The 137463-nt window shown below is 43.9% G+C and overlaps 18 protein-coding genes across 26 annotated transcripts in view; 12 read left to right on the plus strand and 6 right to left on the minus strand.

Annotated features, from left to right (window-relative positions):
• The first annotated feature begins 16802 nt into the window (after positions 1–16802).
• LOC114793985 (peptidyl-prolyl cis-trans isomerase FKBP10-like) lies at positions 16803–23471 on the plus strand. Of its 3 annotated transcripts, XR_003750285.1 has the most exons (11): positions 16803–17209; positions 17601–17749; positions 18217–18406; positions 19502–19647; positions 19724–19913; positions 20555–20700; positions 21403–21592; positions 22077–22219; positions 22328–22491; positions 22588–22663; positions 22976–23113. XR_003750285.1 is itself a non-coding variant. In XM_028986210.1 (10 exons), exons 1-10 carry the CDS (start codon positions 17016–17018, stop codon positions 23159–23161), a joined length of 1698 nt encoding a protein of 565 aa, XP_028842043.1. In that variant the 5' UTR covers positions 16803–17015; the 3' UTR covers positions 23162–23471. The 3 variants fall into 3 exon arrangements, 1 of the variants encoding a protein (XP_028842043.1); XR_003750286.1 differs by having other exon boundaries at positions 22328–22663; XM_028986210.1 differs by lacking the exon at positions 22588–22663 and having other exon boundaries at positions 22976–23471.
• A 133-nt stretch (positions 23472–23604) lies between these two features.
• On the minus strand, positions 23605–28676 carry LOC114794085 (cytosolic 5'-nucleotidase 3-like). The gene is made up of 9 exons (XM_028986398.1): positions 28469–28676; positions 28249–28347; positions 28032–28101; positions 27459–27505; positions 27285–27370; positions 27064–27153; positions 26695–26857; positions 25535–25735; positions 23605–24462 (listed from the first exon to the last, which is right to left on the minus strand). The coding sequence occupies exons 1-9, from the start codon at positions 28562–28564 to the stop codon at positions 24352–24354; spliced, it is 963 nt and encodes a 320-aa protein (XP_028842231.1). The 5' UTR covers positions 28565–28676; the 3' UTR covers positions 23605–24351.
• A 7458-nt stretch (positions 28677–36134) lies between these two features.
• LOC114794504 (NADPH oxidase organizer 1-like) lies at positions 36135–39198 on the plus strand. The gene is made up of 8 exons (XM_028987096.1): positions 36135–36208; positions 36282–36362; positions 36433–36490; positions 36566–36749; positions 37020–37201; positions 37653–37760; positions 37849–37966; positions 38071–39198. The coding sequence occupies exons 1-8, from the start codon at positions 36137–36139 to the stop codon at positions 38732–38734; spliced, it is 1467 nt and encodes a 488-aa protein (XP_028842929.1). The 5' UTR covers positions 36135–36136; the 3' UTR covers positions 38735–39198.
• Positions 39199–39254: 56 nt separating this feature from the next.
• On the minus strand, positions 39255–50255 carry tbl3 (transducin beta like 3). Its single transcript, XM_028986397.1, has 23 exons — positions 50094–50255; positions 49941–49992; positions 49762–49857; positions 49636–49683; positions 49403–49544; positions 49227–49311; positions 48936–49106; positions 47955–48030; positions 47775–47871; positions 46669–46895; positions 45684–45825; positions 45487–45545; positions 45293–45399; positions 44956–45091; positions 44338–44568; positions 43428–43498; positions 43180–43336; positions 42679–42737; positions 42407–42510; positions 42217–42288; positions 41736–41894; positions 40376–40469; positions 39255–40022 (listed from the first exon to the last, which is right to left on the minus strand). The coding sequence occupies exons 1-23, from the start codon at positions 50123–50125 to the stop codon at positions 39596–39598; spliced, it is 2844 nt and encodes a 947-aa protein (XP_028842230.1). The 5' UTR covers positions 50126–50255; the 3' UTR covers positions 39255–39595.
• Positions 50256–50322: 67 nt separating this feature from the next.
• On the plus strand, positions 50323–52830 carry rnf151 (ring finger protein 151). Of its 2 annotated transcripts, XM_028987432.1 has the most exons (4): positions 50323–50577; positions 51254–51423; positions 51638–51734; positions 52235–52830. In XM_028987432.1, the coding sequence occupies exons 1-4, from the start codon at positions 50575–50577 to the stop codon at positions 52745–52747; spliced, it is 783 nt and encodes a 260-aa protein (XP_028843265.1). In that variant the 5' UTR covers positions 50323–50574; the 3' UTR covers positions 52748–52830. The 2 variants fall into 2 exon arrangements, with proteins under 2 accessions (XP_028843265.1, XP_028843266.1); XM_028987433.1 differs by lacking the exon at positions 50323–50577 and having other exon boundaries at positions 51281–51392.
• A 421-nt stretch (positions 52831–53251) lies between these two features.
• On the plus strand, positions 53252–55522 carry rps2 (ribosomal protein S2). The gene is made up of 8 exons (XM_028986782.1): positions 53252–53305; positions 53657–53794; positions 53883–53972; positions 54065–54172; positions 54451–54624; positions 54705–54864; positions 55234–55325; positions 55405–55522. Exons 2-8 carry the CDS (start codon positions 53660–53662, stop codon positions 55483–55485), a joined length of 840 nt encoding a protein of 279 aa, XP_028842615.1. The 5' UTR covers positions 53252–53305; positions 53657–53659; the 3' UTR covers positions 55486–55522.
• A 444-nt stretch (positions 55523–55966) lies between these two features.
• On the minus strand, positions 55967–57431 carry ndufb10 (NADH:ubiquinone oxidoreductase subunit B10). Its single transcript, XM_028985667.1, has 4 exons — positions 57217–57431; positions 56869–57007; positions 56461–56600; positions 55967–56120 (listed from the first exon to the last, which is right to left on the minus strand). Exons 1-4 carry the CDS (start codon positions 57362–57364, stop codon positions 56035–56037), a joined length of 513 nt encoding a protein of 170 aa, XP_028841500.1. The 5' UTR covers positions 57365–57431; the 3' UTR covers positions 55967–56034.
• Positions 57432–58329: 898 nt separating this feature from the next.
• LOC114793624 (60S ribosomal protein L3-like) lies at positions 58330–64096 on the plus strand. Its single transcript, XM_028985666.1, has 10 exons — positions 58330–58427; positions 58780–58972; positions 59664–59832; positions 60117–60252; positions 60923–61109; positions 61196–61356; positions 61685–61786; positions 61870–61965; positions 62269–62388; positions 63890–64096. The coding sequence occupies exons 1-10, from the start codon at positions 58425–58427 to the stop codon at positions 63950–63952; spliced, it is 1230 nt and encodes a 409-aa protein (XP_028841499.1). The 5' UTR covers positions 58330–58424; the 3' UTR covers positions 63953–64096.
• Positions 64097–64675: 579 nt separating this feature from the next.
• LOC114794808 (testis-expressed protein 2-like) lies at positions 64676–75037 on the minus strand. 3 transcript variants are annotated; one of them, XM_028987611.1, is made up of 14 exons: positions 74957–75037; positions 74082–74397; positions 71945–73020; positions 70168–70368; positions 69515–69806; positions 69223–69428; positions 68704–68853; positions 68267–68366; positions 66990–67122; positions 66216–66347; positions 65878–66087; positions 65565–65685; positions 65073–65252; positions 64676–64939 (listed from the first exon to the last, which is right to left on the minus strand). In XM_028987611.1, exons 3-13 carry the CDS (start codon positions 72569–72571, stop codon positions 65103–65105), a joined length of 2322 nt encoding a protein of 773 aa, XP_028843444.1. In that variant the 5' UTR covers positions 72572–73020; positions 74082–74397; positions 74957–75037; the 3' UTR covers positions 64676–64939; positions 65073–65102. The 3 variants fall into 3 exon arrangements, with proteins under 3 accessions (XP_028843444.1, XP_028843443.1, XP_028843445.1); XM_028987610.1 differs by having other exon boundaries at positions 74082–75028; XM_028987612.1 differs by lacking the exons at positions 74082–74397; positions 74957–75037 and adding an exon at positions 73363–73956.
• A 655-nt stretch (positions 75038–75692) lies between these two features.
• Positions 75693–81106, plus strand: msrb1a (methionine sulfoxide reductase B1a). The gene is made up of 4 exons (XM_028987618.1): positions 75693–76188; positions 78150–78292; positions 78360–78474; positions 79575–81106. The coding sequence occupies exons 1-4, from the start codon at positions 76134–76136 to the stop codon at positions 79589–79591; spliced, it is 330 nt and encodes a 109-aa protein (XP_028843451.1). The 5' UTR covers positions 75693–76133; the 3' UTR covers positions 79592–81106.
• A 212-nt stretch (positions 81107–81318) lies between these two features.
• On the minus strand, positions 81319–82207 carry fahd1 (fumarylacetoacetate hydrolase domain containing 1). The gene has a single exon (XM_028987616.1). It carries the CDS (start codon positions 82042–82044, stop codon positions 81388–81390), a length of 657 nt encoding a protein of 218 aa, XP_028843449.1. The 5' UTR covers positions 82045–82207; the 3' UTR covers positions 81319–81387.
• Positions 82208–82289: 82 nt separating this feature from the next.
• Positions 82290–87192, plus strand: hagh (hydroxyacylglutathione hydrolase). Its single transcript, XM_028987615.1, has 9 exons — positions 82290–82441; positions 83373–83548; positions 83649–83713; positions 83896–84013; positions 84646–84754; positions 85521–85624; positions 85777–85878; positions 86215–86294; positions 86389–87192. The coding sequence occupies exons 1-9, from the start codon at positions 82372–82374 to the stop codon at positions 86486–86488; spliced, it is 924 nt and encodes a 307-aa protein (XP_028843448.1). The 5' UTR covers positions 82290–82371; the 3' UTR covers positions 86489–87192.
• A 988-nt stretch (positions 87193–88180) lies between these two features.
• narfl (nuclear prelamin A recognition factor-like) lies at positions 88181–93928 on the minus strand. 2 transcript variants are annotated; one of them, XM_028987614.1, is made up of 12 exons: positions 93776–93928; positions 92908–93001; positions 92666–92761; positions 92437–92580; positions 91753–91879; positions 91156–91290; positions 90346–90464; positions 90148–90277; positions 89991–90063; positions 89750–89887; positions 88844–89001; positions 88181–88769 (listed from the first exon to the last, which is right to left on the minus strand). In XM_028987614.1, the coding sequence occupies exons 1-12, from the start codon at positions 93832–93834 to the stop codon at positions 88528–88530; spliced, it is 1515 nt and encodes a 504-aa protein (XP_028843447.1). In that variant the 5' UTR covers positions 93835–93928; the 3' UTR covers positions 88181–88527. The 2 variants fall into 2 exon arrangements, with proteins under 2 accessions (XP_028843447.1, XP_028843446.1); XM_028987613.1 differs by having other exon boundaries at positions 92908–93061.
• An 83-nt stretch (positions 93929–94011) lies between these two features.
• On the plus strand, positions 94012–101658 carry LOC114794813 (hexosaminidase D). Its single transcript, XM_028987619.1, has 13 exons — positions 94012–94355; positions 96399–96675; positions 96760–96869; positions 96950–97037; positions 97158–97322; positions 98269–98452; positions 98578–98649; positions 98828–99032; positions 99284–99366; positions 99590–99665; positions 99745–99843; positions 100081–100170; positions 100322–101658. Exons 1-13 carry the CDS (start codon positions 94231–94233, stop codon positions 100512–100514), a joined length of 1767 nt encoding a protein of 588 aa, XP_028843452.1. The 5' UTR covers positions 94012–94230; the 3' UTR covers positions 100515–101658.
• A 2178-nt stretch (positions 101659–103836) lies between these two features.
• On the plus strand, positions 103837–110798 carry e4f1 (E4F transcription factor 1). Its single transcript, XM_028986611.1, has 14 exons — positions 103837–103974; positions 104290–104402; positions 104485–104572; positions 105591–105754; positions 105832–105952; positions 106042–106194; positions 106313–106446; positions 106618–106833; positions 107465–107579; positions 107688–107905; positions 108142–108340; positions 108553–108710; positions 109043–109114; positions 109242–110798. Exons 1-14 carry the CDS (start codon positions 103893–103895, stop codon positions 109590–109592), a joined length of 2184 nt encoding a protein of 727 aa, XP_028842444.1. The 5' UTR covers positions 103837–103892; the 3' UTR covers positions 109593–110798.
• Positions 110799–112927: 2129 nt separating this feature from the next.
• The window catches only part of grid2ipa (glutamate receptor, ionotropic, delta 2 (Grid2) interacting protein, a), a 48704-nt gene continuing 24168 nt past the window's right edge, over positions 112928–137463 (plus strand). Inside the window, exons 1-4 of one of the 3 annotated variants that reach the window (XM_028985857.1) lie at positions 112928–113095; positions 113964–114220; positions 114778–115164; positions 115268–115422. In XM_028985857.1, coding sequence (XP_028841690.1) covers positions 112999–113095; positions 113964–114220; positions 114778–115164; positions 115268–115422 — 896 coding nt within the window. In that variant the 5' untranslated portion in view covers positions 112928–112998. Of the gene's footprint in view, positions 113096–113963; positions 114221–114777; positions 115165–115267; positions 115423–117861; positions 118185–137463 lie in introns of those variants that run through there. The other 2 variants (XM_028985859.1, XM_028985858.1) reach the window with 2 other exon arrangements.
• On the plus strand, positions 122359–132223 carry LOC114793730 (uncharacterized). Its single transcript, XM_028985862.1, has 2 exons — positions 122359–122972; positions 131056–132223. Exons 1-2 carry the CDS (start codon positions 122620–122622, stop codon positions 131606–131608), a joined length of 906 nt encoding a protein of 301 aa, XP_028841695.1. The 5' UTR covers positions 122359–122619; the 3' UTR covers positions 131609–132223.
• On the plus strand, positions 134144–136134 carry LOC114793729 (uncharacterized). The gene is made up of 2 exons (XM_028985861.1): positions 134144–134798; positions 135394–136134. Exons 1-2 carry the CDS (start codon positions 134446–134448, stop codon positions 135956–135958), a joined length of 918 nt encoding a protein of 305 aa, XP_028841694.1. The 5' UTR covers positions 134144–134445; the 3' UTR covers positions 135959–136134.

A 137463-nucleotide genomic window follows, 5' to 3' on the forward strand; every position in this document is an offset into this window, starting at 1 on the left:
CTGCAGTCTTTTATGGAGATGGTTTAGTTTCAGAATTCACAAATAAATATCACACCATTCACAAATATATTTCTTGATTCAGAAGTAACAACAGGTTAACAGCAAAATCCTTACAATGAAAAGGAAACTCCAAGTGCAGCTGTCCACTGTGAAAGTGAAGTGATTGTGAATCACAGCACATGGTGACACAACGAAATGTGTCCTCTGCTTTTAACCACCGTTGGTGAGCAGTGGGCAACCATGACAGGCGCCCAGGGAGCAGTGGTTTGCTACTTTTAATTAAATCTTCTGAAAATGTTGAACTTTCCTAATATCAAACGTAAATACGTTAAAATGTAAACTAAGAGATATCCTAAAGGTTGCTAAGATATGTTTTTATATTTTATTTTTTTACAATATCTTTGTGATAGTACAACGATGAAGTTATTCAAGCATGTATGTCACGATCAAGGGGAAGGGGGAGGGAGAGGAGCAGAAGGACTCCCATATTGAATCAAGCCACATGTGGTGATCTTCTCTGTCAGTGGGTTGACCAATGTTGTCAGCCAACACTATTCGTGCTTAAACATCCACCAAGTACTTCTCACCTAGGAAATCCTGAGGAGACAGGTACAGGAATTCCACATTGCTATGCACAATCTTTATGGTAAACATAGATGGTAACAAAAACACAGAATAGTGCACACAATGGAGTTACTGACTTTGTCAGTAGCTTTGTTAGGGGTTCATACTGGAGGACATTTCTTAATTCCTATAGAATCCTGTAGGCTTTAAACCACCCTCAATGCATTTTTAGCCTGTCTATATTATTGCATAGTTCCTGTTCTAAGTCTGTACATAGAACATGCAATAATGCAATAATATAGAGATTTCAATATAGAGATAATAAATACACCGCCCTTGGCCTGGTATGGTCTTGTGTTACAATTGCTCTTTGCCCCAGCCTGCGTGAGTGACTTGAGTCACTTAAGTAAGTATTTCCAGCCAGAGGAACCGCCGGATGCACTGAATCGAGTTAGTAGTGCTAACCCATCCGTGAGCGATTCAGATTGTATTGGTGCAGAAAAAAAGTGTTATGTAATGGAGCCAGTCATGAATCACACAGCACTAACACTCAATGCTAGCATTCAGTCCTACAATTTTCCGCATCCAAAGACTGTCTGTCAAAAATATAAAGGTGGTCTGAAGCCACAGTGCCCGAGTAAGTTACAGTCCCTGTCACTGCTGATTGTAATTTGTTCTGGATAAGGGCGTTTGATAAATGTCGTAAATGTTGTTTTTTGTAATACTTGTTTAATGTTTGAAGGCAAATACTTTTGTACATCTACTCAAGTATAAAATTAAATGGAGGACTTAAACTGGAGTAAAATTGAACATTGACCTTAAAGTGATTGTACATCTATCTGTAAATACTGAATAAACATGTCAAGGAAAAAAAAAAAAAAAAAAAATTGAACCTTGAGTAACTCCACTTTAACTCAAGCCCATAGTTTGAGTACTTTGTCCACACTGTTCCCACATTCAGCACAGCATTATGGTTTCTCCCTGGTTTGGGTTCTCATGTAAGAGAGGAACTTTATACCACACTTTAAACCTCATTTCCACTACGCTGGTGCCAGCTGCCGGTTCTGGTGCTATGCTGGTGCTCAAATGTGAACCAACCAAGAACTGGTCCGCAATTACAATAGACAGGAACTCAGCGGGTCACAAGTCACTCCCACTAAACAGAAATCCCAGCACTGAATCATTATATTGTACTAGGACTATTTTGAACGTCCACAGCTGCCACTTTTACATAGCCGGTTCTTTTTGCCCCTGTATTTTTTTAAATGACAGTTTGGTCGGTTGTTCGTGTGAAGCCTGCGACTTTATTTCACTTGTTTTAGGGCACTAGCACCAATTTTTTTTTCTGTGGAAAAAAAGGCACTCGTTTCAAATGTGGGAACTTTAAATTGACACAATACATGTATGATAATGACAGCAAGCTGCATTTTAGAAACCTCTTTAGGTGACAAAAAGATCAAAGGAAATGTATAATTATGCATAACCACCCAATCAGTAAGCTGCATTTTAGAAACTCCTTTAGGTGAACAAAAGTAAAATATATATATGTCTAAAAATAATCACCTTAGTGCATTGGCAGTTGATCTGTAATAACTTCTTTAGCGTATATATTTAAGAAGTTTTCCATGAATATATAAGTAAGAAAGCTGCAGATTAAGAAACTTGAGTGCAAAATATTCAAGAGAAAACGCATGGGACATACTGACGATTTCATGAATTTCAAAGGTACAAGTAATGTTTCTCACTTGCTAACCAAGAATTCTGCAGCCAACAAAATGATCACGAAGAGATGCAGGACAGTACAATGGCAGCATTCAGGAAAGAAAAGAGCTCTGAACATATTGAAAGCAATGGAAATGGCTTATGAAGCCAATGTCCTTGTAAAGAAGGAAAAGCATTTTCATGACACAGATATACACGTGGTCATAGATGGCATTCAAGTTAAAGACCCAACCAATGATTTCCTTTTTGAGGAGTTAATTGGTAATGGTTCATTTGGCCAAGTGTACAAGGCCAAGGGTCTTCAAACCGGCGAGCTCTTTGCAATTAAAGTGACACCATTTAGATCGCGTGACATCACACCGAAGCAAGAAGTGGAAATAATGCAGCGGATCTATAATAACAATCTTATGAGCCCTTTAGCCATCTACTACTGGAAACAAAAATTATATATATGCATGGACCTCTGCTGTCCTGGTGCATTATCCAACCTTTACAGAAAACTAGGGCCCTTTGAAGAGAATGAGATTGCATTCGTGGCCAAGGAGGTCCTACAAGGTCTACAATATCTTAATGATTTTGGTTACATGCACAGGGACATTAAGTCAGACAATATTATTATTAATGAAGATGGAGAGGTAAAAATTACGGACTTTGGCTTGACTGGACGGATAGAAGACAGGGAAGACCAAAAGGAGCCTATTGGGACACCTCAATGGATGGCCCCAGAAGTATCCCAGGCACAAGAACACGGAAAAGGCTACAGCCATAACTGTGACATCTGGTCCCTTGGCATCACCATGATTGAGCTAGCAGAGGCCAGGCTTCCCTTGCAATTTGACCCTCCTGAAACAGTGTACACCTTCTGGTCAGAACAAAAAGCCTCTCCACAGCTTAATGGGAACAAAGAATGGTCTAACTCATTTCAGAGTTTTGTGCAGTCAGCATTAACTATGGACCCAAGCATGAGACCAACTGCCAAGGAATTGCTGAAGCACAAATTTGTCAGGAACCAGCACAGCACCCTATCACCACTTAAAGAACGGGTGAAAAGACTGCAGCATAGCAATTACAATGTGGAAAGAGTGATTAAGAAAAGTCATCGACATCACCCATACCTGCTGAAAGAAGTCAAGATAGTTCTGCAGAGACTCAATGTCACACATCTCTTATCCATAAGCCCCCCTCAGGCTTACTTGTTGTATAATTAAGAAAATTCTAATTAAAAGAGAGCAAAACAAATACAACTAGTACTTGTTCTTATTAACCCAGCCACTGGGGAAGCATGTGACCATGCCCGTGGGTTTCTTTGTACCCTTCATGGGGAGGGCTGCCTCTACCAGAGTCCACCGTCATTTACTCCTTATCGACCGACATCTTTGGTGTCCTTCCATGGCTTTAAAAACACACTCTACATTCGCAGGTGAGGCACTGCTGTATCTGTTTGGCCAAAACCCCCTTCCAAATTGGCCTCTGATTGCACCGCTTAGATATACTGTCATTTACTGATTTTTATTTATTAATTCTTGCAGCCACGTCGGTACGGCAGAAATCCGGCGTGCTATCTGGATGTTACCAGCACCTGTATTTCTGCAGCGCTGCAGTCTTTTATGGAGATGGTTTAGTTTCAGAATTCACAAATAAATATCACACCATTCACAAATATATTTCTTGATTCAGAAGTAACAACAGGTTAACAGCAAAATCCTTACAATGAAAAGGAAACTTCAAGTGCAGCTGTCCACTGTGAAAGTGAAGTGATTGTGAATCACAGCACATGGTGACACAACGAAATGTGTCCTCTGCTTTTAACCACCGTTGGTGAGCAGTGGGCAACCATGACAGGCGCCCAGGGAGCAGTGGTTTGCTACTTTTAATTAAATCTTCTGAAAATGTTGAACTTTCCTAATATCAAACGTAAATACGTTAAAATGTAAACTAAGAGATATCCTAAAGGTTGCTAAGATATGTTTTTATATTTTATTTTTTTACAATATCTTTGTGATAGTACAACGATGAAGTTATTCAAGCATGTATGTCACGATCAAGGGGAAGGGGGAGGGAGAGGAGCAGAAGGACTCCCATATTGAATCAAGCCACATGTGGTGATCTTCTCTGTCAGTGGGTTGACCAATGTTGTCAGCCAACACTATTCGTGCTTAAACATCCACCAAGTACTTCTCACCTAGGAAATCCTGAGGAGACAGGTACAGGAATTCCACATTGCTATGCACAATCTTTATGGTAAACATAGATGGTAACAAAAACACAGAATAGTGCACACAATGGAGTTACTGACTTTGTCAGTAGCTTTGTTAGGGGTTCATACTGGAGGACATTTCTTAATTCCTATAGAATCCTGTAGGCTTTAAACCACCCTCAATGCATTTTTAGCCTGTCTATATTATTGCATAGTTCCTGTTCTAAGTCTGTACATAGAACATGCAATAATGCAATAATATAGAGATTTCAATATAGAGATAATAAATACACCGCCCTTGGCCTGGTATGGTCTTGTGTTACAATTGCTCTTTGCCCCAGCCTGCGTGAGTGACTTGAGTCACTTAAGTAAGTATTTCCAGCCAGAGGAACCGCCGGATGCACTGAATCGAGTTAGTAGTGCTAACCCATCCGTGAGCGATTCAGATTGTATTGGTGCAGAAAAAAAGTGTTATGTAATGGAGCCAGTCATGAATCACACAGCACTAACACTCAATGCTAGCATTCAGTCCTACAATTTTCCGCATCCAAAGACTGTCTGTCAAAAATATAAAGGTGGTCTGAAGCCACAGTGCCCGAGTAAGTTACAGTCCCTGTCACTGCTGATTGTAATTTGTTCTGGATAAGGGCGTTTGATAAATGTCGTAAATGTTGTTACTTTTAATACTTGTTTAATGTTTGAAGGCAAATACTTTTGTACATCTACTCAAGTATAAAATTAAATGGAGGACTTAAACTGGAGTAAAATTGAACCTTGAGTAACTCCACTTTAACTCAAGCCCATAGTTTGAGTACTTTGTCCACACTGTTCCCACATTCAGCACAGCATTATGGTTTCTCCCTGGTTTGGGTTCTCATGTAAGAGAGGAACTTTATACCACACTTTAAACCTCATTTCCACTACGCTGGTGCCAGCTGCCGGTTCTGGTGCTATGCTGGTGCTCAAATGTGAACCAACCAAGAACTGGTCCGCAATTACAATAGACAGGAACTCAGCGGGTCACAAGTCACTCCCACTAAACAGAAATCCCAGCACTGAATCATTATATCGTACTAGGACTATTTTGAACGTCCACAGCTGCCACTTTTACATAGCCGGTTCTTTTTGCCCCTGTATTTTTTTAAATTGACAGTTTGGTCGGTTGTTCGTGTGAAGCCTGCGACTTTATTTCACTTGTTTTAGGGCACTAGCACCAATTTTTTTTCTGTGGAAAAAAAGGCACTCGTTTCAAATGTGGGAACTGGCACCAGAACCAGAGCAGTAGAAAATGTGTATATTGTACACCTTTACAATAGGTGACATTTGGATCATGTTGAAAAGTTAGCATATTAACATACTAATGCTAGCATGCTAACATAAAATGCTAACAGGATGTGGCCATGATGTGTCACGTTAAACATGTTTGTAACATATTTTAAAATGATCATGTTAATGTTTACATGCTAACGTCAAAAATGCTAATGGAGTCCATTATGCGTCAGATTAAATTTGGTGACGTTTGGGACATGTTAAAGATTTTGAATGTTAGCATGCTACTGTTAGCATAGGTGAATACAATAGGTAGAGTCAATTCTCTGGTTCCTTTTTATGTTACATTTTAAATTGACACAATACATGTATGATAATGACAGCAAGCTGCATTTTAGAAACTTCTTTAGGTGACAAAAAGATCAAAGGAAATGTATAATTATGCATAACCACCCAATCAGTAAGCTGCATTTTAGAAACTCCTTTAGGTGAACAAAAGTAAAATATATATATGCCTAAAAATAATCACCTTAGTGCATTGGCAGTTGATCTGTAATAACTTCCTTAGCGTATATATTTAAGAAGTTTTCAATGAATATATAAGTAAGAAAGCTACAGATTAAGAAACTTAAGTGCAAAATCTTCAAGAGAAAACGCATGGGACATACTGATGATTTCATGAATTTCAAAGGTACAAGTAATGTTTCTCACTTGCTAACCAAGAATTCTGCAGCCAACAAAATGATCACGAAGAGATGCAGGACAGTACAATGGCAGCATTCAGGAAAGAAAAGAGCTCTGAACATATTGAAAGCAATGGAAAGGGCTTATGAAGCCAATGTCCTTGTAAAGAAGGAAAAGCATTTTCATGACACAGATATACACGTGGTCATAGATGGCATTCAAGTTAAAGACCCAACCAATGATTTTCTTTTTGAGGAGTTAATTGGTAATGGTTCATTTGGCCAAGTGTACAAGGCCAAGGGTCTTCAAACCGGCGAGCTCTTTGCAATTAAAGTGACACCATTTAGATCGCGTGACATCACACCGAAGCAAGAAGTGGAAATAATGCAGCGGATCTATCATAACAATCTTATGAGCCCTTTAGCCATCTACTACTGGAAACAAAAATTATATATATGCATGGACCTCTGCTGTCCTGGTGCATTATCCAACCTTTACAGAAAACTAGGGCCCTTTGAAGAGAATGAGATTGCATTCGTGGCCAAGGAGGTCCTACAAGGTCTACAATATCTTAATGATTTTGGTTACATGCACAGGGACATTAAGTCAGACAATATTATTATTAATGAAGATGGAGAGGTAAAAATTACGGACTTTGGCTTGACTGGATGGATAGAAGACAGGGAAGACCAAAAGGAGCCTATTGGGACACCTCAATGGATGGCCCCAGAAGTATCCCAGGCACAAGAACACGGAAAAGGCTACAGCCATAACTGTGACATCTGGTCCCTTGGCATCACCATGATTGAGCTAGCAGAGGCCAGACTTCCCTTGCAATTTGACCCTCCTGAAGCAGTGTACACCTTCTGGTCAGAACAAAAAGCCTCTCCACAGCTTAATGGGAACAAAGAATGGTCTAACTCATTTCAGAGTTTTGTGCAGTCAGCATTAACTATGGACCCAAGCATGAGACCAACTGCCAAGGAATTGCTGAAGCACAAATTTGTCGGGAACCAGCACAGCACCCTATCACCACTTAAAGAACGGGTGAAAAGACTGCAGCATAGCAATTACAATGTGGAAAGAGTGATTAAGAAAAGTCATCGACATCACCCATACCTGCTGAAAGAAGTCAAGATAGTTCTGCAGAGACTCAACATCACACATCTCTTATCATGATCCATAAGCCCCCCTCAGGCTTACTTGTTGTATAATTAAGAAAATTCTAATTAAAAGAGAGCAAAACAAATACAACTAGTACTTTATTCTTATTAACCCAGCCACTGGGGAAGCATGTGACCATGCCCGTGGGTTTCTTTGTACCCTTCATGGGGAGGGCTGCCTCTACCAGAGTCCACCGTCATTTACTCCTTATCGACCGACATCTTTGGTGTCCTTCCATGGCTTTAAAAACACACTCTACATTCGCAGGTGAGGCACTGCTGTATCTGTTTGGCCAAAACCCCCTTCCAAATTGGCCTCTGATTGCACCGCTTAGATATACTGTCATTTACTGATTTTTATTTATTAATTCTTGCAGCCACGTCGGTACGGCAGAAATCCGGCGTGCTACCTGGATGTTACCAGCACCTGTATTTCTGCAGCGCTGCAGTCTTTTATGGAGATGGTTTAGTTTCAGAATTCACAAATAAATATCACACCATTCACAAATATATTTCTTGATTCAGAAGTAACAACAGGTTAACAGCAAAATCCTTACAATGAAAAGGAAACTTCAAGTGCAGCTGTCCACTGTGAAAGTGAAGTGATTGTGAATCACAGCACATGGTGACACAACGAAATGTGTCCTCTGCTTTTAACCACCGTTGGTGAGCAATGGGCAACCATGACAGGCGCCCAGGGAGCAGTGGTTTGCTACTTTTAATTAAATCTTCTGAAAATGTTGAACTTTCCTAATATCAAACGTAAATACGTTAAAATGTAAACTAAGAGATATCCTAAAGGTTGCTAAGATATGTTTTTATATTTTATTTTTTTACAATATCTTTGTGATAGTACAACGATGAAGTTATTCAAGCATGTATGTCACGATCAAGGGGAAGGGGGAGGGAGAGGAGCAGAAGGACTCCCATATTGAATCAAGCCACATGCGGTGATCTTCTCTGTCAGTGGGTTGACCAATGTTGTCAGCCAACACTATTCGTGCTTAAACATCCACCAAGTACTTCTCACCTAGGAAATCCTGAGGAGACAGGTACAGGAATTCCACATTGCTATGCACAATCTTTATGGTAAACATAGATGGTAACAAAAACACAGAATAGTGCACACAATGGAGTTACTGACTTTGTCAGTAGCTTTGTTAGGGGTTCATACTGGAGGACATTTCTTAATTCCTATAGAATCCTGTAGGCTTTAAACCACCCTCAATGCATTTTTAGCCTGTCTATATTATTGCATAGTTCCTGTTCTAAGTCTGTACATAGAACATGCAATAATGCAATAATATAGAGATTTCAATATAGAGATAATAAATACACCGCCCTTGGCCTGGTATGATCCTGTGTTACAATTGCTCTTTGCCCCAGCCTGCATGGATCCCTTTCTGGATGAGGCATGTACCACAGACACACACTGTCTGAACAGGCTTAATATTTCTTGTAGTATTATTATTGTGTGCTGTTAAATAATATTGAATATTCATTATTTATTAGTACTTGTACGGGTGTTTATTGTTCATTGTGAAACACTGCAGAACAGCACACAGCACATTTAAGTAATCATTATTATGTGTTTTTTTCTGCTTGTTTAAGCAGGTCTGAAGCAGATTGTCGGATTTGTTCTCTATCCTTCTCTTTTTTTTCCCATCCACTCTCCCTCCTCTCTTACCTTTTTTCCTCTTTTTACATTCATTAAACAAAAATTAATAAAAAAAAAATAAGAAGTAAATGTTATGCTTTTTGGAGCTACGGGCAATCGGTCCCAACAGGTTCAATTGTCAGTGTCAGGTGAATTGGCAAGGCTTGTGTCACTCTGCGAAGATGTTTCGGACAATTTGCCTCTCAATTACTTTGGACATATGAAAAGGGCACTTTTTGAAGCTCTATATTGTGGTGGTAAAATATGCTTTGCCCTAGGGCACATTAACTTGTAGGTCTGTCGTAGTGTGGCATCTGCCACCCCTGCGATCGCAACAATTTCTTTCTGGGACCTTTTATCACTCTCACAGATCTTGGTGGCCATGTATATCGAAGCTGCAATCAAAGCAATCGCGCCACGCCCGCAAACTAGACCCATTTGCATTGTCTTGCGTGCAATGTAGGCAGCGTTCTTTCGTGTGTTTTAAGAAACTCCCAGCTTGGCACAAAATCGTGCCAAATAATCATGGGGCTAGGCAACATCTGGCTTCCTCTTCAGTAATTCACCAATTTGCCTGTAGTAGCGGCCGATCTGTTTCGAAGACATGTCGGAGACAGCACATAATTCTTTCAGAGTTCTTGGCACACCATGTTCTCTGCAAGCAAGATACAAGCACGCTGTGCCAATACAACACATATTATTTCCCCTCATACACTTGATTTGACAAACCTGCATAAATAAGTGATTGGCCAGATCAACAATTACTTCAGGTATATTGAGGCGTGCCGCCATTTCCCTGACATCATTCATAACACCATACCTCTTACGTATGGGGATGCTCGTTATCATCTTCTCGTGAGACTTTATTAATGTTTAACACTTATTTTCGGTCTCACCAGACATGTATGTGCTGAGGTTACTTTCACCCAAAGACATGTTTATGGGTGGACCAACTCGAGATGGGTCATCTTTAATACCCATTTCTTCATTAAAGACCCTCCACTCATTACTTTCATCGATTATACGTTCAAAGATGACAAGTCCACAGTCAGTGCAGATCACATCACCAGCACTGTAATCCTCAACCACCACGGAATGTTAATGATATGGACAAATTATGTTTTTATCATAAGATTTCTTCACTTCTTGTGGAAACATTGCTTATAATATACAAATTTGTTTACATTTAAATAACTTTGCTTTGTTAAATGATTCTTGAAATTCAAGAATTTTTATTATGAACAGAATTATTTTTGTATATTTCTTTGGTGAGAAAGCTAAAGATAGGTAACCAACAGTTTTTAAATACATTTGTGCACTTTTAAAATAAGTTATGTTTAATTTCTTGAGTAGAAAGAAACATGGGTTCTGGCCCTGTGGGATGGGTCAACTCTGTGTTTCATTGTTTAAAACATAGTCTCATGGTGTTTTTCACATTTCCATATGCCAATATATGTGAATATGTGAATCTGAGTATTGAGCATGTGGTACAAATCTGCAGAACCGAGCGAACAACAGAACTGTAGACAGAGTTTACAATGTTTTGGTGAGGTGAGCGGAGGTTGATAAAAAGGTATAGAGGCATGTGTAAATGTAAGTAAATTAAATGGTCATTTTAAGCTAAGAAATCTTTACAGTTTCTTTTCCGGGTTGGAATGAACATATTTTAAAAAGATTTTGATTAATGGTTGTTTTTATCAATGGTTGTAATTATTAAACATATGTACAATCAATTCACATTTTTAAAAAAATATATATAGAACATACATGTAGAAATTATTCTACTTAAAAACTTAAAGATACTATAAGAAATAATAGTTCAATTCCTGCTGTTTTGGGCAGGCTTCTCAAATGCACTGAAAATGTGAAAAGAACACTCCTTGAAGCTGTAAGTTCGGTGGTAGGATATGCCTTGCCCTCGGGAGCATTAACTTGTAGGTTTGTTGTAGCGTTGCATCGGTCACTCCTACAATTGCATCAATTTCTTTCTGGGACCTTTTATCATCACCATTGATCTTGGTGCCATGTATGTATATGTGAAGCTGCAATCAAAGCTCATTCACATTGTCCCGTGCGCAATTTAGGCTGCAATCTCTTGTGTCGGTTAAATACAGATACTGGGCACATAAACATTCCAAATAATCATGGGGCTTGGCAAAATCTGTTTGTCTCTTGAGTAAGACAACAATGTGCCTGTAGTAGTAGCAAATCTGCTTTGCCGGCATGTTGGATGTGGCACACAGTAGGGCTGAATGATTTTAAGAAAAAAATGTAATCGTGATTAAACAGATATTGTGATTGTGGTTTAATTTGTGTTTTAGTCACTCAGAATAGTCAGATCACTATTCACAATACTATGTGTATTGAAAACTGTAACATAACTGTATATTGAAATATGATCTGCGTTATACTCAGTAGTACCTTTCTGCGGAGTCTGTGTTCTTTGCTGAGTTTAAACCATTTGTCCCTATACTATACAGGATTGATCTTAACCCTGGAGGGCCAGGTGTCTGGCTAGACTCCGTTGAACTGTGACGTTCTCAAGGCGTTGGACTTGGGTGCTAGTCATGGCGGGATGCAGTGTTTTTCAAGGCAGTGATGAGCCATTCAGAATCTTACGGGACCCCTTCAGTGCAAAGCGTGGTGGATGTGTTTTGCCTGTTTGGTTTTGTTGTTCCCAAATTTCATTTCTTCTGAACTCCTCGGAGTCCATTGTTTCTCTCCCTCTTCCTCCAGGCATGACACCAAACAAACATCATTAGCTGTGTTGATATTGCTATGTCCACAGATTACACTTTTAGTAGCATAATGGTAAGCTTATAAAAAGTGACCTGATATGTTAGCTCGATATTAGTGACTTTGGATATAAAAAGTCCATCCTTGAGCTGTTTCTGCAGTCCACCTGCAGAAAAAAACACTTGATTGTATGTGATTTAGAAAGGCACACACCTGTCTATAAAAGGTCCCACATTTGGCAGTTCATGTCAGAGCAAGGAATTGTCTGTAGACCTCCGAGACAGGATTAGCTTGAGGCACAAATCTGAGGAAGGTTACAGAAAAAATTCTGCTGCTTTGAAGGTCCCAATGGGACAGTGGTCTCCATCATCCATAAGTGGAAGAAGAAGAAAATCGGCAGGACTCTATCAAGAGCTGGCCTGCAACCTAAACTGGGCGACCGGGGGAGAATGGCCTTAGTCAGGGAGGTGACCAATAACCCGATGGTCACTCTGTCGGTGCTCCAGAGGGGACAGATTAGAAACTAGAAGGACAGCTATGTCTGAAGAAATCCACCAATCAGCCCTGTTTGGTAGAGTGGCCAGGCAGAAGCCACTCCTTAGTAAAAGGCACATGGCACATGGAGTTTGCCAAAAGCCACCTAAAGGACTCTCAGACCATGAGAAACAAAACTTTCTGGTCTTTGATATGAATGCCACGTGTCACACTTGAAGGAAACCAGGCACCGCTCATCACCAGGCCAATACCATCCTTACAATGAAGCATGGTGGTGGCAGCATTATGCTGCGGGAACTGGGAGACTAGTCAGGATGGAGGGAAAGATGACTGGAGCAATGTACAGAGACATCCTGGATGAAAATCTGCTCCAGAGCGCACTCGAACTCAGACTGGGGCAACGGGTCATCTTTCAGCAGGACAACAACCCAAGATCGTTTGCACACAACAGAGATATCAAAGGAGTGGCTTCACGACGACTCTGAGGGCCAGAGCCCAGACTGGAATCCAACAATTTTAAAATGGCCGTGGACTGACGCTTCTCATTTCTCAGAGGTGCTACATAGAGGAATTGGCCGAACTGTCCAAGGATATGTGTGCCAAGATTGTGGCATCAAATTGAAAAAGAATTGCTGCCAAAGGTGCATCAACAAAGTATTGAGCAAAGTCTGTGAATACATGTGATGTACACATGCTTTTTTGATTGGCTGATAATTGACCAACTCTAGGACCCAGAGGAGATGTCTTGTTTCAAAGTGAGGCGTGGTCTGAGAAATATGGCACTTGAACCTGTGCAATTTCCTTTCAGTTCAGGTGGATTTTTTTTTCTTACGCATTTCATTTTTTACTCAGTAAGGTTTTTTTTTTCCAATGTAGCGAAGTAAAATACTTGTGTAAAAATGTACTTGAATAAAAGTAAAATGACCTATTTTAAAAACAACATAAAAATTTGTTATTCAACCATGTGTAAGGCATAATTGATAGATTGCTATCCAAGCATGATATCTTTTAACCTCTACCCTGAATACCTCCTCACGCTACTTTTTTTACTAGGTACAATAATGGGTTTTGTGTGTGTCACTTTTAATATGATATATTTACAATATATGTATTGTACATAATAGAATACAGAAAACCACTAAATACGTTAATCAGCCACATATTCAGCTCGCCTATCAGAAACATATCCACTACACACTAATCACAGAAACACTAAATGCAATTTACCAATGTTGCCTTCGATGTCACCATAGATGTGGCCAGTGAATTGTTTTAAGAAATGTTACTGTTGTCTAAATTATCCAAAACCTTAAATAAATCTGAAATGTGCCCTCCCATAAACAGACGTTTTGAATGATGAAAACTGATTCAGCATCCCTCCCAAACCTCCCCAATACTGCACAAATTGGCCAGACAATTCCTTTTATGCTGTTTATGCAAATATGCTCAAGTTCAAGTAACCTTTATTGTCATCTCTTCTATATATTGTGCAGATATACAGAGAGACGAGAAGACGTGGCTCCAGTTTACACAGTGCAACATAAAAGTAGACATAAAAAAAAAAAAAAAACAGAAAACAGATGCGTCACATCAAATACAATATATAAATAAATAAGATACAGAATATACATTTTAGCTAAAAATGAAGTGTTAAAAAGTGTCCAGTGATATATACATGTTTAAACTGTGCAAATAAACAATAGTAGTGATAGTACAGTTATTGGTTTCAGTGCAACAAGCAGCGTGTGCATAATTGCAGCAATGAGGTATAAAGTGCAGAGGTGCAACAGAGTTAGTCCACAGTGCGAGTGTGCGGGGGGGGAAGTATGAGTGCAGGTAGTGTGTTCAGGAGCCTGATGGCTTGTGGGAAGAAGCTATCACGCATCCTGGAGGATCGAGACCTGATGCTGCGGTAGCGTCTGTCGGATGGGAGGAGTGTAAAAAGTCCATGTGATGGGTGTGAGGGGTCCAGCACGATGCAGGAGGCTCTTCTGATGCAGCGCTTATGGAAGATGTCGAGCAGCGGCGGAAGAGACGCTCCGATGATGTTACCAGCTGCTTTGATGATCCTTTGAAGCTGCCTGATATCGGCAACAGTACTGTTACCGAACCAGGTGGAGATGCAGCTGGTCAGGACACTCTCTATGGTGCCCCTGTAAAGCGCGGTGAGGGTGGGAGGGGGCAGGTTGGCTCGCTTCAGCCGTCTCAGAAAGTGGAGACGCTGCTGGGCCTTTTTGGTAATGGAGGTGATGTTGGTGGTCCAAGTGAGATCGTCTGAGATGTGGACTCCCAGGAACTTGGTGTCTTTTACAGTCTCAACCGTGGAGCCGTGGATGCTGAGTGGGGTGTGTGTGGGGCGAGTTCTCCTGAAGTCGACGATCATTTCCTTTGTTTTGTCCACATTCAGCGACAGGTTGTTCTCACCAGGCAGCCAGCTGCTGTACCTCAACTCTGTAAGCCGACTCATCGTTGTTGCTGATGAGCCCCACCACGGTCGTGTCGTCGGTGAATTTGATGATGTGGTTCGAGCTGTGCAGGGCGGTGCAGTCGTGAGTCAGGAGTGTGAACAGAAGTGGACTGAGAACGCAGCCCTGAGGGGCTCCGGTACTCAGCTTGATGGTGCTGGAAACGTTCTCGCCGATTCGGACGGACTGAGGTCTCTCTGACAGGAAATCCAGTATCCATTTACAGAGTGAGGTGCTCAGTCCCAGCTTGCTCAGTTTCACACACAGTCTCCGGGGGATGATGGTGTTGAATGCTGAACTAAAGTCTATGAACAGCAATCTAACATAAGAGTCTTTATTGTCCAGGTGTGAGAGGGAAAGGTGAAGTGCAGTGGACATCGCGTCCTCAGTTGACCTGTTTGTGCGATAAGCGAACTGCAGAGGGTCCAGTGAGTGAGGGAGGTTGCTTTTCACCTGTGCCAAGACAAGTCTCTCAAAGCACTTCATGGTGATGGGGGTCAGAGCGATGGGCTGGTAGTCATTCAGACAGGAAACTGAAGATTTCTTCGGCACTGGGATGATGGTGGTGGACTTGAAGCACACTGGGACGATCATCTGGCTCAGCGAAGTGTTGAAGATGTCTGTGAACACCTCGGCTAGCTGATCAGCGCAGTCTCTCAGCACACGACCAGGAATGTTGTCTGGACCTGCAGCTTTTCGTGGGTCAACCTTGGCGAGGGTTCTCCTCACATCGGCTGATGGTCGGTGATGGGAGGCATGGCTTTCGTCGTGTGCGTGTTGTTCAGTGTATCGAACCGTGCGTAGAACTTGTTCAGGTCCTCAGGGAGTGTGGCATGCTTGGTGCTGGCTTGTACTGAGTGACAGCCTGGATGCCCTGCCACAAACTGCGAGTGTCTTTTGTGTTGTTGAAGTGATTCTGAATCTTTTTTTGCGTGCGTTCGCTTTGCTTGACGTATAGAGCGAGAGAGGTTAGCCCTCGCTATTCTGAGGGCAGCTTTTCTTCCGGACCGGAAAGCAGCATCTCTCTCTCTCTGCGGTGTGAACCAGGGCTTCTCGTTGGTTCTGGTGGTGATGTTCTTTAGGACTGTAACATCCTCTATGCATTTGGTGATGTAACACGTCACAGATTCCGCAAACTCGTCCAGACTTAATGCAAAAAAAATAAAAATATTCCAGTCCGTGCACTCAAAACAGCCCTGGAGTGCTGAGACGGCTCCACTTGGCCAGACTCTGATGGTCTTCCTGGCAGGTCTTGTGCGTTTCAGCAGTGTTGAGTATGCAGGCAGCAACATCACTGTGGCGTGGTCTGAGGAACCGATGTGTGGGCGCACTGCTGCTTTGTAGGCACCACGCACGTTGGTGTACTTTATCCAGGCAGTTCTCCCCTCTGGTAGCAAAGTCCACATGTTGATGGAATTTGGGGAAAACTGACTTCAAGTTCGCGTGGTTAAAATCGCCGGCAATGATGAGAAATCTGTCCGGGTGCGTGGTCTGGAGCTTGCTGATATGTGTATGCAGTTTATCACCCGACAGTTTACTATACATTTCCGACAATGGCAGTACATTTATCAGACGCCCTTATTACAATCAGTAGACAGTCCCCCCCTGGAGACACTCAGGGTTAAGTGTCTTGCTCAGGGACAAGATGGTAGTAAGTGGGGTTTGAACCTGGGTCTTCTGGTTCATAGGCGAGTGTGTTACCCACTAGGCTGCTACCACCCCACAGCTCCAGGGCAGCAGGCTGGAATGAACAATTTCCTATTAACAGTTTTAAAGTAGGCGGTTGCCATGACGACGATGACGATGGCGCCGGCGGGAGGAAGGACCCGGGAGCGCAGCCCGGCGGGCGCCTGGCCTTCGGTTCGACTCATTACCGCTCCGAATCGCTCCGTGGGACGCAACGCGTCTGCAAGTCGCGTCCACGTTTACAGATTCCTGCGGAAGGGGAGGGGGAGCCTGCCGCGGCCCGCCCCGCGAAACGTGACACGCAGTCCTTTCACGTCCCGCCGACAAAGTTTCTCGCTGCATGCTCCGACCCCGAACTTCTCCAGGGCCCGTTTAAAATGTCTCGGAAGTGGTTCTGCGCGTTGGCCTGCATTTCGGCCGTATGCACGGCGTGCAGCTCCAGTCCACTGGAGGACTTGCTTATCGATCGCTACTTGGTCCCCAGCCTGTGTCCGAGAGAGGTGCAAATAGGAGACTACGTCAGATATCACTACAACGGGACGTTCACTGACGGGAACAGATTTGACTCCAGGTAAGATGCATTTTTAAAACCTGAACGTGCTGTTTCCACAGATCATTTAAAATGTGTTCGGGATATGGACACGCAGTTTTTTTTTTTTTTTTATCGCCTTGAACAACTTTTTAAAATTCACGATCCGGAGCCTGTCCTGCCACGCATGCAACCACCTTTTAATTGCAGCCTTTCTGTGTTAAATCTCGGGCCATTGTTTCAGGCCTACACAAGACACCGCCTAGTTTCACAGGCAAAGACTTTTATATTTACAGCATTTATCAGACGCAGTTATCCAGAGCGACTTACATTCAGCAGTTACAGGGACAGTCCACCCCTGGGGTCAACTAGGGTTAAGTGTCTTGCTCATCTGAACTCATGACGTGATTATTTATTCTCTTTTTATTTCCAGCCATGACAAAGGCAAGCCCTTCACTGGCCAGATTGGTTTGGGGAGTCCGTTGATTCCCGGGCTGGACCGTGGAATACAGGGCATGTGCGTGAATGAACGCAGGAAGCTCACTATCCCTCCTCACCTGGCCTATGGTGTCCTCGGCGCAGGTAACAGCCAAATCGGAAGTCTCTCTATTTCACTTCACTCAACCTACGACTTGTGGTCGCTTGTGACTACAGGACGGCTGTACGCTTTAAGTCACGGTCCGGTTCCGCCAGCACAACACCAACATCCCATCAGCACTGCTGAGACCAGCAGCTCAATGTGACTGCAGATTTCATTGGTTGTGTCAAACAAGTTGTGAATATGTTGTATCATTAAAACACAAGATGACTTGAAGTGATGCTCGGAGTGCATATGAATGGCATCAACAAATTTTTTGTTGCAGAATAACGTGAAGAATTCCAAGATGCCTTTTCAGTGGTGATTGTGTTGCATTTTACCCAGATACAATGCCGGCTATTGTCTAATTGTCCGGCTATTGTCTAATATACCATTGATGAATAGCGTACAAGCAGTAGATGGGCTATCGCTTCCCCAGTGTGCCTAATAAAGTGACCGCGTCTGTTCTTAGGTTCTGTGATTCCTCCAGATACCACGCTGGTGTTTGACATTCTCCTGCTAGACATTTGGAACATGGAGGACAAGGTCCAGACACGCACACTCAGTAAGCCCAAGAACTGTAAGCGTTCCGTGGCTTCTACGGACTTCATCAGGTACCACTACAACGGAACCCTGCTCAACGGAACCCTGTTCGATTCCAGGTGGGCATGTGCAGTTCGAACAAGAACATTCTGTCTAATACTGTTGTCAAGACAGTTATTTGTCTATAGAATCTCTTAGTAGTCATTCTAGTTCTATTAAATTGGTACATCGGATTTTGCAGCAGAACTGAAAAATACTTACAGCCATAGCTTGATCAGTAAATCAATCTCAACATATTAATATAAAATCTTGAATGTATATATTAAATATGTTTATTATTCCACACAAGAAATGGTTATTGGATGCTTCAACCACTTTGAACCCATTCATTTTCCCATACAAACCAAGACGTTGTAAAATGCAAACCAACTACTTAGAAAATTATTTAGGATCTTGCAGAAGTCTAAAATATCAGACATGATGGAAGTAACTGTAATTCCACTACTGTGGTTAGTTGTAATAGTGTAAATTATCTCATCCATGTACATTTACAGAAACCGTAATGGTCTTGGTATCACATAGCTTAGATGGAGCACCGGCTGTACGTTGAAATGAAGCAGCTTCTAGTAGCAATCAGGAGACTAGTGATCTATCTTGTAGTTAATTGTTCATTATTGCCACTTATTTTTGAGCATTGACAGCATGGTCTGTTAATTCATCACTACTCTGTCATTATCTTGACGAGCTTCGTGAGATTCACATACATGCTCATGCTGTTTAAGGAACTTTGGAAAACCAAAGTTGGTTGAGAGAATGACGAGATAAATGCTGTCGTTAACATTTTGCCCACCTCATAGACAAATGAGTTTCCTCAAAGACAAATGTGTAGGTTTACATTTAAATTTAAATTTAAGGCATGTGGCAGACGCCTTTATCCAGATCGTCTTACAACGTGCTGTCATGTTACCATCGATGAAGAGATCAATTCTGGTTCACTAGGACCCCCAAACTATGAATACAATCTTTTTATTCACTCTGTGAGTCAGACAATAAGAATGTTGATCTAAATATATAGGTTTTAACCGACTACAGTCTGTAACTGTATACCTAATAAACGCGGAGATGTATGCATCTAGACGTAAATTTTGGGTGTGGATGTACTGGTAGATTTCATACAGTGAGACTTTTGCCTGTTTTTTTTTTTTTTTTTTTAGCCATTTCAGGAATCAAACATATGACACTTATGTTGGCTATGGCTACCTCATCAAAGGCATGGATCAGGGCCTACTGGGTATGTGCGTGGGGGAGAGGCGTTCAATCATCATCCCGCCATTCCTGGCCTATGAAGACAAAGGATATGGTAACAGTAACTGTAATAGTAACTGTAACAAGTAAGTGACCCTTTACCCAGAATTATCTTTCCCTCTCACATCTAGGAACACAGGTTCCACCCTACGCCAGTCTCATGTTTGATGTCTTGCTGGTCGACCTGTTCAATGCCAAAGATGACGTCACTGTGGAAATCCAGACACTTCCAGAGCCGTGCACCCGGAAAGCAGTGGTGGGCGATTATATCCGCTACCACTATAATGGAAGTTTTCAGGATGGAACCATTTTTGACACCAGGTAAGCTAAGAGGATTTCTCAATGGTTTTAGCATTGTAGCCCTTTGTTTCCGAATCCTAAGAACTATGGGTCATTTGTTTATTTTAATTGTCATTAATACAAGTCTGCTGACACAGTAGCCACCTACATGGTTGTGCCACAGTAATAATTCATGTCAGTGACATGACCTCACTTAAACAAATGCAGCATGCTGACATCCAAAAGGCTGTTACGGCCATCCGTCAATCAGTGTCTTACAGACTAGGTTTGCTCTATTATAGTGTTCTATGCACCCAAATATATCTGAAGTGGTTTTCCTTTACTCACCACTTGTGTGAACTTCTTTAATAAGTGGAAGATAAGGTAGTTAAGGAGCAAGCCTATTAGGATGATGACAGTCCGCATTATTCTACTATTTATATTCTTCCCTGTAATAAAATATAGATTTAGGTGATAGATCAACACTCTATCAAAGATTTAGCTTGCTTCATTTGCATTGGAAACTGGTCATACAATGTCCCACACAGATATTACTTGTTTACAGCTGATCACCCTAGCCAGAAGATCTATAGCTTTGTGTCCCAATTCAAGGAATGGAAACTCCAGCCTGTCCCACTTCATATGGATAAAAACTGTTGACAAGTTTTCTTTCTGTGTGTCAGTTACCAGCGGAACAGTACCTACAACACCTACATTGGGATGGGTTATGTTATTGCGGGAATAGATAAAGCTCTGCAGGGCGTCTGTATTGGGGAGAAGAGGCGCGTCACCCTCCCCCCTCACTTAGCCTACGGAGAGAGCGGAATTGGTGAGTGAATGGTGTTTTTTTTTTTTTTTGTTTTTTTTTTTTTTTCTGTAAAGTAATATTCTCAACTTAATATCAAGGTCTAGATCAGTGTTTTTCCCAACCTTCTTTCCCACTACTCCCTTGGGGGAACTAGAGATTGCAGGGTGTCCACACAATTTAATCTGCGCTGAGGTTCCAAAAATTATATTTGTAAACATTACATTTATAAAATCCCAATTACACACCTAATTGGATGATCAAAACTCTGTATAACCCTGTAGGCTAAATAGACTCTAAATAGCCTACAGTGTAAAACAAGGAGAATAACAACAACAAAAACCTACAACTGCTCTTTGTTTTTTGCATATAAAAGTTTGTAATAAATCACTCTATTCTTTTAATGTGTGTATGTGGTAAGGAATTGGGGTTGAAGTCCTGGCTTGTCTTGGACACAGGCGGTGGGGGCTTCAGTGAAAATAGTTGTGTACCACTGCTCTAGATGAACATGAGATTTAGTGTAGTGTTCAAGGCAGAAAATACTACACCATGAGTTGAATCCATTCTATTTGTGTCATTATGCTGTCATGGAAAAACGGAAATGTTCATGGTTTACTAATTAAAGAATTAATTGTTAAGTCAGGTATAATTATCAATTGTGCCATCAGTGGATTAGTATATTTTTTTTCTTGTATAATTGCCCCTTTTTTTTTTTTTCTGTTTCAGAGGGTTTAATCCCCGGTTCTGCAGTGCTCATTTTTGACATCCATGTGATTGACTTCCACAACCCCAATGACACAGTGCAGATAAAAACTACCCACAAGCCTGCTGACTGTAACATCACAAGCAGTTCTTATGACCTCATCCTGTATCGTTACAACTGCTCTCTGCTTGATGGGACATTACTCTACTCCTCGTGAGCCCCTGCACTCATGTACCAATGCCCTTATATGTCAGCATGTACCCCTCAGGTTCTAGATGCCTCTAAGGAAGCCTTATTACAGAAATTGCCCAACATGTAAATTTTGTCTGAACAGTTTGGTAACTGTGATGACTAGGGTTAGTTTTATTTATTTCTTTTTAACTCAAATTAAGTCTGTGTTTCTTACAATATATGAAATAAACGTACCTAACTTTCATCATGCATTGTTGTAGCTATGGCTAAAGAGGCTCATGTTCATTGAGAGACCTAACTAATATTAAAGCTTGGATCATGGTCCAGGGTAGCCTTTGAGTTTTCTTATCTGAAATTACTTTGGCTGAAGGAATTTATAAATTGAGAAAAACCTATTAAAAACCTCCCTAAACTTAAAAATAATTATTGTGTGCATTGGAACAGTGAGGTTGAGTTTCTAAAGAACAGAAATGTTAAGTTCTTGCCTTTCACAATTTTCTCACAGGGATCATTACAGCACGTCCTCCCGTGTAACACTGGGTGTAGGGAAGATTGTTTTGGGTGTGGATGAAGGGCTGCAGGGCATGTGTGTGGGTGAACGGAGAGAAGTCATCATACCCCCCCACTTTGCTCATGGGGAGTATGGAGGTGAGAAATCACCACCAAACAGGAAAAGCAATCTGATATGAATCCCAATGGTTTATTTAATCACACACATCATTCATACATGTGCTGATTCCTGCTGTTTTTGTCCAGCGGATGGCGTACCCGGCAGCGCCGTTCTGATGTTTGAGCTGGAGTTGCTGGAGCTGCAGAGAGGTGTTCCTGAGGGATACCTGTTTGTGTGGCTGGAGGACAGTCCAAATCCCTTGTTCCCTGCTCTGGATCTTAACCAGGACAAGGAGGTTCCTCTAGAGGAGGTCTAGCCACACCCGTACACTCAAACACAATGGCTTTGACTTATTTTTCTCACTAACACGCCTGCACAAACACACTTATTTGGTTTTGATTTACAGGGGCAGTGGTGGCCTAGCGGTTAAGGAAGCGGCCCAGTAATCAGAAGGTTGCCGGTTCGAATCACAATCCGCCAAGGTACCATTAAGGTGCCACTGAGCAAAGTACCGTCCCCACACACTGCTCCCAGGGCGCCTGTCATGGCTGCCCACTGCTCACTCAGGGTGATGGTTAAATGCAGAGGACACATTTCGTTGTGTCACCGTGTGCTGTGCTGCAGCGTTTCACAATGACAATCACTTCACTTTTTTTTTTTTATTATTTTACATGCTTGCATCTTGCTATCACACCAGTGTACCTACTTAATGCTCGGATCTGGTTATCTGGCAGAATACAATCATTGATGAGCTAGTGGACTCCATACTTAAGAACATCTTTGTCTCTTTATAGTTTTCCACCTTTATCAAGACCCAGGTGATAGAGGGGAGAGGTCGAATGAGGCCAGGAATGGACCCTGAGATCATTATTAAGGATATGTTCACCCTTCAGGACCGCAATAATGATGGCAAGATCACTGCTGATGAGCTAAAACTGAAGACAGAAGAACAGGAGAGTTCCAAACACGATGAACTATGAGAAAGACATGTAGTTTTGAAATACTGTGGCCCACCAAAGCAAAGCCTCTAGCCCCTCCCACTTGCTCCCCCCATTCAGAAAATTTGTTTCTTTTGGGAAATCAGGAGTTGATGAACTGCTGAGCACCACCTAATGGTTCGTTTGTTCTGGGCATTAAGGGCACTTTTGGCTTTTAAATACATTCTATTAATTATTTTGTTTTTATTAATTAATTTTCTTGTTTTACTGTTTTGTGGATTAAATGCAGTGTATATATGTATTTTTCCCCTGTTATGTGCCATACAAAATAAACAATCTGTTTTATATGAAATATGTGTATATATATACGTTTTGAATATATATTGTATTTTCTGAAATACGTAGTAAGACAAGTGACAGTGATGAGGACTTGTTCCTGCAATGTTGTAATAATATATGCAATTATTTAACACCACAGTACCATGTAAGGGAATTACTTGTTTTATTCTGGAAGACAATTTATCAAATAAGCGACAATTCAAATCTAACAAACTCTTTGCACTAAAACTGAAAAGGAACTCAGAAAAGGAGGTCCAAATGAAAGCAAACTATATAAACTATGAGGGGCAGTGGTGGCCTAGCGGGTAAGGAAGCAGACCTGTAATCAGAAGGCTGCCATTTCTATATTTTTGGTGCATATGTAAAGTGGGTACAACTGCAAGTCAAGTTTACTTCCTCTGTCGAAACTGATTGTAATGTGACTGTGATGAGACTGCCAGGTTTTACAGGCATCAATAACATGTACATAAAGTGTTTTTGTTATATACAAAATGTTTCTTTAACCATGAATAGATTCCAAAAGTTGTAATTTCTCATTAGAGATGATCCACAGTAACTGATGCCTGCATTTCTCAAAACTTCCCATTTCCTCTCCGCCACTACAATCAGAGCAAAAAAGGTTTTTACAAGTGGAGTAAAATTTTAAAACCAACTCCAGTGACTCACCAAAGTTATATGTGCGTTCACTGTGCATTACAAGAGTGTCATCAAGGTTTTGGAAAAAGAAAGAGTTGTGTCTTCCTCTGGAAAACATGGAGCTCATAAAACACGAGCAGAGAATGTGGTGCAATGTTGTAAACAGATGCTATTAAACCACCGCCACACTGCTGCTTATCACTCGTTTCTAATCCCAGTTCAACTGAGGTAAGGGTTGTGGTAGAAGGGGTCAAAGTTCATTTGCTTCCAGTGATGTGCAACAAGATGGCGTTTGGTACATCCATGGTCTCATCTTTCTCCAGGACAATGTCATAAGAGCTTAAATATGACTCCCTCCTCTCCTCCACCTGAAACAGAAAATAATATTAGTCTTGTGTGTATAATATCGGTCTTGTGTGTATTAACTGAAAGTAAGACAACTGCATCTTTTGCAAATTTGTGTTTATTTTTAGGGCAGCATCACCATATCTGAACGAGACAGGTTTTCATCCAAATATCAGTGCCATTGGTCTACTTCAGAAGGCATGATGAGGCTAGTTCCCAAAGAATTTTTTTTAATGAATGGACAGACAATTATGGCACAGAGGCAACTTCCTGTTCTCGCCAAACATTGTGGTTGGTGAATGGTGTTGATTATGTCATTTCCGTTGATGTCAACTTCTATTTAACTTGAAAGTGAAGTGATTGTAACATGTGATACACAGCACACAGTGCACACAGTGAAATTTGTCCTCTGCTTTTAACCCATCACCCTTAGTGAGCAGCCATGACAGGCGCCCGGGGAGCAGTGTGTGGGGACGGTGCTTTGCTCAGTGGCACCTCAACAGATCGGGATTCGAACCGGCAACCTTCTGATTGCGGGGCCACTTCCTTAACCGCTAGGCCAACACTGCCCCTATAGGCCTCTCTCCTCCTCGTTCTGCCTCTCTGTAAAGCTGGCTAAAAGTGCCTGTAATTCTGCACCATGGCTGAATTTTTGAAAGACTTCAGATACAGTATTAGGGGGCCACTAAAACCGATATAAAAGCACAAAAAAAATTCATGTCAAGGGGCCTTTAACATAGAGCTACAGAGCTACAGAGCTATAGCAATCTGGTGTGATGAAAAATCAGCTCAAAGCCCAAAAGCAATCTCTTTTTCATTGTGTGTAGTAAGAATCATTTTGTGGTTATTGTTATTTGAAACATTATTATTTCAATTTTGTTTTATACTGTAGCAGGGGGGAAGCGGTGGTTTCACTGAGCAAGTTACTGTCACCACACACTGCTCACCGGGCGCCTGTCATGGCTGCCCACTGCTCACCAAGGGTGATGTGTCACCGTGTGCTGTGCTGCAGTGTTTCACAACGACAATCACTTCACTTTCAGTCTGAATACTTCCCCATACAAACGTAAAATGAAAATGAAGCGTGACACAGACCTTATCATTCAGATATCCTATTTTCAGTATATTCTCCAGGTCCGGTACTCCGTCAGCCATGCTCAGGTCTCCCAGAGAATCCCCCAGCAGAAGGACATTATGACGTTGCTTGAGTTCCTGGAAATGGCTGGAGTTCAGCAGTGCCCCTTCATGCTTGTTATAGACGTGGATGAGCTCACCTTTGAAGCCCTGAAGCACACCCTGCACAGATAAACAGCATTTAAAGGTCCCATATTATGAAAATATTCCCTTTGTGAGATTATTCAACATTAATACAAGTTCCTCTAGCCTGTCCTGCAGTGGCTAGAAATGGCGATAGGTGTGCTTGATAGATATAGTGCTTTGGCCATTCTGCATCTCCACCAACCGTCATGGCTTGAAAAGGTGTGAAGCATTGCAGTTGCTCAGTGATAGGATGTTAAAATGAGCACAAATGTATTTTTTGTTCAGTCACGCGAGAACCAGTTGGTTCATTTTATATTTTATGAAAAACGCCGACACGACTTCCTGTTTGCGCTAAACATCGTGGTTAGTGATGGTGTCATTTCACCATTAATTAGCCCATCTTCACTTGACTTACAAGATTTTTCATATTCGAAATCACTGAAAGGCAGGTTGTACTTTCCCTTGATGGGTCAGTCCTGGACAGCCAAAAATTGTTATCGGCAACATCTCTGTGTCCCTGGATGTCACCTTGTCCTCATCCAAGTCTGCAATAACTACAATATTACTAACAAATATCTGTCATCAACACAACTGCAGTCTAATGCCCTCTATAACACCCTCTTGTAAGTCGCTTTGGATAAAAGCGTCTGCAAAATAAAGTAAAGTAAAGTAAACACCCACAAGACCGAGTCCTACCTCCCAGAACTGGGAACAAACTCAATTTTATGATGAATGTAACTTAAAACTAACATAGGTGATTTTGGTTGTTTTGTTGAGCTACAGTAGCTCTTCTGTTGTGCTGGGCAATACGGGCCAGCAAAATCTGATCCACACATAGGTGTCAGTGTAATGAGATAATTACTTGTTTCTGGTTCTCAACATGTGGTACATGGGCCCCACCTACTACCGACAGTAGATGACAGTCAACAACAAATAATATTTCTGTCCTTGCGTATTTGTGCATGAGGCCTAAATTAAGTTCAGATGGAACTCACAGTGTCATTGAATTCCATGTAGTTTGAGAAGACTTTGACATTTGGGTGGAACACCCCGGCCTGTCTGATGACCTCTTCAAGGATGTCCCCAATCCCAGCTGAAAATATGAGCAAGGGGACATCATGCTCCTGCAAGTGGTTGAAGAACAGCTGGTACCCATCCCTTCAGAAGAGAAAGTGGTCATTTACATCAATGTGATCATTCACATCATATCAAATTTTTACCTTATACCATGTACTGGATGAGTAATACAGACAACTATTCCTGAAAATAATCTCTAAGGATGTGACTTGTACAATTAGTGATTGCCGTGGGCCACTAGTGGGGCCTCACAAGAACTACAACTCTAACACTCTTCCTTTTCTCACCTGAGCATAGCATCAGACTCCTGAACTACTACAGCCAGCAGGTCCTTCCTGATCCGCTGCTGTACCAGAATGTGATGGGCTTTAGTCCACCTACCCACAGTAAAACCACATAAATATCTATAATGTTTCCATCCACTTCTTACACAAAAATAAAAAGCAAGCTAAGAACAAAATGACAACATACCAATAAAGATAATACAGTATGACTTGTCAACACAAACCATTCAACCATAAGTGGAAGTTTCTCCTCCACAGGCCTTGTTGAATCGATCTCTATAGGGTAGTATGTCTTCAGCAGGTCCGCTAGCTAAAGCCCAGGGCAGAAAAATATAAGCAATTCGGCTGAACGTGGTCTGCATGTAATAGGATCAATACAAACAAAACTACAGTCTCACCTCAGCTTTGCAATCTTCACTAATCAGTTTGCTGTTGTCAAGGATATCTATGCAGACAACAGAACATTCTCTGTTAATCATCTTCTATAGTTCTGAATCATGGTTTGTGAGATATATCTGCCATTCAGTTTGTCCTGACAAATCTAACATCAGTATTCAAGTTATATCTATTATCAAGGCTTTGGGGAGTTTGGGAAGGTAAGATTATCCTTATGAGATATAGAAGTAGTAGAAGACAAGGAAAGATGATCATCCATTTACCACTACAGGGTTTATGACGTTTAGATAGAAGCGAGGATTGAATTGTCCAGAATTAAGAATTAAAGTCAAATCCTAAACACAAAACGACAATATTGAACATTGCACATGTGCTGCATCTATTACAGCTGCATGAAAACCAGACCCTAAGCGATCAAGTCATTTTTCAGATCTCCACATTTGATGGTTACAGATATCCTGGTCAATCTGTTCTGATGAGGGATCCATATCGACAAAATCAACACAGAGGGACAGATTAACAACCATTCGAGAAACAGAAAAGAACATTTTCTACTTTTGTTACTTGTCACTTACTGTGGCACGTCGGACACCGTTTCCCATTGTAAGCAAATCGAGTGAGCGTCATGTCAAAGTCTGAGATGACCTAAGAATAAGCAGCAAAATCAACACACACCCACTCCAAACTTTTGGCCTGTGCTGTGTGTGTGTATGTGTGTGTGTATATATATATAATTTTTTTTTTTTTTTTATGTGTATGTATGAAGGTGTGCAAGGCCGCCCTTTATATCACCTGGACAGCGCTGGGACCCGTCTGCCTCATAGCCGTGAGGATCTTCTCAACTTTCTGACGATCCTTAATATACACGGAAGGCTTCGACAGTTCGGGAATCTACACAAACGGGGGGGCGCAGTTCCCATTCTCATTATTAGATAAAACCCAAGTAAACCATTAACAAGCGCAATTGGTCAGCGTCTGAAGACCTGAATTAGCCTGCCGCTAATCTACTTACCATTTTCCAGTCAGGACAGATACGGTTTATAAATGACGACCCCGGCAGAGCAAGCCTGTAGTGAATGTATCGAAAATAGCTATAATAGTGGTACATAAACAGCGTCCAATGAGAATACTTTAGCAAGGGAGTAATAAATAAAAGAAAACCGGTTAGTACGCTGACGCTAGAGTACGAGGGGACACAATTTGCACGCGGACTTCCGGGTTCATCCTAGACGGAAAATCGTGTTCCGGCCAGGAAACATTGGACAGATCCTGCAGGGCCGGCCTGCCTGTCGGCCTGGTTTGCATTTAAATGGGTGGAAGTGCAGAAGCAGTGGCGTTTCAGATGAAACAGGACAGTGAACAGAAATAGCTACACTAACGCCAGATTGTGTAGCTGCTGTGGCAGGGACTGTGCGTGCTTACGTCACTACGTCATTATATGCAGATTCATATTCAAACTAAACACGTTGTTGCCTAGCGGGGAAGGAAACGGACCCGTAATCAGAAGGTTGCTGGTTCGAATCTCGATCCGCCAAGAGGCTCCCAGGGCGCCTGTCATGGCTGCCCACTGCTCCCTCAGGGGATGGGTTAAATGCAGAGACCACATTTCACTGTGCTCACTGGGTGCTGTGCTGCAGTGTATCACAATGACAATCACTTTCACTTCAAAGAATGTTTAATGCCTTCTCTGGTCATTACTTATACAAATTCAGAACAATAAAATAAAAAGATCCGCACTTTGAGTAATTGTTAAAGTAGAAAATTATAGAGGGCAGATTTACTGAACTCAGCGAGCCGCACGAAAAAAAAAACCTGGGCTTCCCCTTCTGAACAGCGCATAGATAAATGGGCTGCACTGGCCCTGCCACTCTTTGTCAGGACACGAGACTTCTCGCTGTGGTCGACAGTGCTGTTGGCTATGGCCACTGCTTTGTTTCATTTCTGAGGTCTGGCTGCTTGTTTGCCACCTTCTGTTCTTGTCACGGTCATTGCAGGCTTCTCCTTTTGGGCAGCTGCAGCTTCCTCCACTGATGGCACAGCTTCCGTCGACCCCACCTCCTCTCCTGCACCAACAACATGTTACGTAGACATGTGGGAAGTTTTCACAAATGCCACAGTTGTGGAGTCTTTGGCACTGGCACGACGCAAGAGGCTGTCCAGAGCTCTGGAACTTGAAAATGTGCTCCATCACTGCACAGGACCTGCCGACCCTTGAGCACATGCAATCTGGACAGCCTTGCTTTGTTGGTATTAATCCTCCTCAGTTCCCTCCTGACCTGGGAGGTTGAGAGAGACGTGTATTGGACGCTGTGGTTGTGTGGTGGAGGCGTGAAGTGCCAGAGCTGTCTGAGGTGGAACAGCAGCAGTGCATCCTGGAAACCTGTTAAAGCATTTGCCCACCTCACACTCCCCACCAGCAGAGAGTTTTGAGAGTTTCTCCACACTGTGCTGAAGCTGGTTCCCCATGTTCTGCACAGAGCCGTCTTTTCCATCCCTGATCAGTCCTTTCAGCTCCTCCTTGTCTCCGGATTTGAGGGCCCTCCTCTTCTGCTTGGGGACAGCTTTTGTGCTGTCCCCGCTAAAGACTGTTGCAGGGAATGTGATTTCAGGTTTCACTCCCTCCAGGTAATACACAACACCGCAGTTCATCAGTCACAGATGGATTTATTCCTTCGTTACACTTCTACGCCAATCCACCATAAAATCATTACATAATGTACAGAATGATCAACATAAATATAACAAATAAATATTTAAACTAAAGTTGACAAATGCACAATAAAACAGAAACACAGTTAAACGTACCTCGATGGCTGCACGTAACCATGAGGGAATAAGTTCGCTTTATAAACAAAAACTTAACAAGAAACACTTCCAACTTCTTCTTCCTCTTCTTTACAGCTTACGTTCACTTTGCAACAGCTTATTTAATCTTCTTTATGCCTTCTTTAATTTACGGCTTCTCCTAGCTTCTTAACCTTTTTCTTAACCTTTCTTGCGTCACTTAAAGGTGACTGTGTGCAACACGGAATGTAACACGGTTCCTACCCATAAAGAAAACAATGTTTATAAAACGAAGAAAATAAGTAAACACAATAAATTAAACAAATTGACATAATTTACATTTCTGGCAGTTTAACTCCCACCAAATCTCAATTTGAGATTTCCCTGCTCATTTGAACCCTGAAGTTATGAACATTTACTACGGTTCAACACATGCTTATTCTGCTTCAACCAGTAGAACTATTTTTTGCACTGGGCTATCAAGATAAACTAGCTTAGATGTGCGTTTTCCCTGTTTGTCTAAGGTTGCACCTGACGCCATCTCTTACGCAGGTATAGATCTTGACTCACAAACTGACCAGGGGGTGGCAATATTATGTTAGACTTCATCAGGAGAATGTGATTTGGTGTGAGTGGTTCCAAGACTTGTTGGATCGTTTAAGTGCTCTGTTGTCAGAGGTCTGCTATTTGTAATAGCCATCACTTCATACAGAAAGGTTCTAAGTGAAGCACTGTCAAGTCTTCAAGGAGACTGATCAAGGATTGCTGTTAGAACACTTCTGATTGTCCTCATTTGTCTCTCCCATATTCCTCCCATATGGCTTGATGATGGGAAATTCATTACAAACTCGCAGCCATATTCCTTCAACTGTTTATGATTCAAGTTCTTCATTGCGTCCATGAACTCTACTGTTGCGTCACATCTCAACTGTCTTACATTCTCACGTATTGCAATGAATGCACACAATGCATTGATGAAAGCATCTGAACTAAGGTCATCAAGCATTTCGATATGTATGGCTCTGCAACACATACAAGTGAAAAGAAGAACATACTTCTTCAGTTGCTTTCTTGCATCCTTCACATAGAATGGTCCAAAGCAATCTATGCCACAATATATGAGTGGAGGGGTCATGTCCTTTGGCAAATCTGCCATCTTTGGATATTGTGTGTTCCTTCTATACTTCCTGCATGTGATGCACTTATAGATGTGTGAGGCAACTGAACTGCTGCATCCAATGACCCATATCCCATTGGAATCGCAATTAATTTACAGTCATACCTCTTCCTTGATGCTGTACTTTCTCATGATGATGCTTTATCGGTAAAGAAGACACGTGACTTGTTTTTGGCAGAATGGCAGGATGTTTAACGTGTGGATGAAGACCAGATCTTGTCAAGCGTCCACCTACTCTCAGCACACCCTGCTCATCCACAAATGGACTTAATTTGTGTAGCTTGTTTGCTTTGTCTTTAGATTTTATGTCCTTGCATTGTTGTAAATCTTTGATTTCACTGCTGAATGCTTCTCTTTGGACCAATCTGATTATGAAATGTTCCGCTTCTCGTCTTTCTCCAACACTTGTACTTCCATTTAGTTTAGGATTAAGACCTTTGACTTGCTTAGCATGACATTTAAGACAAGCAATAGCTTTAACAGCTCTTCTCCAGTCAGAAAACTATGTTCTATGTTCTATATACCTTTGTGCTGGTGTTGAGCACCTGAACCTTTCGAAGCTCTGGATCATTATCACTAACCTCACTATGCTCCAACCTAAGTCAGTTTTCTGTGCGAAGGGTTGGTCGTCCTTACCACATACAACTTCTCTAGGCATTAGTGCTTGTGGGCAGTTATACCCGATCAGAAGACCAATTTCATCTAGAACATCTGCTACTTCCTCAAGAATGAATGAAGAGTCACTTTGTGAATCTAACAGAGCATAGACGAGGACTTCTTTGTTTGAATCACTTGGCATGGACACATAAACAGGAACTACCGCTGAAGTCTGAGCGCTATTACTATCATGCACAACCCTATTGGATGTGGTTTCTTGAGTGATGTCTTGTAGTTGTGGCAATTGTGGCTTTCTTTCCTTATTACAACTTGCCTCATTATATTCTTGTTGTTTTGAGCGATCCTCATGTAGGCACGTGGGGTGGCGTTTTGAGCAGGTGTCGCAGACCATCCGGTTGCTGCAATTCTTGGATTGATGGCCAGGATTCAAACAGTTTCTCACTCTGAATGAACTTGATTCGATCACACATCTGGCTTCGTGGTTAGTCTGCGGCATTTGTGTAAGACATGTCCTGTTTTCTTACAAAACACACATGTGCTTATGTTCTTCTCAGTAGTGTTAGTTGTAAAGATTTTCGCACTTGCTGCTTGGTTCTTAGAGGTCACTACATTCTGAGGTTTAGACCTTGTCTTTTCCGGCTCCCCTTACCGCAAAGAATAGTAAGATGTAACAGGGTTACAAGCAATACGAGCCTCCATTGTCACGAATGTTACAAAATACTTGAAATCTGGAACCTTCCATGCTCCAGCTGGTACTGAGTGGCTTTCCGATTCCATCTGTTGCTTAACCAGTCAGGCAACTTGGCTGTCAGTTTTTCATTTTCAACGCCATCATCAAGATCATGCAAACTCTCATAGTGAGCCATGGCACATTCACAACTACGTAAAAAGTCAGAACTCTCTCTTGACGCTATTTTTGGCCAGGCATGTAATTTGTCTCGACAGGCCTTGGCAATCATAAAGGACTGGCCATTTTGTTCATTGAGCAGTTCCCATGCAGCAGCATATGCAGTATCTGAACCGATCAGAAAATAACCTTCTAAGGCCTCTCTAGCTGCTCCTCCAACATATTTCTGAAGGAAGAATGTCTTCTTGAAGCATGCGTTTTGGCGCTGCATCCTTTGGTGGTTGTGAGTGCTGGTCCTCAGGATTCACCTGATTGACTCACTGTCTACCTTTATGTAGCACAAAGCTCTGTGGAGCAATCTCTTGGTCTGGATTGAGCTCATTTTCATCATACACTTGAAGCCTTGCTTTGACTGCATTCAGCATTTTCAGTTCCTCCAAACGCTCAAGTTCTTTCTTTAGGTTTTCTACAGACCTTCTTCTTGCAGAATTCTCTTCTTGCTGTTTCTTTAAGAAAGCTTCTTAAGCAGCAGCTTCTTGTCTTTTAACTGAGGATACATTAGAGCGAATGGAAAACGCTTTAGAACCATTAGAGGCATACCCATAAAGGAAACAATGTTGATAAAACGAAGAAAATAAATAAACACAATAAATTAAACAAATTGACATAATTTACATTTATGGCAGTTAAACATCTTGTCCTTCATGAAACAGGCTGATTATTGTGTATGGCAGGATTTAATATGGGAACCAAGTGGTAAAACTGTAAACAAAAGAATACAAAATACAAATCAGGTAAGTATCTGACAATTACAAAATAATCTCAATGATACATAAAGGTGTCATTTAAATACCTGAATTAAACAGACTTTGCCAGGATGTGCACGTCAACATTCATATAATAGGAATTTCGCTGTTGCAAATATGACTAAACCATAACAAATGCAACCACTGAACAGCAATCTTGCTATTTGTGTCTACTTCTTATTCAGACATTAAAAATAGTGACAAACTAGCTTCTATACATTGAAATAAAAGGAAACTTACGGACGAACAGACTTTGTTACAAGGATTGCAAAGATTGCTATGAGATAGCATCCCAGAACACATGGAAAGAAAATACTTCCAAATGTCAACGTCCCGTCTGCAGTTGACTGGTGTTGTGTCATGTCCTCTTTTGAGATAATACTTAACATGACCACAAGATGCCAGCAATACACTACAAACAGTATTAAACCACAGTTCCTGTGCAGCATTCATTTCTGTCATAATCCAAGGTTTATTGATGGAGAAGCACCGCATATTCCCAGTCACCGCATGGTCACCCACCTCGTTACCTTATACTCACACATGGAAGTGTCCAAGCTTGACCATTTCACTGGTTTCCCCTGTTCTTACTGTTCTCATTTGGGCGTGACATCAAAGCGGCCTCTGACCATGCAGTCTGGTGCCATTAGGCAAGATTCTACCCGCAAATGTCGAATTCATAGACTGACACAAATCTCTGTATATTATAGAAGCCATTTATAAATACAATATCAGTAATGTGTTCCTCAAAATGCATCAATACAGATACCAGTTTTTTTACTTGAACTCATGAACCTTTCAATGCAAATTGATCAAATAGACAAATGATATAATAATAACCAAAAGTAGTACGTGAACATGTACAGATTCAGTATTATTCAGAATTCATAGTAAGCCCCTTTAAATGCTTTAGAGCAACGTTTCTCAGCGTTTCTCCTGGGAATCTGCTAGTTTTACTTATTTCCGCAGTTATCACCCCATTTTATGCTGGCATGATATCCTTGGCTTTGCTACAGACTCTGAGGAAATCTGAGGATACCAGAAACTTGAAAATGAAACTGTGGATCTAAGTTAAGAAACAATAGCATCCCACTCAGCACAATTTATTAAGGGCTTGTTCATACAGACAGGGAAAGAGGGAGAAGGATAATGAGACCAAAATGATGTTACATTATATAAAATTATGACCTTTACTGAAATGTTATCTGAAAAGTGGCAAATCAATTGTGTTTCCATTTGAGACGGCTGGAGTAGGTAAAAAATAGTTTCTTCAGTTTCTAAAGGTTCTATCATCATCAGGTACAACCGAAATACTATTTTCCTTACACTCATTAAACCATTCAATAAAAAATGTAATAGTAATAATTAATTTCATTTACCATTAAGGTGAGCATGTGTCATGCGTACCAGATGATTCCAGATGACCAGTTTTGATGATACGTGATGATATTGCCTTTAATGAACAGTGAGTGTTACATGCTGAATATTCATTATCATTACATTATAATGCATAAAAGAATACATTCGTTTGGAAATGGGAAAACAACCCAGCAGCAGGACCGCTAGCTCCACCTCAGTGAAAGGAGGAACATGAGGAGCACTGCAAAATGACCTCCAGCAGGCAATAAATATGCATGTGTCTGCTCAAACGGTCAGAAACCGACTCCATGACGGTGGTATGAGGGCCCGGCGTCCACTTGTGGGGGTTGTGCTAACAGCCCAACATCGTGCAGCACGTTTGGCATTTGCCATAGAACCCCAAGATTGGCAAATTCAGCACTGGCGCCCTGTGCTCTTCGCAGATGGAAGCAGGTTCACACTGAGCACACTGGACATCAAGTGTCTGGAGTGTCAGCAGTTCCTGCAAGACGAAGGCGTTGATGGTATGGACTGGCCCGCCCGTTCCCCAGACCTGAATCCAGTCAAGCACATCTAGGACATCATGTCTCGCTCCATCCACCACATTGCAGCACAGACTGTCCAGGAGTTCGCGGATTATTTACTTCAGGTCTGGGAGGAGATCCCTCAGGAGACCATCCGAGGCTGGCCAAACCAAGGCATTGTAAGAAGGTCATACAGGCACGTGGAGGGCACACACACATTTTGACTTGTTTTAAGGGCATTACATCAAAGTTGGATCAGCCTGTAGTGTGTGTTTTGGTTTTTTTTTTCACTTTAATTTTGAGTGTGACCAAAAATCCAGACCTCCATGGATTGATAAATTTGTTGTCAGCACGTTGTAAAGAACAATCTATGTAAAGAACAAACTGTTTAATACGAATATTTATTTCAGATCTATTTTTGAGCTGTGCATTCCCTAAGCTCTGTCATATTTTACTGCTAACCCGCTTTTCCTGTTTGGAGGAGCGCAGCGTGAACGCGCCTCCCACAGACCGATATAAACGTGCGCGCGCCCGCGCGCTCCCCCTCAGACGAAACTCGCGCGCCATGCAGGAGGCGCGCCGCCGCGTCCCCGTGAGCATCAGGCTCGTCGGCGTCACCTACGCGCAGTCCGGACAGGTAAGGGTTCAAACAGCGGGGGGGGGTCACAGGACCCGGGGGGCGCGCGCACTGACCCCTGACCCCGTTCCAGATGTTCATGACCTCTGTACTCTGGTCGGACGGGGCCGAGATGATGGTCTACAGGTCCGCCCGCGACTTCGAACAGCTGCACGTGAGTTGAACGTCCGAGCAAAGCGGGCGGGAGAACGAGCGAGTTCACGACGGTGACCTCTGACCCGCAGAAACGCCTGAAGAGGAGCTGCCGCCGCGACCGGAGAGGAGCGCTGCCGAAGTTCCGAGGTGAGTAGAGACGGGCCGACGGTGGCCGGTGTCGGGGCCCGAGGAGCCTGCTGTGACCCCCTACGCCCGAAACAGGGCGCAAGGTCCGCGGGAGGCCGAGGAGCGGCGAGCCCGCACGGTCGGTGCTGCGCCTCCGGGCGCTGGAGGAATACGGCCGAGAGCTGGTGAGCTGCGGCCCGGCAGTCACCCACAGCCAGGAGTTCCTGCTCTTCTGCCAACCCCAGGAGCAGGACCTTCAGGCGGACTTCGCAAAGAACAGGTCCGCTTTTCACACACACACACAAGAAAGTGAGTTGTTGTTGTGTCGTTTTTTGAGTGGAGCAGGTTGTGTAGGCCTCACGAATGTGTGGTGACGTGGATGCATTGGTGTTCACTGAAACCCACTTTTAATCATGTGAGAATCACCATTTTGGTAGCAAAATCGAGGGGCGCATTTAAATGGCCTCCTTGCCGATTAGAGGTTGAACCCCCCACCCAAATCAATGAGGGTGTCAGCACATCGTGATCTCATGATCACGTCTCCCGCCAGCGTGGTTATTCTGCCGGCTGAGGACGTTGCAGGCAGCGAAGCTGCAGGTGCCGGCGTCACTCGGCCCTTCGTGACGGAGACGTACCGGTGCGTGGCGCCCTACGAAACCAAGGACACGAAGAACAAAGCGTTCAGGGTGGCCATGGATGAGACGGTGGACGTCCTCATCAAGGACAAAGCAGGTCAGCCTGAGACTTGACCGACTCTTTCAGCTGTTTTATGCCGAGTCCCCACTGGGTTTGGCCTCGGGCTTAATAAAGGACCAGGGAGGAGGAGCGTGATGCAGTGATGGCTCGATTCTGAATGCATTCAGTAATACGGAACGCTGTCAGAATATGAATGCGTGTTTAAAACGGCTTCATTTTTCTTCATAATATTGGATGATGGTCAACATGAATATTATCGTGAATGTGAAGCAGAACACATGGGATTTATTGAATGTGTGACAGTAGACACTATCTAAATATGCGACAAATGAAAGTACCGTGAGCAACAAACCAATTTAGCCACAAATACGGGACATCATATATATATATATAAAAAAAAAAAAAAAAACACCAATAAATGAAACGAGTGAATTAGGAGCATCCTGCAGCGAGTTTAAGACACGAGAATGTGTCTGTGTCTGTACAGGCTGGTGGCTGGTGGAGAACGAGGCTAAATGTCTGGCCTGGTTCCCGGCGCCGTACCTGGAGAGGTGTGATGTTGGTGAGGAGGAGGAACCTGAACCTCTGAAAGAAGGTAAGCCTGAGGAACACACTCTTGTCTCTATGGCGTGTTAATATTTATGAGAGGATAATGGACATTTAATGTATATTTCCTGTTATAGCCGAGTCCTACTGTGCTACCAAGGGTTATAATGCCAAGAGTGAGGACGAGCTGTCCCTCAGCATTGGCCAGGTTGTGGAGGTCCTGCGAAAGCCTGATGACGGCTGGTGGCTGATCAGGTTTCCGCAACTGTTCTCCGTTTCTCGTTTTTCTCTCCTTCGTGTGTGATAACACTGATCAGTGAACTTCACTAAAAGCCTCATGGTGTTAAATTTGCGTACAGGTATAGAGGGACGGAAGGATACGTGCCCTCCATGTTCTTGCAGCCCTACATTCACCCACGAATTCAGTTCAGCAGCACCTCCAGCCACAGTTCAAACCAGCTGCAGACCCCCTCCGCCGGCCTGCTCGGTCGTTCCCATAGCAGCAGCCATCTGTCCTCCGACACGGGCTTCCTGAAGCCCAGAGACGCCGCCCAGGACAGGATGTGCCGATCACTGGAGGTCCTCCATCCAGGTTCTGGTGTCCATAAAGGAACTGAGGAAGGACCTCCAAGTATCAGGGTGGAGGCCTGGGATCGGGACCTGACTAATTGCCATGACGACAGCAGCAGTGACGACGATGAAACTCTAAGCTTTTCCTCCAATAGGTCACTTAGCAACCTGAGCATTTCCAGCGTGGACAACTTTACACGTCCCGGCTACTCTCCTCCACCACCCGACTCCACCCGACTTGCTCCTTGTCTTCAGCGGACTCTCAGCATCTCAGATCCCAACCTCTCCAAAAGCCGAGCCAGCCCCAGGGTGCCACCACGGCCCGAGCCACAGGAAATCTTGAAACGGTGTAGCACCATCACCGTAAAGAACCACCTGACCGCTGCAGCGGGGAGCGCCACGCCGTCCTATCAGCAGTGGCGAAGTGAGGACATGTCCCCATGCCGTGACTGAAAAAGGGTTTCACATAAAATCTGGCTCCTTTTGTGATTTGAAGATTTCTGAGTTCATAGCTCTGTATTATCGTATTGTACATGCAATAGGGTGGTGCATATGTCCCTGAGTTGCTCCAGGGGAAGGGGACTGTCCCCGTAACTACTGAGTGCAAGTCGCTCTGGATAAGGAGCGTCTGATAAATGTAAAAGTCCATGAATGAAAGAACCTAACAGTCAGGAACTTAGTAACACCAGACAAACCCAAAACCAAACTGGCGTTACACCAGGGTTGAGCGTGATCAAATCTGATTGGTCTTAAGCTGGCTGCAGTCATGTCTCTGTGACGGGGTGCAACATTGTTCTTCATATCTTGAGTACTGAGACAGTTCCTGTCTGACCGCACGATGTACCGATAATAATCATCTTGAATATGGCCCTTCACTTGCATAATAAACAAGAACATATTTCATAGATAAGAATATATTTTACTGTTTTCTGTACTAAATAACCAATAACACGTATAACATCATATTACATTATTAGAGCAATTAAGTGGTCGGCGCTTCAGTAAAAACATTCTTCATTTTTGTGGATTGCTCTGAACAAAAGCGAACACTATCCATACATTAGACTGTGGAATGTCACATTACTGGTGTGTTTACTGTGCTGACGGTCAGTGCATCCCCAAAGTAAGGGACACACACACTCACAGAAGGCGCATAGTTATATATTTTTATTTAAAACAATGTTTTTAACATTCAAAAATAACCTGTTGCACCTAATGTAGAAAAACAATGAAAGCGGTCATTTGTCTAAAATAGCCATTTCCTTATCATTAAATAGTATTTATGATGGCAGGGTGGCTTGCTTGAAAAGAGCCTCAGATGACAGATGAGATGCCTTCACAGTCCCCAGTCATCACCAGGCCTGGTTTTGAATACAGGGTGGGATGCTGGACGGCGCCCAGCTGGGTCTGTAAAGCCGTGACCTCAGTACCTTCCTCTTCCTCACTCTCCTCACTGCTGGACAGTTCTGTCCTCTCTGCTCTGCTCGTTCCATTCTGAAAACAGGTTGCTCTGCCATTAGCCCTGGCTTTATTCACAGTGGTGGTGTCTGAGTCCTCCATCTCCTCAAGATCGTCTGGAATGTGCTGGTCTTCCTCCTCCTCCTCCTCCTCATCATCATCATCATCATCATCATCATCATGGTTATTTGAAGAGTTTTGATTCTGGCCCCGAACAGGGTGTTTATCGATGAAAAAGGGGTTGGAATCTGATACCGGTGCTGAGTCCATGTCCTGAATGTCACTAAAAAGGGGGAAATAAATTAGACTGTTTAACGCCATTACAGAAACAGAAACCTAAGTGAACTTTAACTTTGATAGCAGAATTTCTAAGACCTGTATCCACAATCATATACACGTCTTATACATCATCATATACATATAAAAACGTGTTCAGTGTAAAAGCATCCATTAAACCCTACAGTCTTTGGAAACATGAATTAAATGCTGGCTTTACAAGCTACAGTAGTACAGATATGTCAGCAATGTACCAAAATCCGTTTTAAATACACAGGTAGTAGTGGGTTCCCAAGAAGCAGAGTTGAGAAAATACTTTGGGTTCCGAGGAACGCGCACACTTTTTCTTTCTGCACTCACCTCGGTTTTCCCCCAGTGAGCCTCATCTGCTGCCACATGTAGTCTAGGAACATGGCCGACTGCAGGAGATGTCCGATGCGCTTCAAGTGCCTCTCTGCCAAGGGAAACACAGGAATATACTAGAGCAGTGGTTCTCAACCAGGGGGGCGCGGACATTCTCGCAGAGTGGTGCGAGTAGGCTACAGGATTGGAGAAAAAAAAAAAAAAACCAAAACTGTTGTTTGGATTCATCAGATCTACTTTCGCTACTAAAATAGACCAAAAGTCATTATTTCATCAAAAATGTAAGTGACTTAATATTATTAACTTGTTTGTTGAGCTGTCATATGAAACCACCGTCACATTTTCAACGAGCAGCGGGTGCTGCCGTGAGCCCCTCTGCCGTCCAAAAGCACTCACAGGCGGTCAGTCAGAGCAGAGAGGAGACACGCCCCCTCCGCGTCAAGGCTGCAAATGAATCGCGCATACGCATGGCCGCCGCCGTTCCCGTAAATGTTCACTCACGCTCACACAAAAATAAAATCACTGCATTTAAATTGACTCACGACATAGATCATGAAGGCTATGGGATCTCGACACAGTCATTTAACCTCCCACAGTATCCACTCAAGCTTTAAAGGTCCCCTGACATGAAAACTTTTTTGCTTTGTTGGTCCCCTAATACTGTATCTGAAATCTCTTTCCGAAATTCAGCAGCACTGCAGAATTACAGCCACTTTGATTCAGTCCCACAATGAGATTTCCCAGGACGTTTCGGTGTCTGTAGCTTTAAATGCTAATGAGGTGGAGAGTAGCCTTTAGAAGTGAATGGGCATTCAGGGAAATTACGTAATCAACCATTTTTTTAATTAGATGAGAAAACTCCAGATCAGACCGCCTTAGCTACCACTCTTTGAACGGCCAAAGCACTCTTTATACATATCGCCATTTCTAGGACCATAGACAGGCTGGGGGAACTCGTACTAATATTAATAATCTCACAAAATGAAATTTTGAAGCAATGTTCAGTGACTGTCTGGGTCCCTGTGGCCTGATGCTACAGTACCTACATTATGACTGGGAAAATAGTGTACGTTAGTGTACAATACTAATACTAAAAACATTTCATGGAGTATCTGCCACCATTTCTGACAATATTACCCTGTAAAATACCAGCCTCTCTCGGACACCACTGCTGTAGCTAAAGGTCCAGGTTCATCCAGTCCTTCAACTTGCTGCCAGCAGACAGATGACACCATGACATTTTACTCCAAATCATTCTAGAAAAACTACAGCATTTCCTAATTTGGAGACTTCACATTAGATAATGGATGCACATGCACACGAAACGAAACAGGAAGTGGGGTTCTCTCTCCCTCACCGGTGTATGGGATGAGGGCCTCAAGGTTCCCACGGGCTCCTTGGTACTGCAGCAGTTCCTCAGGGGGAAGGTGTGTCAGCAACACCTTGAGCAGAACTTGGGCATTTAGGCAGCTTCGTGCATTTGTGTTCCACACCACAGAGTAGCGCAGAAGAGCCTCTGAACAGAGAGACACAAAATGCATATTATTACATTTTAATCACTATTGTGCATATTTTTAAATAACGATTATACATCCAAACATCCCAAAACAAGGCAATGCAAGTGGGAAATCAATACACACTTCTACCATGCTATAAAGTTTTTTATTTCAACTCATTCTAGACAAGCTTCAGCAGATCCTGCAGATACCTCAAATGGAGGCAACAACGTTAACAGAGACAGCCATCTGAACAAAAGGATCAGCATTCAGTACATCCTCCAACAACATTCCAGGAACGTTGGAACTGTACAGACACGGCACCTGTTTTTGAATGCTCACCTTTCTGGTCCTGTCTCAGTTTCAGAATGGTCTTCTCTAGCTGCACTGCCCCATTCTCACTTTGTTGGATTTCTGAAATAAGACAAAATGACATTTGAAAAAGCCGAATCCTTCCTTTCTAGAACAGTTTCTGTACTACAATCCCAGTGCGCTGTGATGGAAGAACCCAAGTGGCATGGCGGCTTTTTACCTTTAATGACTCTGAGGACTGTGTGTGGCTGGTCCAGAGAAATGGCCAGACCCAGGGCCTTCAGAAAATTCTTCTCATGCAGCAGGTTGGACAATTCCTGTTGCCTGTCCAAACAAAGTCAAGGTCTGTTAGAACAAACACAGATCTAGCACACATTACAATCAGTAGAGAACCTGGCTGGAATGAGGAAAACAATATTTGGTTTAAAAGAATGGCTCCAGTAAAATGTGCTCCAGGAAGAACTCTGGGGTCATGTCTAGTTGAAGGCTTACTTTAATATCTGCTCTTCCTCTTTGGCCTGTTCCACTTCAAGCTCTTCTTCAGTCACATCCTAAATAAAGAGGATGAAAGCATGACACTGTGGTCCAGTGCACAATCACCTCACCCACAATTATGACAAACATCTTATAAAACAAATGTCTACATTTGAATACATTCTATATGATTCCGGCAGTGCTTTATAGTTGCTTACATTCCCCTGGGGTAAAAAAATAATACTATTGAATAGCTGCATTTACTCATTAATCAGAGAAACAAAGAAGTTACTCTGTAGGCCTAGTAATAGTTTTGTGTCTTCCTGATAACAATCTGGGAGTTGGAAATCATGCAACAACCAGTCACTGTGGGAAGAATGTGGGAGGAAATATAATCAAAACTACTCTGATGTGAACTATCAAGACATCTGCTATATATGCAAAACGATCTTTCATGGAAAATAAAATAATAAAAATAACAAAGACAGTACAGTGGTGCACTCTGGGCCTCCTACTGACCTTCCAGATTAAGATGTTGGAGTCTGCTGAGCCAGTCACCATCAGACTGTCCTTCAGGCTGTTGTGGAGACCCCAAACTTTGTCCTGGTGGGCATCCAGTGTCTGCACACACTCATTCGTCTTAATGGTCCACAACTTCACAAGCCCATCAGAACCTCTGCAAAAAAAAACAATAATTAAATTTATTAAATTTCAGAGTAAAATATAATTTTTTTGTCAGTGAAATAATAGGACAGAAGGACACCTACCCAGTAAGGATCTGCGTTCCACGACTGACAAACACGACCTTCAACACTGAGGCATCATGTCCTTCAAATGTCTGTTTATTTGAAAAAAAAAATAGAACAGATAACCTTGGTTACACTGAGTGTTTAATTACTTCCAGCATTAAAAGGTGTTAATGCTTATCATGATTATATGTAATTCCATTTGTTGGAATGACAGATTTCAGCCCAGTATTAGCTCAGTGTTGTCATATCTGACAATTTCTCACAATATTTCACCAGTTGCTCTCTAGTACCACCTATTGGATTTTCTCTGAAAATGCATGCGACACAAAAGATAAACATAAGGCACTGCCTGATGGATTATGTGATGCTGAAGAATTTGTGGTCTCCATGGAAGCGAAATTGCTTCCTGTGCAAGTTGTAAGGTGCTCATACTATGATCAGCTACAGAATGAGATTAAAGATTCTTGAAAGAATCATTATTAATACAAAATATTCTATTTCTTCCTTAGATCTCTACATATTTCTACTTTTGTTCTCAAATAAAAAGTCTAATAATAAATGTTGCAGGTTGAGACTTACATCCAGCACAGTCCAATTGAAAACCAAAAAGAAAATCCAAAAGTATGCACAGCCTTAAACTAATATTTTGTTGAAGCAAATTTCAATCTTGGGTTCACACCTGCCATAAATACTCCAAAAAAGTTCAGCCATCCTAGTACGGTTTTCATGACATTTACACAGCAAGAGATCTTTTTGTTTAGTCAGCCAAGAAGGGTACAAAATAAATAAATAAATCCATAGCATTGAACATACCAATTGAGAAATACAGGATATTACCAATTCCGAAAAACCAGTCACAATTGGTGACGTGTTCAACACTAATTTTAGCTGCTTTAAATACATAAATAAAAAAGTTGAATTCTATTACCTTAAGGCAGCTGAAGTCATGTAAACCCCAAATCTTCACTGTGCCGTCAGCTGATGATGTGGCAAGAACCTGGTCTGCTGGGGAGAACTGGACACTCCAGACTCCCCGCCGGTGACCTCGAAAGACAGCTAGCAGAGACAGGTCAGGCAGAGACCACAGCCTGGCAGTCCGGTCCTGAGAGCCAGACGCCAGCAGCTTGTCGTTGGGGGAGACAGTCAGACTGTTCACATCCTATGGCAACAAAACAGAGGGTAGACATTTTTTTTCAGAGCTGTTGGATAACCTAATATTCCATGTTTCCATATTTCATGGAATGTGGAATAGTGTGTTGACTAAAATGTTATGAAAGATCATGATACAATTTATAAAGCACATCTTGCATCCTCTCTGTCCTCACTGGCATTAATAGCGACCAGACCAGGAGTGATAAAGAGGACTCGTTTAAGCCCAGGTTCACTGTAATTCAGGAATATGTCTGAATGAAACAATGCTTTTTCTAATTAAAAACAAACTTATGAGTTTGAACAATAAAAGCAACATTCATATGCAGCCTTTCACGCTTTCAGCATCGTCCACAAACTCAACTCAAACCAGTGCAACTTAGGCTGGGTGACTAACCTTTTCATGGCCTTTCTCAGTGGCCCTAGCAGTCATGCGTGAAGGTTCTGTGTCACAAAGTGGGAGAGGGTGTGGCAGGTCCCACAGCTTTATGGTCTGGTCCTGACTGCCGGATACCAAGAAGCTCTTCTTCAACCTGCACAGCAGTGAAAAACACCACAACATGACTCAGTGTTTCTTACAGGGACACCAATCAGCCATAACATTATGAAAGTTGAATACTGAGAAGGTCCCCCTGACACCACCTGTCGAGTTATGGACTACTGGACCATGCAGGTATACTGTGGTATCTGAAATCACGCAGCCTGTAGCAGATCCTTCATGTCCTGCAAGTTACCTGGAGCAGGCGACAGTGCCAACTGCGTCTGAGTGGCCGCTTCCCTGTGCAACACAGTGCACCTCCGCGGTGTCTTCATCCAACCTCCAGACACGCAACGTCCTGTCCTGCAGTACACATGACAAATGTTGTATGAACCCGTGCATGTTTCTCACGTATCCTGATTAAACACATTTGATCTGCAGGCATCTCACCTTTCCACAACTGGCAAACATGGAGCCTTTCCTGAACACATCCAGTGACAAAACAGTGTCTGGAGACCAAAAAAAATACTATTTCATATTTAACCAGCAATCCTTTGGTAATCATGTGACATTGGTAATCATGAGCCAGTGATCATACAGTCCTTTCTCTTGGTCAGCCAGCTCAGGGGACAGAGATGAACACTGACCTGTGTGGCCGTACAGGATCTGACAGCTGTTGGAGGACAGCTCGTACACTTTCAGATGGGAGCTGTTGGTCGCCACCACAATGTGGCTGTCATTCTTCCCAAGGAACTTAATGTCCAGGACCTCGTCACTGTATCCCACAAACTGCCACATAAAATGTTGGCGAGTAAAATCATGAAGATCATTTTTTTTCAGGCAGTCCAATGAATCAATATGTGTCAATAAGAACATTTAAATAAAACCATTTAAATAAGTAAAACAGACAGCTTATACTGTACACTGCATAGAGATGTATCACATAATAATATTTGGGGAATTTGTACCAATATTCAAAAATATATTAATAATTTTATCTGATCTCTTTTGTAATGGTGCCAAGTTGACTAGATCATTTCTAAATTCCAAATAAACACAGAACAATGCACTACACTCTTTTTACAGGAAATGTCATTAAACCTTATTACATTTACAGTCACAGGGATAAGTGACCAGCTGCCATGTGTTGACGTCCTAAGGTTCTCAGTAAGGACTTTCAGAGTCTATTGTCTCAAACAGGAAATACAATTTAAACAGGTAAACTGTGGCATTGTCCCAACAATTACCACACCAATCTTGTCACTCAGCTCCTCCAATAGTGCATGAGCTCAACATGCCAATTTTCTTTCTTTTTTCACATCTTCCAGCTCAGCTCCAGAGAGGGTGTGAGTGGGCTGGAGGCACAACAGTGATTGGACATTATCTCACAGGGAGGACTTGCCGATTGGCACTTACAGCTTAACGCGCTATACACTAGGCCACTGTTAAACTAAGCACCATTGGGCGAAAGGCCTCCCCTCAAGTTAATGTCCAATCACTGGACATTTCTGGACTATTTTGGACATTTAATTGGGTGCCACAAGGGCGTATTGGACTCTAAAGGGCAAACTGAACGGATCTAGACTTTACTGAGTACCATTACACCCCTAGTAGCAACAACCAGATACACACCTGCTGAAGAACCCTGACTGCAGGCAACTGGTATATGACTATGTTGTGCTCTGCAGAGACTGTAGCCAGGCGTGCAGAAGCTGCCAGGGGCAGGCAGTGGGTGAGCATCTGTGGGCTCGCCTCTTCGTCTTCTGCCTCAGACCCCGCACTCGAAGCAGGCGCTGGAGCAGTCCGAGGCTGGGTAAACACACAGCGACCTGAGCTGGCCTCCCACACTCTCAACACCCCTGAGAAGGTGCAGGTGGAGAACGAAAGGGAAGAAGCAACGGATGACAGGCAGGCCTCTGGCAATCAGTCAATGTGACATGTATGCACGAACTGTTCACTCACCAGACACAGCGAGGATGTGAGAGAGACCGGCAATCCTCCTTCTCGTACAACACCATACTTTTTACAATCTTTGATTTCAAACGATTCATTTCGAACATATGACACTTGCTTTGTGTTGTTTGAAATGTCCTGAATCTAACTTTCTGTAACAATAATCTGCATACCCCGATGTACAAGGCACAGCCGCTTTGAAGTGTCTTATGGCCCTCCGTTTATATTTAGTGTAATTAAGCTTTGTGGCTATTTCAATGCACTGTGTATATTGTTGTATTAACAATAAACATCTCATGAATCTCGATGGCATGTCTTGTCTATAGGAAACAAGGCATTTGATTTTGTTACCAAGAATGTAGCCATCAATGTAACTATCAATTCAAGTCAGAATTACAATAATAGGAACTGTTTTAATAAATTCAGAAAATGAATATGGAATGTCAGGTAAGTGTGTTGGTAAGTGCCATGTTTACCCGCTAACCATGATCTGGTTAACATGTGGCATAGTTGCACTTGGACTGCCCATTTCATTATAATAAAATTTTAAATAGTCTAAAAATCAGCTGTTTAATAGTCTAAAATTAGCTGCTTTGGGAGAATACATTTCCCTTAGCTGCTGTCCACCTCTGGACGTCCTATAGAACACCATACCAGAAAGATACTGGATGACGTGTTTGTTTTGGGTCCACTTTAATCCTTTAAAAAAGGTGCAAAACCACTTGGACGACTTGGAGTTTAAGTGGAGCAGCAGATTCAGCAATATTCCTGCCGACTACACGCACCTTTACTGCCAGCTGTTACGAAGTGTAGACCGCTGTTCTTCACTCCAATCTGAGAGTAGTCTTCCCCTTCAGGGAGCAAAACCACACCTTCTACAGCCTAAAACATCACACACACAAGTCAGAACTGCAGGCCAGAATCAGTAAAGTCTGGCAATAGTGGGATCTGTCTATTGGTCTCACCTCATATACTGGTATAGTCCTCCTCACAGCTCTCTTCCCCAAATCCCACACAGTGCAGATACGGTCTCGGCCAGAGCTGTCACACACACACACACACACTTCAATAACATAACCAGAACAAACCGCTTGTTGACATATCTGCATTTCAGTTTGTAGCTAAAAGGACAATGCGAGTAGTCACTGGTGTTACAGTCAAAACTTTCCCAATAAAGTGGAGTGACCGTTGTTTCTGAATCTATGCAAAAATACCGATTTAAACCTCCCTTGAAAATAAGCTATTCATGATAAAGTAGCATAATGAAACAGATTTGGGTCTGATCGGTTTAATGTAATAAACCAATTAATTGTAATAATTTAAAACCTCACCAGTGCTTACATCTCACTCATTTAATAGTTGACATTGCTGAATATTTGTGTTGTCATTTGGTAGATCACGAAACTCACACAGGTGTACACAAGCACGTACTCACTGTCTGGACAGGCTGAACATGCATCTTTTATTATTAGAACTGCGTGCTGTTAAATGATATTTAATATTCATTATATACTGAGATATTGGTTGTTGCTTTTTTAAGCAGGTACCAAAAAAAAAAAAAGATTGTAGCACGTTAAATGATAAAAATAAAAATAATATTACACTAAAATAAAAGGCTGTGAATGATGACAGATGTGATGACACACAAACACCTTCATCTGTCAACAGTGTTACTGACAGGCCGAGGCGGGAACTTGTGATTCACATATAACCATTATTTTAAGAATAATAAGAGTAATTGTAATTAAATGGAATGATACAAGTGAAGACGCTCATTTACATTGTACGGAATTTAGCAGATGCCCTTATCCAGAGAGAAATGAGTTACGAGGACAGTCACCCTGGAAACGCTGCGGGTTAAGACTCTTGCTCAGGTAGTAAGATGGATTTGAAGAGGGGAGCAGCAGGCGTGTTATTGGAGCTACACACTGCATGATGCGTCCTACCTGACCATTAAGCTGCCATCAGGGGAGAAGGCTAGAGATGTAACGATGCTGTAATGACACACCAGCACATAAAGACAACTGCTGGATCTCAGGTCCCACGCCCGAATCTTACAGTCAGAGGAGGAGGAGAAGAGTTGCAGGAGGCTGATTTCAGGGTGGAATTCCACCAGGCTGAAAGGTAACACATGCACAGCCATCAACCTCACAACCGAGCACATACAATCACCAAACTGGCTATAAGGACCGTAAGACACATATATTCCTCATCCAGCCCCTCTGCAGAAAACTTACTGCACTACGCCAGATGAGCCCTTCAGGTTGTGCGTGCAATACTGCTTTAGAACATCCCACATTTTTATAGTGCCATCACAGCCTCCTAAAACACACAGGCAGACACCGGTCAACAATAATAGACCCAAAATAACTACAACAGATATGTTGCAAATACAAGGCCTGGACACTCATACCTGTGGCTAAGAGTGTGGAGGTGGGGTCAAAGGTCATGCTTGCAACAGGGACTGTGTGGATTGCCCTCCAGGACCGAATGAGCTGACCTTGCCTCCAAGCCCACTGCTTCAGCAACAGCGTACGGCTCGCGGTCACCAGAACCTGTTGTCGCACATCGCACCAATCAACTCCACACCAGTTCCCGGCGGAAGACACATCGACACACACTCTGGTATGTGGGACCTATTCCTACCTCATCATCAGGGCTGAGTGCAAAAGAAGTCACGTCCTCCTGATCATCCTGAAGAAGGGAGATGGTCATGAGCACAACCCTTCATGCAGCGGACATCCCTTAATGCAGTAAGAGCTCCTCGCTCACCTGCTCGATGCTGTGGAGGACTTTTCCTGTGCTGATCTCCAAAACGTTCAGCCGAGCCCCGCATGTGCAGAAGATGTACTTTTCGTCTCCGCTGATCTGCGTTAAACAGGGAACCGTTAGTTCAGTCAGCCGGAGCTCAGGTTCGAGCAGCAGCACAACACCATCACCCGCTCACCCACCTGAACTTTTCCGCCTTTGTAGAACGGCTCGATTTTACTCGAGATAGCATAGCTGCGCACATAAGACGAAGGTGGTTAGACATCACACTGCGTCGGGAGGAGGGAGAATTAGCACGTTGCTTCGGGTGGATCGGGGTGCAAAACGTGACTTACTTGGTTTTAAACTGAAGTGTGCTGGTCGACATGATGCCCGCCCCGTGTTTCCCAAACCAGTCTGCCCAGGACGCGGATTATTTACACCCCGGAACGGGACCGAAGCTTCATTTAACGCGGGGATCCGTCATGTGCAGCCGACACGCTTTCACGTGCGCCAGTAAGCCGTCGCATGCGTTGTACGTCATCGTCGAGCGCGGAGAGGGGGCGGGGCTAATTACAATCACCTCGAGTTGTTAAGTGAATGATGCAAAGCGCTGAATTTGAATTCTAGCCTGATCGGCGCTAGAACATAAAGCAGTCTGTTTAGCTGAAAGGTCTGGCGCTAGAAAAATCACGTCCACTCATGGCGTTATTGTTTCAGGCTGCTGTTATTATTCGGAGGGGCGTTTTGTGCCCATGTCCACTTCTCTCACAATGTTTTAACCGGCTGCGCCTGTGAGGACGAGCCTCCCACGAACCTACGATAAACCTGAAAGAAATGGTAAGTTCTCCAAAAAAATCCTCTTTTATAATTAAACTGTGGCTTATTGAAGTGTGACGACGTATACGATGCTGTGTCGAAAAAATACTATTTTGCTATTAAATAAAAGAACGTGAATTGTAAAATTCCAAACAATTCACGGAGAGACGGGACATGCGTGATGTCATTCAGAAACTTAAACGCATTTAAAAAATGGGGCCTGTCTGGTCACGTGGTCTGTTCCAGAATAAGTCCGGTGTGGTGTGCTGCACCATAATGATGTGAAGTTCGGCTCTTTTCAGAGAGCCGGCTCACTCTTTCCAGAGTTTCAGGGCTTGTGTATTCAAGTATTCATATTTGCCAAGTAATGTTAAGATATGAGGCTCAACATGATGATAAATTAAGAGCCGTTCGGGAGCCGAAAGAAAAGAGTCGAATTTCCGGTCATGCGGCACGGCTCTTTTCAGAGAGTCGGCTCTTGTGTATTCAAGCATTCACATTTGCCAGGAAGGCTAAAATACGAGGCTACAGATGATGATAAATTAAGAGCCGTTCGGGAGCCGAAAGAAAAGAGCTGTGCCACCTGAGCCGGTTCCCTGAAATGAACCGAATTTCCCGTCCTGGGATCACTGTTGACTCGTGTGCAGAGTTCATCACTCTGTGGTTTGGTTTTAATTTTTTGTCCTCTTTTATGTAGGCTGAATCAGATCCCTGTTTGCCCACTGGAGGTTATGATGTGGAATCTTTTGTTGACACTCCTAATCCAGATCTCATTTGCACCATATGCCATGGGGTATTCAGATGCCCTGTTCGTGCTCCGTGCCACCATATCTTCTGTAAGAAATGCATCTTACAGTGGCTGAATAGGTACTGGATAGCAATAAGTCTATTTGTTTTGTTGTTTAACTCTTTATTTATAAGTCTGTGCCGACTGCCCCTTCAATTTCGCTGTTCATTGAGAAGTGACAATGAAAATAAAGACTGCAGACACAGACACTTTTGTTTTAAGAGGGCTAATTCAAACAGTAAATTTTGCTCAAACTGAGACCTCACAGAGATTAATTATTTGTTGTTCCTGCAGACAGGAGTCCTGTCCTTGTTGTCGAAAACCTGTCAACCAGAACTTAATATTTGTCATATTTAAGATGAGCAAGTCAATCGGCCGTATGAAGATAAAAGTAAGTACTCTTTTGGTATAAAGCAAAAGCAGTTTCATCCAAATTGGCCCATTTCAGGGTTCCTATGGTCATTAAAAACATGGAAAAGTCATGGAATTTGAATTTTCCATGCATTGAAATGTTGTGGAATAGGAAATAAACATATACAGTTATGGGAAAGCCATTGAAATCTGATTGACACATGAATTTACAACATGAGGTACATTGGTTCCAGTGAGAAACATTTTTCTACGCCGGGCCCGCCGCTTCACGTCACGTGTTGTGTGTGATGCTTCTGTGTTCCAACACCTCATGTACCAAATGGAGGCAGCACTAACTTGGAGGAAGAAATGTTGTCATATAAGTTAAGCTTGTCAGGGTTGGCATAAGTTTAGTTTAACAATATTGTGGAATCTAAAATAGCTGACCCAGCATCAATCAAGCAGCATCAAGCAGCCCATCACTTGTTTGTTTCTAGATGTACTGATCTATTTCCTGATGGCCCTCCTCCTTTCTCCCAGTGCAGGAACGAAATCCGTGGCTGCCGAGCCACCTTTCCCCTCTCAGAGAAGTACAGCCATGGCATGTCCTGCCCTTTTGAGCTGCTGGACTGCCAACACCCTGGCTGTGGTGCCCAGCTTCTTCGGCGCGACATGGAAGCACACAGCCTGCAGTGTGAGTATCGGCAACAGCCCTGCCACATGGGCTGCGGCACCCTACTCTCCCCTCGGACCCAGGCTCAGCACAGCTGCTACCAGCAACTCCGGCAGGAGGAGGAGGCCAAACGGGAGCAACGGCGTGCTGTGGTAGCCACTCTGAAGAGGAAAATGAGGCGGCTGCAGAACACCATGGAGCGAGTGAAACGGCAGATTGTCCTTATCTGCGAGAGTCTGGAAATCATGGATGACATCGAGGCTGTGGAGGGGATGGGAGAGATGGTGGAGTTGGAAGAAGAGGGGCTGGAGTCTGGTGACAGCAATGCCAGCAGCAGCACCAGCAGGTCCAGCAGATCCAGCAGCAGCACCAGCTCATGAACCATTCCTCCTGTCATGCCTCCTGTGAGTTATTTAAGAACTTAACATTGATCTGTAAATTTAATAAAAAATTTTACCCCACACATTTGAGTTTTTGAATGTTTATTTTACCCATACCTACACTGCATTTCACACCAGATCAAATAGAAGAACCTTTAAACAATTACAACCACAACCAACAGATCCAATAAGCATCTTAACAATACAATTATTCACTAATATTTGCCTCTAAATCCACAAGGTAAAACGGGGTACATCCTTAGCCACCTCTTATGTATTCGATTGCTGGGGAAATTGCAGAGAATTACAGTATATTTATAGGGCAGCAATTATGTGATTTATTATTTAATTTAAATACATTTCCATTTTGTAAATAAACCTTATCGTACCTTTTGTTTCGTGACCCCGAATCACACATATTACATTTTATAAACACTTCAGATTAGACTACTTCGTCGTGCTGGAAACCTGCCGCGACGGTAATATCGCGAGACTTCAGTTCCCATAAGTCACGGCGGAAGCAGCGTCAGGCCTTCTTCTTCCTGCTGACAGCATCACGTAAGTGTCTAACGTGGTTGTTGGAAGATCCACGGAGGATCTTGAGCATCCTTCACCGTTAACGTGTTTATTTTACGGAACCAAGCGAGACGCTTCATAGTTCGACTTTTAAGCGATTGTTTTTTATCATCGTGGTCTTTGCTTTGCTCTGGTAAACGCTTAATTCGAACCCCGCTTGCAGTGAGTAAAAATGGCGCCGTTCTGGGTCCGCCGTGCTCCTTCAGAGCCGCACTTATCGGGGTTATTTTTTTTTAGTTTTCTCCGTCGATCTACGTTCGCGTCGCACATGCGACGTCTCCCCCGACCCCGCGGCCAGTGCCCGGCTTCTCATCCCTCTTTTCTCCTACACAGCAAATGGCGGACGACGCCGGTGGTAGAGGAGGTTTCCGCGGAGGTTTCGGCACCGGAGGCCGGGGTCGTGGACGAGGCCGCGGCAGGGGCCGAGGTCGCGGCCGTGGCGCCAGGGGGGGCAAGTCCGAGGACAAGGAGGTCCGTTCCCTTCACTTGACTTGTGTTTAATTCGCCGTCCGGCTCCCGTCTCCTTACTCATTTGTTTGGGTTCGTGTGGCGCTTGCAGTGGGTCCCGGTCACCAAGCTCGGGCGTCTGGTGAAGGACATGAAGATCAAGTCCCTGGAGGAGATCTACTTGTACTCCCTCCCAATCAAGGTAGTTCCACGCCCAGCGGAAAAGGCTTATTTTATTACTTTTTTTCTTTTTTACTATTTTTATTTTGGTGTAAACTGTGTGGCCGTCTGCAGGAGTCAGAGATCATCGACTTCTTCCTGGGCACCGCCCTGAAGGATGAGGTGTTAAAGATCATGCCCGTGCAGAAGCAGACCAGGGCTGGCCAGAGGACCAGGTTCAAGGTTCGTAGCGATACATCTGCTGGCCCTGTACAGTCCTGCAGGCTTCTTACGGTCATTTAAAAACCTGGAAGTCATGGAATTTGGTGTGTGGGGTGGTGGTGGATTCCAGGCCCTGATGTACAAATTAAACATCTTATGGAACTCATTGAAATTGGATTGACACATGAATGTATAATTAAGTACATGAAGTCCATTACATGGAAAGTAATTGAAAAGTCATGGAGACTCTTTTCTTAAAACCTGTAAGAATCCTGGTTATTTTATTATTATTTTTACAGGCATTTGTTGCTATTGGAGACTACAATGGCCACGTTGGGCTTGGAGTCAAGTGCTCTAAGGAAGTGGCAACAGCCATTCGTGGCGCCATCATCCTTGCTAAGCTGTCCATTGTCCCGGTGAGGAGGGGTTACTGGGGTAACAAGATCGGCAAACCCCACACCGTGCCCTGCAAGGTGAGCAGCGTGTGCGCGTCAGTGCTGCGGCCCCTGTGTAAATGGGATGCGTGTGACCGGGCTCATCTTGGTGCCCTCAGGTGACTGGCCGCTGTGGCTCTGTGCTGGTGCGTCTGATCCCCGCCCCCCGTGGTACTGGCATCGTCTCGGCCCCTGTGCCCAAGAAGCTGCTGATGATGGCTGGCATTGATGACTGCTACACCTCTGCCAGAGGCTGCACTGCCACCCTGGGCAACTTTGGTAAGACTATGCTCTTGCCGATGTTAAATGGATCTCAATTTGATAGTAAAATTTTACTCTGTGGTAGCCTGTTTGTGTGTGTGTATAAAATAGACTACTTCTGAAAATATTTATTGTGGTAAACCGAACGCAGATCAGGTATCGTACATCGCTACAAATTAGGCTTCATCTCTCAGCTCTGGACGTGCACCTACACAGTGGTGTGTCTGTCCTTCTTTGAAGAGAGAGAACATCGGAGTACACAAATGCACGGCAGGGCAGCTGTGATGGTGGCCGTCCTGTTCCCTCTCAGTGCTCTACATCTCATTTTTGTGTGTGAAAAAAAAAAAAAAAAATTTAATCTAATGAATTTGTTTTTTGTCCGTGCAGCCAAGGCCACCTTTGATGCCATCTCAAAGACTTACAGTTATCTGACCCCTGATCTCTGGAAGGAGACAGTCTTCACCAAATCTCCTTACCAGGTCCGTTCAGCACTGCTGCTGTTCGTTCGCTGCTTTTTTTTTCGGTAATGTTTTAATCTCCTCCCTCTGTCTTCTGCAGGAGTTCACAGATCACCTGGCCAAGACCCACAACAGGGTTTCCGTGCAAAGAACTCAGGCGGCTCTCCAGGCAGCCTCTTAAAATTCTTTTGTACAAAATAAAAGGCTGGAAAAAAAAATGCTGTTGTACTTGCTTTCATGGAGCATGCACATTTAACTCATATGGCTATGAGACTGAATTTAGTGTTCATTGGCACTATGGTTGTGGCCTAGCGGTGAAGTGGCCCTGTAGGTTGCCTGTTCAAATCCCAATCTGCTAGGGTGCTGCTGAGCAAGGTGCTGGGGAGCAGTGTGGCGATGGTGCTTGTCATGGCTGCCTACTGCTCACTAAGGGTGATGATTAAATACAGAGGACACATTTCGTTGTGTGTCTGCTGCAGTGATTCCACAATCACTACACAACCTGAGTTGATGACGTGCTCTTTATATATATATATATATATTTTGGAACTCTGCACTATTGGTCTGTAGAAGCATTGATGATCATTTCAGGGTCCTGACTAAATTGGTAGCGGCTGCCAGAATGGCACGTATATACAAAAACAAGCACGCTGTCCTGCTGCTCACTTCTATTACAGATTTATTCAATAAACATTTATTTTACATCTGGGACACACAAAGGAGTTTACTTTCATGCCTTCTGCTGTTCTTCCATCATACGCTGCTTCTGCTTCATCAGACATTTCCGGGCACTGCCATAAGCCCCGAGGTCACCATCTGTGGCAAAAAGTAACACCGGTGTAAATGATCTGGTTTAAGTTTTCATATTCGCACATTTGTTAAGAGCAGCAAAATATTAACGAGAGGAACGGGACGCTAGAACGTTTGACGGCACGATTGTACAATCACTACAAAATTTTTTCACGACATGCCATTCATGAATACAGCATTAAATACAAATTGAACTTAATGTGATATCGTATGCATCGTAAATACTTCATATAAAGTAAATAGAAACGAGCTGCACTTTTGCACAGCCGATGGGAAAAATACTGCTGCAGTTTGACATCTTTATCACCGAGCGGCCAACATTCGGTCGTCTGCACTGATCACTTACAGCGAGACTGGTAGGCCCTGGACACTTGGTCGAACTGCTGCACTTCCTTGGCACAGTTCTGCCGGTAGCTGCTGCCCTCACGTTGCTGGCATGCCCGCAGCCGCTCCTGGACCACCTTCACAATCTCCTCGTCCACTTTGCTGCGGGACGAAGGTCAGAGGTGGACGTTAGTGGGACAGAAGCACGACGGAGGGTGGCTGGCTGGGTAGGGTGGTAGTAGCCTAGTGGGTAACACACTTGCCTATGAACCAGAAGACCCAGGTTCAAACACCGCTTACTACCATCGTGTCCCTGAGCAAGACACTTAACCCTGAGTGTCTCCAGGGGGACTGTCCCTGTAACTACTGATTGTAAGGGCGTCTGGATAAATACTGTAAATGTAAATGGGTGATGGGCGAAGCAGCTTACTGATCTCGTCTCCACTGCATCTCGGCCTCGTAGAAGCAGGTGTAGTCCCCCTCCTGGCACTCGGTCAGCTCTGGGACGCGGCGGAACTTCTGGTGGAAGTAATAGTACTTGTTCCGGCTCTGAAAACCCTCGATGATCTCTGACCAGGCAAACGAAGAATGCATCTTATTAATGAGCACGCCAGACAGTAACAAACAGCACAAATTCGGTTCATATTGTTCCCCAAATCGTGCAGAAAAGGGGGCTTTAAACTGGAACCGCTGCAACACGTTTGCTGGTCAGTGATTTGATTATTCGTTGCGATTATTCGTGAGAAGCCCGGTTAGGTTGCACGGCCGGCCTGCCCACCTCTGAGCGTCGTGACGGGGAGGTCCACCGAGTAGTAAAAGAGGTTTGATAAGACCAGAGTCGGGTTAGGAAGAGCCGACTGCTTATCGATGACCGGCGTCCGTCGCGGCGGCTCGGGGTACGCGTCCTTGTCGTAATCTCGAGGCATTTCTTCGGAGTAAGACTCTCACCAAACACGACCTCGAACCTGGCGTCTCCTCTCGAGTGCGCATGCGCACCGCTGACAACATGGACGCCGGAGAAGAAAGGTCATCTTGGCGACACCTTCAAAAACAAAATATAATACACGTACACTGGCGTTTAGCGCGTTAGCTATGATCACAATCGGTTTCGAATTGATCTACAATTTTACATGTGCATTCAGAAAACGTTTCAGAGGAGGTTGAAGGTCAGAGGTCACGGCTGCTCTCTTGTTAGTGTAGTCCCCATTATGTCCACCAGATGTCGTTACACACCGTGAAAGTCAAAATGTTAGACTATCTACAATTATCACGTCATACAATATATTAAAGTATATTTGATTTGCTTTAGTGAATCATTAAAAATTTCATAACTGCATCAAGTTTTAAATTCATTACAGAAGATACATTAGTTACAAACCAGTGTCAAGAATGAACCTACAGTTGTCTTGTTGTCGCAGTTAAATTGCATGACGCTGCGTGCCAGTTTGCATTACAGCAAATTGAAGGCCATGGTAAATTCTAACAGAGCATGAGGGCAGACAGCACTGATGACATTTACTGATCGTAAATGTGTGAAGTTTTCTGGAGGATCCTTTCAATGACGATCGAACTCTTTGGAACAAATTAGTAGATGAAAGATTTAGAAAGCATGTTCACAGAGATGTCTTACATTCCCAGACTCAGCTCACAATAATTCACACCATAACAGATTGCTAGAAAAATGTTAATTGTATAAAATGTCACATTTTCAAGTGACAGAGGTATTGATAGGAAAAAACTAAAATAATGGGGTTCCTATTTGTTCGATTCTACTGCACCGCTTTGCAGAATTACCAGAGAAGCCATCTGTGCTAAGACCCCACCACTGCACTAGATCTGTCAAAAGTTGGCAGCGTTCACCTTGCCTGAAAAGTAATACCACTCCTTAAATTAGAGTCCTTAAACCATGTGCCATCTTCTGCGTGACCTGTAGATCAGCACTTTCTCCTCTCTCTTTCACCCTCTCCCTGCACCCCAACCGCAGCCATGGTCAGTGAGTGCTCAGAAATGTTCTTCTCATGTATTGTCCGGCTCTGATGAGGACTGTGGTGTGTGTGCGTGCATGTTTGTCGTGTGGCTGTTGTTTGGTGGCCCTCTGTGTTTGAGGTGGCCAGCTTTTTTCTCATGGGTTGCTTCGACTGCCTCGTGGGTCGACAGAAATTACCTTGATGACAACATGTTTAACATGTTTAAAATGTATATACCCAATATCAAAAAGCCAGAGTTGTTTACCTATGCCTATATGCATAGGTAAACACTTCTCAGTACCTTCTAAATCACTTATCAGTACCTTCTATGTGTTTTTTCTCGGGAATGTTTGATCTTTGTGAACTTTCAACAGTCTCATCGTAAGTTCCATGCCCCTCGTCATGGGCACATGGGATTCCTGCCATGCAGGCGCAGCCGTAAGCACAGGGGGAAAGTGCGCAGTTGGCCTAAAGATGACCCCAGTAAACCTGTCCATCTTACTGCTTTCCTTGGGTATAAGGCTGGCATGACACACGCCCTGAGGGAGATCCATCGCCCTGGCATGAGTAAGCCCCCTGGGACATCTAGTAATATATAATTATAAGTAATATAAAGTCATTGTAATTGTGTAACTATTGCACAACAATGTAAATATGTGCTTAAGACGTTTTGATATGACAGATATATTTACTTCTGTGAGAGGTTTCTTGATTAAATTTCTTAGTAAATTCATCCATTTCTGCCCCACTGTTGACCGGGCATATCAATCCGAAACTCTGAGATTTCACATGTGTTCTCCTCTTAGACCTCCTGTTAGTCAGGGAAGTTGCAAAGAGTCTGGTGGTCAATGCCAACAATCTGGCCTTTACATAAGCAAAAAGGACAAAACAAGAGCCTATGATCTGCTGTAATCAAGACCATGGTGGCAGTGGTGGCCTAGCAGGTACGCAAGCAAACTCGTAATCGAGAGTTTGCAGGTTCAAATCCCAAAACAACAAGGTGCCACTGAGGCCCCTTGAGCAAGGAACCATCTAAAAAAAACCACAATCACAGACTACAAACCCCCAGATATGTAGTGTCTAATGGCCTCTTTGCTGTAAAATATAAGGCATGAATTTGTAATCAGTATGGCGGTCTGCAAAAACCTAAATTTTCCACATGTGTGTGTCCTTTTGTTGGACTTGTAAAAACATCATGTTAAGGATGTGGAATATATATAAAAAGGTGTCTAAAAGCTGCCATTCACTGTGCTCACAGAGATCTCAAAACGAGAAGAGGTGGAGGCGGTGACCATCATTGAGACACCCCCGGTGATAGTGGTGGGGATTGTTGGATACATCAGGACCATCAAGGGTCTACGGCCATTCAAGACAATCTTTGCTGAACACATGAGTGATGAATGTAAACGGAGATTCTACAAAAACTGGTAGCTGATCTGAGAACAACCAAACCTTTACGATTTACTACAGTCGTAATCTATATTCATGTAATGGCAAATTGAATTATTAATAATGTATATATATTTTTCAATCATGATTTGTTCTTACAATTAGTGTAAACATTGATGTAATGTTTTTTTCTGGCCTTTAATGGATGTATTCAAGGTCTCACCCTCTACTTACAATGCAATAGAAAATCCAGCTGGATCATGACATACGTGTAAGAACAAATATTTGGATAATGTGACATCTGCCGCTGAACCTGTAACAGGTACAGAAGTAAAAAGAAGGCCTTCACGAAGTACAGTAAGAAGTGGCAGGATGAGGCAGGCAAAAAGCAGCTAGAGAAGGACTTTGGGCTGATGAAGAAGTACTGCTCCATCATCCGCATCATCATCCACACTCAGGTACTATTGTTCATTAAATGGGATGAGTTACATTATATTGCCGACCCAAAAACAGCTTAATCTCTCTTCTGGGATGGCTTTCCACAAAGTTTAGGAGTTTTTGACCACCCTCTCCAGAAGAACATATGTGAGGACATGTTCAATTTCTGTCATGGGGGCAATGCAGGGCAGGTAAAAAATGGATAAAGGCTAACAAAAAAGGGGATTAAATCCAAAAAATAAGGCACATGGATATTACCTTCTGCATCCGTGACCTGTTTGTGTGTGTACTGATCCAGGCTGTAATTTTGTCCTGTTTTTGTGTTCTTGGGGCCACGCCCTTGGTTGTTTAGAGTGAGTGTAGTTAATACTTTTTCATTTTAAATCTTGATAGAGGGCCAAATAATGCTATAATAACAGTAGCAACAGCATTTGAATGTCTATCTATCGGTGACTTCTGAACTGTACTATCTTACACCACTCCATCTACAAAGACCTGTCCCCACACACTGCTCTCCGGGCACCTGTCATGGATGGTTAAAAGCAGAGGACACATTTTGTTGTGTCACTGTGCACTGTGCTGCAGTGTTTCACAATGACAATCGCTTCACTTTCACTTATTAACTTCATCTTTCAGTGGGTTTAATGCTGATCAACGTATTCATATGTGAATGTGCCTGCATTTCATCAGATGCGGCTGCTGCGCCTCAGACAGAAGAAGGCCCATGTGATGGAAGTGCAGCTGAATGGTGGTTCTGTGGCAGAGAAAGTGGACTGGGCGAGGGAGCGGTTGGAGCAGCAGGTGCCTGTGTCTTCTGTCTTCAGCCAGGATGAGATGATTGATGTCATTGGTGTCACCAAGGGTCATGGTTTCAAGGGTAGGATATCCTAAGATCTACCCATAATTTATATTCCAACAATGAACAATGCTACAAGAGAAGCCTACCTTGCATGCTGCCTTCAGGAGTGACAAGCCGCTGGCACACCAAGAAGCTGCCCAGAAAAACTCATAAGGGCCTGCGTAAGGTGGCCTGCATTGGAGCCTGGCATCCTTCCCGAGTGGGCTACACTATTGCCCGTGCTGGACAGAAGGGCTACCACCACCGCACTGAGCTCAACAAGAAGGTTGGACACATGAGATATACTTTTGTCACATCTTAATACATGCTCATTGTTCATTGTCTTTAACTCTGATTATGTTATTATGGGATTTATATAAGGGATCTGAACAGGAACCTTCATGCCATGGGACCTTTCCAGCTACACTGGTTGTGGTCATGACTGTATTTCTGTGTAATGCATATTAATTTGCAGGAGTCTCCTGTTCACCATGAATGCTTAGTTCTGCTTCATTTTAAAAAGAAACTACGGATTCTGAGTACCGAATGGCACACTCCAATGCATACAAAGATTTTGTCTTTGAACTCTGATGTTGTCTTGTCCTGTGGTGTAGATTTATCGCATTGGCAGAGGAGTCCACATCCAGGATGGCAAAGTGGTTAGAAACAATGCCTCCACCAATTATGACACCACCCAGAAGACCATAACTCCTATGGTACTAATAATTTTAAACATATCACAGTTATGAGTTCCCCAGTATTGGCAAAACGAATTTCTTTCCATGATTCTCTCCAACAGGGTGGCTTTCCACACTATGGAGATGTGAACAATGACTTTGTGATGGTCAAAGGCTGTGTGGTGGGCACTAAGAAACGTGTTCTTACCCTCCGAAAGGTACGGTAGCCATTTTGAGTCAAGAAATTTCTAACCAGCTTAAATATCCCGTTCATTTCTTATTTATAATAGTAGAACTGGGACAGCAGAAAAGAAGAGCAAATGCTCAATGGAACACCGCCTCATTCTTTACAGGGAAGCAAAATCAATTATTTTTCACAAAAAAGTTACATCTAACAGGGACTTCTGTTTATATAACGGCACTGAACTCCTACAGGGTATTCAATTATACTTTGATAGGACAACACAGCTAAACAATCTATGAAGTAAGGCCTCCTTGTTTCTGTTCTTTTGCTTCTACAGTCCCTTTTGGTTCAGGTGTCACGCAAAGCAAAGGAGGTCATCGAACTGAAGTTTATCGACACCACATCCAAGTTTGGCCATGGACGCTTCCAGACCCCTCAGGAGAAAAGAGCTTTCATGGTGAGAGCAGAGAATTGCTGGTCTGTTATTACTCACTCTTACCTCAGTCTACTTTTTCTGTTAGTCTGAATCACTAGTGTTGGGGAGGCTACTTTGGAAATGTCATTTGTTACAATTACACTATTTAAAATGTAATAGTAACTATTTCAATTACTATATGAAAGTAACTTTTCTAAATTATGAATGAATGTTCTGTTTAGTATTTGGAAACTGTATAAACTGTGTTACAAAATTGACCTTACAGTAGTACTAAACCTTAACTGCCGTCAAACTCCTTTTAGCACATACATTTTAATTATAATAAGTGATCAATGTCATAAATTGGCCAGTGGTGGCCTAGCGAGTAAGGAATCAGACCCATAATTGAAGGGTTGCGTGTTCAAATCCCAATCCACCAAGGTGCCACTGAGGTGCCACTGAGCGAAGCGCCGTCCCCACACACTGCTCCCCGGGCGCCTGTCATGGCTGCCCACTGCTCACCAAGGGTGATGGTTAAAAGCAGAGGACACATGAGAGTGTGTGCACCATGTGCTGTTCTGCAGTGTTTCCTAATCACTTCACTTTCTCTTTCAAATATTTAACAACCACCACACAACAAGGTCAAACTTCAGACCTCATTTGACTCTACGATCAAACAAACATTGATAAAACCAACAAGGCATGTTAGTTACCAAAAATGTAGATGTAACAGGATAACCGATCAAAGAATCAGAAAATGATTACAATTTTGTCGGAGGTCAATACCAATGAAGGATATTTTGCATGAAAAACATGCCAAATTCTAGAAATACTATTTTTATCGTATCATATCGGCAAGATTTTGCATAAATTTTTTATCATGAATCTTTCAATAAGTAACTAATTTAATTACCCCTTTCTCCCCCCAATAACAATAACAGCTATGTGCTATTATGTTGCATGCTTTGAAAAGCAGAATTTTCGCCCTTTTTCTATTTACTGATATTAATAAACTGCCAAATGAATTCCGGTAGAAAACTCAGGGATGCGTCTGTGATGTTTGCACGTAAATAAGGACGCAGGTGCGGGTTTCTCAGGTTACACGCCCAGGGGTTTATTACAAAAAATCGAATAAAGCACATACACTGATTCAAATCTAGGACATTATTTTCACAAGTGCCAAAGGTGACACTCCCCGCTTACTACCAGTGTGTCCCTGAGCAAGACACTTAACGCTGAGTGTTTGCAGGGGAACTGTCCCTGTAACTACTGGTTGTAAGTCACTGTAGATATAGGGTCGTCTGCTAAATATTAATGTAGAGGCAACGCTGATGTGACAGTAGCCCTTTGACTACACAGATTGCTTCTGGGAAAATGCATAACAAATGCTGACAGAGACGTCCCAACACAATATAGTGCAGTCTTTAGGATTTGGGAGTACAGTGCAACAGACTCATATTTTGAACTACCTCTATTATGGACTGTATGTTACATTATTTTGAGTGGAATTACATTCACATTAACACTGCATACATTTCTCCAGGGTCCTTTGAAGAAGGACAAGTTGAAGAAGCAGCCAGAGCCTGTGACAGACGAGGGACTGTGAAGAGGAGACCACATCTTGTCTGAAACGCAAGAGTTCGGCTCCTGTAGTTGTTCACCTTGTGCCTGAAGTGTGTCTAAAATGACCATACGATGAAAAAAATCACTAATTATCAGCACAATAACATTAAAGATGTATAAAACACAATGATATGTGTTACGTTTGAAGGCAACCAATTACCCGGATATACTAGTGAATCTACACCATCGCATCCTGCATGCACACTCCATAACTCAATCGTTGCTTATTGAAAGGCTCATGAGACAAGACTACACTGTAGTGCATTATCATATGTCAGATTATTGGCAGTCTGATGGGATCCTTACCTGACTACAGGGTTTAGGACTAGTCACGCAGTCCCAGTTTTAGTGCTTTATGTTTGTCCTGTACTACACAAAAATATACACCAACATAGTGAAAACTATTTGACAAAGATGCAAGCAATTTTGTTATTATAACAAAAAGGACTTATTTCTAATACTGATCAAAAATGTATGTACCTAAATATTGTTCTATACCATTTAATCAGGAAATGCACTCACTAATCATTGGGCTCTGACAATCAGTAGTAATGTGATGGATGACACCACCTCTCCCCCATCAAATGTGAAATTTAGCATTTTTAATATCTCAAATTTAATCTATAATACACTTGGTGAAATTGACACAGCCACAGTCCATGTTTCATACAGACATGTCTAGCAGCCCACATCAAAATAACCACAGTGAAAAAATGGAAAATAATTTATTGAACACAAAAAAATAGGTGTCTGAATACATTTACAGACTCTTCACATTCATTACAGCAACTGCTGCAGGCAAAGTCTCTTTTCTTCAGGTTCACTCTGCCCTCACCAAAGCTTGACATTCCTAGGTGAATAGGAGCAGCCAGTCGTCGGCACATTTGATGAAGGTGGCCTTTGTTAATACATGCCCTCACCGACTGACTGAGGGGATAGTGTCATGCTGGGCAGCTAATACATCATTTTACTGCAAAAAAAAAAGAAAAAAAAGGGAGGTAGGTCACACATTCTGAGCGTGTCAGGAATGTATTTGAATCTACTGTACAGTGTCTGAAGAAATAAAAATAAATACAAAGAATAAATTCATACACGGTCAGTACCGGATAAAGTAATATAACGCAGACTCCGAATCATTCAAATTCTGAACTGCAAGAGTCTTCCCTTTCCTGTGATTCTGCACATGATACGTCTGGGCAATCGTCCGGTGGCAGAGGGACGTCCAACCCAGAGGACATGAGTGGCAGGTAGAGGTCATCCATGTTTGGCATGACCAACACCTTCTGCATTAAGCAAGAAAGAGGAAACAGGTCTGAAAATGGAAAAGTGGTATATAGAACACTGCATTTAATGCATTCACTGAAACATTTGAAGACTGACTATTCTGGTTAGGAGGTCAAATAAAGAACGGAGCTCATACCTGAAGAAATGTTTTGGATCAAGACAGTTATAACAGGGTTATTAGCAAAAGAGCCAAAACTAGGCAACTCAAATGCATTCTACACTTATTCCCACGTACTGTATCTACAAAAAGCAAAGACATGTCTCTTGGTCTGTCCTGTTTTTTATGAGCCAGCGGAAAGCCTCAGACTGACCTGAAACTCGCACTGCAGTTTCCTCTCGATCCACTCGGTGACATGCGTGAACGTGACCTCCCTCTCTCCCAGCATTGGCCGGACACGCAAGTCCAGCCTCGGAGGCACCTGGAAACTGTACCTGCACACCAGCAAAATGCAGAAACCATGCGCACGTTGGTAATACTGTGTGGTGCGTAACAAACGCACACCATGATCGTTTCAGAACCTCAACAAAGTCTGCACCTTCAGTAATTATTTGACCTTGAATGACACTATATCCCAAATTTGTCATATTTACAGCATTAACAAAAACACCCTTCAGTTTCAGTACCAGATCCGATCGGTGGGAGGTGGTGGGATGTTGATGACCAGAGTTCCGGAAAGCTCCAGAACCTCCACTGTGAGGAGCAGCGGTGTGTTGGAGACCTCTGCGATCTTCTTCTTGATGTACTCGTTCTCAGTGGCCTTCTGGAAGTACTTGGACTTTGCGATTTTGTCAACAAACCTCAGGATTTTCCTTCCTGTGCTTCCACTAGCATGCCTGCACAGCGAGATTTACAAGGTGGTGTCTTAAGAGTCGAACGTCAATGGAGGTCCAAAAATAGACCTGCACAAGGTTGCTAACACAAAGTTGCTATAACTGGGAGCAGTCAAAGAAGCAGCGAATACCCTTCGGCCCCAGGGGGTGTGCCCTTGTCTGGCAGACTCCCCTGTGGCTCAGCCGGTAGCACCTCCTCCTCATCAGAGGATCCGGCGCTGGAGGACTCCTCATCGCTGTCGGCGAGTACACAGACACGAGGCCTGGAGTTGAAACACAGAGGAGAAACACTAAAGATGTGAAAAGATATCACTGTAAAAAAATGTTTCAAATAATGCTCTTTGTTATGATATCCTGATTAAAAATTTAACACCAATTTATCTTTTATCTTACCTCACAGAAATTACATTGACGAAGGGAAAAATCTGCTAGTTAGGGGTTTTTGAAAATCCTAAAGTCTGTCATCGCTGAGGTAAGGAACAAGGCACAAATGCACAACAGCATCAAAAGCTGATTTCTGACTAATGAATCTCAACTAGCATCAATGACACACTTGTGTCTGAATGGACACAGTCGCACAGCCACTGTCCACAATCTAGTGGAAAATCCTCCCCAACGAATGGAAGCTATACGTGAAAGTGATTGTTTGTGTCATTGTGAAACAAAATGTGTCCTCTGCATTTAACCATCACCCTCAGTGAGCAGTGGGCAGCCAGGACAGGCACCAGAGGAGCACAAGGGGACCTCGGTGGAACCTTGGGTTGAACCCGCAACTTTTCAGTTAAGATTCCACTGCCTAGCTGCTCTACCCAACATTGGATATCGAGTCTACATTCAGTCCTGCAAGCTTCAGTCTTGTAGAGCACATCACGACACTCATATGTATTACTTCACATAAGTCTCACCGTACACTGCTGGTCTCTGGCATGGCGCCGGTTTCGCTCAGACTCTCCCGACCCAGCTTACACAAGTTCATCTTGGTCTCTAGAGTCATCTGCAGAGAACCGGTGTACACCACCTCCAGCTCTAACCACAGGCCTACCAACAGCAGCAGATATTTATTACACTAAAAATCTGGTTATAAAGCATTACAATTAGAAGTACATTTTCTGCAAATGACAAAATTAACAATTACTTACCACAGTTACGAATGTGAATAACTAACCTATGTAGAATAGTTTCAACAGGGAGCCCTAATTAATGGTGTGTATTTAAACAAATTACATGCACAAAAGCGAGGCGAAACTATTTTCTTTTACAAACCAGATGACAAAACTGCAAGCTGATAAAAAAGGTCCCCTATTATGAAATGTTCCCTATTTTTTCACTATTTCAAATTTCACAATTTTTTTAGTTCCGTTACGCAAGACTCTGAAGAACCAGTGGGTTCATTTACATTTTTTTCTGGCTTCCAGTTTGCGGCAAACATTGTGGTTGGTGAATGGTGTTGATGACGTAATTTCCATGAATGCCCCTTCAACTTCAATAAGCTGCTCTCCTCCTCGTCCCGCCTCTCTCCTCCTCATTAGCATTTAAAGCTGCAGACACCGAAATGGTGCAACTTGGGAAAATCTCATTGTAGGACTGGATCAAAGAGGCTGTTCCTTGTCATAATGACAAACTATTGTGAAAATATTTAGTTTTTTACGTATGAAAATATATACACACACACACACACACACACACACATTATTATTCAGCCCTTTGGTCTGAGTGCAGTCAGTTGCCCATAGACATTGACTGATGAGTGCTAATGACTTTGTGTAATACCGCTCCTCTTTCTCTCTCTCTCTACACACATACACACACACACTCACACACACAAACATACATATATAAAATAAATAAATAAATACCCCATTAATCTTTCTGAAATGTTCCAAAGAATGAGCCAGTTCAGAAGAATTATCGTTTATCATTCAGGTTGAAACCTGAGACTGGATTGAAAACATGCCAGTCAAACAAACATTTGCACTAAACCATTTTAAAATAAAAGTGTGCCGGTAAGTATTGTGTTAAGGCTCTTTAAGGTCCTAGGCTAGCAAGTGTAATTAGATCACTAATCCATATTGTCTTGTGGCCCTGGCACAAGCACCGCAGGAGAGAAGTGTGTGTGCTGGGAGTCATATTATACGTGTATTGTACTATATTCTCTCCCTGTACCGCCCCAACTCGCACGTACCTCTATGGTTCACTGTGGGTCTGGAGGTACTCAGCACCTGGGGCATGCAGGTGCCCATATCCAGATCAGCCAAGGTCAGCTCATTCATGAAGTACGGCAGCTGCCAAATAAAAGCACATAGAACACAATTGAAACTAGTTGGGTGATATAGTGCTTACCGATAATATTGTGAATAACACAATTTGTTTAATTTTTGTGGTTTCCCGTTTGAATAGTTGTGTTAATATTAATATATGACCTGATAAATAACAACAACCCCTGTGAGCTCCTGCTCTCTTGTCATTATGTTCCTTCTGTCTCTGCTGTGCCGTGTCCTTGCTACACGCTGACCTTCACTCCTGGCTGCCTTCCCTCTGCCAGCTCTTGGTGCTGTGCCCGCAATCTGAAGCATGTGGTGCGGTTAATCAGACCCCGCCCCGCTTTACACCCAGCCTCACTCTGATCTTGCTCAGCTTCTTCTGGATCTTGTGGGCCACCTGGTCGGCCCAGTACTTCTCCCGCAGGAAGTCCCAGAAGATCCTGCCCACCAGGGCGTTGATCCAGGCTGGTTGGCCATCCCCAGGATCTACTGGCGATTCACTTGAAAGCTGTAGGAACGTAGGCAAGGCTGTAAAAAACCCCAGTTGGCTTTAGATAGTGCCTTGGTGGTACTATCTAGTGGTACCCATGTTCCCTCTAGTGACACTGGTGGCACTTAGTTACTAAGTACTGGCCTTGTCAGGATCACGCTCAAACCCACCACCACACGGAGTTACAGGGCACATGGGTAAAAACGCCGAATGGCGGTCCAAAGACTGGATACGATCAATTACAGATGATAACAACAAAGGTAACCCAGAGAAAACACTCATGGGACGGGAATACCGGGACATGTCTGGTGCTCAAACATTAGCTTCAGTCCCATTTTGTACTCGGTTAATGATGACCGTAAATCTTCTGTTCACTCTTTGTCGTACCTTTTTCCTGGTTTCAGGGCTCCCTGAGCTGCTGTGGCATGGGCTGGGTGTTGGACTGCTGTCGTCAGAAGCTACGAAGCGAGCCATGTAAGAGTTATAGTCCAGCAGGATCTTTTCCCTCACGCTGCCAGCCAGCTCCTTTAGGCCAAGCATGGTAGCCAGTTCTTCTGTACTGCCATGGCTGGAGCCTCCACCACTGCAGACCTCTGAGGGAGATATTAGAACATACCGTCACAAGACCTTCTTTACAAAGTCCAGAAAAGCCTTCAAATTCTCCCTCATGCGCCCTCACCCGTTTTAGATGCATCTCGGCTGAGTTTGCCTTGGGCCTCTGCCTTGGATGCTGACAGGAAGTGATGGAACCACTCCTCTTTCTCTCTTCCTGTGCGCCCAAACAGGTAGAGGGTGGTTGACTGGCTTGAATCTGAGTCAACAATCGTCTGCTTGTCTTTGTCCTCCATCTCCTCCACAGCGTCTTCCCACCCTCTCTCTTCATCCTCTCCCCCGTCTGCCAGTACAATGCAGATGGGATACTTCTTATTCCATATGCGCTTGCGAGCCAAGACTGGCGGTAAGAGAGAGACCTGATGAACCGGGTGGAGAAAAAAGAAGGTGTAGGAGATATAGAAAGGCACGCTTTCCTGTAAAACGAGTTTTTGGTTTGTAAAACACGGCAGCATTATCTGAAACGTTGTCATCCACACGGAGGCGCTGTTTTAAGCGCTGTAACTCCCTGTTCTCGCCTCTTTTCACGGGTTGCCGTTTTGCCATCTGCCCGAGAAAAAAGAAATTCACCCTGGAACCCGTTTTCGAAAGGAAACGTTCCGGGTCGCCTAAAACGCTGCTTCCATGCGGACGCATGGCCGGATTCTGGTGTGAATTTATGAGCCTACAGTGCACATCCCCACATGGCTGGCGCGCCCCGACAGTCCGGTAAGCACCGACCTTGCTGCTGGCCAGGTCAACGCTGCGCGAGCGGATGAAGACCGCCTCGTGCGCGGGCTCGTTGAAGGTGGCCTGTCGGGGGATGTTGCTGCGGGGGTAGGCCAGACGAAGGCGCGAGCCCTCCAGGGTGACGAAGGCGGAGTGTGTGAGGGATGGGTGGTACGTCTCTGGGTCGTAGTTGTGCATTTCATTCATCCATCCCTGCAACGCATGTCACCTTTAATCAGTTCAAACAAGACACTCAAGGCACAAACAAACCTCACATCTGACGACAGGACTGAGCGCACAAACAACTAGACAAAAGATAAAGAGTAGAGTAGAGACGGACAGCTGTCAGTTGCAACACTATTCATACATATTCATTCATTTTATTGTTTAAAACTCTTTATAAGAGAACACTCATTCAGAAAAATCAAATTGTTCATTTAAAGACAAAAAACCCCTCCCAGACAATACTGTTCACCAGTCCATGCTGCCAGGCCTTCAGCTCTGTCCTGCTGTAAACTCCCAGGAACTGCAATATTATTTAACAAATCTTTGGATTAAACGAAAATGAAATGCTTCACACAATGTGTGGGCAGTGAAATCATCGTGTGAAACCAACGTGTGCAGCCCCGAAATCAGAAGGTTGCCGGTTTGAATCCCAAGCCGCCCAGGTGCCACTGAGGTGCAACCCGGGCGTATCTCAATGACTTTCACCTTCAACGTGAAGGAAATTACTTAGATGAGAACAATGGACAGCATTACTGAAGGACGATGAAGTGAATATGGGATACATGGGCCAATTAAATCTCACCAAAAGAGATAGATTGGAAGACCAGATAATGAGGAAAATGGTATGGAGATGAAGCTCCAGAGAATCCTCGTCAGCCTCTCAGTTTACAAGGTCTAAGGACGGTAACAATTGCCAAGACAAATTTTGTTCTGCTAAAGCCCAGACAAGCAGCAAGATTCTGGTGAGGGTAAGAAGCTGCATGTCAACCACAAGACGAAATGCGCTAAAAACTCCACTGGGAGAAATGCTGAGAGAACACAAATGGCAGTAAAAACGTCGACGAGGAAGAGGAGCTGGCAGAATTAGCAGCACTCGATTAATGACTGCTCTGCAGAAACCGGGATCCAGCAGACTGTTCTGGAAGCCTGGCAGCAAATTGCATGGGATAATCTAAACTTTAACTGTGCTGGGAACAACAGGATAAAATGGAACTGCACACTTACGGCATTTATCAGACACCGGTATCCAGAGCGCCTTACAACCAGTAGTTACAGGGACAGTCCCCCCCCTGGAGATGCTCAGGGTTAAGTGTCTTGCTCAGGGACACAATGGTAGTAAGTGGTAGTAAGTCTTACCCACTAGGCTTCTACCACGTCTGCTTCTGGTTTCTACCGTAGTAAAAGTACATACCACTGGCGGCCAAATTAAGTTATTCCATCTCTCCTAGGCTGGTAGTAGTCTAGTGGGTAACACACTCGCCTATGAACCAGAAGACCCAGGTTCAAATCCCCCTTACTACCATCGTGTCCCTGAGCAAGACACTTAACCCTAAGTTGCTCCAGGGGGGGACTGTCCCTGTAACTACTGATTGTAAGTCGCTCTGGATAAGGGCGTCTGATAAATGCCGTAAATGTAAATGTAATCAGAAAATGAACGTGAGGACCATGCAAGCGTTAATAATCATGGTGCTGAAAGGAGCGAATGTCTTAAAGACGGCTGAAATATGGTCATGTCTGCTATTTAGCCACTGAATGTCATGGCATTTCGTTTCGTGTCACACACCTGCAGGACTTCAGGAGTCTTACTGAGAGACTCCGACTGCAGACTGTCGTCGGGAGATGCCGGGGCCTTCTGGGGGTGCGGCGAATGCCGTGGAGCTAAGAGAAGCACCACCAGCAGACCCATCATAAATCCACAGGCCAGACCCAGAGACAGCCCCGTTAGGTATGACGGCAAAGGCAGCACGAAGAAGGCATAAGCCAGGAGTCCCACTGAGATGAGCCACCGGCTGGGATTTGAAGACGGACGTCTTCCGGGAGGCTTCGAGGGCTGCGCTTGATGCTGGCGCCTTCCTCCTCCATGGATCTCCACCACCTGCATTATATCGCCGAATGTGCAGATTTCATAATGGCCCTTGGCACTACTCATCTCGCTGCTGGCTTTGGGAGATTCGGAGGATTTGCTGGGATTGAGGGAGGCGTCCTTCTGCCCACTGCAGGGCATACTGCAGGTCGAGAGAGGACTGCCATCCCTCGTGTCTCTGCTCTCCTCACTCTTGGGGGAAGAGAGGTCAACTCCAGCGCTTCCCATGGAGATTGGTGGGTCTGTGCCACTCTGCTGCTCCCTGGGGCTCCCAGATGAGACGTCCTCCCCCATGATTTTACTGAGCATGCTCAGCGGCTCCTGCATGGTCCCAGACAATCTCCTGGCCAGCAATCTGTGGTAGAGCTTGGAGCTGGACGGGGAGAATATCCAGAATATTCCTGGTGGGAGACTAAGTATAAGCGGTCAGGTCGGTTTTCTGATCATCCCTGGAGGCCCTGATGTTCTAACACGTCTTCATCAGGCCTAACAAGAGCACTGGGGCTGAGGGCTAACCTTGCAATCCAAGGGACTACGGTGAGGATCGAGCATCAAAGGTGAGGGGTTGGCCTGGCTGACCTTCCAAAGCTTTCCCATAACTCCTAGGGCTTAGAGTCACTTTAGGGAAAGACATAGGCTCTATTGTAGCAGGAATGGTGTTGAATGTCCTTCAGACTATGAAGCAGCAGTCCTCACTGCCAGAGACAGCCGCAGAGTCCCAAAGAGCGGACAGAAGGGTTTTCTCCCGTCGCATTTTCTACCTGGTCAGCGGACGCCTGCCAAACAAACAGAAAGATCTCAGGACGGGAATACTGTGGCACACCACCGCTCATGCCAGTTCTCCGTATGCATTCCTCTCTCTCTCTCTCTCTCTCTCTCTCTCTCGAGACATGAACATGAACAGAACTGATCACGGAAAAGCATTTATCTATTATCTAATCTATTTGTCAAAACTGTAGAGTGAGAAAAGAAACACAATACATTTTAAGTGATGATGGCGTACTGATGATTCAAGTCTGGAAACTTGATAAGAGAACAGATGTACCGATAAAAAAGAATACGTCATTTATTATTCAGTCGTGTTATAACATGGAGGTAGAATAATTTCAGTCTCTTACCATCATTTGAAGTACGATCACGACGCACCCACAGAAATACAGTTTCCCTCAGCTTGTTGCAACTTGTGGAATATTACAAATTCCGTTGTCACTGCGTTAAGACGGCGGACTAGGATGTGCTGCAACGTGACGACGCTGCTGAATCTTTCCCAGGGCGTAAAAGCCCTGGTCTGGCGTGTTTAAGTGTAGCATCAGCATCTTAACAGCAATCGGCAGTAATAATAATGTGAGGATCCGGGCGAGGGAGAGAGCGGTGCGAGCACCCTAATTGGCTGAAGGTCTACGTGGTGGCTGCTGGTGGGGGAGGGGGGGGGTTTAGTAAATAGGCTGCAAGTTGATGTCAGCTAATTGATTGGTTTTAATAGGATCAGCAGCTCCTCAGAGAAGAAGAGCTTTTCCTGTCGTTTGTTGTTGCTGGACAGGGCTGGGGTCAGGATGCCCGGATATGAGGGGAGAACATCCCTACAAAAAAGCATCCACCACTAAACCACTAACCTTCTCCAAATAATGGCATGGTGCTGACAAGCCTTGAAATGAAGCATTATTTCACGCGGACCTTCCTGCCTCCACGTTTTATTCCAGCCCGAGTGGTCTTAAAAACGAAAAACTGTCCAATGAATGAATCAGGCCTGAACTTAACACGCATTAGCGGAGGCGCCCGCAGTCAACAGGCTCTTCTGCGCCGCGGAGGACCGAGATGGAGAGACGGCCGGACCCACCTGCACCGCTCGGCTCCAGGTCGGCGTGAGATGCGCTGCGTGCGGCACCCGGTGGCCGGTTCCCGGTTCCCGGTGGCCGGTTCCCGGTGGCCGGTTCCCGGTGGCCGGTTCCCGGTGGCCGCTGGCGCTGCGCTGCAGTGCTGCTGGATGCAGCAGGGAGGATCGCTGGCGGAGGATCGCTGAGCGGCAACTTTCACCCCCACGCGGCGGGCGTCGCGGCGCCGCTAATCTGGATTAAAGCTCGGCCGCCGCGTCCGTCGGTGCGCGCTGCGGCTCGCCGGGGTGCTCGGGTCGATCCCTCGCCGACGCGGACCTTCTGGAAAGCAGGCCAGAGACCACCATAATAGGGATTTTTTTTTTGTATCGCACAGCCCTGCAATAAAAAGCCGTCACACCTACGCACGCACGCCAGCTCGCCGCGATGATGGAGGCTCCGCATCAGGAAACTGTAACGAGTCCACAGCCCGCTAGTTACTTTTTAAATGGTGTTACACATATTTATATAAAACAATTAACTTGAGTATAATTAATAAATAACCCCTAATTTTATCTGATCAAATCGTTCGCCTGGATTTGCAACAGATCCATGAGCAGAGGAGATTCCTGTCACACCATTTTTTAAAAGCATTTCCCCCCGGTTCATTACTGTAGTTGCGGAGATCTGTCTGGTTCTTCTGCACATGCTTAAGATATTAAGTAATATGTTACTTATACTTATGATGAAGATTTAGAAAGTATTGTATTTTAGTTGTTACTCTGTTTGCCACACGTATCCCTCATTGTTGACATGTCTGTAACACAGTAATTATTTTCATTACACAAATCTGTATTACATAATTGGTTCAGTTAAACAAATAATCAGATTTTTATCCTACCATTAGCAGCTAGTCCCTTCATTGGTTAGTATCGGATAGGATTAGGCCTGTGCCAGACTTTTATAGATGACAGAATAAACTATGATTATCCATGTAACACTTTAGTGCCATTTGACCAGTAGGGGGCAGCAGGGGGACAACTTAATGTGACCAGTAGGGGGCAGCAGGGGGAACTATTCCATCTGACCAGTAGGGAACAGCAGTGGAAACTTTTCTATCTGACCAGTAGGGGGCAGCAGGGGAACCACTTTATCTGACCAGTAGGGGGCAGCAGTGAGAATCTTTTCATCTGAGCAGTAGGGGGCAGCAGGGAGAACTATTCTATCTGACCAGTAGGGGGCAGCAGGGGAACTATTCTATCTGACCAGTAGGGGGCAGCAGGGGAACCACTTTATCTGACTAGTAGGGGGCAGCAGTGAGAATCTTTTAATCTGAGCAGTAGGGGGCAGCAGGGGAACCACTTCATCTGACCATTAGGGGGCAGCAGGGGGAACAACTTCATCTGACCAGTAGGGGGCAGCAGTGGGAACTATTCTATCTGACCAGTAGGGGGCAGCAGGGGAACCACTTTATCTGACCAGTAGGGGGCAGCAGGGGAACCACTTTATCTGACCAGTAGGGGGCAGCAGGGGAACCACTTCATCTGACCAGTAGGGGGCAGCAGGGGGAACAACTTCATCTGACCAGTAGGGGGCAGCAGTGGGAACTATTCTATCTGACCAGTAGGGGGCAGCAGGGGAACCACTTTATCTGACCAGTAGGGGGCAGCAGGGGAACCACTTTATCTGACCAGTAGGGGGCAGCAGGGGAACCACTTCATCTGACCAGTAGGGGGCAGCAGTGAGAATCTTTTCATCTGAGCAGTAGGGGGCAGCAGGGGAACCACTTCATCTGACCAGCCTTGTGGAACCACTCCACAAACCGCCTTGCCTTATAAAGACACATCTTCCCAACACTTACAGCATGGAAACTAGCACGACTGGCCCCCACCGAATGCGTTTTCCGACCAAGTTATTTACAACGCCGCCCTGTAGGGGACAACACGAAGGCTGCGGCCACCCGGCATGTGACCCGACTCGCCCCGCGTCACGCCGGGAAGGCGGACTCGGGTCAGCATGAAGGCCAGCGCGTCAGCAGTTACGCAGAGTAGCAGCAGCACGCCGAGAACACGGAGAACATGTCCTTCTGCTCCTTCTCCGGAGGCGAGGTCTATAAAGACCACTTCCAAAGTGGTAGGTGGCGAGCAACTTCTCAGACGAGATCGAATAGAAACTCATTTAGTTTTATATTTGTTAAGTGATGTATTGGAAATGTACAAAATTCTAGTTAACTCACGCAAACATAATTCATGTCACAAGTCTTCTTTTACATTAACCTTCTTTTTAACATTTTAATAATCCAGTAAAACTATTTATTATCAGTGTTATTCATGTTCTATTATTTAGCTCAACATTGTTCGGCAGGAGAACAGTAGCTGGTTTCCACTTTATTCTGTTCCACACGTGTCTTCCCTACATGTTCTGCCTCATCTGGAAGAAACACCTTCAAGGCATATACATATGCATAAAATGTCATGTACAAATATATAATAAATATATATAAATATATATCCCATTATATAGAAGTATAACTCCATCAGCTTGTCCGTTTTTTGTTTGATTTTATAGAGTAAAAATACTCACCATTGGAAGAGTTAATTGCGTTGCATTGATATGAACATGTTTCAGAAATTCTTATACATCTACATATTGAGTATCTTTTGCTTTTGAATGAAAGCTGCAAATGAAATGTCTTCCATTTTCTTACTTTTAACAACAACGTTTATTTCTTATATAGCCCATAATCACATACAGTATGTCTCAAAGGTGTTTGACAGACCCTACAGTTGACACCACTACACTTGACCCTTCTGCACAAAAGGAAAAACTAAGATAGAGGAAATAAAGAAAGGAAGAAACGTTGGGAAGGAGCGATACAGAGAGGGTCGCCCTTCCAGGGTAGAGCGAGCCTGTAATTGGTGTCAGTGCAGGTTTGGGGATGATTTGTCCAAGAAAAGAAAAAAGTTCAGCAGGTGTAGAGGTGTAAAAGTTCGAAGCGTAGTAAAGAGCATCTGTCCATGTTTGGAGGTCCTGGACAGTGTAGAGTAGGTTTTAGTCCAGTGTCATGGTGTACAATACGTGTCCATTATGATGCAGCTGGTCTATTTGAAAATCCCTGTGGCTGTTGTGGACCCTCTGGCTCTTCATTGGACTCTTGAGGTGGTCTAGCTACTTGATTCGGTGTCTTGGAGAAAACAAACAGAAGTAGCAAAAGATGATGACATTGTACGTCTGATACTGAAATATGTGGCTTGGTGGTATATTTGTGTAACAGTGGCCCGGTACCGTAACTAGGACAGCCTAACTAAGGTTGAATTTTACACTGTCTGTGTTTGACTAGGTGACTGTATAATAAAGTGAACTTAATAATTGACACTGTGTCTGGGACTTTAACAGAAGGAGTGAACAGATGAGTCTGAGTCTCGAACACTGACCGGCAAGCCGTTCCACAACTGCGGAGCTCTATATGAGAAGGACCTACTAGAGCATCCAGACAGTAGTGCGTTGCAGTAATCTAACCTTTATGTAATAAAGGCATGGACCAACTTTTCTGCATCATGCATTGAGATGATGTTTCTTATCTTTGCAATATTTCTAAGGTGAAAGAATGCTATCCTAGTGATATTATCTACATTCGAATTGAATGAGAGACCTGCATCGATGGGGACACCTAGATCCTTTACTGTACTTGGTGAGATGATGATCTGGCTGCTTGAGGTACAAGTACAAGAGCTTCTGTCTTATCAGGGTTTAACATAAGAAAGTTGGTGAGCATCCACTGTCTAATGTCCTTCAGACAATTTCATTGGAATATCAATGTTTTAAAATATAGTTTCATATGTATGCAAGAGTCCAATGCATGTGGGTATGTGAATGCATAAGTACACAAGAATGTAAATCCAAAAACACATGCAAACCAGAAAAATCCCTTCTGGAAAAAATATCAATATCATTGTTATGCTGTGCATATTAATTCCACAAATCATTGCAAGTGTTAAATAGAATTTTGAATATTTCCAATACATCACAAAAATAAATGAACCACGGTTTAAAATGGCATGTTTTAGTATCGTAACAGAGTGTTGCGCTTACAGGTATGTACGTGTGTGCGCAGTGCGGCTACGAGCTGTTCTCTAGCCGCTCGAAGTACGAGCACTCGTCTCCCTGGCCGGCCTTCACCGAGACCATCCACCCGAACAGCGTGTTGAAAGAAGAGGAGAGGCCAGGAGCCTATAAGGTACCGCGCTTCAGGTGTTTTATTGACCTTTGACCTTCTGAAAGACCCACACGGCATGTTATTTCAGGTCCGCTGTGGGAAGTGCAGTAACGGCCTGGGACACGAGTTTGTGAACGATGGACCCACGCGTGGCGTGTCCCGCTTCTGAATATTCAGCAGCTCACTGCAGTTTGTCCCACAAGGTGCGATCTGTGACTAGTTATTGTGACTTAAACCTGATATTGAGTTCAATGTCTTCTGCTTAAAATTAAGTCCAAATTTATATTAGTTCTGCTTTCAAAGAGTGACTGCAGTTTGCTATTGTTATTGTCAAGTGCTTATTTCCATGTAGAAAATGTATTCTGTGCCAAAAAAAATTATATTGTATTGAATTATATAATATTATATTGTATTTGTCACGCTGGTTTGACATGGCAAGGCAGAAGATCTGGAATGATGGCTGGATATGATGAAGAGCAACGCATAAGCACAACGTCACGAAACGGGTTTAATACGTGATGAACAGGACAGGGGAGACATCCAGTGACAAGTTACACTTAACAATGACCCGACACGTACAGACACAAACAGGGCAGCTTTATAAAAACACTGGTGGAAACATTACACAGGACCAACGTGAAACTCCGGTTCTGATCCCGGACCCGGAGTAACCCCTTCCTGACCGGATCATGACAGTATTATTGAAATTATATAATGACCAAATCAACTTACACTTTAAGAAAAACCCCTGTCACATTTGGTCCAGAAAAAAGAAGTCATCACATTATTTTGTTCACAGAAATCAAAAGCCATTTATTTTATGCACCAAACTGATATCAGTCTCCACCATTCTGTAGACAAAATGTTATCAATGACTAATTCATTTTGTCCACGAAATGCATGACTTGCATTTTATGGATGGAAATGACATTTTGTCCACGAAATGCATTTCGTGGAACGATTTTCTGTCTTTCATACAACACAGTCTTATATCCACAAAATGTTGAGTGCTGATTTCAGTTTGGTTTCTTTTTTTATTTCTGTGAACAAAATAATATGATAATGTGTGGACAAAATGCAACAAATAAGTTGCAAATAAGTAATTATATAATTTACTTTGTGGCACAGAATGCATTCTTTGCACAGAAATATGCACTTGATACTTGGCACCCCAAAGTTACTCAGCGAATTGGTTGTTAATATTTACCCCATTGCTGTAATACAAGTTAACAAGTTAATATTTAATTGTCTTTTTTTTGTATGTTGCCCTCTTTGATTGCATGATCTGTTCTCCCTTCGACAGATAACAGGGGGAAGTAAGAAGGTTGGGTTCATGGGTTAGATGGAAGGAGTGTGTCCACTCAGCTGACAGTGGGGTGTTAATGATGTGTCCTGTTGTAAAGCCTGAACCTGGACGAACAGAACACAGATGTTTCAGTGACTTCACTTCTCAGCAAGAATGGACACGCTCAATGAAACACGCTCTATAATGCACAGAATAAACAATGCACAGTTCCTGCAGGTAATTATTTGAATTAAAACCATAATGGGAATTTTAGGACTGTCACAAAACAGAAGGTACTTGGTGAAAGCAAAATGGGTTATGTAACAGATATATTTCTGAGTCTGAATGTATTAAGATTAAATAGAATAATGTGTATATGGTCAAGGTCATTGACCCAGCAAATCTCGTAAATCTACTACTGCCTTCAATGAACTATATTTTATTTCAGTATTGCCACCATCCTGCCCAACAAAAAACTGATTCCATCAAACCATCTCTCGCCTTTCTCTCTGCTACTGATGTTTTTGCTGTTTCTCTCTTTCATTGCCTGTGGTTTTTCACTCTTACTTTCTGGATTTCCTCCTACTGCTGCGCTCTTGCTTGATTCATGCTTTTCACTCTTGTTTGATTTTCTTGCTCTCTGTCACGGCGACTGGCCCACCACCACGACTGTAGGAGACTCGTCCTGTTTTTCGCTGCTAAGCCTTTCCCTTTTCCTCTTGAGTGGATTGCTCCCATTTTTTAAAATGCATTTCGCATTTTGCCTCGCCCTTGTTTGCTTTCGTTTTGGACCTTGATGGTACCGACTAAAGGTCCGCCCCCCCGTTGCCTCTCCTGCATGCTCCCTTTGTCGGCTGTGAATGACCCATTCCATCTGACCATGGACTCGAACCCCCCCTTGCCGCGCGGCACTAGCAAGGTAGAGACTGTTCCCCCCTCCCTCACAGCGACGCCTCCTCCACTGCTCCACCTTCCCTCCTGTCGGGACATGTCTGTCCAAACGACTTCTAGTCCTCCTGCTTCTCCCAACATCTCCACCACGTCTGCATGTGCGCCTCCCAAGCCCAGCCATGACACTCTCATTCTTTCATGCTGCCTTCCCTCGCCTCTTTTTTTTCTGTCTCTCCCATCTCCCCTCTTTCACTCCTTTTGTCTTGTTTTTTTGTGCCCTTTTGGTAGCACACATTGAGTTTTCATGATTGGGGGTAAAACAGGGGCGACTCTTGCTCCTCATATTATTTCTTGGGTTCATATTAAGGGGGTACCTGTACACCACCCATATGGGCAAGTTACCAGGTGAGGGATGGAGTTACTGTGATTTAACACTAAATAGTGTCTGTTTTAATAAATGTAACTGTGATATGGAGTGGGCTCTGGGGTTTTTACTCTGTAGCTGGGAATGAATGGAACATTGTGTTCAGTAATGCAAGCCTGTCACTTTAAAGGGTTCATTGATTGTAAGAGAACCCCTTTAAATGATCTTTGTAGAGCCGAACACAGTTGCCCCGATTAAAGCAATAAAATTTGCCTTCTGCACACTAGTTGTGTATCTGGTGCGTCAGGGTTCATTATTTCTAACTTCGATTTTGACTTTCTTTGTAATTTTGTTAATATTTTCATTTTTTTCAAATGTCTGTTGGATGGTTTTGTATGGCATCCGATTAAATGCATTAAAATGTTGAATTAGATTTTTGAAATGTTGAAGGATTTTTGGATTACTGGTCATGAATTAATGTCAAAAAGAACGCAGGGCAGTAAAACGTGAATCCACCCAGCCGTGGGAGGCGTAATTACAACTTTATTGAATTTGTATGACACGCCAGGACACAGGTCACCGACTCGCCACCCTGAAGGTCATGGTGACGACGTCCTCGATTCCCGCCTGGAGCTCGTCGTGCTCCTGGACGCTGGAGACCCCCTTGGGCGTGCCGGTCAGGATTAGGTCCCCCTCCTCCAGCGAGATGACGTCACTGATGTAGCTGATGAGGTAGGGGATGGAGAAGATCATCTGAGACGTGCTGCCGTCCTGGCGCAGCTGCTCGTTCACTTTAAGCCACAGTCTGATGTTGCCGGGGTCGGGGATCTTCTCCTTGGGGACAAAGTCGCTGACGGGACACGACGTGTTGAAGGCTTTGGCCAGGGTCCAGGGCAGACCTCTCGACTTGCACCGCTCCTGAACGTCGCGGGCTGTCATATCCAGGCACAGCGCGTATCCGGCCACGTGGTGCATCGCGGCGGCCTGCGGGATCGCAGTGCCCGCTTTCCCGATGACGACGCCCAGCTCGACCTCGTGGTGCAGCTCGCTGCAGTACCCGGGCAGCAGTATGGGGGCGCCTTCTCTGACGTAGGCGGACGGGGGCTTGAGGAAGAGCACGGGCTCCGCGGGCACCGCGTTTCCCAGCTCCTTTGCGTGATCGGCGTAATTCCTGCCGACGCAGACGATCTTCCGTCCCCATTCCCAGAACCTCTCCACGTTTCGAGCTGCCATTGTCGTCAGTCCCGTCCGACTCGACCTTCGGACGCAGTAAATAACGAACCAGAAACCACGTCCGGAAGTCGGGAGATCCAAACGGTGCTTCCTGTAGTGTGAATGCCGCGCGAAGCCGTTCCCAGGACGTTCAATCAAGTTGACGAAAAAACTACAAATCGTTTTTTTAACAAAGTTGATCCTTCTGCGTGATGATTGGCTGCCGTCCGCCACACCCTCCCATCCGATTGGCTGGACCAGGGGTTAAAGTTCACCCGTGGGCGGGGCCGAGGCGCGCTTCCTGCCCTCCACCCGCCGCGTCGCTCCGCTGACAGCTGTCGCGCTGCGATGTTATTCAGGTCGCTGGCGGCGGGCGCCTCCACCCTCGCTGTGCTCGGAGCGGCTGCCTGTACACTCGGTACGTTGCCCGCCCGGACGTCGCTTTAATCAGCCCGGCGAGCCCGATTCTGGTCCGAAACGCGGTTTTTGGGGGGATTCGCGTCGAAAAAAAAAAAGATCAAATAGCAGAAAGCTGTTTTGACGCAGGCGTGATTACAAAACCTCTCGAGTTTACTTCAGCAAGAGTGGGTGACAAAGGCACACGCACATTGGGTCAGTTTGAAGACAGAAAAAGTACTTTTCTGTACTGTTTCATTGCATTGAATATTTCTCCCGAGCCCGACTGATCTTTGCTGAAGTGGGTGCGTCACTGTTGCCTGGGGACAGTGGGTGACGAAATTACTGTGGCTCTGTGGGCGTCCACCTTTTGGTTTTCATGCATCTTATATATATTTTATGAGATGCAAATTTCCAAACTATTTGTTTGTCTGTCTATCTATACAGTGACATGCAAATGTTTGTTACTATGAATAATTAAGTTCAATAAAGATCAATCAGCAGCAGCATCAAGTTAAAGAAGAAATTTTTTAATACATTTTTAAATTGGTAAACATTGTAGCAACTAAAAGTATTCCGGTTCATTCATCTTGGGCTAAGTGGCCCCGTAATCAGAAGGATGCCGGGTCGAATCACGGTCTGCCAAGGTGCCACTGAGTAAAGCACAGTCCCCACACACTGCTCCCCGGGCGCCTGCTCACCTAGGGTGATGCTTAAAAGCAGGACACATTTCGTTGTGTCACCATGTACAAAATAGGTTCAATTTTGCATGAAATTGGTAAAAGGTTCTAAAAATGCTGACTTTTAAGCAAGGGCGTTGCCGTGTGTCTAGGTATGCATGTATAAGAATCAATGCACCAGGTCCCGGATAATCAGCTAGTCGTCCAGTCACACCCGGCAGCTTTTGTTATGCCTATCTGTGGTTGTTCTGCTGCATAATGTGTGTATTACAGCTCCTGCCCAGTTCCGCGCTGCACTTCTGCATTCCCCGGTACGAAAGTCCATCCTTGTGGAACAGTCCGACATGAAGGTTGAGCTGCTGCCAGCCCTCACTGATAATTATATGTACCTCCTCATTGACGAGGAAACAAAGGAGGCTGCCATAGTTGACCCTGTTGAGCCAGCAAAGGTGTGTACGCTGCAAACTACAATACGGGCCGGGCCCTAGATATGATGTTCGTCACACTATCACAGTTTCACTTAGCAATCTATTATTTCTGCACTGTTAGGTTGTAGATGCTGTGAAGAAGCATGGTGTGAAACTCAAAACAGTCCTGACCACTCATCATCACTGGTAAGTACATTTCTTTTTACATTTTAATTGTTTTAATGCATTCCTTTGAATGATGAGCACTTTCCCTAAAGCTTCCCCAAAGGAGGTTGGACACTACTGCATGCAACAAAGTCACATTTTGATGCAGGATTCTTTGATGCTGAGGACCCTGGTTAATCACACGTGCCTGTTTTTGCCCATAGGGACCATGCAGGCGGTAATGAGAAGTTGGTCAAGTTGGTGCCAGGGCTGACTGTGTATGGAGGGGATGACCGAGTGGGTGCCCTCACCCAGAAAATCTCACACCACAGCAATTTCAAGGTGTTGTTTCGTTTTTTTTTTTTCCTGTTTCTTCTCCTTTTAGTGTGTAAGCAATATCCTGCTAGTGCCTTTTACATGTTTCTAGAAATTATGAGATCTCTTGTTTTAATGGATAGATTACCACAATGAACGATACATTATCACTAGACACACGCTCCTCTGCAGTATGACACAGAAACTGGGCGACTGACGCCGTTCACACGTAGCCTTTCGCCTTCAACATTAACACCCAGTGTGCTGACCGTAGGAGGATGGGTTCAGCTTTTGTTCCTTTCAAGGTCCTATCCTAGAAATGATTATGTATTTATTTTCCATGACTGAATAACCTTTTCTTAATTGACCATTATAAACTCTTTATAAACTGACAGTTTGAAATGAATCAAAGGACGTAATTTTTATAAATTTTTTTATTTGTAATGTATAATAATGAAATGTGTCGTTCACTATTCAACAAAGATTCTACAAGTCATGCAAGATGAATACTATTTTTGAAAAAATGGATTGTTCTGTAATATTTAGCCGTGTAAAACTGCACGTGTTTCTCTCGGGCACATGTTCCAAGAAGGCCTACATTTGTTCAAGCATGTACATGTACATAAAATACGTACAAATACATGTCTCTTTCTTTACAGGTCGGCTCACTAAATGTCAAGTGTTTGTTCACGCCATGTCACACCACAGGCCACATCTGTTACTTTGTGACGAAAAACAGCAGTTCTGAGCCTCCCATCGTCTTCACAGGTCTCTGCATGCTTATTTTCCTCTATATTCTATATTTGATGCTGAGTAATGAGATAAAGACTCTAGGATTAGTTGGCTTAATAATCAAGGTGCTAGCCACAATGTTAGAAGTACTAGGGGCTAATATAAAAAAGAAGACCTACATTTAACAATAATTTAAGCATTGTTTAACCCAAAAGTAAAGAAATAGCTAGATTGACTAGAATGCATAGAAAATTGACAAGTGAAATGCCGACCATTAATGTTTAATGTGGTTCTGAAAGCTCTTTACTCAAAATTCAGGGTAATACACTACATCTACATTTACAGCATTTACCAGACGCCCTTATCCTGAGCGATTTACAATCAGTAGTCACAGGGACAGTCCGCCCCTGTAGCAACTTAGGGTTAAGTGTCTTGCTCAGGGACACAATGGTAGTAAGTGAGGTTTGAACCTGGGTCTTCTGGTTCACAGGCGAGTGTGTTACCTACTGGGCTACTACCACACCTATTCCCCAAAGGCTGAGGGTAACCCTGTACCAATTTAAAAATCAGAATCTAATTGCGGAATCATGGCATGACGTAATTTTAATAGCATATCACCTTCCACTGTACAAGGTCTTTAAAAAAACGAGCTTTGTAAACCCCTGAAATGACATGGGACAAGGACTTTTTAACTTGCAATAGACTTGAATAGCTCAGTGCTCAAGTCTGTAAAATAACAGGTCTTTGTAATGGGATTTATAACCGCAATTTAAACGTGTTTGTTCTCTATATGTTTCCATAGGAGACACTCTGTTTGTTGCAGGCTGCGGAAAGTTCTTTGAGGGCACACCTGATCAGATGTACAAAGCGCTGGTTGAGATCATTGGAAAGCTCCCTCCTGAAACGGTATGGGTGCTGTTCCGTCTCCGTTTTTCCATTCATAACTTTTTTTTTTTTTTTTTTCCTATTTGAAAAGACTGCAGTCAGTCTATAGAGGCGATAATCATTTCCTATGATTAGAACTGTTTGCTTTTAAGAGATTCTTCTTCCACTTTCAGCGTGTGTACTGTGGCCATGAATACACAATCAACAATCTGAAGTTTGCACGTCACGTTGAACCAGATAATGAGAACATTAAGAAAAAACTGGCCTGGGCGAAGGTATTTACCCACAAAACTCACAAGTGTCATTTCTAATGTTCAGTATAATGATTATTTCCTATCCCAATATTTTGCTATGGTGGCTTGTTGTTTGGGCCTCACACCTCCGTGGTCTGAAGGCTCGGAATTTTTATGCTCACCACACGTTTGTGCATGTTCCCTCTGGTTATCCCTGTTCCTTTTGTTGTCCAGAGGGGAGTAGACTATCGATGACTCCAAATTGTCCTTAGGTGTGAGTGTGTGATTAAGTTGCGTGTGTGCACCCAGCGGTGGGCTTGTTATAAGAAATAAGCAATTATGGCGAATGAGTGAGAGCGCTTTTTTTTTTTTTTAAAGGAAAAGTACAATAACGGAGAACCCACGATCCCTTCAACTTTGGCTGATGAATTCACTTTTAACCCTTTCATGAGGGTGAGGTAAGGTAGACTCCGTATGTAGAAGAATCACATCCCAATTTATGTATGTGAAAGTGTTACGGGTGTTCATTGGTTCTTTGTGTCGATTATTTAGAGAAAAGACAGTGCAAGACCACGCAGGGTCAAGTGATCCTATTGAAACAATGGGAAAGATCCGGAGAGAGAAAGACAACTTCCGAGTGCCTAAGGACTAAATGAATGGTGCAACACCCGAGACCCTTTTAACTAAAAGAAACTCACCACTACTCGAATTCATTTTACACGATGAACACAAGACAAAGACTCATAATAATGTGTCCTAATTCAAACATGCTTTCCACCGTGGTGTCGCTCATTTGCAGCAAATGCTTACATTTATATTTACAGAAAATAAGCAGGGATAATCTATATTGGGCAAATATTTCCTAAGATCTGTTATTTTATGTGGAAAACGAATGTTTTGTAAATGTAACAAAATTCTTAATGAATAGAAGTATCTTTTGTCAGTGTTTTTGGAATGCTCACATTTCAAATGACATGATAATTCCCTGGATTGGTTTGGATTATATAAATCAGCCAGGTCATTCAAATGTCTTGTTTCATCTGGCCCATATTGTAAAATCATTATTACAGTACTTGCACTTTCTCTTGTAAATTTTAGCTATGTCTGTGTTCTTTTTATGTTCCTAAGTTGCGGGTGTTAATTATTTTTCTAGCTGCGTCTGCACAAAGATAATTATATCTATTTTTTTGCACATGAATCTTCCAAAATACAAGGATATATAGATACCAAGATATGTTTATAGGTACAGAATGGTATTGACATTACCTGCTTAATAATATGAGGCCTGATAAACGATCCAATAAAGAGTGTTAATGTCTTCAACTGAGAATAAAACCTTGATTTTATTAACCTGAAGCAGATCGGACAGATAATATGGGGCAAGGCCACAAAGACATTTAAAAGCAAACAAAAGAATTTTAAAATCAATCTGATAACGAACCGGGAGCCAATGCAATGATAACAGATTTGGAGTAATGTGCTCGAGTGTTTTTGTACCAGTTAAAAGCCGTGTGACCTCTGGTTAAACTCAACATAAAGTCCAGACGAGTCGTAGTAAAAGTGACGCTGAGAGAGGAGTGGCTTGACTCTGGACAGTCGCCTCAATTGAAAAAAGCTGCTTTTGACCACTGAGCTGGTCTGTGCATCAAATGTCAATTTGCTGTTCAGTCTAACACCCATGTGTCAAGTGTTGACTTAAAGAACCCAGGTCAATTTGAATTCTATAACTCGCTCAAATCCATGCATTAATTTCTGCAATACACTCCAGTAACGAGTTTGCAGAATATGCATTTTATTGTTTTAGTGGCATATAGATTTGACTGTCGTTGACATAGAAATTGAAAGCAATGCCACATTTCCGAAGAACTGAACCTTCGAAGAAAATCAAAAACTATATGTGCATTATATCTGGTATATACACTACTGTGCAAACATTTTATACAGGTGTGGGGGAAAAAAAAGAATGCTTTCAAAAACCAAATTTCTAAGTGAGAATAAAGGAGGAGAATAACATCAAATCACTATTTGGTGTTACTACCCTTCGCCTTCAAAGCAGCATCATTTCTTATAGGAAGACTTCCACAAAGGCAGTTTTTTTGTAGGATTATATCAATTATCAAACATGCTTATGAAAACTTATGTAAGTTAATATATATATAAGCATAAATACTGAAACAGTGGGACACAAATAAAATGGAACTTTGGACTCATTTAAGTTCATTGGCACTTTTGATGTAAATAATTGACTAATGTTTTTTCAAAAAAGGGTTCAGTACGTCATAGTTCAAAAGTAGACCAGTCCGTCCTGCTGATGTCTGATACCTCTCCTCATGGACACATGAAGTCATTTTCATTTAAATAATTTTATTATCGGGCATTCCCATAATAACATTTCTACCTTGTAGTATTAGAAATGTAATATAAAATGTTACTTTCTTTAACAAATATAGAAGGAATTATTGTCGACATTAAAACATTCATAAATACAACTGACAGCACAGTGATGCAGTCTATTCACATCCAACAATTCAAACTGCAGGTCCTCAGCAGACCAACTACAACTCGTTGTTTCTTCTTCTTCTTTTTAGCTGGCAAGAGAGTTTATCATCTTTATCATCATTAAAGAACAGACCGACAAGCTGGAAACGAGTTGTTTTGGTCCCTGTCCTTTGCAGTATTGTCTCCTCCCCATCACCACTTGATGTTGAGGCTGTTGGTGGTCTTCTCCACTGCGTGGTACTCTGTATGCAGGAGCTGGCGCGCTCGCTCCTCCCCCACGCCGCGCAGCCACGTCTCGTACAGCTGCGCCGCACGGGCGTCCACCTCTGGGGCCGTCACGGGCACCGCCCTGTACAGCTCCTCCACCTGCTGCAGCAGCTCCTTGCCGGCCCGCTCGGCCGGGGCCTTCAGCTGGCCACCCCCGTTCAAGCACCCTGCGCGGACACAGCAGCCGTTAGAAACGGGGCTGCCGTTTCGCACCTCTGGACAAACGCGGCTCTCAACTCACCTGACGGACATGCCATGACCTCCACAAAATGGTAGGGTGACTTCCCCCTCTTAAGCTTCTGAACCAGGTTCTGGATGTTCCTGAAGCCGTTCGTAACAGCAAAGCGCAGCAGGACCGTTCCATCCTTCTCCAGGGTGACCTCTTGGAAGTCCTTGTTCCTGAGGGAGACATTAACCATTCTTACCCATTCCCATAATTTCCAGCTCATGGTTCATCTGTCCACAGAAATTACAAACCTCCAAACAGATGAGGGGCTAAAGCAATCACTCAAGAGGACTTTTCTTTTGTCCCAATCCCACCTCTATACTGTCAGTATACAGTATGTACAAAAACCAAAAGTTCCTTCCAAACCAAGGCAACCGGCTTAACTTGTGCAAGAGGGGAAGAACGTGTCACCTTACCACCCAATACAGTCTACTTTACATTTGTTTGTGAGGTATTGGCGGGACAGCCCAGACAAGAAAAACGAGCATGTGCAGCAGCCTATGGAAAGGGAAGCCTACATTCCAGGAGAGTGAAGCTTTCCACCTTCAACACATTCCATACATTAACTCATTAGTGCACACGGCCAGTTTACAGGCGACCCACTACAGTCATTACACGGGACAAAGACAAAAATGTAGAGCTCCAGGGATATAGATTCTGTATCCCTGGAGCGCTATAAAATATAGATATATTAAGATGCCAAGTAAAACCTGGTTCAGAAAAAACATAATTTTCTACATTTACGACATTTATCAGATGCCCTTATCCAGAGCGACTTACAATCAGTAGTTACAGGGACAGTCCCCCCCTGAAGACACTTAGGGTTAATGGTAGTAAGTGAGATTTGAACCTAGGACTTCTGGTTCATAGGTGAGTGTGTTACCCACTAGGCTACTACCTCCCATGTTCTACTGGACTTACTTGAGTGTTTTGTAGGTGAGCTCCTTCACATCCACACCAAACAGCTGTCTGGCAGCATGAGTGTAGACATGATGAAGATAACCACCTGAACCACTTCCAGCATGGCCTAAAAACTCATCCTCACACACACAACTGAACCTTCACACCCACAGGCAAACGAATAAACATCGAAATGTTCATCACAGTTCATATGTAGAATCTCAGCATGCGTAAAGTCGTTTAGTACAGAAGACAGACCAACATTTTGTCTAAAGGTGCTGGGTCTACGTCCTTCAGAGAGACACCCTCTTCCTCAAACATCTTCATGACTTCGCCTGCAACACACACACTTGATAAACTAGGTTGTCTTCTTTCCTTCTAATTTTTTTAATAAGTATGTTTAGTCTACTGTAACGTACCGGAGGTGATGACACAGTCCACCTCTCGGGTGTCGGCCTCTGCGAGGTAAAAGTCCGGCCGGGACGCCTCCAGCTTCTTGTCGTAGCACGGCATGACGGTCACATGGTAAATGTTCTGAGGGGTCAGGCCCTGCAACATGGCACTGTGATCAGCTGCGATCGAAGAGAACGGCTTTAATGAACGGACACCGGATCTACCTGCTCGCCTGCCAAGTGGTTCTTCACCAGGGACCCCATCATCTGCTGGGGAGAGCGAGTGGTGCTGATGTAGGGAAGGATGAAGTCTCCGTGAGTTTTCTCAGCATAGCAGATCCACCCTGTTTAACATTCATCATCTCTTATCCAGGTTAATGAAATGCTTTTCTGAATAGATAAAGTCAGAATAGAACTTCTTGTGCCTCACACTAAATTTTAACACCCCTTACATCGGAAAACATATTGAGAAGTGAGTCTTCACCATAGTCATAATATAGACTTAATTGCTAAACATATTGGGATGCCTTACAAACCATTGAACTCCCAATCACTTCCATGGGTACAGGTGTATAAAACCAAGCATGTAGGGATGCAGACTGAAGCAGTTGGGAACAGTGAGAACAGAATTTTAACCCCACCCCTCACCGCCTGTAACAGGCGTTTCACTGTCTGCGTGGATATGCAAATAAAGGTTTTGGGTCCCCTAAAACACAGGTTCTGTGTGGACGCAGGACAAAATAGGTTAGAAAATGTCCTGCTTTCGTGCTTTACGTATAAAAAAAATCTGAGGGTGCGGGGTCAGCTCATGCTGAGAGACGCAGCGCACAGAAGGCATCAACTGCCAGAAAAGTGAATAGCTACAGTCTCCTGAACTTCGTGTGGCATTCAGATTAGCTTAAGAACACTGAATGGCCTCACCCTGGTCTATATTTGTGCAGTCGCTTCGGTGACACTCACGATGGCCTTTGAAAAACAACCGGAACCAAGATATATTTTGGAAATGATGGAATATTGTAGTGCCTGTGCATCTACCTGGACATGCAGAGGACAGCATTGGTAAAGCCTTCTGATCCTCTTCCTTCCTATGGAATCTTCTGATGAACTCCCGCTGGCTCTCCAGAAGGCTGAAGACACGACTGAAGCTGGTGTCAAATACATAGTGCACACCTGAAGCAAAATAAACTGTAAGTCAGGGTCCTTCATACTGCACTACTGTTAAAAAAAAAAAAGATGCGAGTGTGAAACAAAACTGAGCAAACATTCCATTTTAGGAACCAATGTGTATTGGTTGTCATATGGCACACCACAACACAGCACACGGTGACTCGTGAAATGTGTCCTCTGCTTTTGACCATCACCCTTGGTGAGCAGTGGGCAGCCATGACAGGCGCCCGGGGAGCAGTGTGTGGGGACGGTGCTTTGCTCAGTGGCACCTTGGCAGGTCAGGATTTGAACCAGCAACCTTCTGATTACGGGGCCGTTTCCTTACCCGCCAGGCCACCACTGCCCCAAAAATTACCCCAAAGACCTTGTCTAAGATAAGGTAGTTGAGAGAAGAATGATTATTGCTTTCATTACAGTAAATGAAGAGCCTAAAGGACTAAACTTTTTTGTTTTCACTCAACTGACCGAGATTTTTGAAAAATGAGGTCAGCCTCCTGCCGGCGTCGCTGCTGCTCATGCCAAAGTGTGCGGCCAGGGAGGCTCGGGACTGGGGTGAAATAGACACCACAACCACACGCTGCACACTACTGTTCTGCGGACCAGAAGAAAACAAACAGAGAATAAAATAAAATTTTAAAAACACTATTACACAATTTTTAAAAAGCTAATTAACATGCACTACTGTCCCCATTTCATTCACATGGAGTCACATGACACTCTAGCTTTCAGTGTCCATATGCCTGATCTATGCAGATTATTTATACATTACTTCAATCTGTTCCCTTGCATTTGTTGACAATCGCTAGACCAGAGCAGAGACTTATTTCGAAAGGACAGGAAACAACCCTCAACCCTGAATGGACTCTTATTAGACTCAGGCCATATGCCTAGAACTTCAGGCGCATATGGTCAGTTTTGTGGGGAAAGCTGAGAAATGTGTAGAGCAGGGTTGCTTGATATGGCAGTTCTAAATTATACCAGGAGACACAGGTTCAAACCCCACTTACTACCATTGTGAGCAAGACACTTATCCCCGAGTGTCTCCGGGGGGGACTGTTTCTGTAACTGCTGATTGTAAATAAATGCACTTTATTTTTCTATTTTCATGATCCTGTGGCAGGAGATGGACCAGTAAGTGTATAAGGGTACCTGGTTGTGGTGCAGGACCTTGCGGAGCTCCTGGTGACTCTGCTGGGCGACGAGGACGCTTTCCGCCGAGGTGATGCAGCCGCTGCAGGCCAGACAGTCGTCCAGGGTGATCTTCGCCCGTTCCAGCTTCTGCCTCCCTCCGTCCTGCTCACGGGACACGCGGAATGAGCGGAGTGACGCGGCGTGTATTCCCACGCAGCGTGTATTCTCACGGCACGGCCAAACTCACCGAATCGACCTGAAAATAACTCCCATCGTCCTCGATCCGGATCTTAGCCAGGGATGCGCCCCGCTTCTTCTCGACCTTCACAGGCTGCACGCATTCCTGGAACACAGCGAATCGAACTCGTTGACAGCCTCGACACCGCCACCCTCCACTGTCCCCACAATCTTATATCTACCGACAACCACTCTAGACGAATCATTATTTTACAATGCAAAAGCCCAGGAGGTTGTAACATTGAACCCTACCTGAGAGGGAGTAATGAAGTCATCCAAATCAGTCAACTGCAAAACGCCACTGAAGCGCGCCGCCATACTGGCCAGGTGCCGTAAAGCGAGCGCCTTGTCGTAAAACATTGTGACGTAAACGTAGGTTCGTTTCAAACGCACAATTAATGAGCGCCTGTGTACGCAAAAGGACACAAAATGCGTAAAATTACTGTAGAATCACCCTGAGCACCCCCCTGGACCTGTACGCAAATGTCTCACGCATGAAGTCTTAGTTTCTATGGTTTAATCTCGAAATTTGATGTCAGATGTTTTGAAAGTACTTTTATCAAAGATGTTACTAATCATTTAACTTCATCGATTTTTGAAACCGAAATATACTTTCACCTAGAGAGAAATGCAACTGTTTATGCACGTCAAGTCGATCGTGAAAGGATTCCTATTCTTTACCGTTTATAGCAAGGGACTCGTTAATTTCAAAGGCTTTGTAGAAACCATTTAAATAATATTTATTCGTCATACTGACAAAATAATAAAAGATAATGAGAAAATAAAAAAGATTGATTTCATCCCTAATTATGTACGCCATTGTATTTTAGAAGAATCTGATGAAACGATGCATTTCACATTACAGGGGTAATCATAACTCAACAAACCATAATCTGTCACAATGTGATATGTAAGAATTGAATTACTGGGATATTTAATGTTGTCTCACTCGAATCCACATTCATATAGTTTTCTAAGACATAGAAAGAAAGAGACGGGAGGCGTTGAAATTTACATTCAACTAGTGACGAATCAACAACGACGATTCGCAGGTTGGACTGTCTGACTTCGTGGTGGATGTATTAGCATGAACGGCGCGCTGCGTGACACTTGAACCTACTTGAACGCCACGTGACCGTAACAGCGGTAAAACAACACTGTCCCAGGATCGATAAGCATCGCCGTGTCGCCGCCCTCACTGATGACATCTCACTCCGGCCTCTTCACCTCCCACAGTTGGATTAGACTTCTGTCTGGAAACGCGTGGACTTGACTGCTGACAAGTGGCTGCGGCGCATGCGCGTTGTTCTGCTTTGCAGTAAATTCGTTCTAAATCTAAATGTCCGGTTTCCTGTTCTCGACTGGGGATAAAAGAAAAAAGAAAAATGTTTCATTTAATTTAATATTCATCGGTGACATTGGTGCACATTTAATTTTGTTTTTATTTCACTGTGGAATCCTGAATGTAAAGGGTGTGCACTGATGTCGTGTTTGTCAGGCATGAGTTCATTTTTTAAATTACCTTACCCAGACATGTGGGTTTGACATGCTGAAGTTCATCCTGTAAAAAAATGTATGACGTCATTCTGGTGTCTGCCTTTCAGATTGATCACCATGTTAAACTCTATTTCACTAAGGTTGCTGAGGCTTTTGGTTGTGGCTTTGGTGGCTTTGATGATAATGAAATTTTTATTTTGGAGGTAAGCACGAGTATCCACTACTCTAGCAACTGTTTTGCGGTTACAGTCGTCTCATTCACATATTAGCGAATTAATCAGAGGGTATTACATTTTCAACATTACATACATTCTACAATTAATAAAATTATATATTATCTATGAATTTAATCCTCCAAAATCTGTGTGATGCTATGCATTGTGTGTTTTATAAGCACATTCACACCATTGTACATATATACATGATTATAATGTGTTTAAAATATAGAAACATATTACTGATTAATTTCTTGACAGAGTTGTGCAGTATAGGGAAGCATCCGTTCCCTTCTAGATAATGACTTGCTCATTAAGGTCATGCTTCAGTACCACAGCAGAACTGGTCATACTGCATTCAGTGTACTAACATTCCCACTGTAAAGACATCCTAACCACTCTAAGGACACTCTAAGTACGATTCTACCACCATCACATTAGCCTTAATATAAGTAACGAACAGTGAACAGTGCATAATTTTTCCAAATTTGTTATGTTACAGTCTTATTCCAAAATGGATTAATTTCCTTTTTTCCATTCTACACACAAAACCCCATAATGACAATGTGAAAAATAATTACTTGAGGTTTTGGCAAATTTATATAAAAAAAATGAAGTTCAATATTGAGCTCAGGTGCCTCCTGTTTCTGCTGATCATCCTTGAGATGTTTCTGCAGCTCAATTGGAGGATTATCTCGAGGGACAAATCTGAGGAAGGTTACAGAAAATCTTCTGCAGCTTTGAAGGTCCCATTGAGCACAGTGGCCTCCATCATCCATAAATGGAAGAAATTCAAAACCACCAGGACTAGTCCTAGAGCTGGACGGCCACCTAAACTGAGTGGTCAGGGCAGAAGGGCCTTAGTGAGGGAGAACCCGATGGCCACACTGTCAGAGCTCCAGAAATCCTCTGTGGACAGCCATCTCTGCAGCAATTCAGCAAACAGACTTGTATGGTAGAGTGGCACAACGATCCTAAGCACACTGCCAAGATTTCAAAGGAGCGGCTTCAGGACGACTCTGTGAATGTCCTTGAGTGGCCCAGCCGTAGATCAGACTTGAATTGGATTGAACATCTCTGGAGAGATCTTAAAATGGCTGTGCACCAACGCTTCCCATCTGGGTGCTGCAAAGAGGAATGGGCAAAACTGGCCAAGGATCGGTGTACCAAGCTTGTGGCATCACATTCAAAAAGACACCAAGCAGTAATTCATAAAAATAAATTCAGAATAAGATTGTAACATAACACAATGTGGGAAAAGTGATCCTCCATGAATACTTTCTGGATGCACTATATCTTAATGATTATGTTGGTAATGAGAGTAACTTCATTTACTTTCAGCACTACAAGCCAAGGTTGACAAAGATCCATAATAAAATACACACAAATAATCTCTATGACATCACATGTTCACGGATACACTACCGGTTAAAAGTTTGGACGCACCTACTTTTTGGAGGTTGTGGAGACTAAGAAGGAGCCATTTTGAAGAATCTAATACAAAAATTTTATGTGGCAGGAGAAAGTGAAGCATGTTTGAACTTCATGACTCCTTTTTTTTCCCCTCAAGAAAAGCCGATTCATGAGATGCGCATTAACATGAGTGAATGATAAGAAAGTGTTCAGCACAAACCTTCTTTAGGACTGTTGGAAAACCACTTAAGGTGGTGGAGAGAAGCCAGGAGTATGAAATGCTTGCCATGTCTGCAATTTTTCATTTGTTTATTACATATCCTTATGTCTGTTATTTCCACGTGTTCAGTTATGTTCTATAATGTAAAAAATGCAAGAGTCATAAATAAGTAGGTGCGTATTGTGAGTAGTGTGTATATCATTTATTTCATTCATGTCGCTGGCGTGTGTTTCTCTTTTAAATTGATGAACAGTTGTACAAAAGTAGAGTAGAAAAGCCTAAAGTTCATTTGTGATATTATTATGAAATACACTAAAATACATACACCGGCCCAGTGCGAGCACAGTCCTTTTTATTCCACATTTTGTGATGACATTTAGTGTTTGTAATCTTTGTAGAACAGAGAATGATGGGTCTTCCAGGGCATCCTTTAAATTCTGGAAAGATGACAACTCTCCAGGGACAGAATTAGGTCTTCGACAGGAAAATGAATTCCTCTCAGCAGAAAGCAAAGCTGATTTGTCACTTAAAAGAACAACTAATAAAGCTGCTGTTAAGAAAGCATCAAACGGAGTGAAAAAACTGGTGGACAGACCGCTTACCAACAAGTCTCCTCAAAGGATGGTCCACCTGGACCTGAAAGGTGCAGCACCCAATTTGAAATATCTTCAGGAGGTTGGAGCCTTATTGTCATTATGTAAGATATTTATTTCTAATCATTTCCATCCTTTAAAAAGTTCTCATTGTTTGATCTGACAGATCTTCCCTTTATTTTCCACCCTGGGGGCTGATGGAATTTTGATCGAGTACGAAGACATGTTTCCCTACGTTGGAGAGCTGAAAATCGTCAGATCTCCGTTTGCCTACAGGTGCCTTCTGGTTAGTGATCATTTGCCCCATCACTGGGACAGTGGAGAAACTGATTATCCTTTCGCTCTGTGTGAAACAGTGCAGGGGACATCGAGGAAATTAAGAGACTCGCAAAACTCAACAACCTGGAACTTATTCCACTTGTTCAAATTTTTGGACATCTTGAGGTAATGGACCATGATTAGTCCACACATTACCTCTGCCTTTACTCTGCAAATAAGGAGATATTCTTGCTCGTCCTCTTTGTCGTAGTTTCATATGCACCTCTGATCCTCTCTCTCGGACAGTTTGTTCTGAAACATGAAAAATTTTTCCATCTGAGGGAAGTTCAAAATTTCCCGCAAAGCCTGAACCCACATGTGCCGGGCTCCATGGAGATTGTGACAGAAATGCTGACTCAGGTCATGAAGGTGCATCCTGAGGCGCAGTGGATCCACATTGGAGCAGATGAGGTCAGTTTGTGTAGATTGTAGAAATTTGCATGCTCTCCAGGAACATTCCAGCGCCATCTTACATGCAGTTGATCTGCTATATTTGATTCAGTCGTTATGCTCAGTTGCTATAAGCAATATTTTATTCAGTAGCTGACAGTGCATTTGGGAATATTATCATATGTTGAAATGTAAAAAGGTTAAATGGCAATGAAAGTTGCTAGCTATCTTGCAGATTTGCATCAGAGGAATGTTGGTTGCCCTGCCCCACTGCATTTCAAGGATAGAAAAAAAAAAGTTATGGCAAGCATGACTTTACATTCTAATTGTAAAGTTCTAAAGTTTTGTATGGAGATAGTTTAGTTCCAAAAGTAACAAAAAAAATATTTCTTGATTCTGCAACAAATGTAACAAGATTCAAACATCTAATTTCCGACTGTCAACACGGACCGCCTGGTGTCTGGACATAAACTGGATGCAAGAACGCGATCTGAAATTCTCTGAACAGGTTCACTGCAGAATAAAGGTCAACGTGCAGCAGGAATCATGAGTCACATAGATTATCTTTGCAGTAGCCTAGCGGTTATGAACCAGAAGACCACAAAGGCACAGGTTCGAACCCCACGTACTACCATAGATGAAAATGCAAATGCAAATGTAAATGCAATCTTGATATTTGGGTTTTCAAAACTCCTATGTCTGGCCTTGGGTGACTCCCTGCTCTGCACCAAATGTCCCAGGATTGTCACGGCTCTGACAGGCGTCAGAAGCTGATTCAGATTAAGCATTTATGAACTTACATGCTAACAAGAAATGATTTCTTGCTATTTTGCTCTAGTTGGCAGCCCACTATATTTTTTCTATAAATATATCTTTATATTTTCCGAAATGTGCAATGTTGCTGAGCACCATGCTCAGCACTGTCTGCATGCATATTATTAGTTTCACGAACCTGGTTTCACTGTAGGTGTATAACCTTGGAGAGAGCCAGGACTCAAAGAACTGGCTGGACAACCACAATGGGGACATTGGAATGATGTTCCTTAACCACGTCTCAGTGGTGGCAAAGTTCATAAAAGAAAAAAGGTCGAAACTGAATCTGCTTATGTGGGATGACATGCTTCGGAAGATAAGCTCTGCTACTATAAAAGGCACAGTATGAATCTGAGGTTTTGTTTTCTGAATATTTGTTTTTCTGAATCTTTAATTATTCATCATCATTCTTATCTTTCATCTACCTGAATCTTTATCTGAACCAATTTTCTTTTCGTTTTAGAATCAGGTTTGCCAGCCCTCGTAAGTCCTGTAATTTGGAGCTATGTGCCAGAATTGCATACTGATATAATAGGTAAGTGTTTGGGGGGGTTATATATACACACACATACATACATACTGGTTTCTGCACTACTTTATGGGTGGAAAACAGGCATAGATTACGGCTGATCAGAGAGAGGTGAATTTCATTCGTTGATTTTCTGATTGACTGGAACACTGTGTTCTTGTGTTCTTTTGATGTTCTGTTGCAGCCAGTTGGATAACAAATTATCAGAAGGCAGGCTTCCAAGACATATGGTTTGCCAGTGCATTTAAAGGAGCTTCAGGTATAGATCGAAGGTGGACACCGTTACAGCACCATCTTCAGAACCACCTTTCCTGGATAAAGGTTATGTCCAACATGACCAAATTCTCTTCCATACATCTGCAAGGCTTTATTCTCACAGGCTGGCAGAGGTATGAATGCGCCCTGAAGTATAGAATGTGTGCTATCCATCTTGTCCATGGTTTGGTTGTGGTTACTAAGCACCTTGGATGGAGGAGTTGAAGAACTTTCTTGAGCCTTTTTTAGGCATAAGATGCTTTGTTGTTTTGCTTAGCTATTTTTTTTTATTTGTTATCACATGCAATTCACTTGAATACAGCAATGTTAGATCTGTTCAAATAATATGTAAAATTATTGTCAAACCTTTAACCTCCCTTTTCAGGTATGGCCACCACACAGTACTGTGTGAGCTTCTTCCAGTAGCCATACCCTCACTTGCAATCTGTCTGCAGACCCTCAAGCATGGTAGGCCCAGTTTTTACTAAATTCAATTTATATACCTGACTCCCCTCCAGTCAAAAACACTTTTAATCAAGGACTTGGCTTAACCCATGAATGGGAAACTGATCTTAAAATATTTTACTCAATAGTCAATGTTAAATGTTAACTTAATATAAAAGACAATATTCATGATAATATTCATGATAAAGCTGACTTTTTGTGGGTTTTCTTTTTGGCAATGTGTCAGGTTCATTCAATAAAGAGGCGAGAGAAGAGGCTAATCTCAAACTGGGTTGTATAATCCACCTGAACAAAGACCTGTGGTAAGAGAGTGCGGTAATATTACATACAGGACTGTGTTGCTACATATGCAGCAGAAAATGTCTGTTCATTCATCCGCAGTGAAGGGGAAACTGCATTTTCTGGAGCGCAGCTTTACCATATGGTGCACCACATCCACTCAAAATTCTACCGTGAGGTAGAAAAGGCTACCACAGACCGGTAAGTATGAGCATTCTCACGTACATTTCAAAACTTCCCCTGTGCTTCAGGGACAGTCCATGATTACGCTTGCCAGGAAGGTTAGGTCCTTAAAAAGAGGGATTCTAGGGATAACTACATTTACCGGTTTTGATATCCTTAGTAGCTACACATTATAAAAGAATATAGATGAAAGTGACATTAATTCTCCATTGATTACCAATTTTTCTCTTACTTTCTGTGTTTTTGTAAATATAGCCTCATCAGAGGAACCTTCAGTCGGTATAACAGGAAATACAATTATGCAAATCCTCGATATGTGGGGTTCTTCAAAGACAATCTACAAATGTGAGTAATTAATGTTCCTCTCTGCAATATTCATATTCACATTAATAGTTTGTTGTCTACAAGTCACCCTCAAACAAAAACAGTCTACGGCTGCCTGTTGTTTTGTATCCGTATAGGACCTCAATATATTGCAATTTAACTGTTGTTTCAGGGTCCTGGACGGCTGGACTGTTTACATGGAGAGCTTCCGGGCACAAATGGAGGCGATCTTCTTCCCGGACACAGTGGAGGAGTGGATGGAAGAGAATGTTAACTACCAATTAGAACTTCTCCATGATCTCGTAGAAGATGCTGAGCGCATCATGAAACTCAATGGTCAGCCAAAATCACTGAAGACCAAATAAGTTTTCTGATGCCAAAACTCGAATGCCAAAGCTTGAAGAATAAAAATCCCTCATTTAGTTCACTAGGACCTGATCTGTAGATACCATGTCCATAAAAAAACAGGCCTTTTTAATCAAAATATTTCCTTAAAAGGAAGGTTTTTGCAGGCATTAACTGAATCGACAGTTTACCGCAGTGTGAAACATAGCGGTTAAATCAAGACTTCTGCAAAAGAAAAAGAATACCCCGGAAACAAAAGACATAGAATAGCATGACCTGCTCAGACAAAGTGAAACACATACAAAACACCCCAAAACAGATCATGGCAGAAGGACAACCAGAGAAGGACAACCAACAATGGGACTACTTTCGTTGAAGCACTTGTGAATATTTTGGATACCCAAAAGATGCTAAGGGAGAAATCCAGGACCACGTCACCCATTTGCAGAGCTTGCAGAAAAAAGTTGCAGCCAAAGGGGGGGTTACAGATTCTACGTGAGAGACGGGGAGGGGGCTGGCTGGTATAGAATGCTGAAGCTGCCACAATTCGCCACTTAAGAAGCACGTTTTCTAAAACTGTGGCGTAAAATACGTATTTATACTATAAAAGGCAGCGTTCAAGCTGCCAGGAAAAAAAAGACAATAGCACAATCTGCTAAAATCTTCTCAGAACTGTAAAATCATATAGCCACTCTAAAAAAACATACCTTCTCTGGGATGAAATTTACATGGTAACTCCCATAAAGTGTCTGCAGATTCGCGAAATATAGTGTGGCGCTTGTTTCCTACGAAGCAGTGCTTTCTTGTTTTGTCCATTTTTTTTCATGTAAATACGAGAGACATGTTTGACCTCACACTAGAGAACAAGCCTCACCTTTAGCACACAGTGTTGCACTCAGGGCCAGTTAGAAAATGGTGTTTTAATCTGGTCTGGCCAACAGCTGGAAGCTGGAATTCCTTGTGTGTGTTTAAATGTTTTCCCAGTGAATTTGATTCCGATTCTGTTACTTATTAAGTTCACAGGATTGTGTTGTTGTAAATTTTCGATTTGTTTGCATGTTTGTGCCATGGACACTTTTTTCCCTTGTGTATTGGGCAAGGTGATTCTACACTTTAAATCTATTCATTTGTAAAGTGAAGTCATTGTTAAACACTGCAGCACAGCACACGGTGCCACAATGAAATGTGTCATCTGTATTTAACTATCACCCTTGGTAAACAGTGGGCAGCCATGACAGGCGCCTGGGGAGCAGTGTCATGGAGCAGAGTCATGGTCCTGTTTTTTTCTGAAAAATTAGCATGTCACAGCTATGAGCAAAAAAATAAATAAATTTGCAGTCTTGTGAGTCTGGCTGCAATAGTGTCTGTGATAGGACTGAAACGGGTTTATCGTATGACTCCTCACTCCTCTTCATCCTCCACATGATTAGGTGTAGGTCACATCAAACACAACAATGGACTTCCCTTGCACTGCTGCACCGATGATATTCAGTTCCACCAAATCCATCACCGCGGCTACCACACCACTCTGACCAGATACAAAATTGAAATCAAATCATGGATGCAAGCAAACCACCCCAAGCTCATCTCTGATAAAACGGACATGCTGATCACTGGCCTGAATTCACTCACTAAAAACACCCATAACTTCTCCATCCTCTCCTCCCTTCATATCCAGAATCTTGGAGTCAGCTTTGACAACCACCACACTTTTGAACCCCATGTATTAAGATAAGAGATGACAAGAATATCCTTTATTAATCCCAGAAGTGGGAAATTTACATGATCGCGACAGAAACTGGACAGTAAGATAAGAGCAGTATAAAATAATAGCATAGACAATATGCCGATTGTATAATATAAAAAGTTCAACATACAAATAATCTGGGGAAAAAAATAGTTGATGTGAGTTTTAAAAATATTAGTATATACATAAAAATGTATTTGTTTTACTTGCCTGGCTTTATTTTCACCCTATAACGTGTCTTAGATAGATAAAATGTGTTATTATTATTTTCTTAAATTAAACACTATAGATTTTTTTTAAATATAGTTTAAATCATTCAATTCTTCAGATTGAAGGTTGACATTTTCTCTCCATGACGGTAGAAACTGCCACTGTAAACATCTACATCTACTGCACACTCAAAAAGAAATAATAATAATTGAATAATATATACATACATACACACACACACACACACATAAAATATATATTTGTAAGACTTTACATTGCAGTTAAGAGAAGTGGAGATGTGTGTGTACTGGATGTGTGTGTTTGTGTGGTCAGCTGTTGTAGAGCCTGACAGCGGTTGGCAGGAAAGACCTTCTGAATCTCTCCGTCCCACATCGTGGGTGTCGCGGCCTGCCTCTGAAGGAGCTGCTCAGTCCTGTCAGGGTCTCCTGCATGGGGTGGGAGATGTTGTCCAGCAGGGATGACAGCTTAGCCACCATCCTCCTGTCACTCACCACCTCCACTGGGTCCAGAGGGCATCCTAGAACAGAACTGGCCCTCCAGATCAGCCTGTTCAGTCTCTTCCTGTCCCCAGCAGACCACACCGTAAAAGATGGCTGAGGCCACCACAGAGTCATAAAAGAGTCTTCAATAGTGGGCCCTTCACCCCAAAAGACTGGAGCCTCCACAGCAGGTACAGCCTGCTCTGCCCTTTCCTGTAGAGGACCTCAGAGTCCAGTCCAGTTTATTGTTCAGATGAACACCAAGGTGAATATCACGATGTGTTGCTGTATCAATATTTTCTAATGCCCCTATTGAATAATACTAAACAACGCAGTGTAATATAAACTTTTTTAAAGCTTATACTACAATAGAAAATTTGAGGTACACAAAAAGCACAGCAATGAATGACATTCACCTTGTTACAATCTTCGTCACCACGTCCTTTCACGCCGTCGAGTGGTCAGAGGTGGCATTGCATTTCAGCCTGACCGACTGACTCACTGCCCTCCACCCGAACCCTACGTGGGGTCGCGGCTTCTGGACCCTTCGCTGGGCCGCTCGCCTGAGCAAGACAGAGACCAAGAACAGAAGATAATGTGAATATGTTGTTACGGTGCCTTGAGTAAAACGTTTCCCACATTTTGCCATGTTACGACCGCGGTAAAACAAACTAAAACGTGAATTTTAAATCCCTGTCACGTACTTCTATGATGTTTGTCCACGATCTTGCTGAGCAGAAGAGCGGGTCCCTGCTGAGCATCAATCCGCAAAGCCAGCGGTGTGCGGACGGAAACCGGCGCGTTGCTGAAGGCTTCGCGCATGCGCGTAGCAGCGCGCCCGCCCGCCCGCACGGGCCTTGTTGTTGTTATGACTACGCGGGTCGTAAAGCCGCCATGTTCCCTCGCCGCGGCGTTGCGACAGAGACTGGCGGCGCGACGACATGAGAGGGGAGAATAAAAATACGGCAGACGCGGAGCACGGCAACAACATCATCACCATTCAAACCACGCTCGGCGACGAGGGTAGGCGCGCTCTCCCGGCGCGGAGCGACACCGGACCCCGTCCGCCCCGCAGGCGCCCGCTCGGCTCCCCGGGCTCTTTATAACCGCGTTGGTGGCGAGGTTGGCCATTGCGCTAATGTTAGCGCTCAAGCTGCCTAGCCTGTGGCTAAACTGCACACTTTATTCTTCCACGATGGAAGCGCGGCGCGGTCGGAAACTTTTGAATGTCACGACGTGATTCGTCGTAAATGAGCGCACTGCCTGTGGTTTAAAATGAACGCTGTGTGTTTGAGTGTCAGAAAAGCCTGTCGTTTTAAAACTGTCCCCGTGTTTCAGATGAAGATGTGCACAAGTGTGGACGCTGCCTGGCGGAGTTCTCCGCGCTGGAAGCCTTCATACAACACAAGCTGCAGAGGGGCTGCCAGCGCGGCCACGACGCCCCGACTCAGGTAGCGCAAGACGCACAAACGTTATTCGGAAGATGTTGAAATAGTCGTATTGCTTACGTATTGCCCGAATTGGACGATGCAGGCTGCTGCTGATGGATGCAGTTCAGATCCACCAGAGATGAGCGAGAGCAACGTGCCGTCGGCCAGTCCCGACAGACCCAAGGCTGCAGGTACCTCCGTGTGATTTAGGCAGATAAATCTCACCTCCCCTGCAAGCTTGCATTTTTTCTAAAGTGGATTCTGTTGTCATGTCAAGTGATGTGCACGGTTCCTATGGGCATTAAAAACCTGGAAAAGTCATGGAGTTTGAGAAGAGAATTTTCCAGGCCTTGGAATAAAAAAAGTAAAAGTGAAGTGATTGTCACTTGCTTTTTAACCATCACCCTTGGTGAGCAGTGGGCAGCCATGACAGGCGCCCGGGGAGCAGTGTGTGGGGACGGTGCTTTGCAAGGGTGATTGTTAAAAGCAGAGGACACATGTTGTGTCACCGTGTGCTGTGCTGCAGTGTTTCAAAATGACAATCACTTCACTTTCATGAACAGTGAAGTACATAGTTCCCGTGAGACTCCCGTTTTCCACAACTCCAACATTTAAAACTTGCGCAGACCTGTAGAATCTTTGCTGCCATTAAGTAGTGAACCGCGTCACATGGTGCTGTGATTGTTGCTTCCATAATCCAGCACCTCTGTACCCACGTCTTCTTTTAAAAGTCATGTAAATTACAGCTGATGATTTACGCCTGTACATGATTGGGCTGCGCCAACTTGGAGGAAGAAATGCTGTTGTTTAAGTTAAGCTTTTTTGGGCTTTTTCAGTTTAGTTAAAAAATATTTAGGTAAATTTGAGTTTTTGTGACACCCCCCTACGTTTGCACTGAAATATCAGAGAACATGCGTTCATGAAAATCTGCCTTAAGAGCAACTGAGAAGTCATGGAATTTTTTTTTTCTAAGAATGTGTAGGAACCCTGGATGTAAAATAATCATCTTCTTCCATCCGTGGTCCTGTTCTGATGCTGATGTGACCATTTTATGTGCTTTCTGTGGTTATTGGTCAGTATGGTCACCCTGGCTGGTCTGCAGCCCTATACACAAACTGGTGCACTGTTATGGCCGATCGATGTATATGATGTCTTTCAGTGCTACCAAGGTCTGCAGGACTCTCATGGTTCCGCTCTCTCCAAATATAGGTGGGAGATGTGGGAGGAGGGTGGGTACAGCCAAAGTTCCTACTTCTTCAGCCGATGTGGAAGTCCAGACCCCTGACACCACAGACAGTAACAAACTTGTTCTTCTGCGGGTCAATGATGAGGGGCGTTTCGTTTGCCACGTTTGTGAGAAGACGTTTAAAACGGTAAAGCCCATTTTTCTTATTTGAGAGCGAAGAATTCCCTTATTCTTTCAAATATTTGAGTACGTTTTCTGTTTTAGACCAACATTCTAAGGACCCACATGTTTACTCACAATGAGAAGAAAGACTTCCAGTGTGAGATGTGCGGGAGTGCCTTCAGGACCAAGGGCTCGCTGATTCGCCACAACCGGCGACACACAGGTAATCATGGGTGCTTGCACCGTGGTGTAACATGCCAATTGTTGCCCTCAAGCTGATGCTGAACCCCCCCTCTCCTGATGCTGACCTAGATGAACGGCCGTACCGCTGCACCTTGTGTGGCATCTCCTTCAGGGAGTCTGGGGCTCTGACCCGCCACATGAAGTCCATCACTCCGTGCACTGAAAAGATCCGCTTCAGCCAGTGCAAGGAAATCCTTGTCAGCAAGGATGGAGTGCAGAAAGGTACACGCTGAGCCCCTGAGAATCTGACCGCAGCCGTTTCAGGGTTTCACTTCATCAGCATATGAAACAGATTTGGGGTGGACAAGCAGAAGATTCTGTGATGTCTTTCAAATTCTAGAGGAACAGGCCCTGGCCGAGACCACTGAAACGGAGGGACAGACCCTGCCGGTGGTTGCTGTGGTGGACGGTGGTCAAGAGCTTGTCCATGAGCTGCACATCCAGGTCGTGAATGAGACAGTGACAGGTCAACAGGTCAGGGGAACTTCATGGTATTAATTACTACATGTTTCATGGAACATAGTAAATGTTGTGATGTCGTGTGTAATTCCAGTGTTGGTGTTACTGATGCTATTGAAGGCCGAAGGATGTTGTTTTGTTTTTTGATGTTGTATTCTCCTGCCCTAACTGAGATCCTCTTGCCAGGTTGTGGAGTCACAGTCGGAGCCATTATTAGAAGGTGACAGTCTGATCTGCCAGGCAATCATCAACTCTGGCATCACTCTAGAAACACAGTCGGTGACTGAACACGCTGAGTCGGATATAAATAAAGAGACCCCTCCGAGCCCGGAGGCTGAGAGCCGTGTGGCTGACATCCAGGTGATGGAAGAGTGTGTGGAGATGGAGACCGAAGAGACTGTGGTGAGTTCATACCCCAGATTGCTCAAGCCATTTCCTCATTTAATGAGGTCGAGAAATTAAAGGCAGTTTTTCTGTACAAATGGGAAAAAAAGTACAAAATAATCTTTTTTTTTTTTTTTTATGGATTGTGTTTCAACACTATGAAAAGTCATGGAATAAGAAAAGAGAATTTTCTAGGTCTTGAAAAGATTTGGAATACAGAATCAGCGCATAAAGTTCTGGAAAAGTCATTGAAATTCTGATTGACACATGAAGGTACAACATGAAGTACATTAGTTCCCGTAAGACTGCTCGAGAAACATTTTTTTTCTATGTTTCTACGTCTGAGTATATATGCCTGAACGTGATTGAGGCCATTTTACTCTGGCTCAGGCTTGTGCAAACTTTTCAGGGTTGTCTTAAATTTGTTTAACAATATTTAGGTAAATCTGACTCTCTGTGAATTATTATTATTATTCATTTTTTAAATAAATTTGCAAAAGTTTCAGAGAACATATGGTCATGAAAATTGGCCTTCGAGAGAAGCTTTAGTAAGAACCTGTTTGTTTTTTGTCTATGGTTTTGTCTATTAAAATGACTAATATAATTGTCTCTACCCTCATTACTGCGATTTTAATTTATATTACTGAAGGAGTTGTCTGAAAATGAGGGGGAAACTGCTCCGGTAAAGGTATACAAATGCCCTCACTGCAACAGAGTCTTCAAGGCACTGAATTACCTTCGATTCCATGTCAAAGGTCACCTTGGTAAGATGTGCAGTTTTTTTTTTTTTTTTTTTTTTTTTTTCTCCCCCTCAACTTCCACTTGATTAACTTGTTTATTTGAATCTTTTTAATGTCTCTCTCTTTGTGCAGGTTTTAAGCCATTCAAGTGCATTGTGTGTCAGAAGGAGTTTCTGACTGGTTACCTTTTAAAGAAACACATGGAGGTCCACCTGAGTGAGAGGCGCTATAAGTGCGGCGAGTGTGGCAAGCTGTACAAGACCATTGGCCATGTACGTGAGCACATGAGGGTCCACTCTGACGAGCGGCCATACCATTGTGGGTATTGTGAGAAGTGCTACAAGACCAAGGTGTGTGATCCATGTCTAGTAGGCCATCGGTTTTAAACTCTAATCATCTGCCTAAAAACTTTCTTTGAAAGCTAGAGTTTAATGGTTATTTGATCAGCTGAATACATCCCACTGTCATATTTTATTTGATGCCTACAATTTGTTTATTTGTTCTTTGCCTCAATAGCCACCTACAGTATTGTATGGTAATAGATGATTTTAGATGTGTACATATCACATTTGTCTTGCTTCTTTAGAACGCGCTGCAGGTTCATCAGCGCACACATGTCCAGGAAAAGCCTTATGTGTGTCCCCACTGCTCTCGAGCCTTCAGGGAGAAAGGGTCACTGGTGCGTCACATCCGGCACCACACTGGAGAGAAGCCATTTAAGTGTCCTAAGTGCAGTCGTGGCTTTGCAGAACATGGCACACTCAACCGCCATCTGCGGGCCAAAGGTAGGCCTGTAACAAGCGACTACAATTAGTCACATGAGTTTACGTCATTAGGGAGCCGTGACCGTTAAAATAAAAAATGTTAATATATATAATACACACACACATATTTTCTATATCTTATATATCATTTTATCAGAGTGCTTTTATAGTGCTTTATTTTTAACAGTTGCTGTTTGTACTTTTTTTTTTTTTTTTTTTTTTTTTTTTTTCAGGGGGCTGCTATGGAGGCCAGAAGGACCCTGAGCAGGCAGTGCCTTCGAAAGATGATCACATGTCTGCGGAGAGCATTGCTGTCATCACTGAAGACCCCCACGCTGTGCTGGTGGAGTTCTCCTCCGTAGTGGCAGACACCCAGGAGTACATCATTGGGGTGAGGTCCTCTTTGCCTTGGATGCAGCCCGGGCGGTTTTAATCTATATCTGCTCATTCCCAGTTGACCTCATTATCCTGAAGTTCCAAAAACAGTATAGATACCCAGAGGTTATTTTTGGTTGAGATCAATTGATGGCCAGTGAGAGCAGGTCTGTCTGATTCAGTGCTTCATTACTTAAATATTAGAGATAGACTATAAAGACAAGTTAGCCATAACAGAAGTTGGAAGAATAGCCCTTTTGAAAATCAGTCAAGACCCCAATGAACCCACCGTTTTTCTTTGTCTGAATGCTTTCTTCATATTGAATTAGGGTATTATTGTCTCTTCAGGCGTCCACTGAGGAAGCGGTGCAGGCAGATGAAGTGGCACTGATCCAGAATACCCAGGGGCAGGACAACATGGTAACTTACAAAAATTAAATTGTTTGCATGGTTGAAACTGATCAGTCACTTTTAACATTAGGCTTTTATGTCAAACTGATGTCAAATCAGTTTTTCCTCTGAAGTATTTCCTGTGGTCCATGTACAGATGGGTGGCCACATAATGCAGGTGGTGCAGCAACTTGTGAGTCAGTCCCAGCAGCAGGGTGGCAGTGGGAGACACATCATTGTGCGCAACGTCTCACCAGCTGAGGCCACCGGCGCTGCAACAGCCACTATATCAGACTGTGGGGACACCATCACCATAGCCACACCAGAGAGCCTGACTGAGCAGGTGGCCTTGACCCTGGCCTCTGCTATTGGCGATGCAACCATCCTAACTGAGAGAGCAGACTCCACGGTCACGATGGTGACGGCCACTGACGCGTCAGAGCCCGAGGAGGAGTTTGTCATTACAACTGTTCCAGATGAGGTGGAGGTGCAGACGGTGGTGGTGTGATGGCTGCAGAACCGACAGGCTGTGCTTTGTTAAACCGAACAATGTCTGTTTTCCAAAACTGCTTTTATTTTCTGTTTTTCAATGCAAGTCTCAGATTTTAATGTGCTGCTCTTTTCACAAGATAGGAAATCATTTGTTTTGAAGCTTCATTTTCATCTCAATTAGGAACATTTCAACGTGAGGCTTAAAACTGCTGTCCATGACATTTTACCCCTCGGTTTATAAGCCCGATGGAATATCATGTCCTGTTAGCAGCACTCCTGTCATGATGTAGCTCCTCTTGGACAACTGTGCATACAAAGTGTCTGCATGGACCCCTGTCCTATGTTTAAAGACTTGTATTCACTGGGCATGGATTGTCCCTTAAAGAACTTCTTTGCACTGCATGATTATCTTTAATAGTCAGTACTGCTTATTAATAAAATCAGACTTGCTTGGCTTGCATGTCTGAGCAAAATGTTTTCTTTGACCTGTGCCCAGCTGAATATTAAATTTCCAGTGCTTCCATGTTGTCATTTTTTTGGACCCCTCAAAAATAACTAAGTTATTGGAAAGTGTTTTAAAAGCTAAAAAATTAATTCATGTTTTAAAAATTGATATGTGTCTGATATGATCTTTGTTTTTGAGTTACTGTTCTGATTGTTTGGCAGCTATGCAGTCCCATGCACATCAAACTGACTTCCTTTAATCAGAATTATCTTACCCCCCCTCGGTAATTTGAGCTACATTAGCTCTCCTGTTGGATCAGACAGCACTGGCCAGCCTGTACTCCCCACTTTCAACATTAGTCCCAGACCTTGGCAGGCACTTGTCTGGCCTTTTTTTTTTAAGATGCACCCTTAATTTAGACCCCTGATTCAACCTCTATGGCTATAACAATCTCTATTGGATAAGAGAAAGAACTAGTCTGTGCAGGGGAGGTTGGAGAGCCCTGAAAACAAATGGCTTATGTTTCAGCCTGCTTGAAGTTCATTCTAACATAGTCCATTGGGACATGTCATATTCTTAACTTGATTCGTTACAGATTCATTATTTATTTAGGTCATGTAGAGCCCTTTCAGATAATACCTTAAATGAATCCAGTTGCCTTTGTTCAAATGGTCATGAGTTGTGGAACCGTCTGTGTTATTCATATTTTTGTTATTCGTATAATCTTTATATCTATCTGTATATAAAACAGTTTTTAATAAAGTTATTGCATATAAAGGGAGTTTTGCATTTTGTTCTGTGGAGTGTGTCTGTTAAAATATACTATAATAGCAAGCATTGGCTTGCACATGTTTATGAAAAAGTGAAGTGATTGCCAATGTCAAACACAGCACAGCACACGATGACACAACGAAATGTGTCCTCTGTATTTAACCATCACCCTTGGTGAGCAGTGGACAGGCGCCCAGGGAGCAGTGTGTGGGGACGGTGCTTTGCTCAGTGGCAGCTCGAGATTGAAACCGGCAACCTTCTGATTTTGCGTCCGCTTCCTTACCCGCTAGGCCGTGGCAAAAGCTAAAAATTAATTAACCAAAGCCCCCCCCCCCTGCAGATGTTTGTTTGCTTTTGGGGTGCACAGCATGGTTTGGGGCTGCTTCTGTGGTGCTCACTGTGGATTCTGGAACTGTTGGCAGCCCGCAGGGTGAAGATCCAGTATGCTCTTCATATGGCAGCTCAGGCTGTCCAGCTCTCACTGGTGTTCCCCCACAGCGATCCGGAGGTGAAGTGTACAGAGAATCAATCTTGTTGATGCCGGGAGGTTTGCTGTGTCCTATATTCGCTCTGGTGACACCGTCTGGTAACACTGCCCACATTCCGAATTTTAAGAAGGGCTACAAAGCGACACACAGGCTAGGACGTTCCAGTCATTCTGGAAACTGCAAAGACTGTTCCTTACTCACTTCACTTGTCTTTCAGTTCGGTGACACGATCTGACACGATCCTTCCAGTGTCCCTTCCATCTTACATTTACAGCATTTATCAGACGCACATATCCAGAGCGACTTACAATCAGTAGTTACAGGGACAGTCCCCCCCTGGAGACACTTAGGGTTAAGTGTCTTGCTCAGGCACACAATGGTAGTCAGAGGGATTTGAATCTGGGTCTTCTGGTTCATAGACCAGTGCTTCCACTCACCTCTGTCCATGTAAAGAACACAGAGAATCGGCTCTGACATCGCCGATATCTGTACGCTTTCTCGAGCTGACCCAGTTGATCCACCAGTGTGATACACAGATCTCCCCGAGGCCACCAGAAAGGTCGGTCTTATTGGTGACAGGATGACAACTAGGGCAACTACTACTGCGAGCTCCTGTTTTTATGTGCCATGATCTACATGCACTTCTTCCCACGTTTACAAGCGGGCATATTCTGAAAGATACAGTGAACGTACAGTCGTGTGCCACCGCTAAGTGTGTGTGTGCATGTGCGTATTACACTTCCGTGTGACTGTTCCCAACCAGTATTTTTCTTAATTAATTTAATTTCTCAAAATACTAATTAATTAATTATACCAGGTATAGTGTGGGTCAAAAGTAAAAACTGCATCAGTTTGCGGTGCACCTTGGGGCGTGAAGGCCTCCACCGCAGGACACATCCTGTCCCTGAAATCGTCCTCTCTTTCTTTCCTGTCTCACCTTTCTGTCGAGTGGCTCTTTTTGAAGGGACGCGTGAGCAAAAAAGGTGACAGCAACACCCGATATGCGGCAGAATAAATCACAGTCACCGTACTGTAGTAAAGTTGGAGTGTTTCTGTGGCACTTTACATATCACACCAGGTCTCTCCAACCTTGTCAGGAACATAAGTCTCCTTGTCCCACTGTTGCGCAGCCACGTATGGGTGCAGTGCTCGGCAGCCCGGTGACGAGTCAGACTGTTTCTGGGTCAGTCTTCAGCCCCTTAGAGAGACCCTGATCCAGATGAAGAAAGCGAGGAGGGTAGAGAGAGAGAGAGAGAGAGAGAGAGGGAGGGAGGGGAGGTATTTATAGAAAAATGGGGCTCCACAGCACCTTTCCTGCAGAAAGGCTCGTTAAAGGCCCCCAGTTTGAGTGTCCCAGTTTTAGTCCTCCTCATCGCTGCTGAGTGTGACAAGGGCCGGGCCGGATCGGCGCGTTGCGGAGATGCATGTCCGGATGGCACCCTCCTGCTCGGCCCCCACCCTGTGATCGCCTGTCCCCGGCAGAGAAGCGATGGGGATGCGTCGGTCTGACGTTTGTGCAGGTGCACCCGGGGCCCATCCAGGTGCCGGGTTCGGGGTGCTGTGGTGAGTCTGCTGCGACTGGCTGGCAGTGGAGGAACTTTTGTTTTTTTTTTTTCCTTCCCTGACCCGACGAGGACGGAGGAAGACAGCCGGACCGGTTGTCTCCTCTTCCTCGGGCCCGAGACACCGGCACACTGAGGCGATCGCTGAGTCTCAACATGCGGAGGTTCCTGCGGAGCCAGAAGGGGCGCTTCTCCCTGCGCCAGACCAGGTCCGGCTCCACCCGTGGGTCCCGCAGTGCATCCAAAGATTTCTGTAAGTCACTTTCACCTCGTCTGAGCTGATTTCTCTACTAGCTGGCATGTTGCGGTGATGGTGGTGCACTCTTTTTGAGGAGGAACCATCAGAACCCAGATAAATTGCAGGAGCATGACCTTGGAGATCCAACAATCAGTTTTCATTTCCATTTATGGCATTTAGCAGACAGTTAAAAGTTTTTTTTTTTTTTAGTGCCATTGGTTGTCTGTTTAAATGCTTTCTGGTTTGCCTGTTTATTTTGTAACTGTTGCTGCGCCGTACCAAGAGTGGGCTCAGTGCGAAATGGAGAAAACGAGGGGCAGGAGCTGTCAGAACTGTTGCAAATAGTAGATGTGTGTTCAGGCGGTGTGATGGAGCTTTGGGTTTTATGAATGGGTTTTAAAAAAAAGACACTGCAGCGCCATTTCCATTTTATTCCCTATTGATGGGTTTAGGCTTTGTGTAAACTACAATGTGTTCAGTAATCTACAGTAAAATTAATTTTTGTCACGATTTGGTTAAGCTGATCATCTAATCAGCAGCTCATCGTGTTGAAGAAGGTAGTTCGACTAATAATGGACATGGAATGGCTACCATGGAATTTTTTCCAGGACTCTATGTACTGTCGATCCTTGTCTACCCTTTACTGTTTTTGTATATCTGTAAATATGTGTTTTTAATTTTGTAATATTACCATGAATTTCTAAATATTCTTCTTACATGTTTTTAGATTAATGGGAAACCATTTGTTAGACATTGACTGTTAAGGCTTTAAGGTCCTACTTAAATAGATTTTTCTGTCCTGCTCTGGTCTCTTAAGGTAGTCTGTGTGTGTGTGTGTGTGTGTGTGTGTGTGTGTGTGTGTGTGTCTACGTGTGATTCACAGCTCTGAGCATCATACCACCATCCAATCAGGGCTGGCCAGAGGAGTTTGGCTTCCACCTGGGCGGTGATGGGCCCAGCTACATCCTGTCTGTGGTGGAGGGCAGCAGCGCCTACATGGCTGGCCTGCAGCCAGGGGACCAAGTGTTGGAGATTGATGGCCAGGATGTGTCCAACCTGAGCCCCGTGGCGCTGATTGCTCTGGCTCAGTCCCTGAAGACGGTGCCCCCCAGTATTGGTGTGGTGTCCCGCATTGAACAGGTCAAGCTCTGTTCCTGTCAATGTTTAATGTCTGACACAGGACATTGTTTCTCACTGTTCTGTGCTGTATTGATCTACTTTAGCTCTGTTCCATGACCATTATGGCTTCTGTAGTACTGTTTGTCATTCAAGGACCCTAACACCAGCTATCTGCCAAATCATCCATCCATTGAAAACCAGGAAAATGTAAGACACCACCCCGTTCCCCCAGCGTTGGAACGTATTATCAGAAGCTGTTAGTCCAGTTAAGGTCTAAGAGCTGATCCGTGGTCAGGCCTGAAGATCCTGGTCACACCAACCCATCTCGGTGTCAGGAGTAATTTAAAATCCTCAATGGATTCTAATGCCATAATGTTCTAAAGATAATAAAGATACAAATACCAAGGAGTCTACATTTTTAAGAAAACCAACCCCCATGATCTGTATCGGTATAATGCTGATTCGCAGCATTACCGCAAATCAGAATTGACAGACCCTCCATATTCAGAATTCTACAGTTCTCTCATTGTGCCCATGATTGGGGGAATGTGATGGTCATTATTTAAATTTGCACACAGATGGACATCTGCCCTGGACCCGATGGACGCTTTGGATTCACCATTGTGGGGGACAGTCCCTTGCGGGTAGAAGACTGCCTTCCCATCTCCCCAGCAGGGCGCAGCGGACTGAGGGCTAGTGACTACGTCATGGAGGTGAATGGGATCCCCGTGAAGCAGCATGAGACGGCAGCAGCCATGATAAAAGCATCACAAGGCCGCACACTGCGCCTGGGTGTGCTAAGCATCAACCGCTGGCAGAGACGCTCCACCAGCACCAGCCTGAAAGAGACCTCCATGAACATGTCCCCAGCCGTGACCCCGACGGTGACCTCAACCACGCAGCACGAGAGCGGAGAGAACGTGCGGCAGGACCGCAAGCACAAAGCTCAGGAATTTAACAAGAAGGTGCTCATCGTGTTTTCAGCTCAGTCGAGCAGATTCTGTACGTGTGTGTGTGTGTGTGTGTGTGTGTGTCGAACTTAATTTACGTCTGTCGTGTTGAGGTCAGGTGGAGGAAATTCTCGGTGACGAGCCAGAGGTCAAGGAGCAGCTGTTCGAGGTGCTGAAGCAGTATGCATCTGAGAGGGATGTGGAAAGCCTTGCCACCACCCTGCCCAGTATTCTGACCAGTGAGGATCATCAGCAGCTGATTGACAGCATCAGGTACAAATCAGCTTGCGCTTCCTGTTCTGCAGCTTTTCCTTTATAGGTACAAAATATCCGACCGTTTCACTGTTGAAGTCAAGATTCTTACTATCTACATCTTCAAATACACTTGAGTGCACAGTTTTTTCCACAAGAGGCGCATCAGAATTAATTAGACATTAGTATTTTTATGATATCACCTGTCAACAGTGTTGTCACAATCAGGCCATCTTGGCTTTGATGCTTCAGCGGCTGCTCCTGTGTTCTGTGGTGATTTTAATCTCGCAACGGTTGCAGACTGCACATCCAGGAAAGCGACTGCGTGTGAATCCTGATCGCAGACTTCTTCGTTGTGTGAGAAATGGTATGGATAACCTAACACTGATGGCGCCCGATTCAGGGAGAAAAGCGGTTACCCAGTAGCTAATAATTGCTGATGCTGAATGGTTATTGGTGGTGGGCGCAGTAGGCTGTAGTGGGGCTCTTCAGAGATGTGCTCATGTGTTATGGATTAATTACTCAATGGATGTCAATTAGACTGCTGTTGCTGTTGGATGGGCTGCTGCGAACTGTGAACCCATCAGAATGCTCGAAGGCCAACTTAACAGAAACACCGTTCAAGCGGGGGCCTTTATACAGAGACAACGCCGTGCATGCAGCACACATTACAGACGTGTGACCTGGACATGACACACTAGGGAATGTTTTACAATCGGGCTAACTAGACGTCATCATTCCTGCTGAGGAACAGACAAGGCTGTGACATGACACATATGATTGTACGTCTTTCATAAGTCTTTCAGTACAACTCTGGCTCTAAAAAAACAGCAATCTTAAAACCAGGAAGAAAAGGCGAGTAGTCTTGTAAATAATGTGCAGTGGTGGCCTAGCGGGTAAGGAACTGGTCTCATAATCGGAAGGTTGCAGGTTCAAATCCCAAAGTGCCTGAGGTCCGTCCCCACACACTGCTCCTTGGTCACATTTCATGGCTGCCCACTGCTCACCACGTCTTGTTGTGTCACCGTGTGCTGTGCTTCGCATTTACATTACAATATAAATAAAACAACCATTTCAGAAGTATTCCATAGTTCTGGAGAAATAGTTTCTTCTTCTAATGTTGGTAATCTCTGGAAGGTCAATGGTGAACCATCAATGTGAAGAAGATCACTACTTGCAGTCTTATGTAATAAAGTGGCAGTGGTGTCCTAGTGGGTGAGGAAGCGGACTCGTCACCCAACGGTTTTGGGCTTAAATCCAGAATGCCAAGGTGCATTTGAGCAAAGCACCATAACCGCAAACTGCTCCCCGGGTGATGGTTAAATGCAGAGGGCACATTTAGTTTGTCACCGTGTGCTGTGCTTCACAATAACAAAAACTGTCACGTAAAGCTTGCTAACAGACAGTTAAATATGAAAACAGCACAGCCACACGAGCCTAAATAAATACTAGGGAGTGCAGATTTGCACTTTGGAGTAATGGAAAATAGTCATTTGTTATACTGAGTCTAGATTCCCCCCATCCTGGTGTGGTCCCCATGCTATTTTTCTTGGGAAAATCCATACCGAAGTATTTTGACTAAACTCTGCAGGGTAAAATGGCTGTCCAGGAACTGCTGACCTTGAAGATCCCTCAGATCTGCTTTAGTTTCTGTACAAGGCTATGGACACCTTGGATACTATGGACACTATGGATACCTTGGCTCCTTCATGATGTGAGCTGTTCTGGCCAATAAGAAGAATATTCATGTAATAGTCCCTCAAATACACGAGTACATTTGCATGATAACATTCTATTGTGCCGGTAAGGGATTTTCCGAACAATGTGTGAGAATATCTTCTCTTGTGGGCTGGAAACTTGACCACAAGAGAACTTGAGTCTTTCTGTCCCCAGAACAAAAAAATGCTGAATTCTCCCCACGGATGCACTCTATTTTTCAGTAGCCTACTTTTAATCCACTCGCTCTGAGGCTTCTGATGCAGTCAGATCCCAGGCATGTGAATCTATCAGGTCTTCTTAAAATGAATATAGCTGTTTCTATTAAAGCAATTATCAGGAACTAGAGAAAAATAGAGCCTGGAGAGCAGACCCACCCTCTTTTTATCCATGATCACATGATCTGTACCTGGCTGAACTAAAAAAAAAACTTGAAACATCCCTGTTTCTTTCAAAGTGCAAATAAGGATGCTCTCTTCTGCACATGTCCCTGTCTCCTGCCTCTCTATGGCCCCACTGTGGCTTTCAGAGATGAGCTATCTGTCCCCCATGTCGCTCAACCTCATTACCACTCATCTCCAGATCTCCTCCCTCTCTCTCTTTCTCTCCTTTCTGTGGTTCTTCTCTGTCGCTCTCCCTCCCCACCTCTCTCTCTCTCTCTCTCTCTCTCTCTTCCCCTGGCTGTGAGAAAGCCTCCACCATCCCCTCTGTTAACAGAACTCTGAATGGCACCCGGGGGAAGGAAGAACGCGGCATGCCAGGCTTTGGTTCTGAAAGTAAGCTCGCAATGCCAGAAGAGCCACGAGGACCGGAGAGACACGGCAGCATCTATTGACTCGGGTTTTCTTTTTTGGACGAGGGTGAGAGGGTCTTCATCTGGTACTCTGTGTTAGCAGTTTGGACGGCTGGAGATTCCGGACATCTGTCTCCTCCATGCGTTGGCCGACTTATCAATTATTTAAGCGCTCGTGGGGACATGAATTTGGGTACCAGTACTGATTCTCCTCTGTACCCCACTCAGAAGCAGCGGAGATGGGCAGAGACCGGAGCTTCTCGCGTCACTTTCGGTAAGGGCCACTTCTCAAATGCCGATTGTTCTCGGTCCATCAGCACACGCTGGACAGTCTGGAGAAAAGGCAGTAGCTGCCACGACCCATGCAAAACAGCGACGGTTTATTTTACCGCGAGGGGTGTGAGCACTCTCCTCTCCACAGCTGCAGAAGGTGCGTTCCTCACCGAGCGCGTGGAGAGTTCCATTCTCGTCATGTCCCGCAGCAGTTGGCGAATAAAATCCAACCTGGCATCTTTCTGCAACTCTGACACAGCGAGGGCTGGTTTATGGATGACTCTGCGACTCTGGAATTCTGATTAAGTTACTGTGCCTTTTACTAGCTGGCCGTATTCATTTCTGGACATTCAGCATTTGTGAAATGGAAAATCATAGTGTTGTACATTTCTATAGATGCCATCGCTGTTCTGTACTGTATGGGTGCTAGTAGCCTAGTGGGTAACACACTCGCCAATGAACCAGAAGACCCAGGTTCAAATCCCACTTACTACCATTGTGTCCCTGAGCAAGACACTTACCCCTGAGTGTCTCCAGGGGGGGACTGTCCCTGTAACTACTGGTTGTAAGTCGCTCTTGATCAGGGCGTCTGGTAAACGCTGTAAATGTAAATGTATGTGTCGTGTATCGTTTGGAAATGACACAGTGACGTGATGCCGTTTACTGGTTCAATTCTTTTTCTTCATGCGTTACTTTGCTAAGTGGGTCTCGCAGATAAACCAGGCTCTTCCTCTTTTATAAAGTTCTACTTGCCACGTAATTCTTTGCAGCGGTTTGTCCTTGTTCCTGGCCTCCCTGTTCACGGTTAATTTTAGCCTTCTGCTGGCCTCATTCTAATTGAGGGCGCTCCAGCCTAAATGTAAGATAAATGCAGAAATGACATCTTGGAAGGAATGAGTGGGTGATTCTGTTTACATTATGGAAAGGGACGTTTCAGGTCCTCTGCAGCACCTCTCTCCATGGCTGTGTGTGAGACATGGCCTCGTGGGTAGTCCCTGGTATGCGGCCCAACATGCGGCCAGCTCTCCATCTTCAGCGGTGGTTCAGGTCGATTTTCACATTGGAGGTGAACTGATGAATTGCTTCTGGGTGAATCATGCTGACAGGAACTGACAGGCTGCAGCGCCAAATCACGTGGCTAAATCACCAGACTCTTTTAATCAGCATTTTCCAAGCCTTTCCATACATGGTTTATTTGAACAACAGCAATTAATCGGACTGCTCAATACAAGCATGAGAGTGAAAATGATTTGTTGACAAATGCATTTCCAATTTAACTATAATAGGTGGCAAAAAGCTGGTTAATATTGTGACTTTTCAGGCCAGAACAATGTGCCGCATGCCTCACTTATTCAGACTAAGAGATGCATGCTGATGCATGCTGAAGTAACATCATGTAAACCCACTGAGTGTCTATACGCATATGACAGAGTCCGTTCAGGATTTGGGTTTGTGAGATCTATTGGGTGTACAAGCCAGGCTCAGGCTCTAATTTCAGGTTAGTACAGGTCTTTACCGCCTATAACAATGTGCTGTCTTGAATCCCGTTCCTTCATGGATTAGGACAGTTCAGCTACATCTTCAGTTATACCTAGGCAATATGAAATGAGTACTTGGTAACTTCTCGCGGTGAGGTTGCAGGCGGCAATGAACTGAACTCAATTCTGCTAATAAGTCTGTCTAAATCCAACAAACTGTACTTTACAGTAGTTTATTCTGAAGCTTTCACCTTCATTTCTGTCAGTTGTGGAGAACTCACTTCTGGCACTTTGTCGTCAGAACAACATAACAATGTGGAACTTTAGTAGAGAGACCAATACCAAATACTGCATGGTAGCTGGAACCAGTTGGAGTTTGTGTCTACTGTGTTGTTGACGACGGGACTGTCTACAAATTGCTGCAAGCAGAGAAGGAAGCTCATCCATATACAGTACAGGCCAAAAGGTTAAACACACCTTCTCATTCAATGTGTTTTCTTTATTTTCATGACCATTTACGTTGGTAGATTCTCACTGACGGCATCAAAACTATGAATGAACACATGTGGAGTTAAGTACTTAACAAAAAGTGGAGACCTGGCCTCCACAGTCACCGGACCTGAAACCAGTCCAGATGGTTTGGGGTGAGCTGGACCGCAGAGTGAAGACAAAGGGGCCAACAAGTGCTAAACACCTCTGGGAACTCCTTCAAGACTGTTGGAAAAGCATTTCAGGTGACGACCTCTTGAAGCTCATCGAGAGAATGCCAAGAGTGTGCAAAGCAGTAATCAGAGCAAAGGTGACTATATTTTGAAGAAACTAGAATATAAAACACGTTTTCACTTATTTCACCTTTTTTTGTTAAGTACATAACTCCATGTGTTCATTCATAGTTTTGATGCCTTCAGTGAGAATCTACCAACGTAAATGGTCATGAAAATTAAGAAAACACATTGAATGAGAAGGTGTGTTTAACCTTTTGGCCTGTACTGTAAGTCAACATCTGGAGATCTGGAACCGATGAGATGTTTCTCTCTCCCCTTTCCCTCCTCCCTCCTTATTTCTCCTGTACTTTATCCCTCAGAAACAGCACTGATTCATAAACATGAACCCTGTTGCCCTATGTGTGAATTTAGCTGACTGTTTCCATGGAGACCGTGAAAAAAATGGCTAATTTGTGGAAAAGTTTGCTATTTGTGAAGTGCAGCTATTTGTGTCTGAGCTCACACCTCTGTGTGTGTGTGTGTGTGGGCCCATATGTGTGTTTCATAAGATTCTCAGACGACTACTTCTCCCATGAGGACCAGCTAGCCGACTCTTTCATATACCAAATGTGACTGCAGTTTTCTATGCAGACAGATAACCAGGGGGCGACAGCTGGTAGGAAATGTGGGGTCCTTGTCTCTTTTACTGTTGGCAGAGTTCATATGACTTTTTTCCTTCCTTTCCTGGAACATTTTACTGTTCACTATTATTTTTTTTACCTGGTTGGCTAGAAATTGTAAGCATGTTCAAAATTTGTGTCTTTTTGCTAAACATTTAGATTTTCTATTGATTTGCTTTATGGATTTTATTCAGTATTTCCTGAGATATTATTTCCTTCTAAGGATTAGATGGTTTCTGCTAATTCCTGACTACATTTGTGTGGTAGTAGCTTGGTGGGTAACACACTCGCCTATGAACCAGAAGACCCAGGTTCAAATCCCACTTACTACCATTGTGTCCTGAGCAAGACACTTAACCTAAAACTGCTCCAGGGGGGGACTGTCCCTGTAACTACTGATTGTAAGTCACTCTGGATCAGGGCGTCTGGTAAATGCTGTAAATGTAGATTTGTTTTTGCTCTTTATGGGCTGAGAATGAAATGATTTGACCTTCCCACAGAACAGATGTTCCAGGCAGGTCATTACAATCTAAATCGGAGGTCCACTCTTTTTCTGAAGATTTCACCTGCTCCTTCTGGTTAAAAGAGCTGAATTTGTCCACGATGGGACGCGGTCTCGGAGCGCCGATGGACTCTTTTTCTCGGTGTCCTCCGGAGGCTTCAGATGGGTCTTGATGAAGGTTTCTACAGTATATTCGGCATGTTCTCCCGCAGATTCCGAGATGCTGCGGTCCTGGAGATCGGTGAAAGTTTCTTTTTTCACTTGATTTTCACTTGATAATTTTTTTTTCACTTGATTCACATGATCAGTTGGAGACTTGACCGAGTTCCGTAGAGACGCGTTTTCAGCAGCGAGTTTTTCCACCTGCTGCTGCCTGAACTGCAGCGATTTAATTCTCGGTGTGGAATCTCGACCAGCGCCATCTTGCGTCGAGGCTGGGAAATCGCTGCCGATTTAGTCCAGGACGTCGGCGATGGTGATCCGGGGGATTGTGCCGTTTTGGCCGCCGAAGCTGCACTTTGACTTTTCTTCATGACTAAACTGTGAAAACGCCAGTAGGTGTATTCCTGAAGAGTTTCTACATTCTCCTCGCCGTCTTCACTATTCATTTCCGCCAGGTCTCTAGCGTCTGTCATCATTTCCGTTTTTCCCCCTGAAAACCCCATGAATGTCTATGAATCGTCTGTAATCAAAACCACGTCCCAAAATCAAATTTTGAATTTAATTTTTTTTTTATTTTGAATTTAATTTTTTTTTTATTTTGAATTAAATTTTTTTTGACTAATCAGAATTTAATGGGCGTGGCCACGCCGCGGGGTCGTTTTTGACCAATCAGGATTAAATGGGCGTGGTGACGCGACGGGGTCGTTTTGGACCAATCAGAAACGAATGGCTAGAACTACCTGCACCAGGATTGGCCCCCACTATGCTGGGCCCCCCACTCGGAAAGTATTTAAGCAGCGAAGCAGCGCTGGGTCGTCAGACAAGCCAGAAAGAGAAAAGCAGATTCCAGTCTGAAATTAAGCTCCAGCGCTAGAGGCGTAGACACCTGATAATTGGAAAGTACAGGAACATGGAGATGCAGATGTTGGAACTGTGCAAGTCCCTCTGTGAACTTTGTTTGGAGGGTTACAGAGTTACAAAGAGCGGGAGTGATGCAGGAACACCACGGCAGTCCTGCGCCCGACAAGAGACCACCTCACCCGTTCAGAGGCAGAGGAAGAGGTCCTGGTCCAAGCCTTACGCACCAAGCGGAGGGAAAAGATTTAAGTGTGACTTGCAAATGGGCCCAAAAGACAAAAGCTCAGCAGTCATACCACAATTAACTCCGGAGAGAGGTCATCCAATCTATCCGGGCCGTAAATGGGTCAGAAGCTTTCATCAAGACCCATCTGAAGAGACCACCTCCCCTGCTCAGGGGCAGAGGAAGAGGTTCCGGTCCCAGACTTGCGCTCCAAGCGAAGGGACAACATTTAAGTGTGACTCGCAAATGAGCCCAAAAGACTTTAAAAGCTCAGCAGTCATACCACAAATAACGCCGGAGAGAGGTCATGCAATCAATCCGGGCCGTAAATGGGTCAGAAGCTTCAAGAGAAACCACAACTCAAGAAGATTTGACCCTGGCCAGCAGTTCAAGAGGCAAAACAGAAGCTTCAAGAGAAACCTCGACTCAAGAGGATTTCACCCTGTCCAGCAGTTCAAGAGGCAAAACAGAAGGTCTCAGCGACGCTGGAACCAAGATGAAAGGAACCTGCATGGACCTCACCTGAGTCAGCAGACGCAGCGGTCACTATACAGAAGCCAGGTCAACAACAACCATGGCAGACACAGACCACGCTATATGCCACCCCCAAGCCTGCCCGAGGTGCAGACAGTCCGCACGTCTGTCTTTCAAAGATTGGGGCACTACTCATTTCCTTCAAGAACACAAGGAGGATCTTACTGTATGATAAATGCAGATATTATGGTTAAATCATGAATAAAAATTGTTAATACAGTAACCTGCGGTAACTCTCTTTTCATTTACTAAAATGTCTTTAAGAGTACAAAACACACACAAATTCTTAAGTCTGGGGGAAAATGACAAGTATTCACATTTCAGCACTGGAGCTTCATAACCAGGTTGTAACTAGAGGATCAAAATCCAACAAAAGAAACAGGAGGAAGAGGCAAAACATAGAGAAACATATAAAAAATGGGCCAAGTAGACATTCTGCTTGAACTACATATTTATGTCAAAGAGTAGTTACAGATAGACCTCATTTGCACTTCGTGCAGACGTACAGATGTGGTCCTGGACGAGTGACCCTGTTTAGACAGAATTTGCACGTCCAGCGGACATCTTGTGTTACTCACTAGGCTACTAACCTGATTGGGGGTTAATTAGGTCAATGTGTCATTTCTGGGCAGAATCTAACATCTGTACAAGCCAGGCTCAGGCTCTAATTTCAGGTTAGTACAGGTCTTTACCGCCTATAACAATGTGCTGTCTTGAATCCAGTTCCTTCATGGATTAGGACAGTTCAGCTACATCTTCAGTTATACCTAGGCAATATGAAATGAGTACTTGGTAACTTCTCGCGGTGAGGTTGCAGGCGGCAATGAACTGAACTCAATTCTGCTAATAAGTCTGTCTAAATCCAACAAACTGTACTTTACAGTAGTTTATTCTGAAGCTTTCACATTCATTTCTGTCTGTTGTGGAGAACTCACTTCTGGCACTTTGTCGTCAGAACAACATAACAATGTGGAACTTTAGTAGAGAGACCAATACCAAATACTGCATGGTAGCTGGAACCAGTTGGAGTTTGTGTCTACTGTGTTGTTGACGACGGGACTGTCTACAAATTGCTGCAAGCAGAGAAGGAAGCTCATCCATATACAGTACAGGCCAAAAGGTTAAACACACCTTCTCATTCAATGTGTTTTCTTTATTTTCATGACCATTTACGTTGGTAGATTCTCACTGACGGCATCAAAACTATGAATGAACACATGTGGAGTTATGTGGACCGTGAAAAAAATGGCTAATTTGTGGAAAAGTTTGCTATTTGTGAAGTGCAGCTATTTGTGTCTGAGCTCACACCTCTGTGTGTGTGTGTGTGTGGGCCCATATGTGTGTTTCATAAGATTCTCAGACGACTACTTCTCCCATGAGGACCAGCTAGCCGACTCTTTCATATACCAAATGTGACTGCAGTTTTCTATGCAGACAGATAACCAGGGGGCGACAGCTGGTAGGAAATGTGGGGTCCTTGTCTCTTTTACTGTTGGCAGAGTTCATATGAGTTTTTTCCTTCCTTTCCTGGAACATTTTACTGTTCACTACTATTTTTTTTTACCTGGTTGGCTAGAAATTGTAAGTGTGTTCAAAATTTGTGTCTTTTTGCTAAACATTTAGATTTTCTATTGATTTGCTTTATGGATTTTATTCAGTATTTCCTGAGATATTATTTCCTTCTAAGGATTAGATGGTTTCTGCTAATTCCTGACTACATTTGTGTGGTAGTAGCTTGGTGGGTAACACACTCGCCTATGAACCAGAAGACCCAGGTTCAAATCCCACTTACTACCATTGTGTCCTGAGCAAGACACTTAACCTAAAACTGCTCCAGGGGGGGACTGTCCCTGTAACTACTGATTGTAAGTCACTCTGGATCAGGGCGTCTGGTAAATGCTGTAAATGTAGATTTGTTTTTGCTCTTTATGGGCTGAGAATGAAATGATTTGACCTTCCCACAGAACAGATGTTCCAGGCAGGTCATTACAATCTAAATCGGAGGTCCACTCTTTTTCTGAAGATTTCACCTGCTCCTTCTGGTTAAAAGAGCTGAATTTGTCCACGATGGGACGCGGTCTCGGAGCGCCGATGGACTCTTTTTCTCGGTGTCCTCCGGAGGCTTCAGATGGGTCTTGATGAAGGTTTCTACAGTATATTTGGCATGTTCTCCCGCAGATTCCGAGATGCTGCGGTCCTGGAGATCGGTGAAAGTTTCTTTTTTCACTTGATTTTCACTTGATAAATTTTTTTTCACTTGATTCACATGATCAGTTGGAGACTTGACCGAGTTCCGTAGAGACGCGTTTTCAGCAGCGAGTTTTTCCACCTGCTGCTGCCTGAACTGCAGCGATTTAATTCTCGGTGTGGAATCTCGACCAGCGCCATCTTGCGTCGAGGCTGGGAAATCGCTGCCGATTTAGTCCAGGACGTCGGCGATGGTGATCCGGGGGATTGTGCCGTTTTGGCCGCCGAAGCTGCACTTTGACTTTTCTTCATGACTAAACTGTGAAAACGCCAGTAGGTGTATTCCTGAAGAGTTTCTACATTCTCCTCGCCGTCCTCACTATTCATTTCCGCCAGGTCTCTAGCGTCTGTCATCATTTCCGTTTTTCCCCCTGAAAACCCCATGAATGTCTATGAATCGTCTGTAATCAAAACCACGTCCCAAAATCAAATTTTGAATTTAAATTTTTTTTAAATTTTGAATTTAATTTTTTTTTTTTTTTTTAATTAATTTTTTTTGACTAATCAGAATGTAATGGGCGTGGCCACGCCGCGGGGTCGTTTTTGACCAATCAGGATTAAATGGGCGTGGTGACGCGACGGGGTCGTTTTGGACCAATCAGAAACGAATGGCTAGAACTACCTGCACCAGGATTGGCCCCCACTATGCTGGGCCCCCCACTCGGAAAGTATTTAAGCAGCGAAGCAGCGCTGGGTCGTCAGACAAGCCAGAAAGAGAAAAGCAGATTCCAGTCTGAAATTAAGCTCCAGCGCTAGAGGCGTAGACACCTGATAATTGGAAAGTACAGGAACATGGAGATGCAGATGTTGGAACTGTGCAAGTCCCTCTGTGAACTTTGTTTGGAGGGTTACAGAGTTACAAAGAGCGGGAGTGATGCAGGAACACCACGGCAGTCCTGCGCCCGACAAGAGACCACCTCACCCGTTCAGAGGCAGAGGAAGAGGTCCTGGTCCAAGCCTTACGCACCAAGCGGAGGGAAAAGATTTAAGTGTGACTTGCAAATGGGCCCAAAAGACAAAAGCTCAGCAGTCATACCACAATTAACTCCGGAGAGAGGTCATCCAATCTATCCGGGCCGTAAATGGGTCAGAAGCTTTCATCAAGACCCATCTGAAGAGACCACCTCCCCTGCTCAGGGGCAGAGGAAGAGGTTCCGGTCCCAGACTTGCGCTCCAAGCGAAGGGACAACATTTAAGTGTGACTCGCAAATGAGCCCAAAAGACTTTAAAAGCTCAGCAGTCATACCACAAATAACGCCGGAGAGAGGTCATGCAATCAATCCGGGCCGTAAATGGGTCAGAAGCTTCAAGAGAAACCACAACTCAAGAAGATTTGACCCTGGCCAGCAGTTCAAGAGGCAAAACAGAAGCTTCAAGAGAAACCTCGACTCAAGAGGATTTCACCCTGTCCAGCAGTTCAAGAGGCAAAACAGAAGGTCTCAGCGACGCTGGAACCAAGATGAAAGGAACCTGCATGGACCTCACCTGAGTCAGCAGACGCAGCGGTCACTATACAGAAGCCAGGTCAACAACAACCATGGCAGACACAGACCACGCTATATGCCACCCCCAAGCCTGCCCGAGGTGCAGACAGTCCGCACGTCTGTCTTTCAAAGATTGGGGCACTACTCATTTCCTTCAAGAACACAAGGAGGATCTTACTGTATGATAAATGCAGATATTATGGTTAAATCATGAATAAAAATTGTTAATACAGTAACCTGCGGTAACTCTCTTTTCATTTACTAAAATGTCTTTAAGAGTACAAAACACACACAAATTCTTAAGTCTGGGGGAAAATGACAAGTATTCACATTTCAGCACTGGAGCTTCATAACCAGGTTGTAACTAGAGGATCAAAATCCAACAAAAGAAACAGGAGGAAGAGGCAAAACATAGAGAAACATATAAAAAATGGGCCAAGTAGACATTCTGCTTGAACTACATATTTATGTCAAAGAGTAGTTACAGATAGACCTCATTTGCACTTCGTGCAGACGTACAGATGTGGTCCTGGACGAGTGACCCTGTTTAGACAGAATTTGCACGTCCAGCGGACATCTTGTGTTACTCACTAGGCTACTAACCTGATTGGGGGTTAATTAGGTCAATGTGTCATTTCTGGGCAGAATCTAACATCTGTACAAGCCAGGCTCAGGCTCTAATTTCAGGTTAGTACAGGTCTTTACCGCCTATAACAATGTGCTGTCTTGAATCCAGTTCCTTCATGGATTAGGACAGTTCAGCTACATCTTCAGTTATACCTAGGCAATATGAAATGAGTACTTGGTAACTTCTCGCGGTGAGGTTGCAGGCGGCAATGAACTGAACTCAATTCTGCTAATAAGTCTGTCTAAATCCAACAAACTGTACTTTACAGTAGTTTATTCTGAAGCTTTCACCTTCATTTCTGTCATGTTGTGGAGAACTCACTTCTGGCACTTTGTCGTCAGAACAACATAACAATGTGGAACTTTAGTAGAGAGACCAATACCAAATACTGCATGGTAGCTGGAACCAGTTGGAGTTTGTGTCTACTGTGTTGTTGACGACGGGACTGTCTACAAATTGCTGCAAGCAGAGAAGGAAGCTCATCCATATACAGTACAGGCCAAAAGGTTAAACACACCTTCTCATTCAATGTGTTTTCTTTATTTTCATGACCATTTACGTTGGTAGATTCTCACTGACGGCATCAAAACTATGAATGAACACATGTGGAGTTATGTGGACCGTGAAAAAAATGGCTAATTTGTGGAAAAGTTTGCTATTTGTGAAGTGCAGCTATTTGTGTCTGAGCTCACACCTCTGTGTGTGTGTGTGTGTGGGCCCATATGTGTGTTTCATAAGATTCTCAGACGACTACTTCTCCCATGAGGACCAGCTAGCCGACTCTTTCATATACCAAATGTGACTGCAGTTTTCTATGCAGACAGATAACCAGGGGGCGACAGCTGGTAGGAAATGTGGGGTCCTTGTCTCTTTTACTGTTGGCAGAGTTCATATGAGTTTTTTCCTTCCTTTCCTGGAACATTTTACTGTTCACTACTATTTTTTTTTACCTGGTTGGCTAGAAATTGTAAGCATGTTCAAAATTTGTGTCTTTTTGCTAAACATTTAGATTTTCTATTGATTTGCTTTATGGATTTTATTCAGTATTTCCTGAGATATTATTTCCTTCTAAGGATTAGATGGTTTCTGCTAATTCCTGACTACATTTGTGTGGTAGTAGCTTGGTGGGTAACACACTCGCCTATGAACCAGAAGACCCAGGTTCAAATCCCACTTACTACCATTGTGTCCTGAGCAAGACACTTAACCTAAAACTGCTCCAGGGGGGGACTGTCCCTGTAACTACTGATTGTAAGTCACTCTGGATCAGGGCGTCTGGTAAATGCTGTAAATGTAGATTTGTTTTTGCTCTTTATGGGCTGAGAATGAAATGATTTGACCTTCCCACAGAACAGATGTTCCAGGCAGGTCATTACAATCTAAATCGGAGGTCCACTCTTTTTCTGAAGATTTCACCTGCTCCTTCTGGTTAAAAGAGCTGAATTTGTCCACGATGGGACGCGGTCTCGGAGCGCCGATGGACTCTTTTTCTCGGTGTCCTCCGGAGGCTTCAGATGGGTCTTGATGAAGGTTTCTACAGTATATTCGGCATGTTCTCCCGCAGATTCCGAGATGCTGCGGTCCTGGAGATCGGTGAAAGTTTCTTTTTTCACTTGATTTTCACTTGATAATTTTTTTTCACTTGATTCACATGATCAGTTGGAGACTTGACCGAGTTCCGTAGAGACGCGTTTTCAGCAGCGAGTTTTTCCACCTGCTGCTGCCTGAACTGCAGCGATTTAATTCTCGGTGTGGAATCTCGACCAGCGCCATCTTGCGTCGAGGCTGGGAAATCGCTGCCGATTTAGTCCAGGACGTCGGCGATGGTGATCCGGGGGATTGTGCCGTTTTGGCCGCCGAAGCTGCACTTTGACTTTTCTTCATGACTAAACTGTGAAAACGCCAGTAGGTGTATTCCTGAAGAGTTTCTACATTCTCCTCGCCGTCTTCACTATTCATTTCCGCCAGGTCTCTAGCGTCTGTCATCATTTCCGTTTTTCCCCCTGAAAACCCCATGAATGTCTATGAATCGTCTGTAATCAAAACCACGTCCCAAAATCAAATTTTGAATTTAAATTTTTTTTAAATTTTGAATTTAATTTTTTTTTTTTTTTTAATTTAATTTTTTTTGACTAATCAGAATGTAATGGGCGTGGCCACGCCGCGGGGTCGTTTTTGACCAATCAGGATTAAATGGGCGTGGTGACGCGACGGGGTCGTTTTGGACCAATCAGAAACGAATGGCTAGAACTACCTGCACCAGGATTGGCCCCCACTATGCTGGGCCCCCCACTCGGAAAGTATTTAAGCAGCGAAGCAGCGCTGGGTCGTCAGACAAGCCAGAAAGAGAAAAGCAGATTCCAGTCTGAAATTAAGCTCCAGCGCTAGAGGCGTAGACACCTGATAATTGGAAAGTACAGGAACATGGAGATGCAGATGTTGGAACTGTGCAAGTCCCTCTGTGAACTTTGTTTGGAGGGTTACAGAGTTACAAAGAGCGGGAGTGATGCAGGAACACCACGGCAGTCCTGCGCCCGACAAGAGACCACCTCACCCGTTCAGAGGCAGAGGAAGAGGTCCTGGTCCAAGCCTTACGCACCAAGCGGAGGGAAAAGATTTAAGTGTGACTTGCAAATGGGCCCAAAAGACAAAAGCTCAGCAGTCATACCACAATTAACTCCGGAGAGAGGTCATCCAATCTATCCGGGCCGTAAATGGGTCAGAAGCTTTCATCAAGACCCATCTGAAGAGACCACCTCCCCTGCTCAGGGGCAGAGGAAGAGGTTCCGGTCCCAGACTTGCGCTCCAAGCGAAGGGACAACATTTAAGTGTGACTCGCAAATGAGCCCAAAAGACTTTAAAAGCTCAGCAGTCATACCACAAATAACGCCGGAGAGAGGTCATGCAATCAATCCGGGCCGTAAATGGGTCAGAAGCTTCAAGAGAAACCACAACTCAAGAAGATTTGACCCTGGCCAGCAGTTCAAGAGGCAAAACAGAAGCTTCAAGAGAAACCTCGACTCAAGAGGATTTCACCCTGTCCAGCAGTTCAAGAGGCAAAACAGAAGGTCTCAGCGACGCTGGAACAAAGATGAAAGGAACCTGCATGGACCTCACCTGAGTCAGCAGACGCAGCGGTCACTATACAGAAGCCAGGTCAACAACAACCATGGCAGACACAGACCGCGCTATATGCCACCCCCAAGCCTGCCCGAGGTGCAGACAGTCCGCACGTCTGTCTTTAAAAGATTGGGGCACTACTCATTTCCTTCAAGAACACAAGGAGGATCTTACTGTATGAAAAATGCAGATATTATGGTTAAACCATCAAGACCCATCTGAAGAGACCACCTCCCCTGCTCAGGGGCAGAGGAAGAGGTTCCGGTCCCAGACTTGCGCTCCAAGCGAAGGGACAACATTTAAGTGTGACTCGCAAATGAGCCCAAAAGACTTTAAAAGCTCAGCAGTCATACCACAAATAACGCCGGAGAGAGGTCATGCAATCAATCCGGGCCGTAAATGGGTCAGAAGCTTCAAGAGAAACCACAACTCAAGAAGATTTGACCCTGGCCAGCAGTTCAAGAGGCAAAACAGAAGCTTCAAGAGAAACCTCGACTCAAGAGGATTTCACCCTGTCCAGCAGTTCAAGAGGCAAAACAGAAGGTCTCAGCGACGCTGGAACAAAGATGAAAGGAACCTGCATGGACCTCACCTGAGTCAGCAGACGCAGCGGTCACTATACAGAAGCCAGGTCAACAACAACCATGGCAGACACAGACCGCGCTATATGCCACCCCCAAGCCTGCCCGAGGTGCAGACAGTCCGCACGTCTGTCTTTCAAAGATTGGGGCACTACTCATTTCCTTCAAGAACACAAGGAGGATCTTACTGTATGATAAATGCAGATATTATGGTTAAATCATGAATAAAAATTGTTAATACAGTAACCTGCGGTAACTCTCTTTTCATTTACTAAAATGTCTTTAAGAGTACAAAACACACACAAATTCTTAAGTCTGGGGGAAAATGACAAGTATTCACATTTCAGCACTGGAGCTTCATAACCAGGTTGTAACTAGAGGATCAAAATCCAACAAAAGAAACAGGAGGAAGAGGCAAAACATAGAGAAACATATAAAAAATGGGCCAAGTAGACATTCTGCTTGAACTACATATTTATGTCAAAGAGTAGTTACAGATAGACCTCATTTGCACTTCGTGCAGACGTACAGATGTGGTCCTGGACGAGTGACCCTGTTTAGACAGAATTTGCACGTCCAGCGGACATCTTGTGTTACTCACTAGGCTACTAACCTGATTGGGGGTTAATTAGGTCAATGTGTCATTTCTGGGCAGAATCTAACATCTGTACAAGCCAGGCTCAGGCTCTAATTTCAGGTTAGTACAGGTCTTTACCGCCTATAACAATGTGCTGTCTTGAATCCCGTTCCTTCATGGATTAGGACAGTTCAGCTACATCTTCAGTTATACCTAGGCAATATGAAATGAGTACTTGGTAACTTCTCGCGGTGAGGTTGCAGGGGGCAATGAACTGAACTCAATTCTGCTAATAAGTCTGTCTAAATCCAACAAACTGTACTTTACAGTAGTTTATTCTGAAGCTTTCACCTTCATTTCTGTCAGTTGTGGAGAACTCACTTCTGGCACTTTGTCGTCAGAACAACATAACAATGTGGAACTTTAGTAGAGAGACCAATACCAAATACTGCATGGTAGCTGGAACCAGTTGGAGTTTGTGTCTACTGTGTTGTTGACGACGGGACTGTCTACAAATTGCTGCAAGCAGAGAAGGAAGCTCATCCATATACAGTACAGGCCAAAAGGTTAAACACACCTTCTCATTCAATGTGTTTTCTTTATTTTCATGACCATTTACGTTGGTAGATTCTCACTGACGGCATCAAAACTATGAATGAACACATGTGGAGTTATGTGGACCGTGAAAAAAATGGCTAATTTGTGGAAAAGTTTGCTATTTGTGAAGTGCAGCTATTTGTGTCTGAGCTCACACCTCTGTGTGTGTGTGTGTGTGGGCCCATATGTGTGTTTCATAAGATTCTCAGACGACTACTTCTCCCATGAGGACCAGCTAGCCGACTCTTTCATATACCAAATGTGACTGCAGTTTTCTATGCAGACAGATAACCAGGGGGCGACAGCTGGTAGGAAATGTGGGGTCCTTGTCTCTTTTACTGTTGGCAGAGTTCATATGAGTTTTTTCCTTCCTTTCCTGGAACATTTTACTGTTCACTACTATTTTTTTTTACCTGGTTGGCTAGAAATTGTAAGCATGTTCAAAATTTGTGTCTTTTTGCTAAACATTTAGATTTTCTATTGATTTGCTTTATGGATTTTATTCAGTATTTCCTGAGATATTATTTCCTTCTAAGGATTAGATGGTTTCTGCTAATTCCTGACTACATTTGTGTGGTAGTAGCTTGGTGGGTAACACACTCGCCTATGAACCAGAAGACCCAGGTTCAAATCCCACTTACTACCATTGTGTCCTGAGCAAGACACTTAACCTAAAACTGCTCCAGGGGGGGACTGTCCCTGTAACTACTGATTGTAAGTCACTCTGGATCAGGGCGTCTGGTAAATGCTGTAAATGTAGATTTGTTTTTGCTCTTTATGGGCTGAGAATGAAATGATTTGACCTTCCCACAGAACAGATGTTCCAGGCAGGTCATTACAATCTAAATCGGAGGTCCACTCTTTTTCTGAAGATTTCACCTGCTCCTTCTGGTTAAAAGAGCTGAATTTGTCCACGATGGGACGCGGTCTCGGAGCGCCGATGGACTCTTTTTCTCGGTGTCCTCCGGAGGCTTCAGATGGGTCTTGATGAAGGTTTCTACAGTATATTCGGCATGTTCTCCCGCAGATTCCGAGATGCTGCGGTCCTGGAGATCGGTGAAAGTTTCTTTTTTCACTTGATTTTCACTTGATAATTTTTTTTCACTTGATTCACATGATCAGTTGGAGACTTGACCGAGTTCCGTAGAGACGCGTTTTCAGCAGCGAGTTTTTCCACCTGCTGCTGCCTGAACTGCAGCGATTTAATTCTCGGTGTGGAATCTCGACCAGCGCCATCTTGCGTCGAGGCTGGGAAATCGCTGCCGATTTAGTCCAGGACGTCGGCGATGGTGATCCGGGGGATTGTGCCGTTTTGGCCGCCGAAGCTGCACTTTGACTTTTCTTCATGACTAAACTGTGAAAACGCCAGTAGGTGTATTCCTGAAGAGTTTCTACATTCTCCTCGCCGTCTTCACTATTCATTTCCGCCAGGTCTCTAGCGTCTGTCATCATTTCCGTTTTTCCCCCTGAAAACCCCATGAATGTCTATGAATCGTCTGTAATCAAAACCACGTCCCAAAATCAAATTTTGAATTTAATTTTTTTTTTATTTTGAATTTAATTTTTTTTTTTATTTTGAATTTAATTTTTTTTGACTAATCAGAATTTAATGGGCGTGGCCACGCCGCGGGGTCGTTTTTGACCAATCAGGATTAAATGGGCGTGGTGACGCGACGGGGTCGTTTTGGACCAATCAGAAACGAATGGCTAGAACTACCTGCACCAGGATTGGCCCCCACTATGCTGGGCCCCCCACTCGGAAAGTATTTAAGCAGCGAAGCAGCGCTGGGTCGTCAGACAAGCCAGAAAGAGAAAAGCAGATTCCAGTCTGAAATTAAGCTCCAGCGCTAGAGGCGTAGACACCTGATAATTGGAAAGTACAGGAACATGGAGATGCAGATGTTGGAACTGTGCAAGTCCCTCTGTGAACTTTGTTTGGAGGGTTACAGAGTTACAAAGAGCGGGAGTGATGCAGGAACACCACGGCAGTCCTGCGCCCGACAAGAGACCACCTCACCCGTTCAGAGGCAGAGGAAGAGGTCCTGGTCCAAGCCTTACGCACCAAGCGGAGGGAAAAGATTTAAGTGTGACTTGCAAATGGGCCCAAAAGACAAAAGCTCAGCAGTCATACCACAATTAACTCCGGAGAGAGGTCATCCAATCTATCCGGGCCGTAAATGGGTCAGAAGCTTTCATCAAGACCCATCTGAAGAGACCACCTCCCCTGCTCAGGGGCAGAGGAAGAGGTTCCGGTCCCAGACTTGCGCTCCAAGCGAAGGGACAACATTTAAGTGTGACTCGCAAATGAGCCCAAAAGACTTTAAAAGCTCAGCAGTCATACCACAAATAACGCCGGAGAGAGGTCATGCAATCAATCCGGGCCGTAAATGGGTCAGAAGCTTCAAGAGAAACCACAACTCAAGAAGATTTGACCCTGGCCAGCAGTTCAAGAGGCAAAACAGAAGCTTCAAGAGAAACCTCGACTCAAGAGGATTTCACCCTGTCCAGCAGTTCAAGAGGCAAAACAGAAGGTCTCAGCGACGCTGGAACCAAGATGAAAGGAACCTGCATGGACCTCACCTGAGTCAGCAGACGCAGCGGTCACTATACAGAAGCCAGGTCAACAACAACCATGGCAGACACAGACCGCGCTATATGCCACCCCCAAGCCTGCCCGAGGTGCAGACAGTCCGCACGTCTGTCTTTAAAAGATTGGGGCACTACTCATTTCCTTCAAGAACACAAGGAGGATCTTACTGTATGAAAAATGCAGATATTATGGTTAAACCATCAAGACCCATCTGAAGAGACCACCTCCCCTGCTCAGGGGCAGAGGAAGAGGTTCCGGTCCCAGACTTGCGCTCCAAGCGAAGGGACAACATTTAAGTGTGACTCGCAAATGAGCCCAAAAGACTTTAAAAGCTCAGCAGTCATACCACAAATAACGCCGGAGAGAGGTCATGCAATCAATCCGGGCCGTAAATGGGTCAGAAGCTTCAAGAGAAACCACAACTCAAGAAGATTTGACCCTGGCCAGCAGTTCAAGAGGCAAAACAGAAGCTTCAAGAGAAACCTCGACTCAAGAGGATTTCACCCTGTCCAGCAGTTCAAGAGGCAAAACAGAAGGTCTCAGCGACGCTGGAACCAAGATGAAAGGAACCTGCATGGACCTCACCTGAGTCAGCAGACGCAGCGGTCACTATACAGAAGCCAGGTCAACAACAACCATGGCAGACACAGACCGCGCTATATGCCACCCCCAAGCCTGCCCGAGGTGCAGACAGTCCGCACGTCTGTCTTTAAAAGATTGGGGCACTACTCATTTCCTTCAAGAACACAAGGAGGATCTTACTGTATGAAAAATGCAGATATTATGGTTAAACCATCAAGACCCATCTGAAGAGACCACCTCCCCTGCTCAGGGGCAGAGGAAGAGGTTCCGGTCCCAGACTTGCGCTCCAAGCGAAGGGACAACATTTAAGTGTGACTCGCAAATGAGCCCAAAAGACTTTAAAAGCTCAGCAGTCATACCACAAATAACGCCGGAGAGAGGTCATGCAATCAATCCGGGCCGTAAATGGGTCAGAAAGCTTCAAGAGAAACCACAACTCAAGAAGATTTGACCCTGGCCAGCAGTTCAAGAGGCAAAACAGAAGCTTCAAGAGAAACCTCGACTCAAGAGGATTTCACCCTGTCCAGCAGTTCAAGAGGCAAAACAGAAGGTCTCAGCGACGCTGGAACCAAGATGAAAGGAACCTGCATGGACCTCACCTGAGTCAGCAGACGCAGCGGTCACTATACAGAAGCCAGGTCAACAACAACCATGGCAGACACAGACCGCGCTATATGCCACCCCCAAGCCTGCCCGAGGTGCAGACAGTCCGCACGTCTGTCTTTCAAAGATTGGGGCACTACTCATTTCCTTCAAGAACACAAGGAGGATCTTACTGTATGATAAATGCAGATATTATGGTTAAATCATGAATAAAAATTGTTAATACAGTAACCTGCGGTAACTCTCTTTTCATTTACTAAAATGTCTTTAAGAGTACAAAACACACACAAATTCTTAAGTCTGGGGGAAAATGACAAGTATTCACATTTCAGCACTGGAGCTTCATAACCAGGTTGTAACTAGAGGATCAAAATCCAACAAAAGAAACAGGAGGAAGAGGCAAAACATAGAGAAACATATAAAAAATGGGCCAAGTAGACATTCTGCTTGAACTACATATTTATGTCAAAGAGTAGTTACAGATAGACCTCATTTGCACTTCGTGCAGACGTACAGATGTGGTCCTGGACGAGTGACCCTGTTTAGACAGAATTTGCACGTCCAGCGGACATCTTGTGTTACTCACTAGGCTACTAACCTGATTGGGGGTTAATTAGGTCAATGTGTCATTTCTGGGCAGAATCTAACATCTGTACAAGCCAGGCTCAGGCTCTAATTTCAGGTTAGTACAGGTCTTTACCGCCTATAACAATGTGCTGTCTTGAATCCAGTTCCTTCATGGATTAGGACAGTTCAGCTACATCTTCAGTTATACCTAGGCAATATGAAATGAGTACTTGGTAACTTCTCGCGGTGAGGTTGCAGGCGGCAATGAACTGAACTCAATTCTGCTAATAAGTCTGTCTAAATCCAACAAACTGTACTTTACAGTAGTTTATTCTGAAGCTTTCACCTTCATTTCTGTCTGTTGTGGAGAACTCACTTCTGGCACTTTGTCGTCAGAACAACATAACAATGTGGAACTTTAGTAGAGAGACCAATACCAAATACTGCATGGTAGCTGGAACCAGTTGGAGTTTGTGTCTACTGTGTTGTTGACGACGGGACTGTCTACAAATTGCTGCAAGCAGAGAAGGAAGCTCATCCATATACAGTACAGGCCAAAAGGT

The sequence above is a fragment of the Denticeps clupeoides genome, chromosome 7 (genome assembly GCF_900700375.1).
Source record: "Denticeps clupeoides chromosome 7, fDenClu1.1, whole genome shotgun sequence".
NCBI classification, from domain to species: Eukaryota; Metazoa; Chordata; class Actinopteri; order Clupeiformes; family Denticipitidae; genus Denticeps; species Denticeps clupeoides.

Coding starts and splice junctions, on each gene's coding strand:
- LOC114793730 (XM_028985862.1), top strand. CDS start 122,620: ATGGAGATGCAGATGTTGGAACTGTGCAAGTCCCTCTGTGAACTTTGT. Junction 122,973..131,055: donor TCCCCTGCTCAGGGGCAGAG/GAAGAGGTTCCG, acceptor TCAGGGGCAGAG/GAAGAGGTTCCGGTCCCAGA.
- rnf151 (XM_028987432.1), top strand. Junction 51,424..51,637: donor ATCTTACAGTGGCTGAATAG/GTACTGGATAGC, acceptor TTGTTCCTGCAG/ACAGGAGTCCTGTCCTTGTT. Junction 51,735..52,234: donor TCGGCCGTATGAAGATAAAA/GTAAGTACTCTT, acceptor CCTTTCTCCCAG/TGCAGGAACGAAATCCGTGG.
- tbl3 (XM_028986397.1), bottom strand. CDS start 50,125: ATGTCGACCAGCACACTTCAGTTTAAAACCAA. Junction 47,872..47,954: donor GGACTATACCAGTATATGAG/GTGAGACCAATA, acceptor GTGATGTTTTAG/GCTGTAGAAGGTGTGGTTTT. Junction 46,896..47,774: donor CGTAACAGCTGGCAGTAAAG/GTGCGTGTAGTC, acceptor GCACCTTCTCAG/GGGTGTTGAGAGTGTGGGAG.
- ndufb10 (XM_028985667.1), bottom strand. CDS start 57,364: ATGCCTCGAGATTACGACAAGGACGCGTACCCCGAGCCGCCGCGACGG. Junction 57,008..57,216: donor CCCCGTCACGACGCTCAGAG/GTGGGCAGGCCG, acceptor TTGCCTGGTCAG/AGATCATCGAGGGTTTTCAG. Junction 56,601..56,868: donor ATGCAGTGGAGACGAGATCA/GTAAGCTGCTTC, acceptor TTCGTCCCGCAG/CAAAGTGGACGAGGAGATTG.
- e4f1 (XM_028986611.1), top strand. CDS start 103,893: ATGAGAGGGGAGAATAAAAATACGGCAGACGCGGAGCACGGCAACAAC. Junction 105,953..106,041: donor CCACAACCGGCGACACACAG/GTAATCATGGGT, acceptor ATGCTGACCTAG/ATGAACGGCCGTACCGCTGC. Junction 106,834..107,464: donor TGGAGACCGAAGAGACTGTG/GTGAGTTCATAC, acceptor ATATTACTGAAG/GAGTTGTCTGAAAATGAGGG.
- LOC114794085 (XM_028986398.1), bottom strand. CDS start 28,564: ATGTACCACTATTATAGCTATTTTCGATACATTCACTACAGGCTTGCT. Junction 28,102..28,248: donor CGGGTCCCAGCGCTGTCCAG/GTGATATAAAGG, acceptor GCTTATTCTTAG/GTCATCTCAGACTTTGACAT. Junction 27,506..28,031: donor ACGGTGTCCGACGTGCCACA/GTAAGTGACAAG, acceptor TTGTCTGCATAG/ATATCCTTGACAACAGCAAA.
- LOC114794504 (XM_028987096.1), top strand. CDS start 36,137: ATGCAGGAGGCGCGCCGCCGCGTCCCCGTGAGCATCAGGCTCGTCGGC. Junction 36,750..37,019: donor GCGGACTTCGCAAAGAACAG/GTCCGCTTTTCA, acceptor GTCTCCCGCCAG/CGTGGTTATTCTGCCGGCTG. Junction 37,202..37,652: donor CCTCATCAAGGACAAAGCAG/GTCAGCCTGAGA, acceptor GTGTCTGTACAG/GCTGGTGGCTGGTGGAGAAC.
- LOC114793729 (XM_028985861.1), top strand. CDS start 134,446: ATGGAGATGCAGATGTTGGAACTGTGCAAGTCCCTCTGTGAACTTTGT. Junction 134,799..135,393: donor TCCCCTGCTCAGGGGCAGAG/GAAGAGGTTCCG, acceptor TCAGGGGCAGAG/GAAGAGGTTCCGGTCCCAGA.
- LOC114793985 (XM_028986210.1), top strand. CDS start 17,016: ATGTCTCGGAAGTGGTTCTGCGCGTTGGCCTGCATTTCGGCCGTATGC. Junction 18,407..19,501: donor GGAACCCTGTTCGATTCCAG/GTGGGCATGTGC, acceptor TTTTTTTTTTAG/CCATTTCAGGAATCAAACAT. Junction 20,701..21,402: donor CTACGGAGAGAGCGGAATTG/GTGAGTGAATGG, acceptor TTTCTGTTTCAG/AGGGTTTAATCCCCGGTTCT.
- hagh (XM_028987615.1), top strand. CDS start 82,372: ATGTTATTCAGGTCGCTGGCGGCGGGCGCCTCCACCCTCGCTGTGCTC. Junction 82,442..83,372: donor AGCGGCTGCCTGTACACTCG/GTACGTTGCCCG, acceptor TGTGTATTACAG/CTCCTGCCCAGTTCCGCGCT. Junction 83,714..83,895: donor CTGACCACTCATCATCACTG/GTAAGTACATTT, acceptor TTTTGCCCATAG/GGACCATGCAGGCGGTAATG.
- LOC114794813 (XM_028987619.1), top strand. CDS start 94,231: ATGACGTCATTCTGGTGTCTGCCTTTCAGATTGATCACCATGTTAAAC. Junction 97,323..98,268: donor TCCACATTGGAGCAGATGAG/GTCAGTTTGTGT, acceptor GTTTCACTGTAG/GTGTATAACCTTGGAGAGAG. Junction 99,367..99,589: donor TCTGCAGACCCTCAAGCATG/GTAGGCCCAGTT, acceptor GCAATGTGTCAG/GTTCATTCAATAAAGAGGCG.
- narfl (XM_028987613.1), bottom strand. CDS start 93,834: ATGCTTATCGATCCTGGGACAGTGTTGTTTTACCGCTGTTACGGTCAC. Junction 91,880..92,436: donor AGGTCCTGCACCACAACCAG/GTACCCTTATAC, acceptor TCTGGTCCGCAG/AACAGTAGTGTGCAGCGTGT. Junction 89,002..89,749: donor CTCACCTACAAAACACTCAA/GTAAGTCCAGTA, acceptor TGTCTCCCTCAG/GAACAAGGACTTCCAAGAGG.
- LOC114793624 (XM_028985666.1), top strand. Junction 61,357..61,684: donor GCACTGAGCTCAACAAGAAG/GTTGGACACATG, acceptor CCTGTGGTGTAG/ATTTATCGCATTGGCAGAGG. Junction 61,787..61,869: donor AGAAGACCATAACTCCTATG/GTACTAATAATT, acceptor TCTCTCCAACAG/GGTGGCTTTCCACACTATGG.
- LOC114794808 (XM_028987611.1), bottom strand. CDS start 72,571: ATGCAGGAGCCGCTGAGCATGCTCAGTAAAATCATGGGGGAGGACGTC. Junction 70,369..71,944: donor AGACTCCTGAAGTCCTGCAG/GTGTGTGACACG, acceptor CATGCGTTGCAG/GGATGGATGAATGAAATGCA. Junction 66,088..66,215: donor ACACCCCCTGGGGCCGAAGG/GTATTCGCTGCT, acceptor CTCGCTGTGCAG/GCATGCTAGTGGAAGCACAG.
- fahd1 (XM_028987616.1), bottom strand. CDS start 82,044: ATGGCAGCTCGAAACGTGGAGAGGTTCTGGGAATGGGGACGGAAGATC.
- rps2 (XM_028986782.1), top strand. CDS start 53,660: ATGGCGGACGACGCCGGTGGTAGAGGAGGTTTCCGCGGAGGTTTCGGC. Junction 54,173..54,450: donor GCCAGAGGACCAGGTTCAAG/GTTCGTAGCGAT, acceptor TTATTTTTACAG/GCATTTGTTGCTATTGGAGA. Junction 55,326..55,404: donor TCACCAAATCTCCTTACCAG/GTCCGTTCAGCA, acceptor TGTCTTCTGCAG/GAGTTCACAGATCACCTGGC.